Source organism: Cyprinus carpio, chromosome A25, assembly GCF_018340385.1.
Source record: "Cyprinus carpio isolate SPL01 chromosome A25, ASM1834038v1, whole genome shotgun sequence".
NCBI classification, from domain to species: Eukaryota; Metazoa; Chordata; class Actinopteri; order Cypriniformes; family Cyprinidae; genus Cyprinus; species Cyprinus carpio.
The window spans coordinates 4,228,037-4,347,413 of record NC_056596.1 but is presented as its reverse complement, the minus strand read 5'-3'; the positions used below and the strand labels follow the sequence as shown (position 1 = coordinate 4,347,413).

The following is a 119,377-nucleotide window of genomic DNA, read 5'->3' as shown; positions in this document are numbered from 1 at the left end:
TATAATTTCTACATTAATATTAATTGGAAATACTCCACATAGTCTAACTCTTTATTCTGTAATGTCAAGATGAATGTATTACAGGTTCAGACCATCTGGAGCAACCTGGGATTAAAGGTGTTGTTCTGTGCTGATGATGTTAAACCAGCAATCTTCCTGTTACCAGCTTTACTCCTCACACCAACCAGATGTTCTGTCTGAACTGCGTTGCGTGTGTGTTTTCAGAGCAAGAAACCATGTGGAAAACAGGTTTGTCTCGTCTGACCTCAACACACTCTAATTTCATGTGTTAAATTAACTTAACCACTCTTGTGATTGAGTGTTCATGCTAATTAGAGACAGAGCGAGAGATAATTTAGGAGAATAATAATTACATTTAACAACTTAAAAGCCTTTAATTAGGTTACATCTATTTTTAGCTCATCAAAAAACAACAACAACAAAAATAAAACAGTTCCAAAACAAAGCAGAAACAGAATTAATTGAAGGGAGTCTGTGAGCAACAGTAGTAGTGTTCTTAAATGAATCATTAAGAATGAATCGTTTGAGTGAATGATTCAAATGACTCAATAATAATGTAACCTGTAAAAAAAATCCCCAGTGCTAATAGACAGACGTACATAGAGTATAGCCAATACACAGTTAATAATAAAAATAATCATTTGTTATTTTTATTATTTATATTTTTAACTAAAAATATGATCTATAATGTATATAAAAAAATCTAAATCGTCACTGCTAAAACACAGAGGGTAACACGAGCAGTAAAAAAAAAAATCTAAATGTTCATATGAATTTCTTCAGTAATCATTATGTTTTAATAATGAATTAATTATTTAAAAAATTATTTAATGCAACCCTCTCCCTTTGTAGTGCTAAAATTTTAACTATATATCATCAAATGATTGTAAATATTATTATTATTATTTAATTAAATTTTTTTTGCATGGCTGTCTTAAAACGTTTGCATTAATCATTATGTTTTCATAATGAATTATTTAATTATTGAAATATAGTTTATCATCATCAGAAAGGCATAGGTAACATATTGATTTTGCAATTTTAAGCTTATGTGTGAAATACTTGGTAGTATTATGTTAACCCATGTTCAGTTCATTTTATTGATTCTAGAAGATTGAATATCAGACAAGGTGCTGAGCTCGATTAACAGAACAGTAACAGAACATGCATGTTTTGATGAGAATCACAGCCAAAAGGCTGCCCAACAAATTGGTGGAAATGTTTGGAGCATCTGGGATCATCTAAAGTGGAGGAACGTTTGGAGCTCTTGATTGCTGATTAGGGAGCGCGAGAGAGAGATCAGAGAGTGTGTGCCGCAGCCATGTGTCACACACTGCTGTAATTAGCAGCTGTGTCACAGAGCTCAGGTGCTGCAGAGGTGCCAGAACCCCCTCAACAGCACCGGCCAGAGGTCCAGCTCTGCTCTCTCACTCAGAGAGGGACAGATACTAATCACTCCAGGAAATTATGAGCTCCAGAGCCCATCATTTACAAATCTGAAAGAACTAGACTGTACACTGTAAAAAATTGATTTTTCAAAGATTATTGGAGTAAGAGAATTTAGAAGAAAAAAGGATTTACAAGAAAATACTATTTCAGTCTTTCTACTTAAAATCACATTGAATTTGATATGTCATTAAATTCAACCTGCTGACAACATTTGCTGTGGTTTGATGTTTGTACTTATAGAATTTTTTATTTTGTTATGTTATACCTAGATAAGATTAAACCAGCTAAGACCAGAAATGTAAATGTCTCTTTTTCATCTTACAGCAAAAAAAAAATCAGAAATGAATCATTTGATGATTTCATTGATTCATGTTTGTATTGTACACACAGTGTATACACAGTTACAACAAACAATAATATTAATAATAATGTTATCATTGTTACTAATAATATTAAATAAAAAATATAGTCTATAATAAAAAAAAAATCTAACAGTTAGAGGAAGAGTATGTAGTAAGACTGTCAAATTGATTCCAAAATAAAAGTTTATGTTTGCATGATAATTTATTATGCATATATAAATACAAATACATGCATGTATATATTAAGAAAAATATGTTATGTTTATATACTAAATATAGTTATTTATATATAATATAAAATATAAGAATATAAATATATAATATAAATGTATATACACATGTATTTATTTTTATATTATGCATTTTTTTTTTTTTTTATATACATAGTAAATATACACAGTAGACATTTTCAACATATGTTATGTAAACAAAAACTTTTATTTTGGAAGCGATTAATCGCAATTAATCATTTGACAGCAATACTAAAAATATATCATTAAATTCAACCTGCTGACAACATTCGCTCTGGTTTGATGATCTAAATCTAACCATTGACTTTTCATCAACTTCTGTTGTTACTAAATAAAAACTAAATATTACTATAGCAACATTTCACTATTAAAGAATTAAATATTTAAGAAAAAATACAATAATAATTTTATTTTACATTACAACTGTAAAATTACAATACTAATATTTATGGGGGTCTTATTTCTTTCAGTTTCAAACATTAAACCATCAAACTTTTATTTTGACAGGAAGCTGCAGGGAGGCCTTAAAGCTTCTCTTTTGTTGATAATCACTTCTTATTACATTAAACCATCAAACTTTTATTTTGACAGGAAGCTGCAGGGAGGCATTAAAGCTTCTCTTTTGTGCCGCTCTGAGACACTGAAAACACCAGATCTTGAGCTGCTCGTGTAAATGAACACAGCTCTGAGATTCGCTCTGAAAACACACAGAGCATGATATTTATTAATTAAATCACAGCCTTAACTTAATAATTGTCATATCACTATTTAAGTTTTATTCTGATTTATCATGCAGCCTTAATTAATACCCCAAAATACAACCCATAGCATGATTTTCAAGTGTATAGAGACATTATTTAGCCCATATTTCCTTTTGACAAGGCTTCCCTAAAGTTCTTATTATTCTTGGCTCACTGGGGACATTTTCATTCTGTCTCCAAAAGTAAAGCTAGGTCACAAACAAACACACATACGTCTGTCTATAATACATCAGGATGTTTTTAGCAGGCCTAGGAACGTAGGGCCACTGACTCTTATCGATCAAGCAAGTTTTTAATGTTTCGATTTGGTCTGAGATAACAGAAAGTTCAGAGTACCCCCAGACTGGCTCATGGCCATTTTGGAGGTTACGGCAGTCATTGATTTAATAAAAAAAAGGAGATGCTGCTCTCTGGAGAAGCACTTGAAGCTTTTAAGCAGCAGAGAATCTGATTCTGCATTTTTTAGCCTGAAAGTTAATCAATATCTGCATTTAGATTCATCGCTCAAGAGTCCAGAACTAACAACAGACATCTGGGTCAAACAGAGAGAAAGTTTTTATTAGGGCTGCATCAGATGACAATTCAAAGTTTTCTCTCTCTTAGAGGGCTGTTTACATCATTTTCAACTAAAAATGGAAAACTTTTTATGCATTATGGCCATTCATTTACTTGACAACAACGTGCAAAAAAAAAAATATATATATTTTTAAAAAATGCATCATGTTATTCCAAACCTGTATGAGTTTCTTGTTTTCTGGTCTACACAAAAGAAAATATTTTGAAAAATGTTAGTAACCAAACATTTTCTGGTAGCCATTGACTTCCATTGTATTTTTTCCATACTGTGGGAGTCGATGGCTACCAGCAACTGTTTAGTTACCAACAAACTTGAGAGAGAGTAAATGATGGAAAAAAATAAATAAATCATTTTTTGGGTGAACTATCCCTTTAATGACTCCATTAGTATAACTTTGTCATTTCTCTCTTATGTACAAATTAATGTATGATTGCTAGTAATAGTTCTAAATTTATAATTTATTTACAAGCCCATTTATAATTACCAAAGACAAAAAATACCATAAAATACAATTTACTGTGTTTAGAAGTATAGAGACATTATTTTGCCCTTTATGGCTCATTTTGCTTGTTTTCCAGGTGGGTTCTTATATCCTACAATACTGAAAAACATATATAAATCACTTATCAAAAGTAACACTGTAACAGTGACACCAGCCCATAAAGTACATTATTCAATGTCATCTTATAGTATTTTATTGATTTTGCATTCTTTATTATTTTCTTTTTGTGGAACCACTACCTTTTTTCCTCCTCTAAAAAAGCCCCTGGGCTGCATATTATCAGTTTGTTTAAGGCCACAAAATATAGCATATTGTTTCATATTCTAGTCTGGAGGTCTGAATTATATTGACTTTTTCCTATTTAAAGCATCTTGCAGATGGTCATTGTAAATCTGGACCCTAATCATGCCAATCTGTGGTCAGATTATTTAAGGTGTCAGTATTTATTGATTAACATTCACAATGACATTTTATTTAGAGTGTGTCGACTAACAGTATTTACAGTGTTCAGGGAATAAATCTGATTGGATCGTGACCACTGACCGGAAAGAGCTCTCAGGACAGATGTTTGTTGTGTTTGTGTCGGTCGAGATCATTCTGGTCACGGCTGATGCTGCAGTCTTGCATGATCTGCTTGTAAATCACATGGACACTGAAAGATTAAACATGATGGTGTGTGTGTGTGTGTGTGTGCCATTACAATAAATGTCAAAGTGTGAGTTAGACCCTTCGCTGTTTTAGTGGTAAAGGACATGGAGGCTGATGGAACGGTTGCAGGTTTATTTCCAGGTGTGGATGACCCTGATCTGTTCCAGGAGTCTGGGATCGAATAGTTTAATCACTGATTGCTCCTGCACGCAGCTGTAAATGTAAGAGTAAGAGTAATATGGGAGCCGCTGCAAAGGTTGTATGTTCAATTCCAGAATTAGTGACCTGGAAACTGAATTTTGATTTACTCAGAATGAATTGCTGCTGCTGATAGCGTGGTTTATTTGCACGTCTGTCTGTGATGTCTCAGCATCTGTTTCACTAAAGGAATTATGCAAATCAAAAATTGTTGTTGAACTCCATTTATACAGCACTTTCAGGCAGCACTTCAACAAAGAGCTTTTTTTTTTAATCAAGAAACGGACTTTCTTTAAATTATTTGTTTAAAATAGGAATGGATATATAGCTTTTCCACAAAAGGTTCAATACTGATTATTTTTAAGTTTAAATAGCCAATAACCTATGTGGAACTGATTTTAAATCGTTTTATTTAAATATTTTATTGACTTAAATCGTTTACTTTAATAATAATAATAATAATAATAATAAATAACTGTTGTATATTAATATATATATTTATTCCTGTGATGCAAAGCTGAATTTTCATCATCAATGTTGAAATCAGTTGTGCTGTTTAATATTTTTGTGGTAACCATGATACAGTTTAAGGACTCTCTGATGAATAAAAAGAACAGTAGTAAGTGAAATAGAATTCTTTTGTACAATATAAATGTCTTTCTCTACTGTTACTTTTGATCCTTGTTAAATGAAAATATTAATTTCATACAAAAAAACTCTAAAGAATAATAGTTCTTTGTAGAACAACAAAAGAACTAAAAGCCTTTTTGGTTTTAATAAGAACCTCTATTTTAACAATAAAGGTAGTGTGATAATATGCAAAACATCTGAGTTTCAAGCTGTTTTGATGAAATTAGACTTTTTTTTCTCTGTCTTTCTGTGACTGTGGTAATTAAGACCTCTTTGAAGCCTGAAGATTTATTCAGTATGTCATTTTGCAGTGAAAGTAGCTGACAACTCTTTTATAGATGAAGACGTGAACGGGAAGCTTTATAGATCGTCAGCTACACTGTAAAAAAAGGAATTACATTTTATCCAGCATATGGGGATTCATGGATACTAAGAAATGTGATTTACTTTGAAGCCACACAATTCACATGTTAGACAGTATTTCCCTGAATGTTGTCCAAACCAGCCGACCAGAGTCTGAACAAGCAATTTTATATCTGTAGCAGAATATCACTGATTTCTTAAAGGAATAGTTCACACAAAAAATGAAAATTAGCTGTAAATGTATTCACCCTAAGGCCATTCAAGATGTAGATGTGCTTCTATCTTCATCAGATGTGCAGAAATGTAGCATTACATCATTTGCTCAGCAATGGATCCTCTGCAGTGAATGGGTGCCGTCAGAATGAGAGTCAAACAGCTGATAAAAACATAAAGTGAAAAGTTGCATGTTTGTAAGAATCAAATCCATCATTAATGCATTTGAGCTTTTACAGGATAAAATCGTTACCTGATTTAACCCACAAAAATGAGTTTTGTTGATATGTATTTAGACTGATTTGCTTGATTGTTATCATATACCTTTTTTCATAGAAGGCATCTGGTTCCCACAAACCTGACACACAGACACAGACATACACACACACATGCTTTTCTTTTTAAACAGATGTCTTTTCACACACACTCTCTCACATACCAATGTGATATATGAGGAACAGAGTTATCATTCTGGCAGGCTACGCACCCACAATTTAATTGGAAAACATGGCTCATCATTTAAACGAGACATTCGAACGGTTTTGTCCGAATGCCAATAAATCACCTTAACTGTCCCATTTTCAGCTCTATCCATTTTTAAAATGTGTCATGTTTGCACAGGTCTCGGCGGTCTTGGCCCCTTCAGCGATATGAAGATCCCATCACACAAAATCCATTAACCCTGAACATGCTCAGCTTTGAGCCTGACAGAAGAATATCAGGAGTGATTGTGGGGGATGAGAGCAGAGCAGGTGTAAAAAAAATAAAGGGGTTTTTATATGATTCAGTTGAATCGATTCACAAAACCTTCATACTAGAATTTTAAATAGTCAAAGGAATAGTATACATATATATGTGTATACTATTCCTTTGACTATTTTAAATTCAAAGTATGTATATACACACACACACACAGCTTTTCTCTTCACAAGACATTAACATCCTTAATGGAGTGGTGTGGATTACTGTGATGTTTTTCATCAGCTGTTTGGACTCTCATTCTGACGGCACCCATTCACTGCAGAGGATCCACTGGTGAGCAAGTGATGCAATGCTACATTTCTCCAAAACTCTTTTGATGAAGAAACAAACTCATCTACATTTTGGATGGTCTGAGGGTGAGTACATTTTTTAATTTTTAATTTTCAAATTTATATTTTTGGGTGAATTACTCCTCTATTAAGTTTATAAAAAAAAAAAAAAATGAGTGTAGACAGAAGTTTTTTGAGCCATAAAAAACCAAAGGAAACTGAGTCTTATTTTCAGCTCACCCGCATTGTTTCCAAATGATCTCTGTTTTCGTATTTGGATCTGATGAAAGAGTTATTTTTTTATTTATTTATTTTTTACCTTTATTTAACCAGGAAATTAAAAACTCTTGAAATTTAAAATCTCATTTACAAGAGGGTCCTGGCAGCACATTTAGTTACACATAAAACAAAATACATTTGTTTACATACACAGAAACATACACAAATCACTCAAAACATTTACAATCAGGTAACTCTACAAATAGATCCTTTAAAATACATTTAAAATCATTTAATGATGCCAACTCTTTTAAGCATAACTTATCTTGTAGTTGTTTCCAATCAAATGGAGGAGCATAACTAAATGCCTGTTGACCCATATTAGTAAGAACTTTAGGGATGCTTAAAAGATAATAGTCTTGTAATAATTCTTTACACCTTTTTGAAAGATATTCTGCTGTAAATACGAAGGAAGTAAACCTAAAATGATTTTATATATAAATAAGTACCAGTGCTTAAGTCTATGGGATGACAACGCTAGACGTCACAACCCGAGAGTACGAAAAACAATGATGAGTAAGGGCTTTTGAATTTATTATGAACCTTAATGCTTAATACTACTTCAATCTCCAAACCTTGAGGAGTAGTAATTGAGCATGAGTTTGAAAGTACAGAGTTTATTTTTGTAAACATCATAAGTTTAGATTTCTCCGCATTTAAAACAAGTTTTAAATCACTCAGTGAATGCTGAACTGCATCAAAATCAGATTGAAGATGACTCAGAGCCTGATCCAATGTTGATGCTGAGTAAATCACCATATCATCAGCGTATAAATGAAAACTTGAATGTGCAAGATTATTCCCAATATTATTGAAGCTTGAAGCAAAAATAAAATAATCAGTAGCATGAGGAGCGGAGATTTAAAACAGGAGCACTGAAAATCATATCAACACACACAATGCATGGTAAATAATATTCAGCTGGAAATGTGAATATCAGAAGATGACTGCTCTGATGATTGAGAGCGGGGTTCAAAAAAAAAAAAAAAAAAAAATGTTTAAATTTATATATATATATATATATATATAGAGAGAGAGAGAGAGAGAGAGAGAGAGGGAGAGAGAGATGTAGATACATATATAATTATTAATCATTAATATTAATAATAATCATTAATACAGTTATAAATAAAATGTATATATGAATTTCAGAAATGTCTATTATAGTTTAATATTTTATTATATTGTATATGTATATATTTTGTTTTTAATGACAGAAGAAGCTGCATAAACATTGAATAACACATATTTGTTTCTTTTATAGTTTTTAAAATACAAACCATTTATTTTCAGATCTAAATTTGATTTTAAAACAAAGATTTCAGTTTTTCAGTTTAGGCTTAACTTAAATATAATAAATGCAATACGAAAACATATCATGATGGCATGATAATATAAAATATTTATTCATTATCATCAAACAATATGAGTGGAAATTTGCACTGGAAAAAATACATGCATCTACATCTTATATATTTTTATATTGTATTATATTGCATATTTTTTGACAGAAGCTGCATAAACTTTCTGCAAAAGATTTAATTATACATAATGTTCCTTTCTTATATATATATAAAATAATAAAGTGTGTTTATTTACAGGTTTAAATATGATTTCAAGTTACATATTTGGAGAAATAAGGAAAGAAATCACTAATATTCCCCTAAACACCTGTATTAGGCTACATCACCTAAGAAATGTAAAAGATGACAGAACATATTTGTAAAATAAATGTCTGTATATGCATTAGTTTGATGTTGATGCAATAAAAATGAAGATTCGGTACAGTTTCAAGGACACAAGAGACACTGAACACAGCATATGTGAACGAAGCTGTGTGTGCATGATTTTTCTGATAGAAAAATTTCAACTTGACACACGTTCTTGTTTCTTCCTCCTGGGACGGAGATTTTGAGCACATTAGCTTCTGCAAGCACTCTGAATGTGTTATGCTTTAAACACCGCTTGTTGCTATGACTACAGGTTGCCTTCCAGCTTTACAGACGTGCACATTTCAACCTACTGAGACTCACAGCACAACATCAGAGATAAACTCTGTATCATCGCTGAACTGATCAGCTTCTTTTAGGCCAAATGTTCTCGGACTGTAATCTCGAGAGGCTTGTATTTCTGTCCCACGGCTCAGGACTGCTGCCCTCTACAGGTCTCAACAATACTCGCTGGGTTTGTGCTCCACAGCTGCGTTTCAGAAGCAGTCCAGTGAGAGTATCTGAGGACCTCACGAGGAACAGCTGAGCTCAGGTTCCTTAAAAAAAGAACTAGAACAACACGAGCCTTAAATAAAACAGCTGAATTTTAGAGAAGCCTCTCAGATGTGTGTGTTTCTGCTGAAACACAATGAATGACCAACTGTTCTTAAAGTAACCCTAAACAATTCCATGTTCAATACAAGTGAAGCTCAGTGTTGATTACCAAGAAACAATTGTGACCATCCCTCATTTTATGTACAAAAAAAAGAAAAAAAAAAAAAAAAAGGAAAAAAAAGGAGGTTATGGTGTTCACTTACAATGTAATTAGAGAAATTTATGCATTTGCATTTGAGACAAAAACATATCTATAGAAAACATATCTATATACTACTATCTATAATAGGGGCATGTTTTCAGAACATTTAAATGTAAAAATATGACATTCATTATTTAATAAAAGCATTTAAATATTTTCTTTCTGTTAAAATGTGTGTATTATTTGAGCTTTGAAGTAAAAAATGTTTTTCATTGCGTTTGACATAAAATATATCTAAATATACTGTTTTTTTTTTTTTTAAAGTGAATGGGGTCAATTTTTGGAGTATTTAAATGCAGAAATTTTCATTTCATTGAAATTTTCAATTATTTTACACAAATATTTATGTTAATTTTTCTGTTAAAATGTTTTTATTATTTGAGCTTTTAAGTAAATATTTGTTTTCACTATTTCATTGCACTTGACACAAAAAATATATATATTTTTGGAGCATTTAAATGCAGAAATATGAAATTTATGATTTTATGAAAGCATTTACAAATAATTCTTCTGTTAAAATGTGAATGTGAAATATTATAAATATTTTTTTTTGTTAAAATTTGTGTATTATTTGAGTTTTGTAATAAATAATTTTATACATTATTTCATTTGATATACAGTATATATATATATATAGTTAAAAAGTGTATATTGAGCTTTGAATTACAATTTTTTTTTCATTATTTCATTGCGTTTGATACAAAATATACTGTATTTTCTAGAGAAAATACATTGTGCCAATTTTTTGGGACATTTAATTGCAGAAATATGAAGTTCATTATATTATAAATGCATTTACATTAATTCTTAAATTAAGATGTGTCTATTATTTGGGTTTTAAAGTTCATCAATTTTACATTCATTACATTCGTTTTTGGCATCACATGGTAATAACGTTGGCATCGGAAATAATGTTACACATAAATGATTAGTATATGTTTTTTCATGCTAAAATGATACCAACATGCATAATATTTACATCTTGTGACTATACTACTGAAACTGAGTATTTTAATGTTTAATCATTGGCTTTCGTTCACTTCCATTATACGTAACTTACTGGAACCCAGATTTCTGCTTTTCTTAAAGGAGGAGGTACAAATGGAAATAATTTTTTTTGTGTGGCAATCAACATTATGCCACAAATTCAGTCAATTTAACTTAAACCCAGAATAAGATCTGAGCTGAAATGTTGTAGGCTGAAATGCCTCAAGGGACAATGAACTTCACCAATCGGTGGCCAATCACTATTGTTTCATTGGGGTATTTGTACGATAAGTTGGTTTGGAGACACAAATGTCCACTAATGGAGTAATAACTAAGCCAAACATATCCTCAAGCATCTAGGCTCCCCATGACTGATTTTTTTCGTTTGTTTGTTTGTTTTGCTAGCGCCTGCACATGTAACAGCAGTGCTCTTGCTGTGAACAAATACTCATCTAATGTAATGAGCATCTGAAGAACATTCTGAAACACACCCCAAAGAGCAGAAAACACATCTGAGCACTAGTATTACTCATACGCTCAGAGACACTAAAGCACTTGAAAAAACAACAGGACAATCTAAATTTGAATCAGGCTAATAGATTAAAGCAGAGCAGTTATTGATGTTCGGCTTCTGAAGCCCAAATACACTTTGCAAATACTCACAAATCCTCCTCCGTGAAGGGATTCGAGACACACAATGGAACTGAACAACATTACAATTTGAATGAGATGAAAAGAAATTTACTGAATTTCAATTAAATAAATACAATAATAACACAGAGGCATGTTTAAAAAATAAAAATAAAAATTCACATCATAATTCATGTGATTTTGTGTGACTAGTTATTCTCTAAAATGTGGAATAGATAATGTTTCTGCCATACAGTATTGCAAAATGTTGAGAATATATAATAATTTTGAGATTGTAATATAATATAATATAGTTTCATATAATATGATACCTGTTATAAGGATCTTATAAATGTTTATATTTATTATTTCATTGCATTTAACACAGAATACATGTAAATATACTGCATTTTCCGGAAAAAGGTGCACCAGGGCAAAATTGCATGAATGAATGAATGAATGAAAAATAAAAATAAAAACAGATAAGTTGCATCAATGATAATAATAAATTCTAAAAATAAAGACTGACATAAAAAATGTGAACAATAATATAATAAAATATAATATAATATAAATATAATATAATATAATATAATAAAATATAATATAATATAATATAATATAATATAATATAATACTGTTAGGGAAGTTATAGATAAAATATATTTATATGCAAAATAATTATATAATTGTACAAAATAGTACAAAATGTACTTTAAGGCACAAGTAAATACATTTTCTTTCCTTTTTAAAATACATTTTGTATATATATTTACTCTGAAATTCTATAAAAATGATCAATTAAAAATATTTCAATTTCACGTTTAAATGACACTATCACTTGAGTGATAAATAATATGCTATGTGTTCAAAAAAGTCGTGAAATATTCTCCATGGCATAATTGTCATTAGCATTAGCAAAAAATGTAGCACCTCAACAGAACAATGAACAGCAGATAGAAAAGAACAGCTAAATAATGCTAACATAATGCTTAAGATGGATAATATAAATTAAATAAAGTAAATGTTTTTGTCAAAAAATATATTTAAAATATAGGCTAATCATTTTATGCTAAATATGCTACAATATAATATTATGCTCCATGCATTTTTGTTCTATGTGGATTGTTTCTTAGTGGACTTTTTCTCAGTCAGCTGATTTTGTTTATTTTAATTTACTTCTGAGGTTTGATGAAAGTTAGGCTGCTGCTTTAAGTTAGAAAGCATATGAAATTATCATGGCTTACTAATAAAAAGCATACAGACAATCGCACAAATAAATACAAGGACGAATTGAGCACTGAACTCTGTGTTACTGATAACACAAATAAATGGATCGTAGTTCTTCTGTGAAAGTGACTCTAGAGCATCAATGAATGCAATGAAATTGCGAGAGAAAGTTATGCAAATCTCCTGTGCTGAATTATGGATATTCTGATTACACGTTGAACAGAAGCTCCGCTGGCATCTCCGGTTGAGGTAAAACTGTATTTAGTGCATGTATAATCTCTGTATCCATGTCAATTCAGCTCCAAATCCTGAATAATAGGTCTGTACAGGAGCATTAGGTATAAGAACCTAATGCACTGCATCTCAGAGCGAACCTTCCGCTAGCCGGTGAGCATTTAGGGTTTAGGGCACATTAATCTAGTAGTCTAAAGTTACACAAACAGATGAAGCATGCAGAAACACTTAAACTGAACCTAATGTATTCCGACACAGGCCTGGCCAAAATAATGCTGCAGTGTGTAAACAAAAAAGTGCATTAATGCCGAAAACATGGACGCTGCCATTGCAGAGCGAGTCCACCGCAGGCCACAGCAGTGATCCCGAGGGATTCGGGATAGTATGATATCTGATATTTACTCCTAAAATATTCTGCTTTATCTGGGGGAACAGTCACCGGCCCGACGGCGGCGCAGAGAGACGAGAGTTTGTGCTGAGATTTGGGACTCTGATGCACTCGAGAAGCATACAGGCTTTATCTCAGCGTGTGTCATTGAGTATATCCCGCGCATCAGTGGATCTGATGAATGACAGATATATAGAAAATATTCTTATGAAGTTTTCAAGGCCACTTCAGGGGAATCTCGCCCAAAAAGAGAATAAGAACTAGAGCTCTGTTCCAAAACCTAGTGAGATGCCTAGATAGGCAGCATTTTAAAGGGCACTACAGACAGTTGTTTTGAGCCAAAGGCAGCATTGCATCACATACTGCAAAAAAATATTGCATATATTTTCTCTCTTATTCTCTATATAGATAGATAGATAGATAGATAGATAAAGACATATAGCTATAATTATATGAAAAAAACTACATTATGTGATTTTATGTTTTATGTGATGTAAACATATAAAGTAACACAAGTAACAAACTTTTGAAAATTACAAATATATGTTCATATATGTGTTTACAAAATGTAGTAACTTTATTTCTTGCATTCTTTTTTTCTTATTTATTTTCTTGCATATATTTTTAGGACTACATTATCCAAAATACTTCAGGATTGGAAATATATTTTCTTGGCCCTTGAAGTACATTTTGTACTATACTATACTATACTATACTATACTATACTATACTATACTATACTATACTATGTATTTTATTGGAAATTGAATTATTTTTTGTAATATGTATGTGTGTGGAGTGAGTATAGATGTGTTTATAGATAGATAGATAGGAATTAAACCCAATATGCGTTTTTAAAATTGGTGTTGCTTTTATGTTAAAAAGCTGCATTATGGTTTTGATGCTTCCTTAGAAGTCAGCTGTCTATGTAGGTAGTAAGCAGGAAAGGCAGCTCACTAGCTTTGAGAACATAGCTAGTTTTAATAAAAGATTGTAGAGCACTTCCTAAGGGAAAAAACTGTCCAAAAAAGTCTTTTAAAATTCTTCCCACACGACTGGAACAGAAGCTAATGAATATTGATTATTTTTACACAAAATTATGGGATAAGAGATGGATTTCCCGAAGGTGTATGTGCTCAGAGCATCAGCTGTGCATCTGTTGTGAAACTCTGTTTAAAACCCAGTGTAAACTCCATCGCTCTGACCGTCAGCCGCTGGCCTGAAGCCCGCAGTGCGGAAAAAAGATGCGAAGCGGCCAGCAAATATTGCCAAACAATAAACAGCATGAAACTAATGTGATTTCAAATGCCACGTTTGTCCCTTACAGCTGAACTGATCCGTGAAAACACTTTCAGTCACGGCACAAAGACAATTTGACAGTACTGATAGAGCACTTTAAGAGGATAATCATAATCTGGTTCCTGTTTTTGAAAGGCAGTGCATGAGGCATTTGACATTACTTAGATGACAGCAGATAACAAGTATGAGATTTTATAATATAATCTCCTGCACTAACCATAAACAGAGTGCATGTAAAATGAACTAAAAGCATTGCTAAAGGAAAAGTTCACAAAAAAAAGAAACTTTACTATCGCTTTAAATGTGTTGGTGAGGAAAAAAAATGTATCCAGGCGAGCGGGATTCCTCAGAGAGCAGGTTTCCGCTCTGAATCTGATCATTTCAAAAGGGGAAACACTTCAGAAACAATAATGTGACCTTGAATTCACTGCCTTTTAAAACAAGGACATGACTTTGACCAACAGGAATCGGAGGACTAAAAGAAAGCAGGTGAAGCCTGTTAACTCTCGGCAGGGTTTGTAAAACCGAGTGATGTTCAGTGTTTTAGGAGAACGGCAGGTGTTCATCATCTGCATGGCATTGTGAGCTCTTTCTCTGACAGCAGCAGCTCTCAGTGTTAAATACTGACATCTGGACTATGAGCACAGCTGATCTTGCTCCTGATGTTGTTCATGAACACCACCGTCAGCTTTTTACACTCTTTTTAAAATATTAACAGTTGAATTTCTCTTCAGTAAAGTCAGCTTTGGTAGAATTGTCATTAGCATTTGCAAAAATAACAGCTAATAATGCTAAAATAATGCTTATGATGGACAATATAATTTTTTTTTCTTTTTTCTGGCTAATATAGCTATGTATATCTTTAGCAATGTGGTCTGTGAAATTCAGATGATCATCACAACTCCAAGGTTCCTGGCTGTCCTGGAATCTGTATGATTTTAATAGATAATATATAAAGATTTAAACAGATAATATAAATCACCTAAATTAAATCTCTTTAAATAAATCTCTCTTTTGCAAATTAAATGAAATTGTCTCCTTTAATACAGCTGTTAAAATGGCTGCTTGATGTTAGCTTTTCAGCTCTCAGGAGGGTTTCTTTCTCTTCCTGTGTGTTAATCTCAGATTACTTCATACAAAGAGACATTCATTAGCAGGTCGGACCAAAGAAAAATGAAGCCTCTTTAGAGCTTAACTAGAGAATGGAAACGGATCAGTAAAAAAGTGCAGTGCGACAGACCTATCAGAATCATGGCAAACGCTAAAGCACTTTCAGTTGAATAAGAACAGAAATATTGCTATCAAGAAAAATGTACTTCAATTCAATGGAGTTATTAAACTCTTTAAAACATGTCTCAAAAGTACTTAAGGAACTGAATTGCCTTGTGCTAATGTTCTGGAAAAAGTCTAGAACGTTCCTCAAACTGCTTCCAGGATGGTTGTAGTTTGACCCGAGGTTTAAGGTTGGCTTTGGATTTAATGGTTGTGTATGTTTTTTTTTTTTATGTTAAATATGCTGTTTTGGTTTAATATGCACACTGCAGATTTAATTGCACCCTGTCCTGCTCTCCTCCATCAGATCTGGCCTCTTTACACCCGTTCATTCATCTTCTAGTCACACATTAACATAATATTAACATAATTAACATGCGTGTGTCACTGACCAGAGGGCTGTTAAACAGGGTTCACACATCTCCTCTAGCATGTTTGACATTTTAAAGTGCTGAGCGTGTAGCTCACAGCACAGGTAGAGCTACACACGGTCAGTAATTATGCAACATGCTAGCCTCAGGTACAGGAACTTTAGAGATAATTAATATATTAAAATTGCACACACAAACACTCCACAACACCCAAACGATTAGAAAAGTGAATTAAAAGATGAAATTCAGTGTGATTTTGAAAGGGTTCCCCTTCAAGTACATCCATGAGGACAAAAATAGCAGCTAATGTTAGCAATAGCATGCTAACATTCTACTTGTACTATTTCTGCAGTATGAACTATGGATACTCCATTGTATTATTTTTTGTATGCATTGAATGCACAGATGACTTACTATATTTTACAAAATGTGAAGCATACAGCAGAGCATGGAGTATACTGTATCCCACAATGCAATGCATCTTCGTTTTAGAATGTTAGACGTAATATGAGCCACACATTTTATTTCTTTTGTTGACAGCTTAAATTTAAAGCATTCTGATGAACACTGGATTAAAAAACTAAATAATTTGTATGATAACGCCAATTATGAGGTCATGTGACAACAGGTTAGAATATGACCATTTTAAATGTTTCTGTTGCATGTTCACATACTAATTTCTAAGTGTAGGCCATATACAATATACAATAACATGTTTGCTTATATTTTATGTCGATACTGCACTTATATTTTTGTATTGGATATTTTTTGGTTATTAAGATTATGTTTTGTGTTTAAATTTGTATTTTTTTTTATATTTTTTATTTTTCTCTATATATGTTTGTATATGCATTTGTTGGTTTGTTTTGAGTAAGTGAGGCTTTGATTCTGAATCTTATTTGTATTGACAGGTGGTGGGTGTTAAAATTCCTGCTGCTACTGTCTGTGATATTAAAAATCTGCGAGAATAAGCAGGTGAGAATGTGTTACTGACAGAACGACTGCATGCATTTCTAATTTAGCTGAGACTTTTGAAGCAAACTCAACCTGCAGGAAATATCATTCCTGTCAAGGGGCCATCTTTAAATCCTGTTCATATGCATATGGCGATAAAATAAAAGCTTTTACGATTTTAAAGTGCTCTATTCCTGTGTCTCTTGAAGGGCAATGAGCACCCTTCAAATGGATAATTACACCTTAATCTTCAGTTCTATAATGAAATCGTGAAACATGCCTGTCAGAGGAAATCGGGAATGAAAACAACATTGAGAGAGCGAATCTAAGATGTCTCTGTTTGTATGCGTCAGTCAGCATCCAATAAACCCCAAACAGTTATTTTCTATTCATTAGATAAATTAGTCAGAGTGCCTCATTCTGGGAGTTTCCGGATGATTCTGCATCTCTAAAGAAATCCATCATTTTCTCTGTGTGTCTCTTTTTCCTCTTTCGGTACGTGATTACAGCATTATTTCCAGTAGTATGAGGATGTGAATTAATTTTTATGCTCTCAAGGCCCTATAAAGTGCTCTTGAAAAGTTCTACAGAATGCATAATATTATTTCAGTGGCACCTGGTTTTCTGTGTGTTCCCTGATATGATCCTGCAGGTATCCAGTCATCTTACCAGCTCCTTGTCCTTCCATGAGCTAGGATCAGACAATGACCACTGTTAAAACCACTTAGAGTATTAAGCTCTTTTCTCCATTAAGCCTCTAATAATAATAAATCTACTCATTTTTAGTGATTTTCTTAAGCCCTGTTCATACAGTGATTTTATCACCGGTGGTCATGAGGTTGCTGTACTGTTGGTAGCTAATAGGCACTGGATGAGTGTTAATGGGAGCTTCACAACTGGTCATAGTGAAAATCTGATCGATGCATTTGCGCTAAAAATATGATGTTCTATTTTTACAAGAAGCACCCAATGACTTCCAGGCATTTTGTCGTTGCAATTCACTGCATGTTTGAACCCTTTTATTCAGAGAACATCAAAAAATGTTCTTATTTGTTCTCGCTCAGCTCTTACATATAACTTTACAACTTTCAGAAGGTCCTGCATTATCATAATGACTCCGACAGGGACACAAGAAACCAATTATGATAAAATGACACCGTTTTCTTACCTGCTGGTTAATATTATTTCACATTAACTGCGCAACCGCCAAAGATTCGCCTGCAGAGCAAAATAAACAAGGCACATTTTTTTTTGTAAAAAAGCTCCATAGATTGTTTAATACAACATACCATATTTTCAACAATTCAACATCAATAAAATTGTGTTAATTAAAAAAAAAAGAAAACAAAATGCATATTACCTTTATTGCACAGAACAATTGAAACATTTTTCATACTAGATTTTTTCACCTTTTTAGGTTTCCGTTTTTTCTTTAGTATAAAAGAATATAATGGACCACATTAATGCACATTATCATCCTGGGCTGAATGTCAGAGAGGGCAGAGGTCATATAAAGATTTATTCGACGTAATAGGATGAGAACAGCAGATAGACCACAGAGGCAGAGGATCAGAGAAAGATTCAGGTGTGCATGTGTGTGTGTGCATGTGTCAGATTAACTCTAAAGTGGATCAGTAAGGGTTAAACCATCTGTGCAGCTTTTCCATCTGCAGCCTCAGTCAGAAGCACAAACCACTTAGTGAGGTGAAACCCATCTTCACCCGAGCAAAAATCCTGTGCATAAACACAGCTCATTGTTCTTTTCGATGGAAATCACCTGCCCTGCTTGGCCCAGATTAAACGCAAACTTAAAACATAGCTTGACTGTGGAGCGAATTCATTAAACTGTTGCATTTCAGCACAAAAACCTGCTTCATACTCACTAACCAGTCTATTTTTACCGGTCTCTATCTAGCACTGTGCAACTGTGCTCTCCTTTGGGCATAAACATGCCTACTTTCAATTTACTCCCACTTCTTTATTCACAAACAGTGTCTAACGTTGTGCTTTTACCGCCTGTGGAAACAGATGCGAAACAACATTACCCAGGACTGCTCCCCTCTTGCATCTACAGTAGATATCTGTCATTGTAACAAACCAGCACCGCGTCAGTCCTTAGATGTACTGCGTAACTTTAAAGCAGTTTCTTTGGGTACCAAGGTTTCATATAATGTAAAGAAAAATTGATTTGAGACCATAAGACAGGTCTAAGACTAAGTCCATTAGACAGGCATGAGACCGTAAGACAGGTGTAAGACCCATGAGACAGATCTGAGAGCATGAGACAGGTGTGAGACCCAGCGACGGCAGCAGGTGAAGGTGATCGAGTGCTGTCGAGCATATTAACACTCTCACCTTTTGATGAAATGATTGATTCTGTTAGGAACTCGCTTGCTTTCGCACATACACACTCTAAGATAGAGCTGTACATTCTTGGTGTAGCTTCTCAGGAGAATAAAACTCGGAATGGGTTTGTTATATAAAAATGTGATCCTGCTATGCCATTAAATGGGTTTAAACCTGACCAGGCACTACAGAAATGCTCATTGCAGGCTACAGCGATCATTTCTACATAAAAATAAAGCAAAACACACAACAAAAGTTACATAATTACTGCTGCTTTCACTTGCCTAGCCATTAATCCAACATTAAACAACCTGTACTTGTTTATCCAGATGCTTGAGTCATAAAATTCCCTCGGCTTATCCAACAAATTCATTAAAATACGGATCCGAAAGCAAAATGAGAACCAAACATCAGAGTACAGATACAAAGAAAGAAATGTGCTGTGAAAGTTGCGCTATACACATTTCTCTATGGCAGGAATGGAAATGCAATCTATTATGTTCCACATTCTGTTGTTAGAACACAATGTAGAAGACGAATTTGGGCAAATTCAGCTGTTAGGTTTGTTAAATGTGCTTTTCACCCCTGATTTATCTACTATTATTCTGTCATAAAACTATTCAAGTAGAAAACAAGAAAAGAATGGGTTAAACAAACAAACAAAAAGGATGCGGGCAGCAGGACAACCGGTAGAAGGATGCTCTGCCTTTGCATTCTGGAGGTCGACAGAACATTTTGAGGTTCAGTTTTTCCTTTTTTTCCATGTTTTTTTGCCCATAAAAATCCACAGGAACAGAAGTGTTTTAAAACAAAATCCTCTCTCAAAGATATTGTTTCCCGTAGGCTGAGTTTAAGCGGCCATCACAGAGGAGTAAGCATGAGGACATTTTCCCCCTCTCGTTCAATATTGAACAAAAGCACCGACCCCTGTGCTGCACATCCATCTTTAGAAAGGGGGAAAAACACCCCTCCTCTATGGGGAGCTCGTCAGAGCCAGAGGTTGTACAGGCAGGGGAATCTCTTGTTTTTTTGTCTTTGAGTCTGTTTTTGAAAGGGTCTTTTGAACTCCGTGGCTGGATTATATCATTTTCATGTTAAATTTCCGAGGGCCATCGTTGCCGCTGCTGCTCATCCCAGCATCTGATTTGCGCGGGACGTACTCTATCTCAATGTTGTGTTTGCTGTTGCCTTTGCCTCTGCTCCAAAGAAAGAGCAGAACAAGACAGAACAGAACCACACCCAAAAAGGAGATGAAGCCCATGGTGGTGGCAATGATTAGCGTCTTTATATCAAAAGGGAACGGGACTGTTCCTCTTGTTCCATTGGCTCCGTTGTCGTTGGGTTGGTTGGAGATAAACGCCAAGGTTTTGTTGGGTTGGTTGGGCCAGTCTGGCGAGTAACTGTGGACATGTAGGTGAGCCAAAGCGGTGTCGTTTCCACCTGCGTTGCTAGCAATGCACACATACGTCCCATTGTCCTGAATCTGAGCATAGCGCACCTCCAAGGTGCCATCCGGGAAAACAGTGAGCCGTCCTATCGTTCTTGTAGTGATAAATTGTTTTTGTGGAGAAAGCCACATGATGACAGGTGTCGGGTCTCCATCTGCTTGGCAGACAAAGTGGACGGTGGTGCCTTCATCAACGAACTTCTGCTGCGGTTTCCTGTCTCGGATCCTGGATTTGCGACATGTGAAGTAATTGGGCTGCAGCACATCAGGGAAGTCCTTGAACTCTTTTCCCTGAAGAAACTCAGGTGAGGAGCAAGTCGGCTGCTGGCGGTTGAAGTTGAGCCTCCAGCGGCGTCGGAAAACCCAAAGCAGACGGCAATCACAAGCGAGTGGGTTGTCGTACAACGCAAGGGTCTCCAGGTTCCCCACCGAATGGAACACAGACTCCTCCAGGGTGGTAAGGGAGTTGCTGGACACATTGAGGATTTTCAGGTAGTTCAGTCCTCTAAAGGAATAGGGTTCAATCATCATCAGTCGACCACCTACCAGGTGAAACTCCTGCAGTCTGAGCAGGTCGTGGAGCCGGTTGCCCTCGATCATCTGAATGGGATTGTAGGACATGTTGAGGAAACGAAGATAAACCAGGTGCCGCAAGGCCAAATATGGAATCGATGTCAAGTTTGCATTAGTGATCGTTAGGGAGGTAAGATTCAGTCCGTATAAGCAGTTAGTGGTCATGGTATCCAGGTAGGGCCAGTTGGCGATCTCCAACACTTTGAGACGATAGAGCCGCTTGAAGCTGTAGTCTCTGATGCTGTTGATGTTGAGGTTTCGTAAGCGCAGCGTGACCAAACTGTGCAGGTGTGTGAAGGCCTCTGTTGGGACAGAGGTCAAGTTGCACTTTTCTAGCGTGAGCTGCTCCAGGCTGCTGAGGCCGTGAAATGCCCTGTGGGATATGAAGACAAGGTCATTATCCCCAACCTCCAGAGAGCGCAGGCTGTAGAGGTCCTGGAACATGTAGTCCAGCAGAATTACGATCTTATTTTCACTGATGTCCAGCGTTGTTAGGTTACTGAGGCCCGTGAACACTCCCAGCTGGATGAGCTTCAGCTTGTTGCTGCGGAGTCCCAGAGTCTGCAGGCTGTAGAGGTTGTTAAAAGCCCCGGGCTCGATGGTTGAGATTGTGTTTTCACTCAGCTCCAGCTCTTCCAGCTGTGGGAAGGTGGAGAACTCATCTGGATTGATGGTTTTGATTCGATTCTTGCTGAGGTCCAAGAGTCGTGTTTCCGATGGGATTCCCTCTGGAACGGACATCAGCTTCTTCCTGTGGCACAAGACCGAGCGCTCCTGAGCATTGCACTCGCAACGCGATGGGCAGCCTGTGGCAGAGCCAGACAGCACTGTGCCAAGCATTAAAATTAGAATGGGCTGCCAGCATGCCACCAGGAAGCTGTGCCCACTCACTTCCCCTGCTACCATCCTACCGGTTACCTGCACAGACAGAGAAAAAGAGCATTGAATTATAAAATATGAAATTTAAGCCATCTAAATCAATAAACAATTATACCACACAGTATTGACCAAACTTCTAGTGGGTTATTGGCTCTAAAACATGAGTGAATTGTGTATTTATTGAATACTATTCATTCAAAGAGTGGAGAGGATAAAAGAGTGTTTTACTGAGAGTTTGACTACTATTGCACAAATCATTTTCATTTCCAAAGTGTCAACTGTGTGTTTCATTACATTATAGGCTCATAAATCTATGAGCTAAGTACTGTTGGATTATTCAGAACTGTGAAAAGGAAGAGCCAATGGCGTGTACTTGCATAACCGTGCGAATCGGCACTTTTAGATTCTATCTTCTTTGTTTTGACCCCAACTAGTTCAGCTTCAAAGGCTTTTAACACACAGTAGCACTCGTGCTAACTGAGCTCAGGGACTTGACTTGGAATCCATTGCAAAGGTTACATCACCATCATAAGATATTTATGAATCCTCTAAACCTCTGGCGCACCTAACACAGCTGAGCAGTGAGTTGAGAAGACTGTTTCTGTGTCCCAACCAGCCTTTTCACTCTCAAATCCTAAGAGTCTTCACACTTCCATGTCTGGGATCCATATGAAACGATTTCATGTGTATGAATTTATCTACAATTTTTAATGAGAAATCCACTTCACAGGAAATCAGCAGGTGCACATAAAATAGCTAGCATATGCCATCTGCAAAAGAGACCAAAAGACGAAATATTGGTTTAAGACCGATCTGAAACACTCTTGTACTCTGATGAATTACTAAAAGACATGCTGACCATTGAAATCTCTACACAGAGATTCTAATGCGTCCTGCATCAGCAAAAACAACAACAACAACAACAAAAAAAATAATAAAATAAAAATAAACACTGGTCATGCATAACTGCACTTACTGTGAGTTTTAGCTTTTTAGCTTTGGTTTTGTTGAGTCTTCCATGCACTTTACTTATGATATGAGTCTTCAAAATAACTACAAGATTAAAAAAGACTTACTATACAATCTCCTTTAAATGTATCTTTAAGTGGAAACCGTTACTAAACCTAGTTAGCCACCTTGCCTACACAAATAAATGGCACTCATTAATGAGAAGGACCCAAATAAAGGACGCAGAAAAAAATCCTTAGGTGTAAATGTATAATTTTCTTTTTCATTGTTTTTTTCAGTTTCATTTAAATTTGTAGTTAAAATAACTACAAATAACTGCATTTTAAAGTTTAGAATTAGACAGCCTTTGGAAAGTGTATGAGCCCAGGCACATAGGCTTACGCTGGTAACACACTTTTCTCATTCTCACTAATTCAAGTTTTTATATCTCAATATTTTTTAATCTCTGAAGGGAACCGACTGCCTTAAAAGTTTTAATGGCATTTTCATTTTATCTGCTAAAGTAGGGTTTATGAGCAGAGCGCTGCTTTGTTTACAGCCGTTACCAGGGAAACCGCTATATTTCAGACACTCCAATAATCCGGCCTGCAGTTTTTGTTCAGACCAATGTGAAAATCAACCTATATAACCCTGTTTTAATAACTTATACTTCTGACTCATCCCTTTTCTTAAAACAAACAAACAAACAAACAACAACAACAAAAAAAAATGGTAAAGGCTCAACTATGAGGTTTATCATTTTATAATTTTTATTGTTTTTGTGAAAACCTGTACCTCAACTGTAAATCAATTACTTTTTCATGGTCTACAACATGAAAGATGAAAAATTTAGAAACATTGGACACAACTATGGAGCAGCATTGTGGAGCACCAAGCATCACAACAAAAAAGGAACCTCAAGGATGATCTAGGTAAATGTGTGCAAATTTATAGGGCCCCATTCCTATATTTCACCTAGGGCCCCCAATTCTCTAAATCTGCCCCTGCGCACTCGATCCAAGTTTGATGTTAGCATGTTGCTTAGAATGATGCAAATGAAGATTTTTAGCAATTTTATAAATCCTTTTTTTTATCTCTTGACTGATCGACCATTTTTTGATTTCTTATTTTCACAGAGCTCTTTTTAGAGCATTCTGGGATTGCCTTATCTGTCAATGATACATACAGTGTTACCTTAGAATTCAACTTAAAGGCAACTAAGAAAGATTTGTAATAATTCACAACAGTTTTTGCATAGATAGCACTTTTACAATGCCTTAAAACAGTCTAGATAGGCGTCTCACTTGGTTTTGGAACACAGCTTGCATCTCCAGTGAATCTCAGGTTTTACTTTTTTATTTTTATTTTTTTGGTTTGCTGTCACACTATTCTCTGCCAGCCTGTCATATCTCTGATTATGGTTTCATTTCCACTTACATAGCACTGGAATACTTCTATTGAAAACATCAAAGCATGTTCATTTCCTGTTCATGTAGCACAACATCCCTGCCGCATGATCATAAAAAAAGATCTACAACTTGCATTAGGAAGCCTGATGCCAGCAATGATTGCTTCTGCCCTGAAAGACTGGTAAATATTGTGTCTTGTGATACTGATATCAGAGACCCCCCCACAAGCAAAGGACTTTTCAGTTCAAAGAACTTGTAAAGCTTTGTGAGCCTTAAAATGGTTCTTTAGAGAATCGCAAATCTTGAAGGACAATGACCATTAAACAGAATCACTGGTGTGCAGAAGAACTCCGCCCACCCACACAAACACAAAATACTTTGCACATATCTCCAAGATGAGCCTGTTACAGGAAGCTAAAAACAGAAAAGATCTTTTTAGCATATTCCCAAGTGCAAATTAAAATATTCTCTTATTAATTTGCATATCCAATCAACCTCACAAAATAATTCACAACTATGTGCAGGATAAGGTAGGTGGATCTATTTTTTTTCCATCTTGAAAAAGTTTAAATTAAAATGTGTGCAAAAATATTTGCATACATGTAGGTAGTCAACAAGACTATTTCTAATTCTAAAGGAATATGTAGAGGAAGTGATTCACAAAAATTTCAGAAGAGGCCAATTTAGAATTTTGTTTATAATTTGCTGATTTGTAAGAAATATACTGCAGTGATCTAACTATGAGCCCCAGTTGTTCATCAGGACCAATAATGAAGCCACTGAAGGGTTGAGTTTGGCTGGAAGCATTCAGCATGGGGCCCAGAGGCCCCGTGTTAAAACTGTTAACACTGCTGAGGGGAGGCTGGGTTCTGTTCAAAGCAAATTAAGCAGCCTACAGTGTGTGCTGCCAAAACCAGAGAACATATGGAAATGTTCTTCATATAAATCTGACATGAAAGAACTACCACTGCTGTCTGGTCATCTGGCTAGCAACAAGCTGAAACATTATTCAGCTAATGATCTATCTTTGGAAATCTTATCAATAGCATTATGTATTACCTTACAGTGTAAAACAGAAAAGAAATGTTTGATTGGTAAGCCCTCCTACTGAAAACCCAGTTTTTGTGAAATACTAGAACAGTAGCATATAAAGTAATAACTTAAGTACATAAAGTAATGCAACGAAGTAGTTTGTACATTGATGTGGTGAATTAAGCTATTAAGTAATGTGGTGAGTTTGTGTTTAAAGTGATGCAGCAAACTGATATGTATAGTAAAAGAGAGGCAGAATTTAAAATATGCAGTAAAGTGGTGTGGAATCTAAAGTAATGCAATGAGATAATGTGTATTGTAATGCAGTGAGGTAGTATGTAAAGTAAAGCAGCAAACTAGCATGTAAAGTAACAGGTAACAAGTACTGTAAACTGAAATAATGCAGTTGGTAACTTATAATAACAGCAATAGTGTGTAGGTAGAGTGTAAAATAAAACAAATCAGTCTAAAAAATAATGCAATGCAAGTAGCATGTGTGCACTGCAAGTGAGGCAGTGTGTAAAGCAACAGTGTGGTGATGTGCAAAGTAACAGCAGATAATGCAGATAGAATAATAACAACACAGAGTGGCAGTGTAAAGTAATGTGATGGCAAAGGGTGTAAAGTACTGCATTATGGTAATGTGTAAAGTAATGTAGTTAGGTTGCATGTAAGTAACACGGTAAGCTAGTATGTCAAGTAATGCCGGAAGGTGATTTGTACAGAGATACGGTGAGGCTGTTCCTAATAAACATGATAAGATCGCATCTTCTCTATTCTGACGTGATCGTATTTCCATCTGTTGCATCATTTACTATTAGATATTTATGATACATCTGAATCTATCACAGTAAGACTGTGAATTACTGCAGTCTGGAGCAGGACGTTGTTACCCAGCGGCAACAATCCTACTTAAAGATGGCAGCTAAATACCTGAGCAGCAGAATCCTCCTCACATCTGTCACTGCTATAGGAACAGCACGCTAAGACTCTAATCTAGTTCAGAATCAACCTGTTCGCTAATCCTGTACACACACACACACACACACGCACGCAAACACACATTCATGCGGACTTATTTCACCTCAGCTTCATGTAGGTCAGTTCGGCACACAGACACCTCTCAGGACAAACAAAGTTAAACACACACTTGGATAAGAATAACACCACTCCGGCTCATCCGTAAATCAATCTGATTAATTGACTTAATGAAGCTCTGCTGCTACTCTCTAGAAGACTTTGAGTTCTCCAAGTGACTTAAATCTCTTGAATCCGTTCACCAAAACATCAAGTACAGATTGTTTGCCAATTCATTTAAATGACCAAAAATCACTTTTTTCTCCCCCATGGGGAAGAAATACCACAATTGAGATCTCATTAATATCTCAACTAATGGGTATAAATGACCAGAAATCAGATTTTTTTCCTCCCTCAGCTTTTAATAAGAAAATTAAGAGTTTTCTTAGTGATGTTTCTGAGATTGTTTATGTTTGACAAGATAACAAGCCTGTAAAAATCGGATGTCAAATATCTCAAATCTCAATATGAACTCAAACGTTTTTCTTTAACCTACTAAATGATCTGAGCTTCCATCCATTAGTTTTATAGTGTTTTACTTCTACTCTGTGTGAATAAATGTCTCATTAGTGTCTATTTTTATTTCTCCTTGACTCAACCAATGGAATTAGTTTGGGGCGGGGCTATCAATTAGCCTGACCAATAGAAGACAAGGGGAGTGTTCAGGAAATGTTTACTATTCAGTTTGGTGACGCTGCTGGCACAGAAATGACTTCACCTACAAGATTATGATACACTTAAAAAGGACAAGTTTTTCCTTTGCCTTTTTCAATGTTTTTGCATATAGACAACAATATAGTCAAACTGTCGTTAAAATCCCCCATTCACACTGATCCGCGAAACTGACTAAAAGCGCTGTATTATGCATGCCAAGCCAGTAGTTCGCAATGTCACTTTGTAAAGACACACTTCACACCTGTGCACATACCTAACTGAACACACAATATACTAGCGTATGGTATCAGTATTTTCACAAATTCATGTTTTTTTAGTTTACACTGAGACGATAATGGTATCGTTTTCAAAAATTTGCAATTTGAAACCTGATTTCAAAAGTTTGCATTTTCAGGCCCCCAAAACACCACTGTTTTGTAAATAAATGGTAAAACATATTTTTTTTTCCTTTTTTAATTGAAAACGTTGTTGTGTAAACGCCCCTAAGTCCCCTGAGGTATAAATGAGCAACATCCGTGCAACAAAATGTTCCTCTGGGCCTTTAAAGTCAGCATTTGAAGGTAGAAATGACCAACAAACCAGTCACGTCTCTCTGCTACAACAGGACGCCTTCATTTCAATGCCAAACAAGTGTCAGGAATGAGACCCTATCGTTCACCTGCACAGAACGCAGTGTTCAAGATCTCTAGAACACGTCTAGAACTAAGACACACACACTCACACTCCATTTCTCATGGTCCGTGGCTGAATCCGCTCATTTATTTGTTGCACTTGCTGCAGAATCAGCAGAGTGTGGCTGAGTGTTCCCTCATTAGAGACCTTCTCCTTGCCTCTCTGCTATTATTGCGTCTGTAGAGTAACTCTGGCTCAGGGAGTGCAAACAGTACACTAGGTTTCTATTCAGAGCTTCAGATCTGCCGCTGACCTTCTAAATACATCTCCTCCCAGAAAAACCAGATCCATGCTTTAGCCCTAACAGTTCCGCAGAGCTCAAACGTCTCTGTTTTCTGCTCTCGCCGCTCTGTCACTCTCTGTTTTTCTCTCTCTGAGGAGAGGGAGACACATTGACCCTGAAGCTGCAGGAAAAGAAGCATCAACACAAGCCCACAATGGCAGCTGGAATCAGGAATAACAAGGTCCAACACAAAAGACGTCCTAGCGCTGAGGAATCAATCACACAGGGCAGGTTTTCTCGCTGGGTGTGAGACAAGGGTTTTACAAGCAGGATGTACACACAAGCATAAGCTAGACTGCAAAACCTAGCCTCACTGTTTATTGTCTATGAAGGAAGCTAGCTTCTGGGGCAGCAACCTTACAGAAATGGAGCCTCGTAATTAATTGATCTGATACGCTCTTAATGGGCAGAAACTCCATTAATGATCCCTTTCTGACCGCTAAGTGGACTGACTTGCCTTAAAGGAACTTAGATTCACAGCTGATTCCAATAGAGTTTGATGTTAGCATGTTGCTAAGCTAATGACTTGAAACTCTGATACACAAAATTCGACTAAAGCTGACAAATCAATTAATCGCGATCAATCGCATCCAAAATAAGTTTGTGTTTACATGATATGTGTGTATACTGTGTATATGTATATATAAATACACACACATACAGTAAATGTATATATTTAAGAAATATTTACATGTGTACAGTATATATACATTCATATTTATGATATATATTATATATAAATATAAATATATATTATGTGTATTTCTTAAATATATACATGTATGTGTGTGTATTTATATTCATAGTAAAACACATATGTTATGTAAACACAAACTTTTATTTTATATGCATTTCTCCCTTATAATTTGAGTTATGGTTAATTCTGTATAGGGCTCTATGATTTCCATGATGTGGAAAACAAAGAATCCAGTTATAAAAACTGAATTTACAGTATTGGAATGTCATAGAATTTGGCAAAATATGGCTGAATAAATCAAAACTAGGACTGTACCCTTAATCAAAACATGATACACATAAAAACTCAAATATCTTCTCAACAACCTGTAAAAGTGAAATGTATGACAAAATATATTTCTATTGTACAGTAGAATGTACTTCTCAATAATAGAGTTTATTAAAATATTATTTTTAAGGGAATATCACACAATAGATAAACTTTATTTCAATGACCTGTTTTATTTTTTTCCCTAAGACAAAAACTGGCTTCCATACCCTCACTCAAAAGATTTTATTACTTTCATGCTGTCAAGCTCCAAAATGTAAATGATTACAAAATTTTAATTTATGGGTGAACTCTGCATTTTCTCGGATATACCTTTCCTTAGCTATGATTTTATTCTCAAACTTTTTAAAATTGTTTCAATTTGTTGGAGAAAATGTCTTTTAGATTCATAGAGAGAGAGCCAATAGCTACAGAAACCTCAAATTACAACTGATCAAGTCCTTTACAAGGAGGAAATTGCGTTCTGAACCGGTAATCATGCTCTGCATGCAGGAGGAGGAGGCCTGGAGATGTGATGCAGAAATGCACGCTGGGAAATTGATTGTTTGTACTGCATCTGCCAAATAAAGACATTAAGACTCTGAGATGAGTGCTGTCAGTCTGATGCATCATGGACTGACACCACTTGACCTCTTCAGACCCCTCGATCAGCAGTGATGCAGTTTTCACATGACACACAATTTTGGTGAATGTTGAAGCCTAGGGTTTAAAGAAACATTTATTGCATATATTTGATCAAAAATTCAGTAAAATTGTGAAATATAACCATTTAAACTTGTCTGTTTGGATATATTTTAAATCTAATTTATTCCTGTGGTGCAAAGCTGAATTTTCAGCATTGTTACTTCAGTCTTCAGTGTCACATGATCCTTCAGAAATCATTCAGATATTTTTTTTTGGTCCTCATCGTTACACACAAACTGATCTGGGATGTCCTTAAAAGCCACAAAGTGATAATAATGTTGTATAATACATTATACACACTAGGAAACCATCCTATAGCATCTGTGTGTGTGTTTCAAAGTGTGTGTGTGGGTTTCTCGGTTCAGTCTCATGACTCATTCACCGTTCCCCAAAGCATCTCTCTTTTCATTTATTCAGAGAAGAAAATGAGTGTGAGAGAAATGTATTTAGCTAAAAAGGAAGGCGCGCATATGTTTTCACAAACAGGTGTTACTTCCGTGCAGAACCTAAAACGAGGTTATCGTTGGTGTCCTTTTTACTTTTTGCTGCTGTTTTTCAAAATATACTTCAATAGACGTCATGTGTTATGTAACTTCAGTACATAACCTGTTAAAGTTGACTGAATAATTTTCAGCCCCTGCTGTCAGTTTGTTCCCTGCTGGAAAATCCATGTACAGTAGATGTTCTGGAACATGCTAGCTGGTAATTGGCATGTCTAGCTACCAGTTCATGCTGTTTTCTGAACACAGTGGTTAATGTCTTAATAGAAACCAACTACCATGTTTCAAAATAAAGCTAGCATGTTAAGGTGTCAGAATTAGCTTGATGTGAACACATTCATCCAAGATAAGTCATTGTAAATGCACTTGGTGGTAAAAAATAAAGTATTTGACCCAGTATTTGTGTGTGCTATAAATCATCACTATTGTTATTGCTCAAACTTGCTTAATTTGTGCCACTTATAGGGCCTTAACTGTTTTTACAAATTCTGTTTTCCATTTTAATTCTTCATTACATTTTAATGTTTTTTTTTTTAATAAAAATGATGTCTAATCAATGTAAATGAAAACTTCAGTTTAATAATTTATTACAATTATAATAATAGCACTGCACTTGAAATGTAAATTCTGTGTTGTATGTTTTAATTTTTATGACTGTAAATCTAACTACATACAACAGTGCCAAATAAAGCATAGAAATTAACATTTTAATGGGTTAGTCATTCGTTTTCATGCCATATAAAAGAAAAAAATATAAAAAACATTCCTTAACTATCAGTTTGTATTGCGTATTGCACAATGATTCTCATTCATAAACCATTAAGTCGTTATAACGAGAAAACAAAAAGGAAAAAAATTATAATGGATGGCCGCTTAGTAGTTTGGTTTAAATTTCTGTTTAAATAGTAATTTGCTCATGAATTAGGTCTATTGTATGGTTTTGTATCTTGTAGATTGACTATTATATAATGCATAATGTAGAACATTTATACAGTGCATAGCTGTATCCAAAAGTCATTTGCCATTAAATATCTCTTCTATTACATTCTATTCTGTTCTAATGATGGCTGCGGATAAACTCTGACAGGGTTCATATAAAACATCGACACAGGTATCGATTTAGTTCTGTGCACAGGCTCTTCATCCACACACACACACAATTTTCTTTAATAACTCTGTGTTTCTTGTCAGAGCGACTGATTACAGAATGCCATATTAAAGAGCTCTTTTAAATTCACGCTGTACCGCCTGATTCACTCTCAGCCCTGATTTAGATGAAATACAGTCAGACCTGCATCACTAATGACAGGAACGGACTCAAGCATGTCCAAAACACCAACACAAATGTGCGAAATGACACATTCGGCGTGAGGCATTTAGATTTGACACTCTTTCAGCAGCTCTGAAAAAGCTCCTCTTTTTCGCCATTGATTCAAGCGTTTTAGTCAGAACATGTTAATGCCTTGATGCCCATCAACAGTATTGATCATCATCGATCAAACAGTGCTTGATCTCCAAATTTTTGATCTCCTGATTCAGACTAGATGACTTTAATAAAGGAGGCAATATTATGGATAGAGGACTTGTATTTTAGCCAGAAGCAATGGTTTAAAGTTAAAATGTCTTGATGGATTTGTTTCTTTGTTGATTTGCTAACAAACACACAGCTTTTTGCTTCACAATGCATTAATTGATGGACTGGAGTGGTGTGGAATACTTGTGTATTATTGTGATTTTTTATCAGCTGTTTGGATTCTCATTCTGACGGCACCCATTCACTGCAGAGGATCCATTGATGAGCAAGTGATGCAATGCTTTTTTTCCAAATTTCTCCAAATCTGTTCCAATGAAGAAACAAACTCATCTACATCTTTGGATGGCCTGAGGGTGAGTAAATTTTCAGCAAATTTAAATTTTTAGGTGAACTATTTCTGTCGACTAAACTTGACTCAGTACTGAACCCAGAATGTTCTTTTAAAGAGGGCATCGGATTCCCATTTTCCACAAGTTGGTATGATTCTTTACGGTCTTCTTGAAATGTCTTCAACATCTTTCGTAGGGCTGTCCTCGACTAAAGGTTTTTCTGGTCGACTAGTAGTAGTTAATTTTAAGCATTAGACGATTAATCGCACATTTTTATTAATGCACCATTTAAATCATGCTAATGAGCCTTTAATTGCCTACATAGCCTAATAAGTGCTCAAGCGCACACATAAAGCTTGCCACAGCACACAGGCAGAAGTAATGATGATGAATGTGTCAGGGAAAAACAGTAAGATTTAACTACATTAACATTTTAATAATCTATTGATAGACTAGTGTTTTCGGCTTAAGAGATTAATTCGGCAACATCCCTGCAGTAGTGGATGCGCCTGCATGCAAGTTTTATACGGATTACATAATCTGTGAATATTTGATTACATAATCTGTGAAAATTTTTTCAGATTTGAATTGGTTCATTTGAAAGTAGACATTTTACTCTCTATAGATATATTTTTTTATGTCTGTAAGGCAAGTATACACAGAGTTTCACGCTCACTTTCACAGAGACCGAGACGGCAGAAATCGCATCCTGTTTGCTTTCATTATTTTACAAAAGCGCAATGTTTTGTTGACATTGTGAGTGCACACAAATAAACATAGAGGCTTTACAGATTCTAAAAATAACAGAGTATTTTAAGAGCAAGTGAATGCACCGGCGCCTCAATTTCAAATTCACCACAGACACTTGAATAGCGAACATTTTTCTAGGTCAACATTAGATTGAGCGGCTGATAAGGCATATTTGATGTCAATGAATGATAGGCCAGCATTTGGATGTACTGTATTACCATAAAAAACATCCGTTAACGATCTGTCCATCACGGACTGCGTGACCTCACCACTTCCTGTGGATTTTTTTTTTCTGCGACTAAGCGACTAATTACATTTTGGTCGACCAAGGCTCTTCTTGTCGACTAAAGGTTAGTCGACTATTAGGGGGCAGGCCTAATATTTTGGTTAAAATTCCTCAATAGTTGTGTAAAACAACACCCTCTTTACCTTGTCAAAAACAGATCTGTTCACAGCGACCCGATTTAGTGTATGTCTTTTTAAATAATAATGAGCTACTGCTCACCTCACCACTCACTTCTATTTTTTGAGTATTCAGTGGCGTGTTACCATCAAAAACAATGGCGTATTGTGTCCTCAGTGGCTCTAAGGCCAGTTTCACACTTCAAACGTGAGAAGCGCATCTTTTTTTTCGACGTGCATGTTAACAAATGAGAGCATTCACAAAACCATCGCTTCAGTGCAGCTCACGTGACACTCTTGCTTGATGCTCACGTGCTGCTCCTGCTCCCAGTGTGAATGCACTCATTTGTTAACATGCATGTCGAAAAAATATGTGCTGCTCACTCCCTTGTGGTGCTCATGCTAGTGATGTGAACAGGCCTTATTATGTTCACTTTTACATTCAACTACAAATCACCGGCATCGCATACAGCTGCTTGAGCATGGAGAAAATGGCGGACAGCGTACAACTGGCTGAGGGTGGAAATATTCTAATACATGACAGTCCGTCAGTGGTCGTGGGCGGGTCGTGATGTCTCACTGCTCAGAAAATTAAAAAGGCTTGATTGAGACTGTTTAGGCTTTTTAGGCATTAAAATAAAGGAGTGAATGGATTTTCATTATTGTAGGGTGGTTGTGTCCACACACTGCTTATATGCAAACACCATGTAAAAGTGAATATTGCATCCAATGTCCCCTTTAAATGAATGTCTCAGGTTCAAATACAAGCTCTAATGGCAGCTTTTGGACTAAAACAGATTTTTCCTCAGCACAATTCACAGTGACACACTTAAAATGGAAACAAACAGAGCAGATGCTTTGCATAAATGTGAAGCTTGAATTTTTGTTAAAGTACTTACATGAATTATTCAGTAAAGACCTGTTATTATTTGATCTGTGAAGTTCCCTAAATCGCTTTGGAGGTGGAGGACTTTTTTTATGAATTTGAGTCAACTAAACGAGCCTTTTTTGGAATTCTTAAATATTGAATAGAACATTATATAAGCAGTTTTACCACAGCAGTTTCATGTTCATACATAAAAATGTAATGAAAGGTTTTTGTTAGTACACTGACTAAATGGAGACAGAACACTTGTACTGTAGTGTGTATGGAGATACAGATTCAATCTGATAGAAAAAACTGTCAATATTTTTCTTTTATGTGTCAAAGTTGCCTTTCCGAATCGTTATGGCTCAGTCGAACCCAGAACATTCCTTTAAGCTGGTGTGACCTGGGTTTGTTCCAGCAGGAATGCGATTCACAGAGCCGATCATCTTCCTGCGAATCCATCAGGGAGTTTGTGTAGTGGAAATTGAACTCTGCATTCATCTATTATATGGAAAGACTCTTGATATCAGTCTGTCATCCATCAACAAGCTTCCTGTCTGTGCTGCTAGCTGTGTCATCCTCTCTATCTATCTGGAAATGGAGCACAACCACACCCCTCCTTTCTCTTTCCTCTTTAACACTGACTTCCAGGGATCTCTCTCTCACACACACACACACACACACACACACACACACACACACACACACACACACACACACACGCACACACACACACACCCCCACACTTAGCTCAGTTTTCACCAACAGTTCTCTTTCTCTCTCACTCAGGCTCATGAATCGCGTTCTGTCTCCAGGCATCTGCTGAACGCCGCACACACATCATCTCCTGAAACACGAACCCTTGGCAGAGATCACATGACCTCTGTAACTCCATCGCCTCTACAATGCTCTGTTCCTCTCTTCAGAACACAAATCTCAGCTCACTTTCTATTTTAGTCGCTGCCGATTGATCTGAATGTTTCAGAGAGGAGATTCAACGAAGTAAATCAATCCTATAGAACCACAAAACACACACTTACACACTTCATAGGCTTCTGCATAGGTTAACATTACACCGTCCCACAATGCAATGGCCCTGTTTTACCATTATAATATATAGTATGCACTATGTAGGCTGCATTCCTAAGAAATGAAATTACTGACAAAAAAGTTTCTCAAAGAATTTTTGTTAAATTTCGTCAATGATAATGAAGGTTAGGTGAAAATTGCTAACTGAATTATTTTCATTAAAACATTATGGAGCATTACTAATTGTCTTAAAGAAACATCTAGAAAGACATGATCATTTGAAAAAATAAAAAATAAAATTGAATTAATTATATAAGAATTAATATATAAAATGTCTGGTTTTCTCAGTGACTAAAATTAATGAATATGATGAAATCTTGAGTAAATTTGATGAAATTATATTTATTAAAGGACAAAAACTATGACTTAAACAAAAACTGTACTACTAATGGTGTAAATTCAGACAAATTACTAATGCCAGTTTTTGTAAAATTCTGTTTAAAACTACCCAAAACACACAATCCTCCACAGACTTACAGTATTATTCAAAAGTTTGGGGTCGGTAAGATTATTTTTGAAAGAAATTAATACTTTTATTCAGCAATAATGCATTAAACTGATCAAAAGTGTCAGTAAAGATAAAATTTACAGTATAATGTTGTATATGTGTACTATCACACACTATGTTTTCAACATCAAATAAATGCTATTATTTGAACTTTCTATTCATAAAAGAATCTTAAAAAATTTAATAATGAATAACTGTTATGTTTTTCTCCTTTAAGACAGCTCTGACACACATTCCCATCTGATGTTCTTTTGGAAACATTAATTATCTGAGCTGATGCTCTCATGTGGATCTAGGCTAACTGCTGGTGCTATCGGCATATTTACCTCACGCAGTAAATCCAGCAGGACTGCTGATGAATAAACAAATCCAATTAAAGAAAGCGTTAGTCTGGGAATGCTTACCTCAGCCTCTTTAACACACACACACACACACACACACACACACACACACACACACACACCTTAATCAGAGCTTTAAGCAGCACTGTCATTAGGCATCACTGCACGACTTGACTGTCCTAAAGAATTTTCTGAAGTCAGATCACTAACACCAATCGCCTCGAAGATACACACACAAACGCACGTAGACATAAACACTACACTGTACACTCACACACGTACATGTACACACACAAACCTGATGGGTGTTGCCATCTCATTCAGCAAGCAAAACCAGCTGCTGAGCTTCCATTGATCGACTGGCCTGAGAAGAATACTGATTACACACACATTCACACTCTCATATCTGATTTCCAACACAAGGACACACACACTTGAAAATACATTGACAGTCTATGGTTATTTGAGAAACTACTCACACTCTCTGCCTCAGATCTGCATGTTAACAGAAGCCCCACCCACAACCACAATACAAGAACCGCCCACAGCCACAATTCAAAACTTCCTGCAGCAACAAACCAAGTACTACTATGTTACAATACAAGCTCCGCCCACACAAAAAATCATTTCGCACATTTCGGAATGTGACAACAGTGGCAGTTTATGCAAAAGATATCGCTTGTACAGACCAAATGAAAACCGTCAACCTGCTAAACCCATCGCATGTCCAAATACTTACATAATAATTTTGGGAAAACATTTCAGTCAAACTGCATAAAGCTACATGTACATCTGGAAATTAAAATTCTGTATTCACCCTTATGTCATTTATAATCATTTTTTTAATGTAAAAATAACTATAAAGACTCAAAAATAACAATAAAGTCTCAAAAAAGATCACCAATTTTGATTTTGGAATTTTGATTTGTTATAATGATAATAATAATAATAATAATAATAATAATAATAATTATTGTTTTTATTTTGTGATTTAAGTTTATTAATAGAGATTAATCACATCCAAAATAAAAGTTTTTGTTTACATAATATATGCGTGTATGTTGTGTATATTTATTATGTATATATAATTACAAACACATGCATGTATACATTTAAGAAAAATATGTTATGTTTATATATTAAATATATTTATATATAATATAAAATATAAGAATATAAATATATAAATGTATATACATGTAAATATTTTCAAAATATTTACTGTATGTGTATGTATTTATGTTAGGTTTGTATGATGATTAATTTTGTTTTTTTTTATTGCTTAGAAAAGTTTTGTTTACATAATATATGTATGTGTACAGGGTATATTTATTATGTATATATAAATACACACACATAAATTATATATTTAGAAAATATTTACATGTATATACATTTAAATATTTATATTCTTATATTTTATATTATATATAAATATATTTAATATATAAACATAACATATTCTTCTTAAATATATACATGCATGTGTGTGTATTTATATATACATAATAAATATACACAGTATACACACATATATTATGTAAACAAAACTTTTATTTTGGATGTGATTAATCGTGATTAATCATTTGACAGCCCTAATTTATATATACATAATAAATATACACAGTACACATACATATAGTATGTAAACAAAAACTTTTATTTTGGATGCGATTAATCGCGATTAATCATTTGACAGCACTATTATTATTACTATATATATTTGGATTATTATTTAAATAATACTTTTAATAAGAATAATTTTATACAACATTTTATATATATATATATATATATATATACACACACACACACACATATACACACACAGTTTTTAATGAATAATTAATTACTTTTATTTTGATTATTTAAATAATCTAAATATCATGATGAAACTTCCGCTTTGATACTTGTTAAATAATAATAAATTATTATCGTATTTTATTTTTCTAAATAATTAATTAATAAAAAAATTAAATCAAAATTACAATGTCATTTGTAAGATTTTACAGAACTGTGAATAAAATAATTTTCACTTTCATCCTGTTGTCTGAGGCAGGTTTTTTTATTGCCTATGGTATCAATCTTAAGCCAAATTTTCTTGTATTGACTCAATTTTACCACCCAGTCACAATACAGGCACCGCCCACAGACGGACGAAAAAACACAACCACAACACGAGCACCACCCACAACCCAGGCCCCAACGCACGACTACCTGACATTTCCAAGTTGTTCCACTGTGATTAACATTTACTCAGCAGGACTAGAGCATCTTCTCCCTGCAACACTAATGAGCTCTGCTGGCTCGTTACTGCCAATTCATTTCCAGAACATCCTCCGAGTTATCATAAAAATATGAATCCAACGTTTATGTATCATACATAAATGCAGTTTCATGTCGCTTTATGGAAACGTCTTGAACTGCACGTAATGTCTTTTTAAAGCGTAATATGATGCTGCGCCATTAAACATCTGCTAGAGAATATCACTAATATAACAACTTTGACAACGCACAGGCAAAAATCCTGATTTCCGAAATAATTTAATTTGGATGCACCGTGCCTGACTATTCGCTAAACAGACAGCAATTTAAATTTCAGGAAACTAATGCAAAACTAATGGATAAAATAATAGTTATTCAGCAGGGCTTTTCTCCTGGGCAAAAAGCATTTCATTTAAAGATTAGTGGTAAGCTGCTCTACTTCTCTCTTTCTCTCGCTCTGACAATGAGACTGTAAGTGATTTGACTTTAAAGAGCCAGGAGTAAGTGAGCATGCGTGTGTGACACAAGTCAACAGCAATAAGACACAACAGGACAAACTCCTCCCCTTCACATGCCCCTCCCTCTGATCTGTATAATCGCAGATCTTTAAAGTCTTGTGCTACACAACAAGTCAGTGAATCCATCTGCAGACTCATGAGGACAAAGCTTGTGTATTTAACCATATCAAAATCTGCATTAAAAATATTTAGATTTTTTTAATTCTATGTACACTTGCTTAAAAGGGACAGTTCACCCCAAAATGACAATTTTTGTCATAAATTCCTCCAAACCTGCATGACTTTCTTGTGGAACACTAAGGGACTTGCGCACTAGATTACATTGAATCTTTTCAGTTCATAAGGAAAGTGACACTAAGTCTGATTTGTGAATCATTCATTTTTATTTGAGTAAATCTTTTATCCAAAATTATTTTATATTTGACTAACTTGTGTACTATATTACAATCTTTTTCGTTTATGAGAAGTAGCATCGGGTTTGATTTATGAATGATTCATTCTTTAGAACGAATCTTTTACTTTCATAAATATTTTATATTTATTTATTCATGTACCTGAGATAATATAATATCTATTATACAAAACAATTTTATTGTTATTCAAAATTATTTTATTTTAATAGTCCATACGACTTGTGCACTATATTACTGTCTTTTCCCTTTATGAGAAGTAGCATTGATTTGTGAATTATTAATTATTTTGAACAAATCTTTTTAATGAAACAGTTGGTTCAGTTCACAAAAGAGTCTGAACGATTCATTCACAAACTGGACTGATCTGGCTCTCAAGTTGACTCACTGAATCACTGATCAGATAGCAGCGGCACACTAGATGCGAAGATGGTCAGTTAATAACTTACATTTGGTTCATTTTTCAAACAAATTTATCACAATTGCAGAAGACTCATAGATATAGCACACAAATTGTACTGAGAACTTTTAGGGTAACTGTACGATGCTTTCGCATTCTTGAAAGCTTCAGTTCTTTTCTATTTTATAGAAGAAAGTCATATGGGTTCAAAATGACATTGAGATGAGTAAACAATGACGAAATTTACATTGACTGGTAAAGTATTACATGTAAATGACCCTTTTCTCCTTGAGGATTGGTGATTGCAGTCAGATAATGGGTACCCTGGGAGTGCATGGTCACTTTGTAGGTTATACAGTAAAAATCAGCTCACACTGTGCTGCAAACATGTTCATCAAGAAGCCCAGTCTCACAGTTAGAGTTTAAAGCCAGATATCATTGCTACTATCAAATAAAATATACGAATCAGAGATTCATCCAGGCCCTGTCGAGATGACATCAGTCGGACCTATTTGTACTTCATATTATTTGCACACTGGAGAAATGAAAGTGATTTCTGTTGACACAAAGCGAATTCATTCTCCGCCGATGCCTTTATTGCACTACGAGTTCTGTCCATCACACTGATTACGTTTGTAAAACCAGCGATCACAATGTAACGCACATATATTTTTTTGCCATTGGAGACAGTAAATGCACCAGGTCAAACATACGCACGGTGGCAAGCACATTGTCACGTCAAGCCTGCTTTTTACAAATGCCCACGTGGGCGTAACAAATGGCGAGTGTGCTCTTCTGAGCATGGCGTTCCAAGTTTTATATATACGTGAGGTTTATTCACAAGGGCCCTGAATTCATAGCTCACACAGAGGAAGTGATATTTGGACCAGTATTTCTGTAGGAAATCTTTTAGCTCCATTGAGATTTATATGAAGAACTAATCCAACAGCAGCAGACATAACGGATAACCCACACACACCCAACCCAATATAGTCCGAGCCAGCTGGGCTGAAATTGCCCAGACTGATTTAATATTCTGTGTGGACAGAGATATCAGCAGCACCTGGCATCAAATCCTCAAATCCAAATCAGATCAATACTGAAATCAACTTCACTGAATGGCCCAGCACTTATTAAAGACAGCTGCTCATTCAGAATGATGATTCTACAGCTCTGTTCAACCATTCTAAAGCCTTTCTGCACGGATCTTCACTAACATGATTGAACCAAACAATAAAATACCATAAAGACCATGCAGCCATTTTTTCACTGATATTCCATTGATTTCATTTTCAAAGGCATTTTGACCTTTATGAGAGTATAACTTTCTAAAAACGTTTTCCATCCTTCTATGTCAAATACTTAAATTTGATAAATTCATACACTCTTTAGAAAAATGGTTCCAAAGGGGGCTTTTTTTTTTTTTTGCCTTGAGCACCCCTCAATTTCTAACCATGTCAAACTTTTTTCTCCCTGTTTGGTGAAGAAATATTTGTGGTTTCTTCAATAACTACATGACAAAATCATTTAATCCAGAAGAAAGCTTCACAGACAACACAGACCGACCCAAACACTTAATTATCTGAATTGTCTGGTAAGACCGTAAGAAGTCTGTCAAAGATTTAACAGTTAAATGAGATAATGCGACAATATATTATGTAAAGTTTTATATATATAAACACACATGCACACACACTCACACACAGTCATATATATGTATAGATAAAATATATAGGTGAAACGCATATTTTTTTTATTAGTTTAATTTTAAATGACACACACATAGCATTTGCTCTTAAATATATAATATAGGCAGTCTCTCTCTCTCTCTCTCTCTCACACACACCTTAAAATCCGAAGCGTTGTGAACTTACAGCATCATTCTGTATCGCTGCAATAACACGCGGATATGTTCATCTTATAAAACGCGACGATCCGTCCACAAACACCGCTGAAAGTGCTTATATCCTTGCCTGATAAACCCCTGATCTCTTCATGTGATCACAGACATCCTCATCCTCATCTTCATCAACATCATCTCTCGACGGCTCGACGAGCTCAAGGAGTCGCACAGATATTCTGCTATCCTCCGTCTGTCCTATTAAAACCTCAGCAGTGATTCGCTTCTTCTGCCGTCTGCAGTCTGGACTCACCCAGCGCCTCACACACGCGCGCACTCACACAGACGCGCGCGCGTCTCCAAGCCGCGTGTATTCAGCCTCTCCGAAATGTCTGAACAGATAAACTGCCCCGAAATGTGCGTGTGAGAGAGATTCTCACGCAAATACTGAGAGAAATACGCCTCTTCCTCACGACAGTTTACCACGAGAACCATATTTCACGCCAGAATATCAGTAAGTAGGCTAATACTGTAAGAATTGATCGATACTGAATGCATTAGAAACACGGTTATTTTTAAGTTACCTCCGTTTAATTTAAGTAACTGCAGGGTATTTGAGTGGAATTTTATGTTTCCATGTTAGCTACATGTGTGATCAAACTGATATATCTATAAATGTTTAATCTTACAGAAAACAGGCTACCATGGTGGTAATATAATTTCATACACCAAACCTGTATACATTTATCTTAAGCAACTCGAGAATAGTACAAGCTATTGAATAAATGTGGTAATCAGACAGTAGCCTACCACTTAATCTTCACCTTTTAAGTCACATGACCCCACGACCACCATATTTCTGACATAAAGAAATAGTGGTGAATACAAAAACTACTGAGAAGCAATATCAAGAACAATATTGATCACTGGTTTTGATCCACACGATACATTAATTTACAGGTCTACAGATATGTAGTCAGCACAGACATTGCCAAATCTGCCACATTCCAATGTTTACATACTTGATCCATACTCTATTTCTTCACAGCATGAGGGGCAGTTTACTCAAAAATGAAAACTTGGTCATCATTTCCATCACCCTCAAATCATTCCAAGACATGTATGACTTTCTTTGGTGGAACACAAAAGAGGATATTTTGAAAAATGCCATATTTTTTCCTCCATACATGGTCAATATTGAAGTGTCAGGTTACATATCAAAGACATGGGGTAAAATTTTGTGACTTCATATTAGATATAAAGATTATCATATGATGAATAAATCATATCATAAGACTATGGTATTATCTTCTGGACCAACCTACAGCATTTTTCTTTCTCAGGAAAAACCTCCAGAAGAATCATTTTCTTTCTGTTGTTGACTGCAGTACCACACATGAGGTCCTGGGGGCGCTGTTGCTCTCACTCAGATTGCTGTTGCCTGGAAAATCATTTTCCGGGCACCTTAAGCATCCGCCTGAAGAAGCTGTTTGAACACAATAGCTGTGAGCAGCATAAACAAACGGCCTCCCGTGACATAACAGCTGTCTGTTTAAATTCATAGAGGTCAGTGCACATCACACGCACCCATAACTGCATTCAGTAAATGGGCGGCCTAGGATTTTCAGCCCCTTCTGCGTGATAAATCAGATTAAAGCTGCATTCAGGAGATTTTCCAGACAGACGTATGCCTGGATCGATGGTCTTATTCCGACTGGGCTGCATTAACGGATGAGTTATGAGAGATTTCTGCAGACGCCGCTGCTATGCAGAGACTAAACCTACAGGATCGGAGTCACTTAACACCTGAGTGTGTGTGTGAGTGTGTGTGTCACAGCTAACAAGCTTCGAGTTCTTAAAGTGAACTTCCTGTCATAAGATGGTGACATCTGTATCATTTGAGAGTCATGTGTATAGAATCCAAAAGTGACTGAGTGATTTTACCAGCATCAGTATTTCTTAGTGGACATAAGAGAAAAAACAAACAAACAAACAAACAAACAACAACAACAAATAAAAAACAATATATAGGCCTACACATTAATAAATTCTGAGGTACTATATATATATATATATATAATATATATATATATATATATATATATATATATATATATATATATATATATATACACAAAGTACACACACAGGTGCTGCACACACACACACACACACACACACACACACACACACACACACACACACACACACACACACGTGCAAAAAAAAATTGAATAACTGAAAAAGTGTCTACTAACTGTTGAAGTACTAAAATGACTAAAACTACAGTTGAAATAAATTAAACCTAAATAGAAAGAGTTAAAGAATATGACTAATATTAAATTGACCAAAAGCACATCACACAATTTCAAAAAACCCGAAATAAGTAAAATATTGTTATTACTAAAACTAAAATAATTATTTTTTTTATTATAGATATTTATTTGATTATAGATTTTTGGTTTAAGTAAATTATTGTTATTACTAAAACTAAAATAAATTGCATTTTCCACAACATTCAGAAATGTTGTTAAAACTCTGTGATGTCATTTGAAAGAGGCCAATCATGATGTTTGTTCGTAATATATTCATTTTACTGGCATAAATGTTTAAAACAAAAGTCCCAGAGAAACTTCTGATGGCAAATTTGTAGATGTAAAAAAGTGACTAGAAGACAAACGAGTTGCGACAGTTGTTTTCTGTAGTACACAGTTTCTGTCTTTCATTCGAAGCCCTCACATCACTCAAGAGAGGGTTAAACTAGCATTCTTAAAATTTAACTCAAACCATGTAAAACTGCCAATTTCTACTCTCATTTGGTGCTGTATGTCTGCGTTTGTTTCTCTAGCTGATTCTTTGTGACTGGGGAAAATGAGACCGACAGGAAAAGAGCCGTCAGCGAGGAGAAAACAAACACCAGAATGGCATCTTCCAAACCACATGATTTATTTCACAGTTAATGTTTGAACAGCATGACAAATCTGAGTATTTTGTAAGGCACAGGACGTCGTGATGAGGGCAGACGCATATTAGGCCTAATCTGACGTCTGAGCGACACTTGATATGATCTACAAGTCCAGTGTGACACAAACTCCATCTTCACACATGGCTTTCAGTTCAGAATAATCCTGCTCTTTTGCTCTCTCTCCATCTCCATCTCGCCTCTTTCCAGGGCTAGAAAGGTCAAAGTGATGCATGCAATCCAACACAATACTCTCTAATGGAGAAACTAATGGCTTGACAGATTTTTGATTATTGCCCACATTGTGTCTTATTCTGGCCTGGTTTTGCCTAGCCAGACTTTTGACTAGCAGCATAAACTATTTTGGCCAAGAATCACCCATCTGATCGACCATCTGACCAACATGTCAAGAAATCAACCACAGTTTGTCATGCCACTACTCTAAAGTAGATGATTAATAGGTAGTTGAGGAAACAAAATATAATGTGTGTAAACACACACACACACACACACACACACACACACACACACACACACACACACACACACACACATATATATGCTGTTATGTATGCTGGTACTTCTTAAGAATAAATCTAAAACTAATCAAATTTAAAATAATTGACAATGACACAGCCAGATGCTATACAATAAAATAAATAAATAATATATATATAAACTTGCTTATAAATTTTAATTTCACAAATAATTACAAAGAAATGTAAAAATAGTATTTTCTAGTAAAACATACTTCAATAATCTGTTGTTTTATTTACAACTTCAGTGTAGACATCATTTAGAAAACAAAGCACAACGTATAGTTATTCTTGTGGATAGTTTTGGTTACTAGCTACTAAGCATCTCAAATTAAATCTTTGGTTTTAAAGATTTGATGACTGATCTGGCGAATTTGGACCAAAAAAAGGATATTTCTCAGTAGTTCTCTTTTTATCAACCTTGTACTGTATAAACATGACTATGTTTCTAGATGGACTATTACAAAAACCTGCACACACTGATTCTGAGAGGTTTCGTAAAGCTGCCAATCAGATTTCAGCTTGTCAGATCAAATGGCTCGGCTCACTTTAGCTGGGCTCACACACAATACACTATGTTGAGATATTTCTCTTTGTATTACTGATGGCATTTCCCAGCCGCAGGCTACAGTGCAGAGACAGCAATAGCTACTTTAAAAGATGTTTCCAGCACAGCACTCATCTCATCTGGAACCAACAAAATCTCATTCTCTTGTTCTGTATTCTCTTGCTATGCTGTAGCAATCATATCTACCCACACTGACTCAGATCACATGCACACACAGCGAGTCAAGGACTGTCAGGATTACCAGCATCTAATTTTACAATCACTGGTTCATAGTGGGAGAAAACTTGAAGATATACTGGAAAAGTAGAATTTAGATTTTCTAAGGTAAATACACATTTCAGAACTAGAAAAAATAGTCATTTTGCATTTATAATGAGGGTCACGAGTAAATCCAACCTCATGTTCACATTTTTCCATTTATTACATCCTCCATAGATTTATTACCACATTTATTAAGCAAAAATGTAAATTAAATACCATAATTTAATACAAAATAGCATTGATAACACTAAACAGAACTGTAAACACAACTATACTGCCAACAAATATTTATACACCTTACAAGTTCCCATTCCTTCTCAAAGACTACTTAATTACATAAGCGGGTTAAAACAACTGGTAGCCACACCCCAAACACAGTGGCCACTCCCCCAAAACACAATACACAGACAAGACCAGACATATTAACTTCGATTGCTTTACTTTAGCTAATTAACAACAGATTATTTTTTTGTAAAATGAACAGGAAAAGGGCCAGAACCAGTTTAAGAGTGACCTGTTTTTCGTCTGTCTCTGCTGGCACCGGTCAGGCTATAGAACATAATATACAGAGTTAAAACTATCCATATAAAAGAAATCACACGCTTTTCTACAGTAGGTTTCAAAACCAGAGATTTTTCAGTCTTACAATACATGACGTCAAACTCTAAGTATGGTGAATTGTTTTGGTAAATCTGACAGAAGAACACAAGCCTTGTAACCTTTGACTGAGGGCCATGAGGTCATTGTTAGGGTTTACATAATCAGTACTCACCGCCTGCCCATGTACGCGCATAATATTCAGATTCTCTCTCAGAAGAGATTTTACACTTCATGAAACACATTTTCACCCAAACATCAAAGCAAGCAATTCTTTGAGGAATAAGCCTTGCATTCAGACCTTCCAATAATGAATCCCTACAGCAAAAAAGACTGAAGTCATACATTATTAAACTCTGCTACACTGACGTTGTACAGTATTAAGAGTACAAAGTACTGAAATCTTACCGTACATAAATTCTACTGTATTGGGACTGTAAAACATTACAGTAATAATCAGTACTGAAATCATACAAAACTAAAACGGTACAGTTATGACATTTTATGGTTTGACTGTAGAGTACTGAAATATTATAGTTATTTAAATGCTACAATACTAAAGTCATATAAGATTGATCTGCTGCACTAATATTTTACAGTATTAAGAGATCTTACTTTAACAAAACCCTACAGAACTGAAATATTACAGTACATAAATTTTATTGTATTAGAACTGAAATATTCCAGTAATAATAAGCCACAGTACTAAAATCATGCAATACTAAAACAGTATAGTACTGACATTTAACATTGTTAAGGCTATTACCAGAATAATATTACACTATTAAAACACCACAGTACTAAATCATATATCATAAAATCAACAAATTAAACGGTATAGTACTGAAATTTTACAGTGCTAGAACTCTACCCTACTGACAATTTACAGTATTGAAATGGTAAAGTACTGAAATATTATAGTAATGAAACACTACTGTACCAAACTTTTACAAAATTACTACAGAAATGCATCCCTACAATAGTTACAGTACTGAAATGTTACAGTACTGCATCACTAGTATGAAATTCTCTTTGAATGCAGCATCTCTGTGGAAACCAATAGTCTATTTTTATCCTGCATCTCAATTACTCAGATGAATACTCAAAAGTGAGATCAATTAAAAACACTTAGCTTATGAACAAGGCAAATTAAGAAAATTTATGGCAGCAGAATATGGATGGACAGCAGAATAAGGATGCAGATCAGCTTGCAGCTTGGCCAAATGTTTGGCATCTGTTTGTGCCAGTATGGCTCGCCAACATCAAACCACTCGAAGAGAATAAAACCAGCACAGGCTATTCTACAGATCAATGACATTACATTATTGCATAGTGCAAGTATGCATGAGTGTGTGCATCCTCCTGTACCTAAGTTTGTTCATAAATATCTTATTGGTACAATGATCCTGCTGTAAAGGAGGAGAGATGGATTTTTTTCCACAAATTTTCTCCACACACCTCTCAGACAGATACAGATGCCATAATGGCGTGTATGAAAATCAGATGCAGCATGTAGCTGAAAACATCAGCTGTTTCTCAGTATCGGATCAGCACCATTGAGCTCTCAAATTACCAAATAGATATGTTTTAGCACCTTGAATTTTAACTGTATACATTTATTGGCATAGTTATTGATGCTCAGACAGACCTTTTCAGAGTTGAGTGCTTCATTTCTCCCTTATATACACACTGATCTGCATGTTTAGTGGACTAATGATGCCTGCAATGAACTGTAATTTGCTCTTTGAAGATCAGGCAGGTAGCAGTCCTATTAAGAGACCAGAAACATTACAAGCCGGTTTTGATGTAATGGTCAGGTATTTAAATTTATAAGGATGGGCATTCATCATCTGAAGGAGCGTCGCCTGAACTAGCGCAGCCAGTGTCAATGGCTCTACTGATTGTAGTCATCTAGTATTGTTGCACCATATAGAATGTGATGCATATACAAAGTGTCCAAAAATTGCTTCTCTACATAATGCACTACCTGACATTCGCTATATAGGGAAGAGTAAATGAGTGCTTGTTTGTTGTTCTCACTTAGACCAGGGCATTTCTTTTTTTACTTTCAATACTTAATGTTTACCAATTGATAAAACAGAATATTCGAAAATTTTAAAGATTAGAAATCAGTGACTATTTAAATACTATTGAAAACACTATTTTTTACTTAGAAAAAAATCTACATATGGGCCTAATTTTATGGAAAATTTATATATTTAAAAATTATATTTATATTTTATTATTTAAAAAAAAAATGTCAATAAAATAAAATAAAAATACCAAAAGAAAAAAAAAAATCCCCACATAATATTTTAATAATTTGCTTTAGTATAAAGGCAATATATAAGCCAATAATATAATTCTGCTAACCATTTTATAATTTAGTTTGTATATACTGTATATTATAAATCACACTAAGCATTTTCCTAATACTATATATATATAGATATATATATATATATATGTATTATTAATTTTTTTAAATAGGGGATCATCATATTTTTGGATCCTTGTCATCAAAAATTTTGAAAAATCCTTGTCCACTGCTTTTTATATTTTAAAATCCATATTTGGCTATCCTTAAGAAAGGGATCACATTAAAGCTCAAAGCAAATCTTAGAAAATGACAATTGATCTGTAGACTGGATCTAAGGATAAATTACTAACACTTGAGGGGCTGTATGGGATTATCTCATAGTTTGAAACCCTTTCCATTGGGAAAACTACACTGGTAAACACTGTTGTGGAAATAAACAGAAAATCTTTACCAACAGGATGTTTTACAAAGGGACAGGGAAGCAGCTGCAGGTCAGGAGGTAAAAAAAAAATCAAAAAAGTGTTGGGGTTATTTGATTGATTTCCTTTAGGTAGATCCTCCCATATCATCCCAACAGACAAACTCAGTCTAAAGACAATTTAATTAAGAGGCAGATGGCTGCAGGGGAGATAATCCTGCTGAGTTTGATGTAATTCAGACATGATTAAAAACCCATCGCTGCATTCCCCAAATGGAGCGACGGCCTCACTCTGACCACACCGAGGGTGCGAATCACAGATTTACCCACAGGCCCCTCCTGTGGCTGCACTAATCAGATGTACTCATCTGGAATTACCACTTGAATTTTCCACAAGAAAGTCAATGTTCCCTTGTGACCTGAGGAGGTACCTGGGAATTCTGTTTCTACACAATAGAGCCATTTTAGGGAAATGTATTCACATATCTGCTTGAATAATGGTCTGCTATTGCTTTGGATTCATTTACACTCCGCCATAATGTCCGTATTATTAGCAGCATCTCACGTAGAGTCTATTTTTAGGCAGAATATTTATAAAGCCTGGATATTTAAAGCAGTCACAGGATGGTTTGGATTCATCCCAGATTTATTATCATTTCTGAAAATCTAGAACCTACAAAACTACAAACTGTTTGTCACCATATTATTGAATTTGAATGTGGCACATCAGGGACATGCAGGCAAAAATGTTTTTATCATGCCACAAATTAAGAATATGTTCCAAGTGAATTAGGAATTCCTTCTTTCATTTTATTAATTTGTTTCCTCGTTTTAGTTGATTCTCTTGTTTCAGTTAAAATGTGGCCACAAATTACAAATCATTCCCAAGATTTAGTAATTCAATCTCTCGTTTTGTAAAATGTAGTAATTAGTTCCCTTTACTAAAACAAGGGAACAGATCAGTACAAATCAGTGGCCATGATTTACTTAAACGATTGAATTCTTAATTCGTGGCCAGGATTTAACTAAAATAAGGGAACACATTCTTAATTTATGACCACAATTTACTAAAACGAGGGAATGAAATCTTAATTTTTGGCCACGATCTACTAAAACGAGGGAACAAATTTTTAATTCATGGCCACGGTTTAATAAATTGAGAAAAAAAAAACAATTTGTGGCCACAATTTCCTAAAATGAGGGAACAAATTATTAATTTACGGCCACAATTTCCTAAAACGAGAGAACAGATTCTTAATATGTGGCCATGATTTAACTAAAACGAGGGAACAAATGAATGAAAACATTCTTAATTCATTATATATATATAATCCCCCGCCCCGCCCCGCATGTCATGTTTGGGGCTCCAAACATTTCTAAGGAATGAGGAAAAACAGTTGACACCTCAATGAAACATAAATGAAAACTCCAAGTTTCCCAGACTCCAAAATAACATTTTCATTTTGTTTTTGCGCATTACTCTGGTCACCAGTTTCCCGTTCCAGCTCACATTACCGCCCTCCAGATTCATGCATGTGTGGCATAATCTCCAAACTCTTTCCGTTCCCCTCACCACCGGCTACAAATCTCTTTCCCAGCAGCCCCCTCACCGCCCAAGAAATGTCTTCACACTGCCGCCTCTCAGAGGGAAAGGACTGACCTTGACGACAAGTTCCTCCTCTTAAACGCAGATTACACCAAATCTTTCTCCAGCACACACGCTTCCAGAAATCCATTTTTCCACCTCTGATGGTTTTATATCTCAGTGGAAGCTATTCAACAGCACAGGACACTCAGATTACAGTCACATTTACTGTGAGGCAGCATAAACACTTCTTTATCTCATTAAGCATGCATGGATTCATGAACATGAATATTCAAACGTTCATATGAATATTCACAAAGTACCACTCAGTTTCTCAACCTTTACTCTTTTCTTCTTTCTTCAGTCGCACACACTATAATCACATGCATAAACAGAGGAGAGCGGGGTGTCTTTTGCTCGAGTTTTCTAACAATTACAATCAGCTCTTTCAGCAGAGATCTGCAGCGGTTCCCAGCATGCATCAGCACCTTGTGTTTGCAACCTTGTATGTGTTAGGGGTTGAAATGACACTGTTCATCAGCGCTGTTCTGATCTCATTTTGCTCTGATTGTAGGTGAGCAGTGAAGTTCAGCTGTCAGAGAAAGCAGATATTTTAATAAATCACAGAAGAGCCACTGCACAGAAACCATCTGCCCATGTATGAATATTACCAGCCGATCCTGACAAGGCTATACACACATTACTGACAGTAACATTAGCCCTACTCTTACATGAAGTCTGGTCCGCTTATTTGCTCCAAGAACCACCCACTTAACTGACATGACTGACAGGTAACACGACCAATCACAGAATGTTTTTTTTTATTTTTTATATACAGTGTCTGGGGATTGGTAAATCTGAAACTAGACATGACTACAGTGTTCAAGTCAATTACATAAACCTCAAACATGGTTGTTGAATGGATGGATGAATGATTGGATGTTTGGTTGGATGGATGGACGGGTGGTTGGTTGGTTGGTTGGTTGGTTGGTTGGTTGGTTGGATGGATGGATGGACTGATAGATGGATGGATGGATGGTTGGTTGGATGGATGGATGGATGTTTGGATGGATGGATGAACGGTTGGGAGGATGGATGGTTGGTTGGATGGATCGACGAATGGTTGGTTGGATGGACGGATGGATGGATGGATGGACGGGTGGTTGGATGGTTGGTTGGTTGGATGGACGAATGGTTGGTTGGATTGACAGAACGATGGATGGACGGTTGGATGGATGTATCGACGAATGGTTGGTTGGATGGACGGATGGGTGGTTGGATGGTTGGTTGGTTGGATGGACGGACGGATGGATGGATGGTTGGATGGATGGACGAATGGTTGGATGGATGGATGGTCGGTTGGATGGATGGTCAGTTGAATGGATGGATGAATGGTTGGTTGGTTGGTTGGATGGATGGTCAGTTGGATGGATGGATGAATGGATGGTTGGTTGGATGGATGGTCAGTTGGATGGATGGATGAATGGATGGTCGGTTGGATGGATGGTCAGTTGGATGGATGGATGAATGGTTGGTTGGTCAGTTGGATGGATGGTCAGTTGGATGGATGGATGAATGGATGAATGGATGAATGGATGGTTGGTTGGATGGATGGTCAGTTGGATGGATGGATGAATGGATGGTCGGTTGGATGGATGGTCAGTTGGATGGACGGATGGATGGATGGATGGTTGGTTGGATGGATGGTCGGTTAGATGGATGGACGAATGATTGGTTGGTTGGATGTATGGATGGATGGATTGTTGGATGGATGGACGAATGGTTGGTTGGATGGACGGATGGATGGATGGTCGGTTGGATAGATGGACGAATGGTTGGTTGGATGTATGGATGGATGGTTGGTTGGATGGATGGATGGAGGGTTAGATGGATGGATGGTTGGATGGATGGACCAATAGTTGGTTGGATCTATGGATGGATGGATGGACGGTTGGATGGATGGATGGTTGGATGGATGGACGAATGGTTGGATAGATGGATGGATAGATAGATATATGCACTTGTAATTTTTTCTAACAAGAACAGAATGAAGAATGCTTATGCATTACCACGTTTTTTTGCATTCATAATTGTAATAATTTCACTATATTCATGCTCTATGCTCAATATAATTTCTATCCTAAGTCAGTCAATATTTAAAAAAAAAAAAAAAAACATTTTTTTTTACAGTCCAAACTACAGTACTGCACCATAAGATTATTAGTAAAACATATGATAAATTATTAAAATAATTTTTTCAAGTAAAAATGTATTGTCTTGTTAAGTTTATATGGCAAAGTAACAGTTACAAATATAATTTTATTTTACGTCAAGATGCTTTATATTATTTTTGTCATATTTCTTTAACCTGAACTCAGGTGGCAGTATTTAGCGTAAATTTAACTGAATGTTTTCATGGTGTGTGATCTGACAGAAAGAGTAGAGAGAAAATAGAGCTCCTCAGAACCTCCACATGACTCTGAGCAGCAAAAAACATCTTTCAAAAGAGGACAGAGAGAGAGCGAGAGCATGGCTCAAGCATCTCATCTCACTCTCAGACAGAAATTGAGCTCCAATCTTTTTTTTCCTGTTTTTTTTTTTTTTTTTCGAGAAAGAGATTCATACATGCAGAATCTAGTGTATCGTTTGTCCTCAGTCATGCGAAATGCAGTCCGTCAGCTTTACTGCAGCCTGGCTTCCTCTCCGTACAGTCACGATAAATGATGGAGAACAGAAGCAAGATGAGGAAAAAATACAGAGAGAGAAAGAGAGAGAGAGAGAGAGAGAGGGAGGGCTGTAATGTTTCCGCACAGATATGGCTTTCAAATATTGGCTTATGGGTTGGAATTCATACGCTATCATTCAAAATGACAAACCAAAATAATACAAGGATCATTTATCCTGCTGAACTCCGGACTGATCCTTTTTACCTCATGGTTTCTACCAGCTACAGAAGTGCAAGAACAGCCCAGCAAGGAAATAGCCATTACAGCATGTTGGAACTTAAAGACCATCATAAGTCCATCATATAACACTCAAATAGCTCTGCATAGCCAGACTTTTGACTATCAGCATAAATATTAGCCCACCACACAACTCATTCTAGCCAAAAAAAGTTGCCACCTGTTGTTTTCTGATATATCAACATACACTTTAGTACCAACAAACTACAAGGTATATTAATTTTTTGCTTCCTGCAGTTTTATTGGCTGTTGCTCTATCGCTAATAGTACACTCATTTGACAAGTTAAATACAGTTTGAAATGTACTGTAGCCAATGTGCAAAAATGTAGTATAATAATATATGCTTGGTTTTATAGACAGAAATAAAATCAACATGTAAAGCAATTAGCAGTCAACTGAAACTGAAAGTTGATTGATATAATGCATAGTACAATTCAATGATGTACACAAACTTTCTGAACTGAAAAGAACACAGATTCACAATAATATTGACACTTTACACAATTAATTGCAATATATAAATGGCAATTACAAGGTAATTCTCCTCCTTGACTTTAGGTAAAATGATGAAATTTGATTTGTATTGTGACATCTACGCTACAGTTTGGGGCATTTTGTTGTATACTTAAAACATTAGTGTACAAAAATATTTAATTTTATAATGTACCCTCGTGAAAAAAAAAATACTAAAATGTATTTGAAATACAATTATTTCATGTTAAATATACTACAAATACATTTTTATTTTTATGTACTTAATAAAAAATACCCTGCAACTGTACTTTTACTAAGCTAAGCTGGTATGTTTAAAGTCTGGTAAATTGGGAGAAATTATTTTGTACTTAATGCTCTTTAATTGTGTAAAAGTATTGCTGAAGTCCAACTAAATATATACTGAAGTACACCTGATTGTGCTAAAATTAAACTACTGCAAGTATACTTAGTGCACTTTAAATATCTTGCATTTAAAGAACAAGATATTATTCAAAGATCATATCTTTGTCAACAGTGACATCGAAACACATTTTGGCCTTAATATTAAGAAATGCACATTGTGCACAAGTAGTCCTCCAATATAATTTATTATGTATCAACAAAAATATCTGAAGAATTCTGAACTTAAAAACTGCCTCAAACAATCCCACAATCCTCTCAAACTCAAGCTCATTTTAACCAACCCAGTACCTTGTAAACAGGACAACCCACTAAAAACCTGAGAATCCTGAGTTACATAAAGCCAGCCAATCAGATTACAGCTTGCCATGGGTGTCATCTGATGCGGATACGTGTCAGTGGGGATGTTTGTTCTGCTTTGACTGGGTTTGTGGGTGCGCACACATTTGGACGTCTCCTGGTGGCCCTGAACGGTTCAGACAAACCCCTGTAAACTCCTACGGAAGCTGCTGTCTGTCAGATATGCTCACACTCACAGACTGTCAACGTGGCACCTCTTTTATTCCGAAATCAACTCTATTTCTTTTCTGGCACATTGGCTTTAATATGATTTAAAGTGTAGCTGCAGGAGACGGCAGTATACTGAGGAAAAATACCGTGCCAGCACTTACATAACATCACAGAAACACAAATCACTCACTCTGTAGGTGAGGCTGAGTTGTACTCACGGGCAGTAAACGCTTCTCTGCTCTTTAGGACGGAAGCTGCTGGTTCACAGGGAATCTTGCAGGAGATAGAGACACGTTCTCTCCTGCGTCCACATTCCCCTGTCTTAATGTCTCCTCAGTGAAAAATCCCAGAACAGATGAAACTGCAATGAGAAAACAAAGCAGAAGAGAATATTTTAGGACTAATGCTTCAATATGTCATCAGCTGAGTGGATTTCATTGGATTGAACTGTCTTATATATATTTCATTTATTAGCCGCGTTCACTAAGCCAACCATCACTATTGGTACTATTACTCAAACTGAGGGTTAGGGATTTGAGCAAACGCCAATATGAAGTACTGAAATTTGAAACATATCTCATCCTGCACGCTACAGAAATGAACGATATCTCAAATTAAAGGCATGCTATTACTTTCATAAGTTATTGGACATGGGTTTTTTCTTTCAGCTATGGTCAATTTTGTTCCTGTGGAATTTTAGACAAAGTCTTAAAACAAAATGTTCATACTCTCACTAGCTTAATGTGTTAACTAAAATGTCCTACGGTGTATCTCAGTGCTTAAAATCTAATTTCACCACAGTGTTATTTCCACCAAATCTCAAAAAGAGGTCTTTGCCTATTTCACAGCATTAAATGATATTTTGGAAAAAATTACAGCTCAATTGGAAATGATGGACAATAAACATTGATCACAAGTGATATTTACTTTGATTTTGTGACATTTACCTCGATTTTACATCACCTCTCATATTTCAGCTCAAGCTTAATAGGGGCAAAATTGTTGATGTGGAAATGACAAATGAGGGAAAACACTAACAATTAATTATTATTTATTTAGATTTATCAACATAAAAATTAATTTTTTAATCAGTTTTCATGGAAAAATATAAACGATTCGATTCAAGATCTAATATCTGAGAGTTAAACAACATGAACTGATTTTTTTTCTTCTTTTTAATAAAAATCGGACCCCAAGTTGAAGAAACACCCACATATGATTTGTACCTGAAGGATGATAAAACATGACAAAAAATTCCCATGGATTTGCATTGAAGCAAAGACTCAAACCGTATCTAGAGAGCAGAATGTCAAAGAATTGAATGCCTTAGCAACCACACAGACCACCCTTGCAACTGCACAGCAACATGTTAAAAACCCCTTGGAGCAACTTAGCAACCTATTAATGACCCAAAACAATCTTTTTTTTTGCTGCAGAGAATGCGGTCATGATAAAGTCCCACAAGAAATATTTCTGCATCAAGCCTTTATTAACGCATCCGCCCCGTATATTTTAAATTAAGCTCCATTACATGAATCCTCGCATGGCTGCAGCAGCTGTGACCGTTACTCAAGGTTTAACAGCTCTCGGTATATTTTAAATGAGACCTGCGGTATTATAACTCATAACCTTTCCATTTGATTGGCTCTGCTGTAAGCGTCCACTGTTACTGATTGCCTCCGCTGGGAGGGTTGCTTTGTCTCCTCTTGGCCACACAATTAGAGTTTTCCCCTCTCTGATTGGTCGCGAGGTGCGTAATACAAAAGTTGAACACACGCTGCGAGACCATCACGGCCACCCTTCATTTTTAGAGTGAATTTCCCGCTGCAGCTACATCTCCACCTGAATCTCACTAGCAAACATCATCAAAGCCACTTCCTGAATTACAGCTCCCTGCACTGTAGGTATTTTTAATAGCCCTGAATGTGCAGAATATATATATAATGCTAAGACTTGTTTATTACAAATTGTCAAAATATCATGTTCTCCACTGTGGTTTAACTTCACAAGTCAAAAATAGAAAATTCCACTAGTGTATTTGCAATCTAAGGTTACACTAGGGTTACAGCTCTCCCAAATGACAATTTAATATTTAAATGAGGTTTTTGTGAAACTAAAACACCCATTTAGCTTCACAAGCAAGAGTTCCTAGGTCAAATTCATGGTAAGTTCAACAGGGTATCAATATTTCACCCTCAGCTGCACGAATGAAAGAAAATCTCATTGTAATGCTGAAAAGTACAGCTTTCTTTTAGAAAATAAAGAGCTGTTGCACAAAACGCTCTCTAACAGTAAACTTAATGAAAATGCATGCCGCTTTCAAGCAGAAAACTACAGTAGCAAGCCAGACTCTCTAACTAAATCATCAGCCATCAAATAGCCTGAATGGGTTTAAGAGAACAAAAGCCGGACTGGATTGACCATATGGGCATTTGGGCACATACCACATGTTGACCACCATGTTCAAGGGGGCAACATGGAAGGCCAGAAAGATGCAAAACATTGATAAATGATGGATAAACGCAGCTTGGAGGAAACCTTATGACTCATATTTTTGCTCTTTAAGAATGTGAGTTTTCAGTTATTAACTTGCTAAGCTACAAAATTAATATGAACACAGTTTGAGATCTCTTCTAAAACTCTAGAAGCCAGATTATAAAGTGGAATTATTAAGGTCTTTTTCTCAAAACGAAAATCATAAAGGTTTTTTTTCTAACCAAAATATATTTCAAATTATATGTTGCAAAAAGTGCAGCTTAAAGAAAATATATTTTTCTGTTTAAAAAAGTTTTGATTAATTAAAATATATTTTTCCAACTAAAAACATTTTGAGACATTCAAATAATGCAAAATTTATATATATATTATATATATATATATATATATATATATATACATTCTATCTATCTATCTATCTATTATATATATATATATATATATATATATATATATATATAGATATATATCTATCTATCTATCTATCTATCTATCTATCTATCTATCTATCTATCTATCTATCTAATATTAGAAACAACTGAAATATTAAAAAGGTCTTTTCTCTTTCCACTGAAGACTAATTTGATTCTCTTTGAAAAGGAGTGTGAAAATTACAGTTCTGTTTTGAGTCCAGATAAAAAAGGCTTTTGCTTTGCCATCAACCCTATTTCTGACAAAATACTGTCTTTTTAAAGAAACAATTCTGCACAAAGCCATTTATGACTGAAGGTTCCGGCCCGAAAATATCCCGTTCTCCATATCCTGATGCAGAAACGAACCTGTGACCCGCAATAAGATCAAAGAAGCAATTATGAACTCATAAATATACTTGTTTGCCATGTCGAAAAGTCGAGTGGCATGCTAAGAGCCAAACCATGATCTCTGGATATTGGAAAAGCCATCAAAAGGAAGACTAATTAATGAGCTTTTGAGTTGTTGCTCAACTTGACATGAATCCTCATGGGAAAGGAGTTTAATCTAATGCTGAGATAAGTCATAAACATTCTTACAGACGGAAGATGCTCTCTGATCAGTTGGCACAGAGACGATTAAACGCATCAGGATATCAGATGTTTTAGGAGTTGGAAATTAAAGCTCTTGAGTTCTAGTTAGTTAGAATGCATGTGTGGCCCAATAACTTTGCCTAATGATGACCAAAGTTCATGCAATAACTTTAGCTAGACAAGATGAGCAGAGTAGATTTTGTTTTTTTCTTCACACAAAATAACTATATGACTTCAGAAGACTAGAATAGTTCACCCAAAAATTAAAATGTGTGGAAAATCTACTCACCATTAGGCCATCCAAGATGTAGATTGAGTAAGTTTATTTTATCTTTTACAGATTTGGAGAAATATAGCATTAGATCGCTTGCTCACCAGGGGATCCTCTGCAGTGAATGGGTGCCGTTAGAATAAGAGTCCAAACAGCTGATAAAAACATCATAATAATCCACAAGTAATCCACACCACTCCAGTCCATCAGTTAATGTCTTGAGAAGTGAAAAGCTGCGTGTTTGTAAGAAAAAAAACCATCATGAAGACCTTTTTTAACTTCCAGCTGTTGCTTTCAGCTACAAGTCCTTTATCGATAATATTGCTTTCTCTGATGAAAAAGTTGTCTCTTCTGAATCAGGAGAGAAATATGCACAGATCCAGCACTATTTACAAGTGAAAATAGTTCTAAACAAATAAGTGGGTGGATTTTGATGTTAGAGGACAAGAGGGGATGGTCTTTTTCATTGGAGGTAGTGTTATAGATAATGAATGGTATTTTGGCCAGAAGCGACAGTTTAAAGATAAAACATCTTAATGATGGATTTGTTTCTTATAAACACACAGCTTTTCACTTCACAAGATGTTAACTGATGGACTGGAGTGGTGTGGATTGCTTGTGTATTATTGTGATGTTTTTATCAGCTGTTTGGACTCTCATTCTGACGGCACCCATTCACTGCAGAGGATCTATTGGTGAGCAAGTGATGTAATGCTACATTTCTCCAAATCTGTTCCGACATAGATGACCTGAGGGTGAGTAGATTTTCTGCAAATGTTCAGTGATTCATTTAAATTTAATGCATGAAACACAATTTTTTTTTTTTTTTCTGCTAAAGAAATTCAGTCACACAGGGTTTGGAATGACTAAATAATGACAGAATATTTATTCTTATGACGAACTGTCCCTTTAAACAGACACCTAGCCAGTGTAAACACCACATCCTCATTGATCTATTTGACTGAATCTCTTTTAATTACTCAGCAGCCTTATGAGCATTTCTGATCTCCCGGCTGTCCCCTGTGTCACGCACAGGAGAGTGATTACCACACAACGAGTGCTATTCAAAGGCAGCTGAAATCAAATGACACAATTGAGAGGTATGCTGCAATATTTCGGCTTTCCGCTGCAAATGAGATCCTGTTAAAATACTGCGGAGAATTTAATTCCCCATCATTCCAGTTAATGGCCGCCGGCATTTTGCGGTAGGGCACATATGAGAATTACTCCATTCTTCTTCCGCAGTTACGGCCATCTATCAGTCCAAGCATAATTATTCCCTGGGTGCCAGAAAGCTGACAGGCCTATTGCCGGCTCACTCTCCATACAATAGAGTCTAATCTTGCCAGTGAGCTGTGTGGCGAGGCGGCCTTCAGAGCCTGGCACACATGAATGGAATGAGGCGAGGCTGGAGGCGGGGCTTACAGCCAGGCAGGGGAGTGTTTATTGGGCTGTCAGGCTATGTGGGTGGATGTTTACTATTAGATTAGATCCCCGGGCGCCGCAACATTCCCCAGGTGCCGCAGCATAAATGGCTGTCCACTGCTCCGGGTGTGTGTTCACGGTGTGTTTGTGTTCACTGCTGTGTGGGTGCACTTTGGATGGGTTAAATGCAGAGCACGAATTCTGAGTATGGGTCACCATACTTGGCTGTATGTCACGTCATGTCATGTCATGTCATGTCATTCTCATTCGTCTCAATGACTTGGCAATCACCTGAGCTGTAAATATGACTAACCAGTCTGGAGCCACAGGAAATGATGTCATGACTCGTTGGTGGCACAATCCCAAACCCTGAGCAGTGACGTTAAAAGCAGTAGACAGAGGAAAATTCAAGCTTTCTTAAAAAATTAAAAACATCAAGCTTATTCAAACTTAAAGCTACTTCAAGCTGAAAACCTTCAAACTTTTAAATAGATTTTAAACTTTCATAGTATGCATTTATTGTGTGATTTACTGCAAAAATGAAACAAGGTGATAATAATGGGGGCAGACAGGAATGAGATACTGGGGTGGAGCAATGGGTGGGGCTCAGAGCTCGAGCGGGAGATGGTGGGCAAGTTTAAGAGTCAAGGAAGGGTGAGTAACAACAGCAGCGTGTCTGAAGTCAGAAGCCCTCCTCTTCTGGTCAGAAACATTTCTATTCACAGCTGACTTCAACTCTCTCTGAACACCTGCCTTAGAGTGGCCGTGTTCAGGGGGAAAAATTGACATCCTCTACTGTTACCTGAAAACTCTGAAATCTTTCTCCTTGACAGGAGCCGTGCTGTGCTCTAAGCTCTCATGCTCGTCTGTTTGAAGCTCCACATTTTACATTCTCAAAGGGCATTTATTGTGTGTGACACCTTTCCAAAGATTCTGTCCGGATTCTCTGCCAGAGTATTTTACATGAAATGTAAGTGTTTTTTTTGTTTCTTATTCTTTTATTATGTTTCTGTCCGGATTCTCTGCCAGAGTACATCCACACCAGCGAACGATATCTTCTGTTTATTCTAAGCGGCACGCTCGTCTGGCGCTTTAAATTCTCGAGCGCGTTACAACAGGATGGATTCTTTTTTTTTTTTTTTTTTTTTTTTTTTTTTTTTTTTTTTTTTTTTTAATTATGCAAACAGACTATTACAAGATTTACAAAAAAGCAAATTAAATGCAAAAAACAAATTCAGAGACCGACATAACATACATATCAGTACGATTTGTGTGTGTGTGTGTGTATGTGTGCGTGTGTGTTAGTGTAACTGGATGAGGGAGTAGAAATATATGAATAAAGGGGGCTGTAGGGAAGTACCACAGACTTAACCAGAGAGGGAAAAAAAAAAAAAAAAAAAAAAATTATAAATACACATACATATATACGCACATAACAATAGCAATAGTACTAGAAATAATAATGATAATAAATAATAATAATAATAATAATAATAATAAATAATAATGATGATAAATCCAATTAATAAGAAAAGACAAATGGTAATAATAGTATTAGCATTCGTAGTAATGATAAACATATATTAACAAATATTTCTTCCAGAATGAGGGGGAGGTTAAAGGATCAGGAAAAGGACAAATAAAATAGTAGTAGTAGTAGTAGAAAAATAATTATAATAATAATAATAATAATAGTAATAATAATATTGCAGCCATTGAAAGTAATGATAATAGTAGTAGTTGCAATAAATAATATAATAATAATAATAAAATAATAATAATAATAATAATAATATTGATACAACTATTAAAGCTGCCTCTGACATCCCTCATGGCCATGGCATATGATAGACCCCCGCCAGCGTCAAGTTGCAAAGGGGTTATCAAGGTGAGGTGCCTCGGGGCCCAGGGTCACCAAATCCTAACTCATTCCCAGCCGTCCCAGACATGCCACGCTTACCCTGTCTTGTGTTTTTTTATTTTTTTTTTTATAAATATGGCTGCTTTCATTGTTATACTCATGATATGTTTGTCAACTAGTGTGTAATGCATTTTAAAAAACAATGGCGTGTAAACATGGAGCAGCCCAGTACAAACCATAAGCTGCCACGCCCCCACACCACACTTACCCTATGTGTTTTTTTTGTTTTTTATAAATATGGCTGCTTTCATTGTTATACTCATGATATGTTTGTCAACTAGTGTGTAATGCATTTTAAAAAAGTATGGCGTGCAACATGGAGCCAGCCCAGTACAAAGCCCAAGCTGCCACGCCCACACCACAATTACCCTATGTGTTTTTTTTTTTTTTTTTTTTTTTTTGGGCTTGTTTTATGGTCCAAATGACTGTGTGTGCACTTCATCTAACATGTGATGTATTAAAACAGCGAGGCAAGTGCTGGTCCAGCCGGAGACGAGAAATCCCAGGTTAAAAAGTACAAAGCCCAAGGACCCCGGCCCCACATCACACCCACCCACAGCTAATCAAAACCATACATGGTAGGGACCAGTATGCTACTGCCAGCCCGGGTCCAGAAGCAGCAAGAGAGCGAGAGCGAGAGAGAGAGAGAGAGAGAGAGAGAGAGCGAGAGAGAGAGAGAGAAATTTCAATATAATCTTATGAGTATTTTTTATATATTTGATATATATATATATATATATTTAATAGTTGGTGTTGTTACCTCTACCTGACCTTGCTCCCCCCCAATCATGTGTGAATATTGATGGTGTATAATTGAAGATGGCTCCAGACAAAGAAGGTCAGTGGATTCATGACTGTTAGGAGATAAGGAGAGATAACCAAGAAGGGTGTAGCTCTAGTATATTATTTTGAGTGGAGGTAGACAAGTTTTCCATGGATATGTACTCTATTTAATAAATTTTTCCAAGTTGTAATGTGTAATGGTGTTCCTTGATTTCCAGTTCATGAGGATAGTTTTCTTGGCGATAGTTAGAGCTACTAGGAGTAATTGACTGTTTGTACTGTTTAGATTGATTATGGATATGTCACCTAATATACAAAGGGAGGGGGACAGCGGGATGTGACATCCCATAAATTTGGATAGTGAGTTAGTAACATTTTCCCAGAAATTTTTTAACTGAGGTGCAATCCCAAATAGCGTGTAAATAGGTGTCTGGAGTGTTTTGTGTGCAATGTGAGCATGCTTCTGCAGTAAAACCCATTTTAAATAATTTTCTGCCCAGTAAGGTGAGATCTATGAAGTACTTTATACTGTATAAGTTGTAAGTTGGCGTTTTTTTTTCATGAAGGTGATATTTTTTTACAGATTTGTGTCCAGAAAGCGGCATTGGGAGTAATGGATAAGTCCGATTCCCATTTAGCACTGGGTAAGCTTAATGTATTGTCTGATTTGGATATTATTTTATATATTTTGGGAGAGTAGTTTTTTTGGGGAGGTTATATTAATTAGCTCTGAGATTGGAGGGGGAAGGTCTAGATTAATTGTCTGAGTGTCAATTTTTGATTGAATAGAGATTTGATTTGTAAGTATTCCAAAAAACAATTACTCCCAATGCCGTATTTTCTGGACCAAGTGGGAAAAATGGTGCCAAGTTATTATTAAGGAGGATGTGTTGAAGTTGTGTGATGCCCTTATCTACCCATGTGCGCAAGTTGAGTGGCTTCTTGTTAACTATGAAATCTGGGTTTATTCCAAATCGGAGTGTATTTAGATGGTGCAAGAGGTGTGTTTGTGATTTGATGAAATTTCCACCAGGCTGTCAGAGCTGTGGCTATTGTTGTGGGTTTTAAAACAGTTATGCTTTTTGATTGTCTGATTATAGAAGGGTAAATCTGAAATGTTAATGTCCTTACAAACTGACTGTTCCACATCTAGCCATGTGCTTTCTGATGGGTTAGGATGAATCCATTTATATATATTTTGGAGCTGATTGGCCAAAAAGTAGTGGTATAAATGTGGAGCTTCAAGTCCTCCTTGTGTTTTTGGTTTCTGTAGTGTAGATAATTTAATTCTTGGGGTCTTATTTTTCCAGTAGAATTTAGTGATGATTGAATCTAGCGATTTTTAAACCAGGTGAGGGTGGGTAATGCTGGAATCATTGTAAATAAATAGTGTTAATTTAGGGAGTATAGTCATTTTAATTACTGATATTCTGCCCATAATGGATAGTGGTAAATTCATCCAGCGATGAAGGTCATCATTTATTGTTTTAAGTAATGGAGAAAAGTTAAGTCCAAAAAGCTCAGACAGCCTGGGGACATTAATGAAACATTAATGCCTAAGTATGTGATATAGTTGGTGCACAAAGGAATAGGTGGTGTTTGGGATGTCACATCCATGCTGTTGGAATGTAATGTAAGTATGGCCGATTTACTCCAGTTGATGGAGTATTCAGAGATATTTGAGAATGAATCAATGAGTTTAATTGTTTCTTGTAATGATGATGGGGGGTCTTGTAAATATAGTAATATATCATCAGCGTAAAGACTAATTTTGTGGTGCATGTTTAGTGTTTGAATTCCTTTAATGTAGCTGTTTTGTCGGATGGCTGCTGCTAATGGCTCAATGAAAATGGTAATAATGAAGGGGAGAGTGGGCATCCTTGTCTAGTCCCCCGTTGTAGTGTGAAGATATGTGATGTTAGTCCATTGGTGATGACAGTGGCTGAAGGTGATGTATACAGAATTTTGATCCAATTAATGAATGACCTCCCCAAAACCAAACCTCTCTAATGTGGAAAACAGGAATTTCCAATTGACCCTATCAAAAGCTTTTTCTGCATCGAGAGTAACTATGATGGTTTTGTTTTTTTTTGAGTTGATGAATAATGCATTAGGGTTAAAAAGTCTGCGTGTGTTATTGGACGAAAGTCTACCTTTGATGAAACCGGTTTGATCTGGATGGATTATAGATGGTGTGACTTTTTCTATTCTATGTGCTAGTGCTTTGGCGATGATTTTGATGTCTACATTGATTAGGGAAATTGGACGATAACTTGACGGTGATGTTGGGTCTTTATTTGGTTAAGAAGGAGTGAAATAGTGGCTGTGTTCATATTATCTGGGAGTTTTGATTTTTGTTTTGATTCAGTTATCATACGGATGAAAAGTGGCGATAAAATGGACCAAAAATGTTTGTAGAATTCAGCAGGAATCCATCGGGGCCTGGTGCTTTATTGTTTGCCATAAGTTTGAGGGCATTAAAAAGTTCATGTTCTGATAAGGGAGATTCAAGAGTATTTTTATTTGATGTTTACTGAGTTGTGGTAGGTTGATATTATTGAGAAATGAATCAATGTCTTTCTGATCTGGGTCTTTTTCAGAGGAATATAATTTACTGTAAAATATTTCAAAGGTCTGATTTATTTCTTCTGGTGAGTTGGTGGATTTCCCTGCTGTGTCTATAATCACTGGTATTGTAGCTTTTTCTTTATTTTGTTTGATTTGATTTGCCAATATTTACCAGATTTGTTACTATGATGGAAGTTTTCTTGTCTTAGCCTATGAATTAGGAATTGTGTATGTTTATTGATAAATTCGTTCAATTTGAGTTTATATTTCCTTAATGAATTCTGTGTTTCTTCTGTTGGGTTATTTATGTTAATGTCTTCTAGTAATTTGATCTTTTGTTCCAATTCTGCTTGTTGATCTTTTTCTTTTCTTTTTTGTAAACTGAGAATGAAATTATTTTTTCCTCTTAATACTGCTTTCCCTGTTTCCCACAGAAGAGATGGAGATGTTTCTGGGGAGTCATTCAACTCCAGAAAGCATGCCCATTTTCTCTTTTGAGATAACTGTCAAAATCATGGTCTTTCAGAAGAGATGTGTTAAATCGCCATCTGGTAGTGGGTTTATGTTGACTAGTTGTGTTCCATTGTAATGGATTCTGATTGGCTGTCAATTTTTTATCGATCATCAGCTGGAAAAAATTTTTTTTGAAAGTGATTGCAACGATATCGTTTTTCTTTGTCTTTATCATTATAGTTGTGGTGTGGACTCTGTTGTTCTTTTAATACTGAAAACGATTTTTAGAACTATATCTTTATCGTTATCTTTATAGTTATTGTCCTTGGTGTGATCGGGCCTTAAGATTCTGTCCGGATTCTCTGCCAGAGTATTTTACATGAAATTGATTAAGTTCTACTGATGTTCTATTAAGTTCTATTAATCTATTAAGGAGAAGACAGATTATTCAGGAAGTCTGTTTTCAACAATTTCTTTACAAAAGAAGGGAGCTTTTTCACTATACAGCTTTCACAGTTTATTTGTGGACCCTAGTCCATGTGTTGTTTATGGAAGCCACTTTCTGCCACAGAATTAAAAATGAATAAAATAAATAAATAAATAAATAAATAAGACTTTGTCTCACAGTTACAACTTTTTTTCCCTTTTTTGAAATTCTGAGTTTATATCTCACAATTCTGAGTGTATGTTGTGCAATTCTGAGACAAAAAGTCAGAATTGAGACATATAAATACAGAATTTTGACTTTTACCCCTCATAATTCCAAGTTTACTATTTACTATCTCACTATTTTAAATGTATCTTGCAAACTTTTTTCTTTGAATTTTGAGTTTACATCTCAAAATTCTGTTTATATCTTGCAATTTTGAGTTTATATGAGAATAAAAAATTCAGCATTGTGAGATAAAAAGTTGAATTACCTGTTTTCTTTCTTTATATATTTATTTATTATCAAGGCGGAAACAAGCTTCCATAGTCATCAGAGTAGATTCTGAATATGAAATTCATTTTAGTGAAGCAGTTAAATCAGTTCGGGTACAATACGTTAAATTTCAATGTCTGATTTATTTTAGTGAATCACTTTGCTTAGGTTTAAACAGAAATTATTCACTGAAAAAAAAGTATGTTGCTTCTTCTTCTTTTTTTTAAAGAAAGTAATTTTTTTTGTTATTTATTTTTATGGTTATTTATATTTTAATTTAGTGTCAGTATATCTGTTTGAATTTAAATACACATTATGATCAGTTTTGAAAACTACGGCTTCAGTGTCACATTTAATCCATTTTCTCTCACAGTTTGTTCAGATAAAAAACACAAAATACTTAAAGAAAATTTCTGACATCCACAAAACCACATCTGTCCATTCTTAGAGTAATCATACTTCAGGTTTATTCCTGAATGGAAGTGATTTCTGGTTATATTAACGTACCAAGAGTCTAAATTAAACCATATTAACTAACACAGGAGATGGAACATGGAGTTCTGCTCTAGAGATGCACACAATAGACACAATGTTTCCTGACACTGTAGTGGTAAAGCAATGGTAATGAGTTCTAATGTGATGGAGACCCCCTGCTAGCCCACCCAAAACACATTCGCAACAGCAGGCAGAGAAATTACCATTACTTGCACTCCAACCACCAGTGATGAGTGATGATTTCATTTAGTTGTTCTGGGTGTTTTAATGTGTAAAGAATGCGAAGCGTCACATTGGACTCTATCCGGCTGTTTATATCAGTTATATGGAGGCCTTCAAGAGCTCAATTGTATCTATGTGCATCTTTAATAAGCCACATTTTTCTTAAGGAAAACTGCAATGTAGGAGGCGGAAACAAGATTTGAGAGAAAGTAGCTTCATAATGTAATTTTTAATACTTACAGTATTAGATTCTCCCAAATTCTAAACAAAAAGAGATTTGACGTATACCTTCAAACAAATCGTCTGGCAGCTCATTTCCAATCTACTGCAACTTCCTATCTATCTGTAAAACCTTCTCTGCTATCTCACTCTGGTTTGGATAAATTGAAAAGCTACAGGATGTCCGGTTAGAACATTACGTCTCACACCGGACCTTAAGACAAGGTATTTAAGTGACAACATAATGTGCAAAACAAATTATTAAAGCAAACATTTAGACGGAATGTAGCAGTAGCACTCTTTAATGTCTCTGCAGGGCGGATTTAGTGATTTGAGGGCCCCAGGTGAAATATAGGAATGGGGCCCTATAAATTTGCACACATTTACCTAGAGCAACATCGAGGTTCCTTTTTTGTTGTGATGCTTGCTGCTGCACAATGCTGCCCCATAGTTATATCCAATGTCTCTACATTTTTCATGCATATGTTATAATGGCTATTTTTCATGTTGTAGAACTATGAAACAGCAATTGTTTTACAGTTGAGATATAGGTTCTAATCTATCTATCTATCTATCTATCTATCTATCTATCTATCTATCTATCTATCTATCTATCTATCTATCTATCTATCTATCTATCAAATTAAGAGACCATTCCAAATTTTCTTAAACCAGCATCTCTACATATATGGCAGACATTCAGTTCCAGTGTTGAATTCCAACACAGGCACACCTCATTCTGCTTAATGAAGTACTGATTGTCTTATTTAACAAGGAGAAGTAAAAACCACTGCTGTGGTCATCACTAACCTCTTGCAATAGGGCCAGCTGGATGGCAAAAACAGTGGTTATAGTACCTCAAAAGTAATTGGAATCAAATAATAACTATTGGCCATGCCAAAAGAGTTGTAAAGAAAAGTTTTGAGTGAGGAAAAGAAGGATTCAATTCTGGCTTTACTAGCAGAGGGATACAGTGAGCGTCAGGTTGCTTCCATCCTTAAAATTTCACAGACATCGGTTCGTAAGAACAAGGTCAAGCTGCAGACATTGGGGACTATGAAACTACAGATCGGAAAAGGGCACTACTCTTCACTGATCGGGATGACGCCAACTCATTTAAATATCACTCAACAACTGTAGGATGACATCAAGTGATCTAAAAAATAGAATGGCAAACTGTAGCTGGGATGAAGTGCACGGCGAGTACCGTTCGAAACAGGCAAATCTAGAATAAAGCCCTTCACCAATGAGAAGCAAAGAAGAGCCAGACTAAGGCAAGCCACAGTGTCTTGCACCCACTGTGAAATTTGGTGGAGGATCGGTGATGATCTGGGGGTGCTTCAGGCATATTCGTCTTTGTGAAGGGTGAATGAATCAAGCCATGTACGAGGTTGTTCTGGAAGAAAACTTGCTTCCTTCTGCTCTGACTATATTCCCCAACTCCAGCAGGACAATGCTTCATGCCACACAGCCAGGTCAATCAAGGTCAAGACCCAGCCCAATCTCCAGACCTGAACCCCATTGAAAACCTCTGGAATATGATCAAGAGAAAGATGGATGGTCACAACCATCAAACAAAGCTAGCTGCTTGGATTTTTGTGCCATGGCATGAAGTCACCCAACAGCAACATGAAAGACTTGTAGAGAGCATGCCAAAACTTGTAAATTTCTGCAAATAAATGCTCAAAATTACAATATGTTTATTTGGAATTTTTGATAAAAATGCTGTCAGCAGTTCATTTTTTTTTTTTTAGTCAAACACATACCTATAAATATAAAAAACAAAGAAACTGATAATTTTGCAGTGGTCACTTAATTTTTTCCAGAGCTGTATATACACACTATAAAATATAAGCTCTGAATTTAAGTTTTCTTATACTAGGGACTGTGTTGTGATAGAAAGATATAATTTCATTGGTTTCGATGGTCATAGTGTGTGTAACACAAAGTTTTGTGAAAGTTGTTATACAGGTATGTTACACAACCAAATTTTACTATAACATTTCTATAACATGCTTGTAGGAACTTCAGACAGATGGGTACAATCAATTATGCTTTAAGCTTTAGTTCAGTCTGACCTGGCTCTTTTCAGAGCATTTAAAGCAAATCTTATGATTTTCTATCCATCAAATGCTCTATCAATGCTTTTTATGGCAAATAAATGGACCCTTTCAACCACCAGCTATCAAATACTCAGTTGGGCTTCTGCTTGAACTTGTATTGTAGGTCATTGAGATGTTTTATCAAACCTGTAGACATCCATCAGCAAGCCAGACACCGATTGTCTCGGTTCTTGTTACCTCTGGACTAAATTCAGCTAGATATTTAGGTAGAATATCATGACACACAATGACAGACAGTCTTATAGAATTACAACATTAATTTCCAACTTATAATTAAGAATTCTTGTGGTATGGAACATAAAAAGTATGTTTTGCAGTGGCAACTGGCCTTGATGACTTATTCATTAAAGCCAACAATGGCAGAACAGACGGAAGCACCTGAATAACCAAAAAACTTTACAAAGTGCTTGCAATCTGATGACCTCTGATTTTGAAATGGCATAATCGCCTCTACACTTCCACTGTGAATAAAACCCCCTTTAGCAAATGTCTGGATAACAAGATCTTCGATTTAAAGTGTACAATCAGGGTGTGAGAAATCTTTTACTTCAAGCCATGGGGCAAATGGGGAAAAAACACCATATCAGTGCGCTTTGTGTAGTAATGGTTATGGTTCACAGAATGCTGATGGAGAAAGTTAGCCTATTTAACCGGACCTGCATGACAGTGCTGTCTAGTCCAGTCATACAGTCTTAATTCCTTTAGTGTGTGTGTGTGTGTGGTTTGGAGTGTGTATTGAGTCATCATAAATCTGGATGTGTAGACGATACAACTTTCACTGCTGACCACAGATAAGAAGAACATTTGAGCTGACTGGGACGAAACTAAGATTCAAGGTCTGGACGGTTCAGACGCTAAAGCTGCAATTGATTATGAATGTGACTTGAATTGAAATTAAATTAAAATGGCTTAATTAACATATCTTCTGAACCCTAAAATATGCAAAGAACTGAGTTTGAATGCTTCAATTTCTCAACAACAAATGACTCAATATTTGTTTTTGACCTTAGAATACTCCAGCAATTGAGTTTGGATTCATTCTAAACACTACAGTTTCCCAATACGACTGACTCTACGTCAGTTCTGAAGCCTTTTCTTTAACGATTTAGACTGGATTCATTCTGAGCTCTTCAATTTCTCAAATGATGGACTCTACAACTGTTCTGAAACTTATACTCTTATAATTCAGCCTGGGTTCACTATGAACTCTTCAATTTATCAAACAATTAACTTCACATATTCTGAACCCTATACTCAAATGATCAAATCTAGATTCATTCTATACCCTACAATTTCTCAAAAGATTGAACTCTATACAATTTCTCAAACACCATATCTGTTCTGGACCTTAAAATACTGAAATCATTGAGTCTGGATTCATTCTAAACTCTACAATTTCACAAACGACTGACTCTACAGTTCTGAATCCTAGAATATGCAAACAATAAAGTTTCGATTCTGTCCTGATCTCCAGACTATGAAATCATCAGACAGTTGGCTCTAAATATGAACTCTAGAATTCTAAAATGATTGAGTATAGATTCATTTAGAAATCTAGAATCCTCAGACATTTGTCTCTACATTGATTCTGAATAATTTAAATTATTAATTAAATTCTTTTAATTGAAACATTCCAAGAATCTCTGGAATATTCCATAAAATCCTGGAAAGTTTCCAAAATTTCTGGAATGTTTCCGAAATTTGCTGGAAAACCTTTTTGCAGCCCTAGTTATGATCTAATCAGAACACTACAATTCTCAGTCATTTAACTTAAGATTCATTTTGATCTCTAGAGTTCACATACATATGCTACTTGTAGTGTCATAAAACCCACATTCAAACACACACACACACACACACACACACACACACACACACACACACACACACACACACACACACACACACACACACAAATGGCTTTTCTGAGCTTCAGATCGCTTGTGAACATAAATAAAACCCCTAAATTCATCCCATCTGAATGATTAATAAGGACAGCAAATATTTTGTCACAAATGCAGCGATTCTGAGAACTTATGAGTTGTGCTCAGCAGCAGATGGCACGAGCTGCTGAAGGTTTTTATCACGAATATAAAGAATAAAGATGCTTGTGGAAGGACTTTAACTCCGCTCACCAGCAGAACGCGCTGAAAGTGCAGTGAAGTGGCTTCCTACACTTTCTTTCAGATGAATGAGCAGTTAGAATGAAACGACTCATTTGCTAATCGAGAATGAGAGAGAAAAATGAGAGGAGAATGGAAGCCTCTAGAACCTCCTTCATCAAAGTCCAGTTTGCACCATGGGCCCATGGAAACGATGCTGCCATTAGTCAAGCTTATACAGACTTTCTGAAAAACTGAAAAAACCATACCTAAAATAAAACCACATTATACTGTAATGTCATGTTTAGATAAATGAAAGTTAAATGTGTTTATAAAAAATATGCATCACCTTTTATATACTTCATGATTGTCGTTTAATTGACGTAGCTCTTGAAAATGAAATGGTAGTTGAGGTCAGACCAACAGGATTCTCATAACTCATATGATCATGATATGATTTGAATCTGTGTTTGAACAGAATCTCTGGAGTGAATCCTCGCTGTTTGAATACCCTTTCAATGCCCTGGAAGTGAAGGGCCAGCGGCGCTGACAGCGGGCAAATAACGGCTCAGTCCAGTCATCACCCCCTGAGATAGGAGCTGCCATTCAGAGAGACTGACACACCAAAGACTGTGAGTTCAGCCATTCTAGTACCCTCAAACGTACAAAAGACTTCATTTATCATTCTTAACACTCCTAACAACCTCCAGACCGGTGGATCAGGTCGTTCCTGGAGGACGTTCCATTAAGAACCAGCTAATGAAAACTTAGTGTAACTTAATTCATTATATTTCTATAATCATTAAAACAATTATAGTTAATAATAATAATAATAATAATAAATGTTAATTTAAAATAAAATTAAATAATCAATTTTATATAATTGAATAATAAAATTTTTTTTACATATAAAACATAAATATTGACAATATTATTATTACTGATTTAATAATAATTATTATTTTTCTTATCATAAAATTAAATTTATATATTTACACATAAAATATAAATTACAATTATTATTAAAATTATCATAATTTAAAATGTAAAAATTTAAATACAATAATTAACATATATATAACAGAATATAATATTTGTTTAACATTTTTAATAATAATAAAAAAAAAAAGTTGGCATGTCTGTTATATATTTAATTGATTACCAGGCCTAAAAATCTAAATTGGAATGTGCACAATGCTTCTGTGTGTTTGTAATGGTGTATATAAGTGTTTTAAAAACTGTAATTCAGAACCGAGTTTGATTTGAGACTCTCGTTTTGTGCTTGATAGCTCTTAAAATGCTTTTTAAATACACTCCATGAACATGTACGAGCCACACATCGTGTTTTTCAAGCAAACAATGAAGGGCCGAAGAGCTAAGAGAACAGCTGGGAAATGTTCTTTTTTTCACCTGAATGTCCTTCAGAACACAGCAGCTCTCAACACTACCGCAGCAGGAAAGCGATTGCAGAGTCTGCGTCAAATCAGAACATCCATTCATCACAAGCCACGATGCTGAACACCCCGCTCTGCTCTTAACGTCCAGAGAGACAGAGAGAGAGCTGCAACCAGCAACTCCACAAACACACACAAGAGAAGCAAAAGAATATTTAGATCCTCTGCTGAGTAAATGTGCTTATTACAAACAAATTCATGTGTAAAAAGCATCATCAAAATATTGTTTCAAACCTGCAAGATGAAACACACAAAAAAGGAATATTTGAGGATATCCTGGTCACTCTATTTAATATACCACCAAATTGTTTCACGACCAATTTATACAACTTTTAGTATCACTGAGATATTACTATATTATATATTTGTTAAAGATGACTATTAAGTCATAATCCATGAAAAATCTTGAGATCTGCCTCAGCTCTTCATGAGAGAAGTAGTGATGTCTGATTTTTGAAAGAATCACTCTTCTTAATAAGATCTTTAAAAAAAAACAAATTGATTCGTTAAATGGCATAATTGATTAGTTCACAGATCAGTTCTTGCGTTCAACCTGATTCACTCATTGGTTGACTGATCAAAACTATTTGGTTCTTGAGTTCAACTCACTGATTTAATGATTCACTCACTGGTTGACTGAATCAAACGAATCCGTTCTTGAGTTCAACTCATTGACTCAATCAGTTCTTGCGTTCAACCCTGATCAAAACTATTTGGTTCTTGAGTTCAACTCACTGATTTAATGATTCACTCACTGGTTGACTGAATCAAACGAATCTGTTCTTGAGTTCAACTCATTGACTCTGTGATTCACTCACTGGTTGACTGAATCAAACGAATCTGTTCTTGAGTTCAACTCATTGACTCTGTGATTCACTCATTGGTTGAGTGATCAATGAACAACTTAAATTCTGGTCTGTTGTCACACAAAACTATCATTTAACTTCAGAAGACTTACAATAAATACATATGGACCACTTTTATGTTGCTTTTTATGGTCTTATTTTTTGGTTTCTCCAAGACACCGCTGTATAGATTCTCCAAAATTCTCCTTCCATTTGATGGAAAAACTAACAGCACACAGGTTTGTAACAACATGAGGATAAATAGTAAAGTTTATTTTAGCCTTCTGAGCATCAATAACACTGAACAAGATGTTACCTGAATTCCCCTGATGGAATATTATCTTCCTTAATTACAGCAAACAGAACCTGTTCGTCAACAGAGCAGCATTTTTTCCTTTAGCTACAACAGAAATTAGCAGCGGATTTCCTACAATAGAGCTCTATTTATGGACTAAACATCATTTTTGCCCTCAAAATCATTCGTTCCAGTTGACCCAGTGGAGGTCAAGTATGCATCAAGTGCGTTTGTGTAAAATAATCACATCCATCATTCATTTTCTGGCTTCTAAATGTGGTGGGTGGATCCAAATCAAGCCCCCGGGCCATGGAAAGCTCTCAGGACCAAACGCCACAGATCCTGGTCATTTCCATAAGCCTGATATCCAAAAATAGACTTCACGAGCAGTCAAGGTCAGTTATACTAATAGATCAGTGAATGATGGAGGAACACAGCTTTATAAAGACTTTCAGCGTACGTGTCCTGTACACCTGTTTTCTTTTTTGAAATGCGCAGGAGTTTTTGTTTATTCTGATCAGCAAATCCCAGTATATCAGACAGCGGAGTGTAATCTGCACGCACATCATGAAGTCAGCAGTCGTGTTTGACCTTCATACACACTCTGAGCATCAATTATCCAGGCTGCTATTGATTTTTCTGCTGCGCTGCTCTGCTCTCTAATGCTGTCAGGACTGTCTGAAGAAATCATCTGTGCCGGCTGCTCCACGCTCAGCAAACCGCCTCAGTTCTGCACTAAATTATCATAAAACCAACAGAATTAGACCTTATCATATTTAGATTGATAGATCATATTTAGCTAAAATCATTACAAACCCTATAGATTTCCACTGTATTAGATTTTAAATATAATCAATAAGCATAGTTAAAATTCATAGAAAATACAGAACTCAACAAAAATGCACTTAAATGAGGATAATTAAATTTGTTACAAAACCTATGGTTTTAAATAGAATTACACTTGAAATATATCAATTAAGTATAAATATAATTATAGTTCTCTGAATATACACAGAAATTAAAAAATGGACTTAACCATACTTAATTGAAATATTGAATGAAAATCATTATAAACCCAATAGATTTAAACAGGATTAGACTTTAAATATAAGCAATCAGTAAAATAAAATTTCTTCTAAAAAAATAGAACTCAACAAAATGGACATAATCATACTTAATTGTTCATATTTGAATACAATTATTTGAAAACTGAATTTCTTCAGAATTAGACTTTAAATATAATCAAGTACAATTTTAATTCTTTGGGAAAAAAAAGACATAATTGAACAAAAAAGGGGCTTAATCATCCTTAATTGATCATTTTTGTAATTCTTGGAAAATATAATTCAACAAAAAATGGATTTAACTATGCATTATTTATCATATTTAATGAAAATAACTGGAATGAGCAGAATTACAATTTATCAGAAATGGTCATATTTATATACAATTGTTGTAAGATTAAAAATAAGAACAATAAAAGAGTCCTAGAAAATATACCTATTTCATCAATTATATTTAATTGGGTCATAATTTATATCATTATCATTTCAATGATGAGGATCAGAAAGTTATTACAATCAAATGGAAAAAAATGCAGAAGATAAACATTCTATCCTCTGGAAAAACAGGCACTGACGAGTTGTGCACAATGAGACCCAGAATGTACAGTACGTTACAAAAATAAATGGGGTCAATTTTGATTTGTTGACGTTAACATATATTTTTCTGTCACCAACATACTTCTTTTATTCCATTATTGAGTTCTGAATGCGTTAAGGAGACAGAATGTTTACCCAGCAGGCAGCGAAGCCCATAAAAATCACTCTATATTCCTTAGAGCTCATTGTTTTGAAGGTAGACACGTTGTTGTGTTACACTGTGATATTTACGCTCCAGAGGTTTATATTTATCTCAATATTTCATGTTTCTCCCTGCATGGAAGCCACCATTTTAAACCAGCGCCTCATATACTGTATGACTCCACAGATGCATGTAGGCAAGAAATGTCTCCTGTCTAAAATGTCTTCTGTTTGTGGTGTAAACAGCTCGGCTGTCAGGTAAACATCTCAGATGCCGTATGGACGCCATGAAGACAGCTGAAAAACATTTTTCACCATCAGAAGAGCCAAATCTCTCGTCTCGTCTCATTTCATCTCAGGACAGTTTTCTGTTATTTTACTGGCCTCACTTAAAGTTAAAATATCAGTTACAAAGTGCTTTGATGATGTCAGATGGTAATACTATGCTACTTGGGTATATATATATATATGTTAAAATATCAGTTACAAAGTGCTTTGATATATAGTTACAAAGTGCTTTGATGATGTCAGACGGTAATACTATGCTACTTGGGCTATTGACCATTGTATTCCATTGTAACTTGTTTGAAGACATAATACTTGTAGTAAAAGTGACTTGTTTCTACCAAAAATACATTTTTTTTGTCAATGAGCATGTGTGTGTTTTTGTGTATACTTCCTGAAGCATTTTCATTAGTGCACCGTGAGATTTTACAGCCAATAGACTGCCCTCTGTCTCTCTGCTGTTGCCATGGAAACCAGGCAAGAACAGGAGGGGGGACATGGGAAATGAATTTATATCTCTCAGCTCTAGGATCACTAACTGATCCACTGCTCAGATTGGAATTAAACTCTCGCCGCACATAAAGGGGGCTGTGGATCAGAGAGAGAGAGGAGAAAAAAATGAGACAAAACAAGCACACGCATATTGTATATGTATAGAAAAAGCACTTGTTTTCATTCATATTCCACTGTGATCAAATCTGCCCATAGGCCAGACAAATCCCAACAGAGATGTCTTTAATATCTCAATTGTTTCTTCTAGACAGTGATGACATTAAATGGAGTGCAAATGGAGGTTGGAGTCTCCTGATTGTTCTCCTAGTGATCTTGAATGTCTCCTTCAGCTTTGCCAAGATACTAATGTCTGCAATTGAAAGTCAGAGATTTTAATATTTAAATATAAGCATTTCTCATTGAATTCTTCCAAGATAAAATTATATGTAAATTATTCAGAACTTTGCATGCTGACTGAAGGATACCACAAATCGTGTGGCTTTGTTGTGTGCTATAACTTTCCTATGCGATCAAACATACAATTTTGTCTGACAGACAATAAAACAAGAAAAATTGTATAGAATATTATAGAGATGTGGGAGTAAACTCTTTGGACTTGGTAACACTGTACAGCACCTTAACAACTGTATAGCAACATCCACTCAGGACACTTTATCAGTGGAACAGTTACACCCTGGCAACTAACCAGAACACCTTAGCAACCATATATACAGTATCAGCGCAATAACATGATAATGGAGTAGTAACACCCTAGCAACCGCTTTGAACACTTTAGCAACTGTATAGCAACATCCTTTGGACACCTAAGCAATTATATAGAGAATCAGTGCAATAACATGTGACTGAACTCTTCAGCAATGGAATAGTAACACCCTAGCAACCCCTTATAGCGACTTACTAACTGTATACCATAGCAGCACACTGACAACCACTCAGAATAATAACAGCCTAGAAACAACATTGAGCACCTAAGCAACTGTATAGCTCCACACTAACAACCACTTGGATTATCTTATCAATGGAACAGTAACACCCTGGCAACCACCACAGAACACCTAAGCAACCATATACATAGCAGAACACTAAAAACGACTCAGTACACTTTATCAATGGAACAGTAATACCCTGGCAACCACAAAGAACCCCTACCAACCATAAAGTATAGCCAAACTCTTAAAGCATCTCAGAAAGCTCAGGCAGCATCGCAGTAGCACACTATTGACCACTCAGAACGCCTTAGCAACTGTACAGCAGTGCACTAACAACCACTCAGAACACTTTAGCAACGGAACATCAACACCCTAGTAATCACTCAGAGTTTGATACTGTAGGGTCAGTAAAACGTTTAGCTGATCTTTATCTTCAGCTGCAGTAATATCATAGTTTTGTTCAGTGTATACATTTTTCAAACAAACTCTTGAACCCTCAAATATTTTTATTTTTTTGGGTGAACTCCGTTGAGAATTGAAAATTGAAAAAAGGTGCTACAAACCTGTATGAGTTGCTTTCTTCTGTTGAACACAAAAGAAGAAATTGTGAAGAATATGGGTAACAAACAGTTGCTGGTAGCCAATGACTTCCATTCATTTTATTCCATACTATGAAAGTCAATGGCTACCGTCAACTTTTTGGTTACCGACATTTTTCAAATTGTCTTTGGTGTTCAACAAAAGAAAGCAACTCATACAGGTTTGAAGTCAATGGCTACCGTCAACTTTTTGGTTACCGACATTTTTCAAATTGTCTTTGGTGACCCATACTCAATTTGTGCTCTGCATTTAACCCATCCGAAGTGTTCAACACAAAGAACAAGCAACTGTCATACAGGTTTGTAACAACTTAAGGGTGAGGGTAAATGATGAGAGAATGTTTCATATTTGCCGGCCCGAGACTCGAACTCACAAACTATCCCTCTTAAATAGGCCACATAACTAAAACTCCTGAGCCCTATATATCCCTTTAAATATACATAACTAAACTCCTGAGCCCTAATATATTCTGAGTGAGTTTCTTCTGAAGCTGCAGAGAACATCAGGGTCGTTTCTGAGTTAGTATATTATTTGGAACGTATATAATATTGAAAGGAGCTCTGCTTCATGATCCGAGGATGCACTTTACCAGATTCATCTGCTCTAATTTTATTGATACTCATGCGCTAGACACACAGGACGTAGAAAAATGTATAAACCCGGGCATGATTGCAGCGGATCAATGTAGAACAAGATCATTATCGCCGTATTCCACAACCTTGAGAGCCACAAGACCGTGGCTCACTAAAGCAATCCTCGTAAATTGTTAATGGTTCCTACCTCTATAATACACAAACAGCTGAATGACATCAGAAATGAAGGAAAGGAAATAGGATGTGGATGAGTTTGTGTGTACGTGTGTATCCTGTAGACTTTCCTGTGAGGTTGTGTCTCAAACAGGCCAATTAAACGTGGTGCCCACACTCTGAGCTTTGCTATTCAGATGGGTTCAGTATTAATCACCAAGCTAACAAATCTACTCCTACCCTTTCTGCTCCGACGCCCCCTCTTAAAGACACACTGCACCAACAACAACAACAGCAGCCCCACATCTCTGCTCATTTAATCCCACCAATCACAGCGCTAATGATAACAGTTGTTGACAATGCTTCTGGCACCTCAACTTCACCTTTATGTGTTATAATTAATAAAAGCCCAACATTACTGAGAGGGAAGAAAACCTTTTAAATCCTCACAGAGATGATATAAACTTGAACATTGTTATCAAATATGAAGTCACTATTTGCTAATTCTCTAAAGTATAGTGTTAATCTCATCAAAAGCACTCATTAATAGAGCATTTTTTGATTTTTCAATGATTTAATATACGAGAATATTGTTTTATGATGTTGTTGATTTTTTTTTTTTATACCATTGATGAAAATATGTTGAGACAAGAAAATACACCTCACGATATTTACAAAGCTTTTAAACATATTAAATGAATACCATTGATGAAAATATGTTGAGACAAGAAAATTTGATTTTTCAATATTTTGATAATTTTGAAGACAATATCAGACTAAAAAAATATGGCCTAATTTAAAAAAGGGAAATATAAAAGCTTGCTTTTAATAAGCAGTAAAAATACTACACCTGTGATGAAAATATGTTGATGAATTCAAGCAAAATCTTAAACCCTTACCACATTTTAATTTCAATAACCTAAAAACTGAAAGCTTTTAAAACTCTTTACTATAACATCCTTAAGATAAAAAAAATATACATCCTTAAGACTAAAAATAACTTAACTTGTATTGACTTTAAAGAATGTAATCAATGCAGTCAATAAAGTTTAATATTTTTTATATTTAATTATGAATATTATAAATGACTCAATCCAGCCTTATAAATTTGATGTTTTGTTGTATATCTTAATGTATTGCTTTAAATGTCTTTTATTTGTTACTTTGAATAAAATTAATATAATTTTATTTTTGACTAAATTTTTATAAATTTGATGCCAAGTCTATAATACAACTGTAAACTTGTGCCTATATAAATCCTTCATCCTAAACCCTGAATACCAAATCTAAATCTCAAATCTGTAATATTTAACTGTATTCCCTAAACTCCAACCAAAACAACCTAAACCCTTAAAACTAAATTAACATCTAACCAAAAGCTAAGTCATAAACCAAACCCTTTTAACTCTAAACTCTCAAATCCAAAGCCTAAACTCTTTAACTCTAAGACCTAAACACATTTACATCTTAAAATTGTAACTTTTTAAAACATTTTAATGTTTTAACTGTAAAACTCAATCCTAAAACTTTAACTCCAAAGTCTACAATCTAAACAGTAAAGACTACATGTAACCCTAAAACCAGTCCTAAAACTGTGGTATTGTTGGGTCTTCTAAGAGAGATTGTCGGTCATTTATAAGTCACTTTCAATAAAAGCAACTACAAAATGACTAAATCTAAACAATAAACCCTTAATATCTTACTTTAAAGGGGACATCGGATGCCCATTTTCCACAAGTTGGTTTGATTCTTTAGGGTCTTCATGAAATGTCTGCAACATACTTTGGTTAAAATTCCTCAATGGTCGTGAAAAACATCACCTTTTTACCCTGTCAAAAACAGCTCTGTTAACAGCTAACCCATTCTGGTGCATGTCTCTTTAAATGATAATGAGCCCTGCCCTCTCTTCTGTTTGTTGTGTATTCGGTGGCGTGTTACCATCAAAAACAAAACTCGACTGTGTCCTCAGTGGCTCTGATGTTCATTTTACACCCAACTATTAAACAGCTGCATTGCTTACGAGACATTGTTATCGCTATAGCTGCTCGAGTGCAGTGACTGAGGGAGGAAATATGCTAATACGGGTCATCCGTTAGCAGTTGTGGGCAGAGCTTGAGCAGTATGACGTCATACTGCTCAGAAAATCAAAAACAGCTTGATAACTGAGAGTGTTTAGGTTTTTTGGGGATTAAAAAGGAATGAATGGATTTTTATCACTGTAAGGTGGTTGTGTCCACACACTGCTAAGATATATGCAAACCATGTAAAAATTAATTTTGCATCAATGTGCCCTTTAAATCCTAAACTCCTTCAGTAACAACCTAAACCCTTAAAACTACATTCATATACTAATTCTAACCCTCAACTAAGTCATAAACCAAACCCTTAATCTTTAAGTCTAAACCATAAAATCCAAATCTGAAATATGGAGAAAACCCCTTTAGACTAAATCCAAATCATGAACTTTTTAATTAAGTCCCAAACACATTTAAATCCAAAATCTTGAACATAAAAGCTTAAACATAAGCTAATTTAATGCCTAAACAACAAAGCCTAAAAAAAACAAAAAAAACCAACACTTTTAGACTAAAACCAAATCCTAAACTCTAACTACATCCAAAAAACATTTAAACCCTAAAACTTGAACATAAACCAACACAAACTAATTTAACATCTTAACTCTTAACCTTGTTCCTAATCCTTTAATCCCAAAGTCTACAATCTAAACAGTAATGACTAAATCTAACTCTTTTCGTCCATCATAGTTTCTACCAAATGACTAAATGTAAATCCTAAACAATAAAGTCTACAATCGAAACCTTGAAGACTAAATCAAATCCTAAACCCTTAGCCTACGACATAAACATAAAACGTTAACCTTAAATCCACAGTGTCGTTCTTATAGTCCAATAGATCAGAGTCGCTACAGACAGGCAAAAAGCCGATGACACTGAGACCTCTGTCAGACGTGGACGTGATCCCTCAGAATGAAACATAGACTCATTACAAGCCGTCGGCAGGGTCTGAAGAAAGACATTCACAGGCCATCATCTGAATGTTTCACTGGCATCTCGCTCCCCCTTCAGTTCCATTGCATCATTTGAACTGTCATGACACTCAGCGATCCCTCTGGACCACGTACGACGGCACATCACACACAAATACACACCCGCTGGAACCCCCTGAGTGGAGGGCCGGCGTGCTGCGGGGACTGTCTAGATTAATATTTGATGGCCTGGTGTGTCCCCTGGCAGCTTTCTGACTTTAATTAAGAGCCAGTATGGTCACTAATCTCTGTTTACGCAACACAGAGTCAACCTGAAGAGTGCTGTCAACATCCCAGCAGACCTTCAGAGCCAAACACACACGCCCAGATGAGACCAGAAGAGCAGAGCAATGGTGACCGACGGACAGAGATGAGAAAAGACAGATGCAGATAAAGGGAAATTGAAGTTTTTGAGTTTTTATGAGCTGTTGCTCCTTTCCAGTGGGAGGTTTTCAGATATGGAAGAAAACAGAGGAAATTAAATCTCTGCGGGATATTATGAGAGATGTATGTGATCTATGACTGGTGACTTATCATATCGACCAATCACTAATTCTGCCTTAAAAATAAATGAATATTAATTACCGTTGGAGCTGCATTCTTTAAAAGGCAACATGATATGATTACCATCTAATAATTTCAGATGTAAAATTAATTTCAGATCTGGAGAAAGTAATTACATTGTGATTAATGTGAAAAGCATTATTTTTCTTTAGAATAATGTACTGATCTATCATACACATAAGACTAGGCATATTTATTAAGATTTTTATTCTATGCTGCTTTTAATAAAAATAAAAATAAAAATATTCCACTCATATTATACACAGTTGCAGTTTGTTGTTGGAGAACAACAACAACAACAACAACAACAAAAAAAAAAAAAAACGCATTTCTTTTTTTTTAATGTAAGTAACTCAATATTAACTTGTTGATTATTAAAATATATATAAATACTGGCATTCAGAATAACAGCTCTGTGTGACTTTGAATAAAATTAAAGAGATGTAACTGCAAACTATATTTTAAACTAAATTCACAAAAATCCAAAACACATTCGTAAAGATTAAAATACTTGTGCCTGGTTAAAATTTTTTACTCTAATTGCCCATGAATCAAACAAGTCTTGACATGTTTTAAGAATAACATTCAATGTATGATTTTGTTATCCAAAATAAATGTAGGTAATGTTAAGATCAAAAGATTTATCAAAGAGTGTGACATGCTCACCAAAGTACAAATTTGCAAGGTCCTGCAGTGTGACTGTTGCTATGACAACCATCTAATGGAAAACCAAAGAAAACCACAGAAATTAAAAACAGTAAAAATAAATAAATAAAACAAACAAACAAAAAACTGCATAATGTGTACAGTTCAGAAAAATCTAAGTTGTTCTGTTCACCAGGCTTAAGGTTTTCCTCTGTCATCCCGTTGGGCTTCAGATATCCCATAATGTGCTACAGCTGTTTGGTGGAGCAACCTGTAATGACACGAGGTGGTCGCTTGTTTCTGGTGTTAATGATGCGCATTCTGCTGTTTACATGGTTCTGGCCCATTACCTCAAGAGATTCCTCAGATCGGCTTTATTATTGTGCAGAAAAGCAACAATGACCTTTGGGTTTTTCTTCCAGAGAAGCCACCGACAAAAGTTCATGTGACCAAATAAACAGGGAAACCTCAGTGTAATTATTACAATCATCTTCAGTCAGACTCATAATGAAGTGTGACTAATTAGCTCCCAGACAGTGTTTGAACCGCCGTCTGTATTTGACACACTGACTCTGTCGAAAATCATGACTGTTACGCTGCTGCTCTTCATCTGCGTTATAATATCACTGAGGGATAAAGGGATAAAACTGTATAAAGTTAACGGGGAGGTTTCCTACACTTTTAAAATAATTTTTTAATGAAGTACACAGATTACACTAGGTTTCCTCAACCAAAATAAATCACAATTTATTTTTACGTGACCATTTTCCACCTTCTCTATGACTCTCACAGTTAAAGCTACTGTACCTTTAAGACATGCAAATGACCTCTATTGACTGCAACCTCCATATATGTACTGTTGTTTCACATTTAATTTCACATTTAATTAACGGGTTACTTGCTGTTTGTGAAATTTACTAGCAGTTTCTGAGTGAAAATAGTTTCAAAGCATATCATACAACTCTTTTTCAGTGTTAATGACCTCATGGTTGTGACTTCAAATGAGCTTTCAGTGAGGGCGGAGCTTTCCACAAACAACGCTGCCAAAAGTAGAAACAAATTAATTGGAAAAAGTAGTGCTGCTCATTATTTGTCGCTGGTTAGGACACGTCGGTAAAAAAGATTTTTGAAGTTGTAAGATTATTGATGTACATTTAACAAGAAAATGCTATTTCACTACTTCAGATTTTCACGTTTAATCCAACGTGTTACTTGTCACTTTTTGTAATAACATATGAAATTTACTATCAATTTCTGAGCCAAAATTGTTTCTACACCAATTTTTTTTTTTTCAGTGTAGTAGACTGAACGATTTTATTTGAAATAAGCAAGAACAGCTTTATTTCTATTTAGTTTGAAAGAGTATTATGCCATTTAAAAATTACAAAAACTTATTTCCAAAAGCAAAAATGGCCCAAAGACACCAGAATGGTCATGTAAGTACATCTAATGTTCAAATTCTTTGAAATCAAACGTGTGATTATTTGACGCTCATGTCGTTTGGATATTTAAGCAGATTTTGCTTTGGGAATGTGTAATGTGTGAGGTCATACTGAGGTTGTTATGGATTATATCACCTGCGGTTTATGGGGCTTTTTGCCCTTTTAGGTCACTATTAATATTCAAAAGGGCTTTTTTTATATTAATTTATGAAATGACTGTCGTGAACAGATGTCAGGGATTTTAACCTGCGACGAGTTACTCTATTTAATTAACACTGAGTTGGAAAATTGCTCTTGAACCGTGAGCTCAGCGGTGATTAATGGAGGGTGATTTTTTCCAGATGGAGGGTTTAGTTGAGACATAGATCAGTCCGAGAGGCAGTTTCAAACGCAACCCTGAATCAGTCGTACTCAGCAGATACTCACGTTGTAATGTTAGCACGGTAGAGCGCAGTTTGACGTGAGTTAACAGAGCGTTACAGGAGGATGCTTAAACTCATTGCTCCTGGACGCCTTCCGGTGCTCCTCCACACCAAATCAATGCACACAAACCTGGGCGAAATACAAAACGGAAAACGGTTTATAAATTAAAAATTCTCAGTTGGAAATATGTTTTCAAGATACATATAAAATATATTTGGCATTGACATTTCCCTAATTATATATATTGTTTGAAAAGTTTGACTCATTGCATTGCATTCTGCAACTTCTTACAAATACTATCTAGAAAGCTAGATACTTATGTATACTCCATATATTTTACACAATATTTACTCAAAAACACAGAGAAAAAAATATATTTTGAATTATTATTTTTTTTAATTAAGGTTTTTATATTTTACGTTTTAATTAGATTATTAAAGTTTTAGAAATGTTTTGTGTTTTTTGTCATTCCATATATATATATGTGTGTCTATGCAGTAATTCATTTTTATTTCAGTTTTAGGTATTTTAATTAAGTTAAACTAATAGAAAATGCTTACTTTTTTCCTATTTTATTTAACATTTTTAATGGTTTTATTTTTAATATAAATAATTAAATAAGAAAAAATAAAAAATATAATAAAAAATATATAAAATAAATTAAATAATAATAAAAAAACTTCTCAGGGTAAAAAAAAAGATAATTATGCAATAAAGTACAAACAGAAAAAAACAAAAAAGAAAGGGAAAAAAAGAAAGTCACATTGTGAGATATAAAAAAAATGGTCTAAATTAATGTCTTAATGAAAAATGTAGACATTTATATTTAACTGTATATGTGATATACAATTATTATAATTATTATTTTTTTTTTACTTTTGGAAATCGGCTTCTATAGATTTGACATTTTGTTCCATAACTGAGGATGGGTTGATGGAAGAATTTTCAGTTTAGTGCAAAAGATCTGTTAAAGTTATGACTTGACAGGACTGATCAAACGAATGGGTCATTTCAGCCACAGCATTTTCAACAAAATCTTCTTCACCTGCACTAATCGTGCATCTTAATATTCAAAGACTGAATCTAAAATCCACCTGACTCCAAAATCGGAGCAGACAATTACACTTCTAGAGGCCAGTAATCTCAAAATGTACAAAAATGAATCAGCACGACTAACATTATTGCCGCCAAAGCTCATGCAACTCAATCAAAATGAGGTATTTCATAAAACAGGTTAACAGCCAGAGTCTGCAATGTCTAAAAATCCCATCTCTACAGGTGGCTCACTAGGATTTGGAAGAGCATCTGTCTTTGCTCAGGCTGTTAATGAGCTGAATTCAATCACCTCTTTCTGATTGCAGGGGGCTGGAGGTGAGACAGGAAGACGTGCGACAGCATTTCTTATTCGTACGAGAAACTCCACAACCATTTCATTACCAAAGCACTTCAAAAGCAATCAGCTCTGACGGCAGAGATTTCAAAGGTGCGCTCACCCAAGGATACGCTGGCTTCTAGAGAGCTTCATGCAAAACGCCATCAAAACACCAGGCGAAAAACAAAAATACCTGAAAAACAACGGAATAGCTGAAGATGAGGTCTCATTGAATGGGGCATTAAAAGAAACATGATTTTATTTTTATAATACAATCAGTTTTTTGAGTAAAACAAGATATTCTTTAGAAATGTAGGTTGGGGCTTGATTTTATCCAATGGGAATTGATTGGATGGTGAAAATCTGCAAGGAATAAGGCTGAATTTGCTGCTGTGAGCCAAACAGTAACATGAATTCAGGTGGCAAAGCAATTTATTACATTTTAATAAAAGATTACGACGTGTATTCAAAAATTAAATAGGGTCAATTTAGATTTCATGTTGATTTTAACTATTCCCATTGCTTTGATAATCAGTCCCTCATTTATTTGTTTACTCATTTGTTTCTTTTAGTCATTAAATGAGTGATTATGTTGAATTTGTCCATCTCTTTCTCTCTCTCTCATTAGACCGAAATCCCATATTAATTCAGACAGAGAAAATGGAGTGGGGAAATATTTTTTTTTAATCACCAGGGTAATTAAAATAATACAGTTCAAAAAGTAAGAGAGAGAGAAGAAGAGATGACAAGATTGCGTTCATAGATTGTCTTGCTTATATAATTTTCATGAGTGCATTAGTATAAATATTGAGCATTAGTATTGAAATGTAATTGTGTCAATCATTAAGGTAGTTTATGTGGGTGTTTGCGTCATAATGCTAAACATCTAAAAATATTTTCCCTAATAAGCACTTCATGAATATGTTTGACTTGTATTTCAGTAAAAAAATAAAATTATATGTATATATATATACACACACACACACACACACACACACACACACACACACACACACACACACAAAACACACACACACACAATTTCAATATGTAAATGATATATAATTAAATAATATATAACAAATATATTATGCATAATATTAATTTAATTTGTAAAAAAATATCCATTTAATTAATAATTTAATTAATAATACAATACATTTTAATGTTTAATTCATATATTATTATTGATATTTTATATATTAATATTTAATTGCATTAATATATGAAGAAACATTTTTAAAAGCATCAATCTAGCAAAACATAGTGATGTTTAATCTTAAAACAAGAAAAACAAAAACAAAACAAAACTATAGATATATTGGCTACAGTTGAGTCTTAAAGGAACAGTTCACCCAAAATGAATTATTTTATAGTGAACAAGTCGTAAAGATCTCTTTTATGATAAGTTTATGGTACTTCTGCATCCTTTTTGAAGCTCAAATGTGGCAGTCTACATTTACTGCACAAAAAAATAAATGTATCAAAATTTCATAGGTGTTCCACAGTTAACAAATAAAATAAAACAATAATTTATATTTCAACTTTTCCTTTAATATTTTATGCAATTTTGCTTCTTATATAAATGTTTCTTATTTTATGGATATTTTACTAAAAAAACAAGCTGAAGGTACTGATTGAGAAAATGCTTTTATAGTGCATCATTTAATGACTCAGGAGAAGAATCCTTCCTGAACTCCATAAACCACTTTTCGACTACACACAATGTCCTCTGTCTCCTTTAAAAGCTTTTATTGTGACTGCTGTCATTGTCCTCTCCAGCATGAATAACAGCAGTCCTCTGTTCGCACGCCTCTGGATCAGAGAATCGGCCATTCATACACACCGTTCTCACCCCAATTTAGCTGCAAATTAAATGTCAGAGTCTGGCACGGAATTCTGATCAGGAAACGCTCAGATGAGAGCAATTTGTCTTTGATAAAAGGCGGCGAACAGACTTTTCCTTATTCATTAAACGCGTTAAAAGAACAGATGTACGAGAGATGGATTCTATCTGTCAGGGGTTTGACGGTTATCAACCCAAAGCTACACCATCCAGAACAATCAGATCTGCTGTGAGGAGAGCACAGAACATTGAACATGACACAGATGGATCTGGGAATATAAGGTCATGCTCTCTCCGCGTCGCTCTGTCTGTCTCTTTCGCTCTTTCGTACATGATAATCCATCCTGATCTTCATGTTGGCTTGGAGGCAAAGCTGAGAGCGATGGCCTAAAGCTTGATGTGCGTCAAACATCACAGGCACATCTCAGTTCCTGTACTGTACGTACTGCAACCCACATATTCTCCTTTATAGAAATATGATGGATTCCTAACAGGCTTCTGAACCAAAGCCACAGGTGGAAGGTCACATGTAAGCTATTGTTGGCAGGGAAGTACCTTAACCATCTTCAACGAGTTCCTGGAAAAATCCACTTCATGTTCCCCTGGGAAGCCGCTTTTCTTTGCCAAAAGAAAGATTAGTCCTCCTCTATGAAGCTGCCAGAGGCTGCAAGGCATGCTTTCTGTGGAGTGCTGATGTCCACCTGGAGCTTCTTCAGTTCATCAAGAGCAAGGCCTTCTGTATGAACAGATCCTCTGGGTAAATGAAAACCTCAACCATCTTTGCTGCATGTGCGTAAAACAGACAATGAAAACATATGAGAGCAGGACTATGAATTTTTATGGCTTCGAAATTCTCCTACACAATACTCATTTATTTTGCCACTTTTTTTGGTAGAAAAGTAAAGAAATGGGATCAGGGAACAGCACAAGATCAATTCAAACTCCTGCTGGCCATATGTGTGCCAAGGCCCAGTGTGTTGGATCTGAATATTGAACAATAACTGAGAGAGATGTACTATATGGTGGCAATGGTCCTGCACGCGGTTCCAACAGAAAAGCTTTTAACCAAAGAAACAGGCATAGACAGAAAAGAGGAATTATGCAAATCAGCAAATTAAGAGGAATTATGCAAATCATGCAACAATTCCCAAACTAGTGGAAATTTTCGCTCCACTGTAATCCAAGTACCTGATACGGCATTTTAAAATTCTGAAAGTGAGCTCGATTGCACATACCATGCCATGACAAGAATGACAATGATTGAAAAAATGTAAATAAAGTAATTTAATTAAAATTAGTAAATTTAAAAAAAGTAAATAAAATAAGAAGTAGTAAAATAAAAAATGAGAACCCCCCCCCCCCCCCCCTGAAAAAGTACTTTATAAAAAGTAAAAAAATACAAATTATATACAAATATATCAATTATGTTACAGTTTGAAATATATTTAAAAAAGTAAATTAAAATTAAACAAAATAAGTAGTCAGATTACTAACATAAAAAACTAGTAGTCCAATTACTATTAGTCAAATTAAACATAAAAAACTGGTAAATTACTTTTAAGAAGAGTTTTAAAAATAAAAATAAAAATAAAACATTACATATTAAACGAGTAAATAATTAAAATGAAAAAATTATTATGTTAGTTTGTAATATATTAAAAAATAAAGATTCAAATTACACAAAATAAGTAAACAGATTACAAACATAAAAACAAAACTGTTAATTTATAAAAAAGAAATAAATGATTAAATAAAAAAACTAAATAAGCAGTCAAATTACAAACAAATTACAAATTAAAAACAAAAAAGTTAATTAAAAAGTAAAAATATCTATATATTTAATTAAATAATAATAAATAATAATTAAACAAAATAAGCAGCCAAATTACACACAAAAAAGAAGAAAGAAAAATAATAAACATTATATCTTAAAGTATTAAAAATATAACATTAAGTGTTCCTGTGGCTCAGTGGTAGAGTATTGCGTAAGCAGCGCAAAAGGTTGTGGGTTTGATTCCCAGGGAACATGTTAGGTAAAAAAATGTTAGCCTGAATGCACTGTAAGTCGCTTTGGATAAAAGCGTCTGCTAAGTGTGTGAATGTATAACATTGAAAATTATATTAAAAAATAGTAATTAGTGCACATAAAGCCTGGTTACTGCATTGTGGGTGATTAGTGAACGAAATAATACTGTGAATTTGCCACTCAGACTCATGCTAGGTTGCTCCGTATAGAACATTATGTGGTAAATAAAAACAAAAATAGCCAAATGAATCAATGAACAGATGCCTTAGTGCATAATGAGTCTTTGCAGCACCATTAGCACCAACTAACTTCCCCCAAAGTCATCAAACTCCCAGCACCAAAAACTCTGCTGAGCTCACAACAAAAGCAGGAAACGAGATGCCAGAGTATCAGCATATGTCACAATCTGTCTCAGAGAAGTGAGACCTGTCTTACCTTCAGACCAATCACTAATACAGTCCCAAAGAACGCTGGGAATACAGACGTATCAAGATTTCACTCTGACCGTGAGGTAATATTTCATAAATGAATTAACTTCCCAGCGGCAGACGTGATTAGACAAAGCATCTAAGAGGACAGGAAACGCTTCTGTTTCTGATCACATGACATCAGACACAGTAATCGGTCATTGTTCAACTGAAAGAAGATATTTTCCTTGACATGCAGTAAGTACCTGTATATCCTTATCTGAAATATGATATGTTATGAAAACATCATGTTTTGGGCTTCAACGATGAATACTGATAACTTAAGACTATTAATCAAGGAATAAACAGAGCTCATTAATGTCCGTACCTCCACGCAGGCCAGCTAAAATACCCAAGAAGCGTTTCTGTCATGCGTGAATGTTTCTTTAATTGCCTCTGGACCATTTTTAGCTTCATATCTGGAGGGAAGAGAAGTGGAAACTGCTATTCCGCCCATGACGCCTAATCACATTTCTCTCTTATTAGTTTCCAAGCGCAAAGAGAGAAATTAAGGCTGAAGTGGCTGAATCTAATAAATATTGATGTTCGTTACAGTCTCTCAGAGCCTTCTCTACCTGTCTCTCTCTCTCCATCGTTCGTTTCTCTGGATGTGTCAGCTGTACCCACAATGCCCCTCCCTTCCCACTCTTTAAATGATCCGCCTGTCCTGTGGAAACAGAAGAGGCAGAGAAACTGGCTGGTATCCGAACATACCAGCATTTCTCTGGAGCTGTGCAGACTAAATATAGGCATTGCATGCTTTGATGTCTGAAATATTAATGAATCTCTCATGCAAACACACTCCAAAAATTCAAAGCTGCTTCATTTGATGCCAAACCAGTGTGCACCTGCCCAAAAGCACAAACTGAGAGAAGCTTTACTTGAAAAAAAGAGTGATAAAAACACCTCTCACCGGATGTTTAACGACAGTCGGATGCGGCCGTCCTAATGTGTGTCCGTATCCACAGAGGCGGAATTATATCCAGAATGCTGATGCGCTCCGGACTCACAAAACACAAGCTTGATGAAGAGCTTGCAGACGCATCCGTGATCCACCTGCTTCCAACACGCATGAACACACAAGCATGCTCCGACACACACTCGAGCAGAGGGCGTACCTACAGTCAGCCAACGGAGAGGTAGAGTGAGAGATGGAGAGAGAGAGAGGGGAGAGCATTAGGACGGCACAAGGTGGAGAGAGGAAGTGGAGTGTGGGTAACCGAGAGAGAGAGAAAGAGAGAGAGAGAGGCAAAGATGCACCAATCACATTTGTTCTCTTCATTGCCATCACAGGAGCTGCTTTCTGATGGAACAAACTGTGCCATGGGGAAAGAAAATTACATATGAGATCTCTGGAATATCTCAATGGTTTCTTCTATAGGGTGAAAGAGACTGATTGGGGGAATCCTCATTTTCTTCATCAGTATTTTTCCCATTGAAAACATCCTGAAAACAAGATGAATGCTTTTGTTAGATTTATGCTTGTGTTTGAAGGCTGGCTTTTTCAGTTTCAAATCTACAGAGCAACTAGAGGTGCAGGATAATTTCATGCAGGAAAACCTCATTTAGTTAGGCTGTGTTTTCCTTTAGAGAATCAAAACAGTGGGATTCTATACCAAAATCAGTTATGGAAAAAAATACATCCTATTATTCAAGTAAAATTTTAGCAAGTGGCTTCTTCGTAATCAACCATGTTGACACTGATGTTCCTTTTTTTCACCAATAACAATACTATATTTGTTATAATTTTATTATTTCAGTGTTTGTTTTGTACTGTATGTGCTACTTAACCCTATTTCACTGAACTGTTTATGCTTTTTACCTGTATTTTACTATGATTATTATTATTTGTTATTATGTTTTTTTCTTTTCTGGCTAATAACAGCAAGGACTAAATATAAAATGAGCTTTTTTGAAATAAAAACATAAAAGAAGAAAAATAAGAAAGAAAAAACATAATTCAAGATATATTTTCTGAAAAGAGGTCTTTCCATTTTAAATAATGCAAAAGCACCATAAAATTATCCATGAAATTGGAAAACATACTGTATAACATAACACAAAATAGTCAATTTGTGCAGTAAACAGCTGATTTTTTTTTCAAAGAATAAAGCTGTTTTTTCTTGCATCTATATCATTATTATATTTGTATGAAAAATTGTTTAAAAATGTACTTTTTTTTTACATAAATATATATATAAAAAATAACTGAATGTATTAAAATTTATGGTAATACAATTATATAAACTTATGAAATTATTATAATTTATAGCTTAATTCAAGATACATACTGTTCCTTAAGAGTGTCTTATGTTCACAAAGGCTGTGTTATTTACAGATATACAGTAAGAACTGTGAAATATTTTAAAACAACTTATTTATTATACAACTGTTTTGTACTGTAATATATTTTCAGATGTAATTCATTCCTGTGATGCCATTACTCTCAGTCTTCAGTGTCACTGATAATATGCTGATTTGCTGCTTCGAGAAACATTTCCCATTATTATTATCAGGGTTTAAAACAGTTCAGCTGCTTCATATTTTTGTGGAAACAGTTTTTCAGGATTCTTCGGTAAATAGAAAGTTCAAAAGAACAGCATTTTTTGAAATAGAAATCTGTAACATTATAAATGTGTTACTGTCATTTTTGATCAATTTAATCCATCCTTGCTGAATAAAAGCATTAATTAATTTCTGTTCCCAAGAAAATGTATTATGTTTTAAGCATGTTTTAAAAATAATGATTACACAATGATTTTTTCCCTGTGTCAGTTTATGCTCACCTGTCTTTGTATTTTTCCCTCAATCACTGTTCTACACACGTATGACAGTGATGGATCCTCTATGTTGCTGTGCAGTATGTTTGCTGAGGACTCAACAGCACAAGTCTGATAGAGTGAGAATGAGTGGACAATGTCTATGATGCTCTGAAGTAGAAAAACCAGTGAGAACAGGAAAAAATAGACAGACAGAGATGGATTGTGGAGAGGAAGAGAGTGGAAGAGGATACTGTAGAACAGAAAGCTCAGGATCAAAGCCCAGGATCAGTGTGACTTTAGAAAGTTTCTGCACAGGAGATAAAAGCCTCCAGGAGAATCTTCAGATATCCTCGTTCAGCACAGGCAACAAAGGTTCTTGTTTGTTTGCTCAGATTCTTTGTCTCAGGCTAAAAACTGATCATGGATTGAACTGGATTGACCTTTTATGTAAATTGACCCATCGCTAAGCCTCACTTTAAAAAAATTACTGACCTATCCTGCCATAGCAACTGTTGCCCTCCAGAGTTTTATTTTTGATCTTTTCTAATGTAAGTCTAGAGGTCTCTATGTTTGTGTGTAATTATTTAAAACACAATTTTCTTAACTTTAAAGTTTTATTTTTAACATTTTTTTTAATTTTATGAGAATCATTTAATTTTAGAAGCTTTAATAATGTTAAAATTAATTTTAAATATTTTCTTTAAAAAAAAAAGCAGATAAAAATATACATTGCAGAAAATATCCATTTAAAAATATGCGGTCAGTAAGATTTTTTAATGATCATTTTTGAAAGAAATTAATAGGTACATTAATAATAAAGACACTTGTAATGTTCTGTTCAAAAATATTCTGTTCAAATAAATGCTATTTTTCAAAGAATCCTGAGGGGGAAAAACATTAAAAACACTACATTTTGCACAAAAATATTAAGCAGCACAACTATTTTCAACATTGAAATTATTGAGAAATATTTCTTGAGCTGCAAATCAGCATATTAGAATGATTTCTGAAGGATCATGTGACACTGAAGACTGGAGTAATGCTGAAAATTCAGCTAAATAAATTACATTTTAAATAAAATTAATTTTAAAATATATTTAAAAAGAAAACTTTTATTTTAAATTGTAATAATATCTCACAATATTACTGCTTTTACTGAATATTTATTGTTTGGTATGAAAATACCAAAATGAAAATAATATGAAAATAATAAATAACTGAAACTGCAATTCAGTGTGAACAAATTAAAGCCAATTATAAGCTATTTGATGTTTAGTATACAACAGTGGTGCAGGATTTTGGACCAGTGAGATTTTGCTATGGGAGGAACTATCTAACATGACTGGGTAAAATTAGAAATGACTAAAATGTTCATATTTGGGTAAAACGTTGGAAGAGATGGAATTGTTGACAAATTTTACCTGGACAGATGTCTTCGTATCTGGTCTTCTGATTGGCCCAAGCATTCAGATACAATATTCAGTTCCTGTCAAACATATGACAGGAACCTGGATGTCTTGACTGGCAGGTGGAGGGAAAGTTTCTAGAGAAGCAAGACGGAGAGAACGACTAGAGGAGTGCAACAGAGAGAGGGAGAGAATTGCTCCCAGCAAATCGTATAAAGCCATGAATAATTTACCACCTCCTCCAGCAAACCCTGATCTTTTTGTCCGTAGACTCAGGAGACTGAGGCTTTATTGGAATGAAGGCTTTCTGTGTCCTAATTTAGCATTTGCTGCCGTATCCCAGAGTGAGAGAGACGCGGCAGTGTTGCATGGATCCCGGACGCAGAACGCCTGACCTTAGAGAGTCTCGTGAAACGCAGTTCCCGGGAGGAACCTGGCTGGATGTGAAACATGTGTGTGCCTGTTTGGAACAAGCGGGAGAACTGATGTGAACCGAGTGCTGAAATCCTTTAACCTCATCGAAGATGGCTGGTAAATAACAGAGCGCTATCATTTTCTTTCTGATGGTCCTGCGATGGCTAAATAACTCACTTCACTGGACAGCAGATGGGGGACTAGTTGAGAACTCAAGCGGGAATAAGAGTTCATTTAAAGTGAACATTCCTTTGTCCTATTGTCCTATCAATCTATGCCATTTCAATTCAATACCATTACACAAAATGTCTTATAATGATGTTGAAAAAGGAATGCTGCCCTTTTCATGTTTATGATGGATAAATGTCTTGACAGGCTATAGTCCATGCTTGCTAGCATTTTTTTTTTTTGGCTTTTTGCCATACTGTATATAAAGGACAGAAAATAGGATTGGGATAGGATGAAATTTATATTTCATATTTATTTCATATTTGAATAAATATTTAATATTTTCAGATAAATTTATATAAATAAATCAAAAATAAGAATCTACAAATATTTTTTTTTGGCTTTTTGCCATATATAAAGGACAGAAAATAGGATTGGAAAAGACTGTCTGGAATGGTTGGAATCAAAACATGATCATCCACATGAGCACCAAAATCTATCTGCACAAATTCAATGAGTAAACTAATACATTTTTATAATAAACAAAAATCTGAATGAAAGAATAAACTGTATTTAATTTATTATTATTATAAAAAATAGATATATATTAATATTATATATATATATATATAAAATATATATATATAAAATGAATATATATATATAAATTTAATGTAAATCAATTGAATATGAATATTTAATATTTTCAGATAAATATAAAAAAGATAGATGAAGAACAGAAATCAATAAAAATAAGAATTTAAGAATTTAGAATTAAATAAAATGTGTATTAATTTATATTTAATTTATATTTCATATTTATTTCATATTTGAATAAATATTTAATAGTTTCAGATAAATTAATATAAATAAATAAAAAATAAGAATTTACGAATGACTGAACTTTGTATTTAATTTTCTATAAATATTTAAGATTTTAAAATAAATATTTATTCAATATTCAAATATGAATAAATATAAATAAATTATGAATTTGAATAAATGTCTATATATTTAATATAAACATTTTATATTTTAATATAGTAAATAAGTACATACATTTTCAAATGCCTATTAAATTTTAAAGTGCCCCATTATGCCATTTTGAAAATTGGCATGCAGTGTGTAATGAAGTTGTGTGGGAATGTAAATGATTTGTTAAGTTGTAAAGCCGAAAGTGCTTGCATGCATGTAAACCTATTGTAGGAGATTCTCAAAACAATATTAGGAACCTTAAATATGGCATAATAGGGGCACTTTATTAAAAGTGCAACATAAACTGGATTCAAACTCAGAATGTCCACATTTCAGAACATTTGCAAGTTCCTATTAAAGTGACAGTGGAAATTGGTCTGTAAAATTATGTTGCAAAAAAATAAATAAAGTACATTTTCAAGATATAATGTATGTATGTATTCCAAACTCTGTGTAGGAACTGTTAATCGGAGTGCAGCTTTTGACAGTTGACCATTGAGTTCCTCCAACTGGACCTGGGAAAACTCTTCGACTCTCGCCGTCCTGAACTTTGACCCTTGTGGTTTAATAATGCTTTTAATAGAGGCTTTCCTCTCTGACCTCTAGATATTTTCCAGGCTCATTATGAAGTCATTCCAGCTAATGATCATCAGGGGGCTCGTTATCTCCTAGTTTTGGCATGGAGCTCAACGTACACGGCACTAGAACAGGAGCTGTCAGAGGCCTGCTTTTCTGCTGAGCAATTTCAAAGCCAAATCAATCGCGGAAGAGGCTGACTTTATTACATGATGAATAAATGAATAGTTCTGTGGAGCAGAACCTTGAACAGTTTGGCACTTCCTTAATGCTTGTGCAATTCCATAAAGCAACAATCATGTCTCTGTAAATGCATTTTCTGCTATACAATCACGTCTTATTTCAGTGGAATGATGATATGCGGGAAACTCAAGAGCAGCTGCCACAACCTGAACTTTCACTATAATCTCTGCTGTACTTACTGTACATTCTCAGCATTTAGAAGATGCTTATTGATAGAATAATAGATAGAGTGATACCTGAAATTTAAGAGAGTGCTGAAGATAAAATGTGCTTGGACTGCAGTCGGGCTGTGGTAGATGCTGGGTGCTGAATACTGTTCTTGCATTCCAGAACTAGAACACTAGAACAGAAATAAGAAGTAAGTTAATTTGGGGCTGCGAACCATTCAGAACTCAGCTGAAAACTCAATGTAGATTCCCATTAAAATGTCTAAATTTGAATTAATTTTAAGTAACAAACATGATGCAGATTTTCAATTCAAATTTGATTGTGGAATTGCAAATCAATTCAAATAAATTCACATAACTTTAACTTTTACCCAGAAAAGCAAAGTTTGCCAGACTTTGAATTTGCCTTGTGAAAGTCTGTCAGTTTATCGATGAATAGAATGACAGACAGAATCATAGATGGATAGATAGAACTAAAGACAGAAAAATGGATAGATAGAATGACAGATGACAGATGACAGAATGAACAAACGAACGAATGAACAAATGAACAAACAAACAAACGAACGATAGATAGAACAAACAAACATAAAATGAACGACAGAACAAACAACAGATAGAAAAAAGAACATTAAAACAAATGATAGGTAGAACAATGAATGGCAAGAACAAAGGATGGATAGAAAAATTAACTATATAATATAATAATACAATAGAACAATGAATGATAGAACAAACAAACAATAGAACGAACAATAGATAGAAAAGTGAAGAATAGAATTAATGATAGATAGATGTTATGTATGTTAGATTAGAAAGAAGATGTGTAGAATTTTTTTTTTTATAGATAGGAAAGTTATTGTTAGCTAGCAATGAATGATGGAAAAAATGAAAGAACAAACAGACAACAGAGCGAATGATACGAATGAACAATAGAACAAGCGATAAATAGAAAAAGCAAATGATGCATAGATTTTCCAAAATGCATTATCTGTGTTGAATTTCTTTAAATTCCTGTTCCTGTGGGGTGTGGCCAATTCAGTTCAATTTCACATTAATGAATTGAGAGGGAGCTATTTTTTCAATTCAAAGTTCATGTGAGTGAATATATTTGGGATCTCCTAGATGACTGGGGTCTTAACAGGGCAGGAGAATCAGGTATACCACATGTGCCAGATCCAGATCCCATGTAATGCCAAGGTCCTTGGCTTTCAGTGAGGGAGTGATGATTGAGCTGTCTGTAGAGATGGCAAGATCTTGGCGAGGATCGCTTTTGGATTGAAGAACAGCTCGGTTTTTATCTTCAAATGAAGGGTGGTCAACCAAGGTGAAGGGTCTGCCAAATATCCAGTTATCTGAAATATACCTGAGTGTAAGAAGATTAAGAAATGAAGAATTAACCACATGCCATGCACTCAAAAAAAAAAAAAAAAAAAAAAAAAAAAAAAAATTACTCTTTGGCTGAAAATGATTCAATCATGGACAGTGGTTCCATGTGATTGTACCATGTTATTTGGACATGAATAAATCAAGATATTAGGACATGTCTACTTTTAGTTGAGTTTACTCAGTTTTCTTTAGTTCATCCTACATGAACATGAAACTTATCTGAGTAGACCCAGGATTAGAAACCTAACTCTCACTTTTTAGGCCCATGCAGAACCACTGTCCTAGAACCCTCACACAATGTGGTAACCCTAACCCGTGCACCTTTCCCAGTCTCCCTACGGGGGCCTTACCTGTGTTGTACTTTTACCCTTACCCTACCCTGGGCTAGGTTGGGGGGAGCTGTTGTACTTTTCCAAAACCTAACCCTAACCCTAAGATAGTACTGTGTGTACATCATGCACTAGCACTCTCGTTGGAATCGCTTTTTTTAAACATTTCCTCAACTCAACCACATGCTTCAAACTTCACCACAATGGTAACTCGCAAAAAAAAAAAAAAAAAAAACACCAATAGAAAGTCTTTAAAAATGCCCACATAATAGAGCAGTAGACATGAAAAAGTCTCCCTATTATCACATTAAAAAAAAAAAAAAAAAAAAAAAAAAATGCATAAAAAGTTTAAACTTTATTTCAACATTTCCTCTCCCCATATCCAATCCTGTTCAAAGCATGATGGGAAGTGTAAAACTTATTTTGAGGTACTTGATTGAAACATGTCCTTTCAAAATGGAAACATCGAGTTAAGTCAAAAAGCAACCATTTCAAGTCAGTTTAACAAGATGCAGTCAAGTTTGAATGACAAACCTGATATATGGTGTTAAATCAAAATGAATTGATTAAATAAAGTGAACAGCATCAAAAAAATAAAAATAAAAAATAAATAAATTTGAGTGTGTGCATAAGGGGCATTTTACACAGTACAAGCTTTGCTTGTGACCTTGCCTGCATGAAAAACATCTGTGCCCACCTAATAAAACAGCGTTTGTGTATCCATAAAATTCATAATGTCTCTCAAAAATGGATTACGTTTGGAGAGCAGACATTTTGAAGAGAACATAATTAGATTTATAGTGCTCGGGAAAATTGGAAACCAAGTATTATGTTCTTCTCCATGTATTCTTGTAAAACCTATAAATGAAATTTTTGATTGGTTGTGAAATCAACCTCTGATTGGTCAAAGACACGAATAGATAAGTCTCATCCTGATTGGTTTGTGGCTCGAAATTGTGCAAGACAAAGAGGCAAGACTTTGCACAAGCTTGATAAGCCATGCTCTTTGTGCCGCCTCTCTGCCACTGAAAATAAACTAGGAACATGCAGTTACCACATACCACATTAGGAAAAGATGTTATGCTTGACTGATTCATTTAGTTATTTTTAACTAGACAAGGCAAACTTTGAAGGAGAGCCTTGTCTGAAAGTTTAAAAAGTCTTTATTTATTTATTTTTAGGTTTAGATATTTCTGTTTGAAATTCCACCTATAAAAATATGCACTTATATTATATAAACTCATTTAGAATAATCAAATTTGGCTGAGATGGAGGAGCACTTTATTTTAGATTTCCATTTCCTATCAAGTCAACTTCCAGCAGGGCGTGGCTAATTTAATTTAAATTCAGATTTGTGAAGTGAAAACCAATTCTTCAGTTCTGAATTTTCTGCTGTCATTGCTGTTGCTTTGGCATTATGAAAGGTTCGCTCACAGAGCAAGCCTCAAGGCTTCGTCTAATCATTTCAAGGGCCTACCCTCAATTAAAAGACACATAATCCAGGTATTACTTCAACTACTGAACAATAGGTAGCCAATGAGTCAGCTAATTAACTGTTCGCGTACAGCAGTTAGCAGTAAGAATGTTAATGACTTACACGGTCAGAACCTGGTTTAACAGAAACTTAATTAATAGAACTGACATGAAAATCAACATAGTGACTCAGTGTACTTCCATAATAGGACATTTCCAAGTGAAAAAGGATATTCAAGAAAAAAAAAAAACGTGGTCAGGACTTCATTTTATTCATGATAAGGTAGAAAAAATGGGCGTTTACCATTGATTGTGAAGAACCGGCACCCTATTGAAACATCAAGGGCACCTATTGGTTGAAATTTAAGAGGCCTTAATGGGCTGAAAGGAAAACAGTGTAAAGACATTTTTTCCCTTTGGAATAACATTATGAATAATTCAGAATAGGATCAGGCATATGTATTAAGAAAGAAAAGGACATAAATTATGATTTTATGTTGATTCATGAGCATTGAAGGTTCTGTTAAAGACAGCAAAAACAGGCCATTATAAAAACATATTTTTTTCTTTGGAATAGTATAATGAATCATTCACAATAAGCAAGTTTTAATTAATAAAGAAAAAGCCATTCATTTTGATTTTATGTTGACTTCATGAGCATTGACAGCAATAATAGGCCTGGTCAAAACACTGGCAATTCAAGCTGGGGATCTGCATCCAAAACAACATCTGCTGGTGACCAGCTATGCTCCTGGGTACTGTGACCAGTACTGCTGTGTCCTTTGATAGCCCCACACACACACTCACGGGGCAGCAGGCTGACGCTGTTGGCCTTCACTGGGGAAATCATAATAACATACGAGAAAGACTCTGCTTTTGAAAGCAGCTTTGAAATAAGGGGCGTTTAGACAGAGAGAGAGAGATTCACGCACCTTCAGAAGCCAGTGCCGTACACTGCAGCTAAAGCCAGAGCAGCACACTATCCATCAACAGCAGACACTGCAGCACAACAGAACTTCATAAAAGAGAGCCAGGGCTGAGGTTGTGGCTTTGTGTCTCAAACCTGCATAAAACAGTGGAGCACATTTTTGTTAACATTAAAAAAATAAATAAAAAAAAATAAATGAAAACAAGCTAGTGGTAGAAAATCTTTAAATAAAGAAAGAAAAATGGTGGTTCACAACAGAATGAAAACTAAACTGAAACTATAAATGTGCCCTATACAAAAAAAAGTCTTATTTTAATATTCATATTTTTGCATTTTCAACATTTAATTGATCAATTTAAACTTCAATTAAATCTCCCAACTTCTGACTATTGATGTATTCTGGTGTACAAACCAAAACAAACCAAACCAAAACAAACCAAACCAAACCAAAACAAAACAAAACAAAACAAAACAAAACAAAACAAAACAAAACAAAACAAAACAAAAAACAAAACAAAACAAAACAAAACAAAACAAAACAAAAAAACAAAATGATCAACTGATAAGTCACTGATAAATTAGAAAGATAAATTAGACAGATTGGTAAATTAGGAATGTTGCCTTTGCAATTAACTGAAATAAAATAATTGCAATAATAAGAAGGTAAAACTGAAATAAATATAAAGCTTAGTAGAAATATTTAAGAAACAAAAAACTAATAAAATTACAAAAGCAAATAACCAAATTATTAAAAAAATGATAACTGAAAATATAAAAATAAAAGCTAATTCAAAATCTTAATGAATACACGCTATATATACAATAAAATAACACTGGACACAACATTGTGCAGCAAAGTGGTAACAATGAAAAACAGAGCCAGAGTCTTTATGAAACAACTGAAAAAAACACTCAGGACTTGTTTAGTTGACCCAAAAGGCCTATATATATATTTCAAAGATTATTTATGCTGCTGAATTTTGAGATATTTGTGGGTAGTTTTTGTGGTTGTTTGGGGGCTGACATGAGTTATATGAGATTTAATCCATGCTGCTGAATCATAAATTCCCCAGGAGTCATGCTACTTGATATGAGATTTATGCGGTTTGTTTATTGGTGTTGAATAATTTATGCTTAAACTATGATGGTGCTATTTTGTGAATGGAACGGCTTCTGATAAACTATGGTTTATCATGGGCAGATGTAACAGTCTGTGGCAGAAAAATAAGACTAAATAATACTGCATCCAAATGAAGCTAAAATTAAATATGCACCACCAAAACTAAACTGAAATTAACCACCAATGAAAGGCAAATAAAAATAAAAACTATAATACAGTTTTTTATTTTATTTTTTATTATAACCCCGAGTGTTCGTGCAGACGCATGTGTTGGAAAGAGTGCTGTGATATTTGGGTTGGAGAATGATGCTTGATTAAGCTTTTGTTGGTCTCTGTTTGAGGAGCCTCTCAACACCCAGAGGGGTTTGGCCCACTCATGCTCTCCCATCGAGAGCCTTATTCATCCACACAGACCTTGGAAAAACCCAACAAGGCTATTTCAGAATAAATAAACAAGTTCTGTTAAAAAAAAAGAGAATAATGATTAACCCTCCCCAGGTCAGAGCTGAGAGTCCCGGTGTGGCCTTTTAAAAATGAAAGAAACAGTTCAAACAAAAATGAACATTCTGGCAGTATTTATTCACCCCTCATGTTGTTTCTAATCTGAATAAAAGAGATATTTATGAAGTTTCATAAAAGTTGCCCATATAACTTCTATATTTCAAATCTTCTTAAGTTATAGTAGAGTTTATTATTAAGTTATTATTCACTGAAAGATCTAGTCTCGCACTTTAACAAGAGAAATGACAACATTCAATTCCAAATTAAATCATTTACATTTCAATAAATCTTTTGATTTGATTCACAAAACCAGCTTGAATGGTTCATAAAATTAATCAGACCGATTTGGTGACTCAATAATCCACACAGTGGTTCACATTCACGTCAGTGAATTTGAGAACCAAATGAATCAGATTTGTGTCAATTCATCAGTCCAATTAAACTATCTGACTGCAGATTTCATAAGTCATATGGACAATGTTAATGATGCTTTCGAGTCCTTTTTAAGTGATGTGACATACAGCTTAGTATGGTGACCCATACTCAGAATTCGTGCTCTGCATTTAACCCATCCAAAGTGCACACACACAGCAGTGAACACACACACCGTGAACACACACGCGGAGCAGTGGGCAGCCATTTATGCTGCGGCGCCCGGGGAGCAGTTAGGGGTTCGGTGCCTTGCTCAAGGGCACCTCAGTCGTGGTATTGCAGGCCCGAGACTCGAACCCACAACCTTAGGATTAGGAGTCAAAGTTTTTAAACATGAGGTTGCATACATGATGCCAGAATTAGCATTTTTGGTTGAGCTTTCCCTTTAAATTTCAACTGCCATGCATGTTTTCCCTAGAAAGAGCTTTCAGTCTTTGTATTTGCTCAGTTTTCTCATTTAGACAGTAAAATGGTGTGCATACTGATAACAAAAGCATCTTTATTAAATATTACAAAGGTCTTTTGTTTTGTGGTTGCTCGTGAAGGACAGTAAACAGGCCGGGCTCGTGTAAATGAATATCAGATGTCACATTAACTTGAGATTACCTGTAAACATTTTTTCATGTTCAGGGTAATGATGTGGGTCAGTCGCGCTTGTGTTCAGGTCTGTTTTTCTCTGATAATACACAAAAGCAGGTTAATGCCACAACGGGAATGAGCCGGGTATTATTAATCCATATAAACTCCACATCAGTGTCAGTGCTTAAAATGTCAGGCAAAGAGACAAATGAATGGAATTGAAATTAATTACCTCTCAGACGGAGAGCAATACAAGCCCTCTTCCCTCAATTGACTCCTCACTGGAAAAGCCTCTGCTCCACATGAGCGGGATTATTGTACTCAGAGTAAATCAGAAATAGACTTTTATATATTTTAGAATAGGCAGCGTAGGAGGATGATTTCTAGCTGAACTATGCCTCCTTTCCGAACTCTACCTACATCAGACCATGATATTGACTCCTGTGCTAAAGGCAGAATTTGTTGCAGACGTAGCTTAGCGGTGAGCTCTCATGCAGCTTACTGAAGTTTATGGAACGGTACTGACACTGGGAATCATCAATTTCAGATCAAATCAGATTCAGATCAGTTACAAATCTGAGGACTAGATTTGACACAGCAGAACATTGCTTTCAGATAATAAAGTAACACTTGAGTTACAATAGTACTGTATAAACCATTTGTTATGAACAGCTATATTTATAATATGCAAGGAGTTAATTTAGGTAATGTTAACCATAGTGCATGATTGGTTCAAAAAATTCCTGGCTTATAAAAACATACCTTTAGGTCAGTTCAAAAGTGATGCAATTCTGCTCTAGCTGGCGACACATATTCGACTCTAGCTTGTGTGACTGTTTCCATACAATTTCCTGTCTATTCTCTGCTCTACCTTTCAATAAAAGTGACAATAATGGTAAAACTATGGCATTGTAGTGCATGATAACCATATACATATACAATTCATATGTTTTGTTAGTAACGTGTAAGTATCTGGAGCTCCGAGAGAAAAATCTCCTAATTCACCATCAGTTTGAGAACAACTCCACAGCAGCTGCATGTCCACCACAGGAAGAACAGCAGAGATTCAGACACACCATGGGAAACACAGTCTGTGGTGGAGCACAAGCTGCTTGAATCAGCAGCACAGGCTGAGACAGACGACCGTGGAGACCAGTGCCGCTCCTGGAGGGAGAGATAGACAGGAGAATGTAGAGTGAAACTAATGGAAGTCATACGCTGAGAAACAGACTGAAGTTTAGGTAGATATTCACTGAAAATCTTGTTGTGATCCATTTAAATGAGTTTGTTAAACTAAGGAACCATATCTGTATGATTCATTCATTTACTGATTCATCAAGAAGATCTGACTCAAAGCAGTGATTAGTTTGTGGGTTTTGGTCTGTTCCTCAAACAAATCTATTGAATGACTTCAGAAAATTTTGAATACAGTCATATGGACCACAAATCGGAGCAATCTTGTTCTCAGACTGACTGAATTAGTGTTGTGGTCACAGTAATTAACAGTCAAGTAAGTGAGTTTGAAAATCAATTAGTCCGATTCGCAAACAAATGAGTCAATCTTTTCAATTATTCTGTTGATTCAATTCTCAAAACCAGTCAGAATGATTTGTAAAATGAGTCAGACCGATTTGGTTCTCAACTGACTCAATGATCTGGTCACAGAGGTTCACAGTTGAGTCAGTGAATCTGAGAACCAAAATGAATCCGATTTCTGAACAAATCATTATTTTGAGTCTAGCTTTTCTTTGAATCTGTTCACCAAACCAGTCTAAATGATTCGTTTACAAGCTTCCTGTTGTAATCAGATCGAATCAGTGAGTTGAACTCAAAAGCCATATAAGTATGAATCATTCACACACTGATTCATCAAAAAAGATCCCACACAAAATAGTAATTCGTTGAGTTTCGGTCTGTTCCTCACACAAATCTATTGAATGACTTCATAAAACTTATATACAGTCATATGGACCACTTTTATGATACTTTTTCCATAAAAGTGGTGTTTTTTTTGGGGTGCTTGACAGGCCCACTTCTCATCCACTCTAATTTTGTTGAAAAGAAAGGCTAGATATGCTTCATATATTCACTTTTGTCGATCGGATCGAGTCAGTGAGTTGAACTCATTAACAATATAAGTACAACTCACTCACTGATTCATCAAAAAGATCTGACTCAAAACAGTTCATGAGTCTTTTTCAAAAAAAGTGGGTTTTTTTTTTGTTGTTGTTATTTTGGAGTTTGGCAGATCCATTTCTCATCGTACAGAATGCTAGTATGTGTTTCAAGCATTCACCTTTTGTGTTCCACAGAAAGTATAAAATCAAATTTGGAACGACATGAGGGTATGTAAATGAACTTACAGTTTGGGGTGAGCTCTTCAAACTCTCCAACGAACTCACACTGTCATATAGACAGGCAGTGAAAAGATAAAGAGAGCTCATACTCGGAAGTGAAGGTTAGCTGACGAACAGAAGCGCAATGATAATTGACATTTACCGTTGAAATGGCCGTAAATGCAGAGACATGCAGAGACTAATCACTGGCTTCGGTACCATCTGTGTCGTCATCCGCTGGAAATGTCAGTGGCACTCAAGAGCTGCCGGCCGTATATTCCACTGCCATTCTCATTTCATTTAGTGCAACAAAACGTCACTTTGGTCTCCTATTTGCTCCCTCAAAGACATCTGACAGGAGAGAATGGCTCCATTCCAAACCCAGCGAGCTGCCTTCCTACACAGCATTTTTAAGCACCACAGGCGAGCTCCAGACGCGAGGCCGTTCCAAATAGTTGGCAGCAAAATTATGCTGCCTTATAAGATCAATCATTTCGTCCGGTATCTAACACAGTGAGGGATGTATGTGTTTCTATGTTTAACAGCCACTTTATATTTTTTGCCTGCTTGTATTAAAGCTACAGTAGTTAATTTAGAAATGGCAAAATTTGTCTGCTGACGTGCCTGACTCAGTGATACAACATAAAAATATTTATTAGAAATACATATTATTCAGTACTGAAAATACCTGAGAGAAAATAATTAAAAAAAAGAAAAAAAGTAAGAAAATTATAATTTATATTTATTATATTTCTTCCCATGTTTTTGTGTGAGCTATTCATTTTCTGTGCTTTATCATTATGGATGCCAAAAGCACATATACTGAATTCCACGAATCCTTTAAAGTGTCATTTACTTGTATATTAACTTTAGATTAATATTAAATATTTTGATATTATATATAACACATATCCCAAATGGCTACATTAATATAAAATTAATAAAAAAATTTTTTATAATATTATCTTCTATAATTATTTATAATGATAAAAAGATCTATTTCATATTTATGATGGCATCACACTGCAAATATATACAATTTACAATTAAAAATAAAGCATAATAATTTATTATATATATATATATATATATATATATATATATATATATATATATATATAGATATTATATATATATATATATATTATGCACTTTATATTTAATCGTAAATAAATATATTTTTGATACTGAAAATCACAATAGATACAACATGATATATATTACTTCATGTCCTATACAAATATTTGTAATATAACAATTGTAATATTTAAAAATAATTAAGAATATTTTAAATATATAAAATATTGTATATATACATTTTATTATATAATTCATATATATATGCATATATATATATTATATATATATATATATATATATATATATATATATATTCTAGAATTATTTATAATTACAGATAGTATATGGATAGTGTATCAATTTACAGTATTTACAATATTATAATAAAAATGTTAAATAAATGCACCAATAACTTCTAGCCTACACAGCTATTTGCTATATTACATTTTTAATTACTTTTTCCCTTAACAGAGCATCACTAACCATAATAAATTCTTCAAGATGGATCTGTGTTTTTAAATTCAGTCAGTCTCATTTCTATTAAGAAGGTAGCTGTATGTGTAGAGGCAGTACACCAGGTTTTATCTGCAGGACTATAAACTGTTGTGCCGTCCAGTGTCAGAGTCCTCTCACAGTACCACAAATAGAAATATTCAGGGCGCTACAAAAACGGAGTTCCCATTGCATTATGAAAAAACACCGAACCACAGAGCTGTAACAGAAAATGACTAACAGCAGTGACCCTCCACAGTCATCTGATCTCTGTGTGTCATATTCTCTCAGTATTCAGAAACACACACTCTCTCTCTCTCTCTCTCTCTCTCTCTCTCTCTCTCACACACACACACAGCAGTCTGTGGACTCTCTAGTGTAGTGTACTAATGTACAGAGGGGTTTTATGCATGAATGCTTTCAGACACTTTGCTACGTCCAGCATCATGACACATTGAACACACGAGCCTCAGCAAACTCTCTCATGCCGAAAGTTCAAGAACTGGGGAGAACATAAACACCAACTGAAACATTTCAGCAAACGTCATGAAAAACAATGTCCCTTTATGAAAAAATCAGCACATCACTAGTATTATATAAAATAGATGAGTAATGAGTGCGTTTACATGCACAATCTTTTTATAAGCTAAAGGTCATACAAGGTCAAAAATCAAAACCTGATTGGCAAACCTGGCATTGAAATGAGTATTATATCCAGATCAGTGTTATTTTAGTATCATTAAGATACTAGTAAAGGTTTTTTTTTTTTTTTTACATTTTCATATTAATTTTAGTTAAAGTTTTAATAATTTTGTTCTGTTTTTATCATTTTGTATTAGGTACTGTTTTTTTAATGTCTGCATAGTAATCTTTTGATTTTAATAATGCATTAGTAAATGTTGAAATTAACATTGACTAATATTAATAAATTCTGTAGTATTGTTCATGCTTAGTTCACATTAACTAAAATAGTTAACTAATGAACCTTATTGCAAAGTGTTAGCATTTCACGTAACATTTTTATTATTATTATTATTATTATTTGAAATTAAATTGAGTTAAAACATTTGCATACTTTAAGCTATTTTAAAAACATTTACAAATGAGTCAAAATGCTCTCTGTCTGGTTAAAAACCCAGTAAAGGATGTTAATGGGGTTCAAAGTGAAGAAAAGCGGGAAAACGTTTGCAAGTGCTCTCGTATGGGAGAGAAAATAGAGAAACTACAGAGTCTAAGTGTAATTAAGCAAAATAATTCATAAATAATCAAATGCAGTTGATTTAATTGGTAATAAAAAGCGCACAGATGAAACCCAGCTCATGTATTTTACAGCAGTTTGGTAGCCAAATGCTTGTCATCATATTTTCAATTTATTATGCTGACTTCCACAGGCGCAATGTACACAGGACATTCTTTCATCTCTAATGCAGTAAGCATTTAAGCAGTTTGGTACAACAATGCGCCAACTAAAGAATACAAGATCAGCAGTGGCATGTCGCCAAAACAGGCCACTTACAAGGCAAATGGAGCCTATTTCCTCTCCTATTGTAACTGAATGTAGCAGACAACTATTCAACTGTTCACTGCATCTGACAACTAATATAAAGTATGTACCAAAATATAAACCAGAGTGTTCTTTTCACATGCATGCAATGGGCAGATTCTTGGTAAATTTATATTATATATATAATATAAAAGTAAAAAATATAACAAATATAATTTAGATTTCAAAATATTAAAACAAATAAATAAATAATACAAATTATTTTGCATATTTTTTATAATGTTCCTACTTTTTTTCTCCTTTTAGTATTCAACACCTGTAGGCTCCTCAGTGCCCTTTCTCTGAGACACTTAGGTTCAGGTCACAAACCTGAAGAAGAATAGAATCTTCTCTTGAGGGTCAGCTAAATTTATTTCCATGACTTTCACTTGTTCTCATTGTAGAGTGGTGCCATGAACTTATTACAAGGACAATCCCCTCGGAGTAACCCGGGGTTAAGAGCCTTGCTCAAAGGCACAATGGTAATGGTTCATTGTTTGCTCCTTGTGGAGAACAAACTAGCAATCATCCGGTTACCAGCACTGAACATTAAATGTTAAACGTTTGGTCTAGTTAACTTCTGCTAAACAATAAAACAAAATAAGTACTTAATAATATAAATAAATTGAGAACATTTGTCCCTTTAAAACAAAATAAGTACTTAATAATATAAATAAATTGAGAACATTTGTCCCTTTATTAGTGTTATCAAATGTAACAAACTTGTAAAATATAATACACTTCAGAACTGCATTTCCATAGTCTTGTCTGTTTCATCACTGCTCATTGCACTCAAGCTGTCCCTGGTCATTAATCATTGCACTCAGCCAATTCCCCGTTAGTATTGTAATCACCTGTCTATATATACCTGGTTTGTTTCTGTCTGTGTCACGGAGTCCTTGTTGTATGTCACCTTCTAGTTCGTGTTTCCTGGCCTGAGTTATGTTTCTTGTTTTGGACTGATTACCTGGATGTTGACCTTTGCCTGGATGTTTTCTGATTTTGGATTGCCCCAATAAACATACTGCACTTGGATCTACCTTTTTGTGTGCGTGTCGTGACAGAAGGACTGTCACAACTTAGATCCAGCGATATGTTTTTCGTTGGTTCTACCTTTGCCACAGAGCGGGAGAGGAGCAGGTTTGAGGGAACTCGCCTGGTGGTCTTCCGGGGAACCAGGGGAGGTCGCCGAGGAGGGAATGGTCGAGAGGAGGTGCAACATGGCTCTCAACGTGGCTCCCCTTCGACCCTGGACTCGTGAGGGATGGATCGGAGACGCCGTCTCTCCATCAGGAACGGAGAAGGGGGAGGAAGCACTCGTCTGCCGAGACTGTGTTTGCGGAGGAGAGGGCGACGGAGACGTTTCTGGGGTATTTTGCCATGCTGTCCAAGATCCTAGACGTTCCCAAGGGTATTAACGTCACCTCTGCTGAGCCAGCGCCACTGCACAAGATGGCCGCCAGCCCTGCGCCACAGCACAAGATGGCCGCCAGCCCTGCGCCACAGCACAAGATGGCCGCCAGCCCTGCGCCACAGCACAAGATGGCTGACTCAACGCCTGAGTCTTTCCGTCAAGGAGCCACCGACTCGCCATCATAGTGGGTGGAGGAGGAGGAGACAGGCGTCTGCCATTCCTCAAAGCCCGGAGGACGTTCCCGAGCGGGCCGCTGCCGTCCAGGAGGACGTTCCCGAGCGGGCCGCTGCCGTCCAGGAGGACGTTCCCGAGCGGGCCGCTGTCGTCCAGGTGGACGTGCCCGAGGTTCCCGAGGCGGGGCTCGAGGTGGTTCTGGAGGCCGAGGCGGTGCCCGATGCTCTGCCCGATGCCGAGGCGGTGCCCGAGGCCATTCCGGAGGTCGAGGGCGGTGCCCGATGCCGAGGCAGTGACCTATGCTGTTCCGCAGGTCGAGGTGGTGCCCGAGGCTGTTCCGGAGGCCGAGGCGGTGCCCGATGTTGTTCCCGATGCCGAGGCTGTGCCCGATGCCGAGGCTGTGCCCGAGGCTGTTCCGGAGGTCGAGGCGGTGCCCGATGCCGAGGCAGTGACCGATGCTGTTCCGCAGGTCGAGGCGGTGCCCGATGCTGTGCCCGATGCAGAGGTGGTTCCCGAGGTGGTTCCCGAGGCGGTGCCCGATGCCGTTCCGGAGGTCGAGGCTGGTTCCGGAGGCCGAGGCGGTGCCCGATGCGCAGGCCGAGGCGATGCCCGTGTCCAGGGCCGTTCCCGAGGCGGTGTCCTTGTCCCATGCCGTTCCTGAGGCTGCTCCTGAGGCGGGACGAGCCCGAGGTCGTGCCCGAGGCGGTGCCCGAACCCGAGGTCGTTCCCGAGGCGATACCCGTGTCCAAGGCCGTTCCCGAGGCGGTGCCCTTGTCCAAGGCCGTTCCCGAGGCGGTGTCCAATGCCGTGACCTGGCCATCGCCACAGTCTGCTCCTCACTGGCTCCCCGAATGGCAGGTTCCATTCGGGCCACTCAAATGGCGAATTCCTCCCTGGCCGTCTGCACAACGAGAATGGACTGATCCACCGTGGCCACCTGAACTGCCTGGCCCCTCGTGGTCCCCTGAACTTTCGGGTCCACCGTGGTCCCCTGAACTTTCGGGTCCACCATGGCCCCCTGATCTGACCGAGCCACCTGGGCTGCCAGGGGAGCCATCGCTGCCGGTCCCAGTTCCCCTACACGGGCCTGGCCCGCCATCCCTCCCCCTGTTCTGCCTCCCACCAGTCCACCTCCCTCCTGGTCTCGTTGTTTGGTTTTTGGTGTTTTGTTCTGGGGAGCATCTGGAAGCTGCTCCTTAGAGGGGGGGGTAATGTCACAGTGTCTGGTCTGTGTATCCCTGGGTGTCCACTAGAGGTCTCACTTCCCATTATCGTCACCCCAATTCAGAACTGCATTTTCCCATAGTCTTGTCTGTTTTCATCACTGCTCATTGCACTCAGCTGTCCCTGGTCATTAATCATTGCACTCAGCCAATTCCCCGTTAGAATTGTAATCACCTGTCTATATATACCTGGTTTGTTTCTGTCTGTGTCACGGAGTCCTTGTTGTATGTCACCTTCTAGTTCGTGTTTCCTGGCCTGAGTTATGTTTCTTGTTTTGGACTGATTACCTGGACGTTGACCTTTGCCTGGATGTTTTCTGATTTTGGATTGCCCCAATAAACATACTGCACTTGGATCTACCTTTTTTGTGTGCGTGTCGTGACAAGAACATTTGTCCCTTTATTAGTGTTATCAAATGTAACAAACTTGTAAAATATAATACATGACCAATACCAAATGAGATAAGTTAAGTGAAATTTTCACACCAAAATAAAATAATTGAAATAAAAATAAATAAATAAATAAAAAAAATCCTGAATCTCGAAAAGCAGAGCACAGCCCTAGCAATGCCAAAGGTCAAAGGTTCAAATCCCAGGACAAACAAGAATTGATAAAATGTGTTTCAGTGCTAAGTCACTTAAAAATATCTTTCAAATGCACAGATGAAAAATAAAATCCTGGAACTCAAACAGCAGAGCATGGCGAGTACAACACCAAGATGATAGGTTTGAATCCCAGGGTAAGCAAGAACTAATAAAATGTGTATAAAAAGCTAAGTCGCTTTGAATAAAAGCATATACCAAATGCATACATTTAAAATGAAACACTTGTATCTCAAACAGCAGAACATGACACAAGCAATGCCAAGGTCATAAGTTCGAATCCCAGGGTAAGTGAGAACTGGAGAAAAAAAAGTCACTTTGGAAAAGTGCTTGCCAAAGGAATAGAATAGAATAAAATAAAAAAATACAATCAGCTTTTATAGTGAGAAACTCTTGCCATTGGGACAAATGGGAATGCTTATAGACCGCTTTCTCCAAATATATCAGAACTCTATTTTGCACAGTCCATTTAAAACCAGAAAAAAATCCATTATACTAGTACACACAGGACAACATTATAATGTAAACCTGTTAACTGCTACTCTCACTATCAAATACTCTTACATGTTAAATTCCCCACTCACCTCATTTAACGTTGGTAATTGAGAAAATGTATTCAACAGCACGAAAGCAGGGTTCCTGAGCCCCACTCCAGAAGCGGAGATGTGAGCGTTGTGCCACAGTGTCAAACTACATTACACCACTTGATACACATAACAGCCGCTGTAGAGCAGATAAATATCACTGATCAGCCCACAGATGTGTCAACGGGATTAAAAACACTATTGTTTTGGAAGGAAACCAAAGCTCAGCTGTCTACACAAAAAATGTACAGACTTAATTCACAGATTCACGGTCATTTCAGTCTTATATCATGCCACCTGGCTTCGGTTTCTGCAGCCTGTGAAACTATGAAACTTCACTGGTCCAAAGTCCTGCTCCATAAAACCTCATATAAAAATTAAAAATTTAAACACAATTTTAAGATTTAAATTCAAATTCTTCAATTAATTAAATGAGTAAAGAAAGTGTAAAAAATATAATAGATCAATAAACACAATACTTTTACTCAACTTTTTAGAAATACTTTTATTCAACAAAGATGGATTAAATGGATCATTAGTGATAGTAGTCATTTAAAATGTTAGAAAAAAATATATTTCAAATAAATACTGTTCATTTGAACATTCTATTTGTTCACCGAACAATCCTGAATATATATTAATAGTTTCCAAAAAATATTTAGCAGAAAAACTGTTTTGACATTGATAATAATAGCAAATGTTTCTTCAGCAACAAAGTGAAACTGATCATGTGACACTAAAAAGTGTAGTAATGATGCTGAAAATTCAGAATTGCATAACAAAAATTTATTTATTTTTGCAAATATATTCAAAAGCAAAATAGTCATTTTAAATTGTAATAATAATTTACACTTTTACTGTATTTTTTTATTTTTTTGAAAACAATTTAATATTTTATAGCAACAAATACTATGTACATAATATTATGTAATATTTACATGATCATCAGTCACATAGGGACAGGACAAAACAGACAATTAAAGATATTTTCTCTAAATGTATGATTTTGTTGTATGTTAAAACTAAATATACAATAAGTATTAGTTGACTGTAATGTTGTGTATCAGGATTTTATTTTTCTCCAGCTCTGTGAAACTGTTAATAAAAGAACATGTTCACAGAGACAGAGAATGAGTGATTCACCGCAGCACAAACACAGACACGCACAGCAGAGGAGAGTCTGTATTATTTTTCAGTGTGTACTTGAGCAGTGAAAAGCAGCAGTCTAGTCTTACAGAACATATACATGTGTGCGTCTCTATCCACCCACATTTCTTTGTCTATACTACAACAGGAGCTTTCGAAGCCGCAGGAAAACATGATCAGACGAATACAGAGCCACTTATCAGTCAACAGAAAGAAAATATGTTGCCTTATTTGCCGCTCGAACAGAGATGGACGTTTTTAACCCTGTGCCGCTCAGGTTTTTTCCTATCCTGAATGATGACAGAACTCAAGAAGTGAGCCGTACGCAGACAACATTTTGTGTTCAGCATTTGCATAACAATTCCTGACCTTTTGCTGACATTTAATGGAGACCACAAATTTCTAATCAGCCCTTAATAATGAGAGCGGCGATGAGGCACTCTGACAGACCTGCGTTCCCAGCATGCACCGCTGCAATCCGCGTGGATTTCAGGGATATGAGCACAAAAGTTATCCTGCAAAAATGAACAGGCCGTAAAGTTATAGTTTTATCTTTGTCTGGTTTTTGGTGTGCTAAATACAAACATCTTCTGCAGCCAAATTAGCGGAGACAACACAGCAGGAACTCTGCGATTTAGGACACGTGCAGCTTCCAAATCCTGTCCGCACACGCTTCTTTCACTGATCACTTACATATGCAGGTTGTGTGATGTGTAACGAAAGGCCAGTTTGATTTGGTGTTTACAGATGGCGCTTTTATCCTCACCGGCCCGGATGGACCGTCGTGTCGTGGCCGTTCTGAATAACATCTTACTAATAAACCCGTCAGCTTTTTTCCCCCCACATGGGTTCTTTACCAGCAAGATGAGGAGAAAACATGAAAAAGAATATTTTCTCTTGTGACACTTCAAGGAAGAGAAGCGTTTGAAGAATTGGACCGAAGCGCTGGAATGGGTTTAATGAAAGAGACTTGGACGTGTTTAGCGCACACCTACACTCAATCATGCACATATTTTAGTCCTATATTGTCCTCACTTGAACTACACTGAGTGTTCTGTATAGTACACACTACATCCAAAGCATGTAATATGCACTAGAGCATGCATGACTACGCATTATACTAGTCAACTAGTCATCCAGAAAATAGATGACTAGTAGGCAAGTTAATGTTCACCTTATGTAAATAACATCATGTAACATCAGTGGTCTGATGACCCTGAAAACCCCATGGTTCACTTAAAACATGCTTTATGAACGCCAAAGAGCTAACATTTCACTTCATTTACATATTCATGTAAATTCAAAAGCATATAGCCATTACAAGTTATACACACACAGAAATTCAGTATACATTCAATGAAAACATGTCTTGATATTTTTACAAATTTTACTTCAAGTAAATTTATGCTGTTTAAAGAATGTTTGATATATTTTTATTGAAAAAATACTGACCACTATTATACAAAATCAATCAACTTAACTCTATCAGTTCACACCTATCAGTTTTCTGAAACACAAGCACGTTTCTGTCAGTCAGTTAGTTAAAAAAAAATCACCATCTCTGTGAAATAAATGTTCTTTTATTAAGAAGCACATGATTGCACCTCGAGAAGCAAAACAGCCTTGTAATGTTTGAGGCACATTTTTATTCATGGTGCGTGAAATTTGTCACTTAATAGTTTTAGCTTCACCTTCACCCCTGAACCTGAAAATAACTTTAAACAACCAAAATAATTATCAGCATCGCTGGTTAGACAGTTCGCTGATCTCTGAGAAGGCGATTAGAGGAAAATGTGCGTATAATATCAGCGAGACAGATCAAGCATATCTGCAGGGAGAATATTTATACATATATAGGCTATATAAATATAGCCTGTTTTATACCAGATACACACAGACTGTGAAAGTGACTCAGGGGGCAAGGAATCTCATTAAATGTGCTGTGGAAGACAAAGCTTAACTCACAGGAAGTGTGAAAAGTGCGAGACAGGAAGTAGTCAGCGCTGCTCCTCTGTGTGGTGAATCATAATGCCTGAATCATAATGTCTCACACCTGGTGTGGGTCTGTTTCTTTTGAGTCAGCCAAAATGCTCTCAAAGGCCCCCTGTGTTACAACAGACATTGATGGAATATATATATATATATATATATATATATATATATATATATATATATATATATATATATATATATATATTGGCCAAAATTAAAAATTTGTTAATTGAGTGATACAGCCCCTACATTAAAGCCACTGCTGCCTACTAAATTTTAAAGTGGCCATATTTTTTGTATTATATTTTCCCCCCTGAAATTCATTTATAAATGTCAAGTCAAATTGTAATGTCAAGTTTTTTTTTTTTGTAATGAAAATGGTCATAATATAGTTTTGCATGACCATGTTTTCACCCAAAATTAGGGATGCGCTATATAGTTTTGTTTTAATGTGTTTTTTTTTTTTTTTGTGGTTGAAATGTATATCACCACATTATTTTATAATATTTTATAAATATTATTTCACAATCATACTCAACATTTTTTTGACAAATAATGAGAAAAATTGGTTTATTGTGGTTAGTTTTTTTTTTACATTTCTTGAAATAATTTATAATGGCTACAATAATATGTATATCAACATGTATTCATGAAAAATAAGAGAAAAACAAAAATTTTGCATGGTCCATGAAAAATGTTTTTTTTTTTTTAGTATGAGTGAAATAATTTATATATTTCGACAGTAACTAAAACGGTATAAAACAGGTATATATGAATCAGATATATAATCAGGGCCACAGATTGGAGAGAATGTGAATGCGGAGTGGCTTTGTTGTCGTGTTTGTGGGCAGCTGTGTGCCGTACGGCTGGATTTGGAGAGATACCTGTCCTCTCCGAACACAAGGCTCCAGCGGCCGGCCCGATGCGATCTGAGCCTCTGTCTGATCCAGAGTCTGCAGGACTAGTGCGCGGGGAGCTTCAGATGAAATCAGGACGCTGGCAGGACACCTGTCCGCTCTCATCTCTTCTCCATCTCTAACTGCATTTAGGGGAGGAGGAGGAAATAATGTAGTTAAATGGGTTTCTCAAAATGGCTTTCACATCTCTACAAAATGCTACATATGAGAATTTATTATAAACACACATTTCTACATTGAAAATAGACGCTTACAAATGTGAAAAGTTAAACTATCTAGATATTTTTGTGAAGCATAAGTAAGCTATTTTCCATGAATGTACGTTACTTCTGATTCATTAGCCACTATATAATCATAGTCAATAACTAGAATAATCAAGTATAAACGGTAATACTATTTGCGATACAAACCAGTGAGTTCATGATTACGATAATAGATTATTGTTTTATGATAACATACCTGTTAGCAATATCAAGTAGTTTTACTTACTGTTGAAGCAACACCGGAAGCCTC

General features: G+C 35.5%; 1 protein-coding gene across 6 annotated transcripts; it reads right to left on the bottom strand.

The window, feature by feature from the left end:
- Positions 1–18,524: 18,524 nt before the first annotated feature.
- Positions 18,525–93,323, bottom strand: LOC109059824 (leucine-rich repeat and immunoglobulin-like domain-containing nogo receptor-interacting protein 1). Of its 6 annotated transcripts, none has more exons than XM_042715078.1 (4): positions 93,166–93,323; positions 92,812–93,016; positions 55,813–55,955; positions 18,525–22,460 (listed from the first exon to the last, which is right to left on the bottom strand). In XM_042715078.1, exon 4 carries the CDS (start codon positions 22,446–22,448, stop codon positions 20,601–20,603), a length of 1,848 nt encoding a protein of 615 aa, XP_042571012.1. In that variant the 5' UTR covers positions 22,449–22,460; positions 55,813–55,955; positions 92,812–93,016; positions 93,166–93,323; the 3' UTR covers positions 18,525–20,600. The 6 variants fall into 6 exon arrangements, with proteins under 6 accessions (XP_042571012.1, XP_042571014.1, XP_042571013.1 ...); XM_042715080.1 differs by lacking the exon at positions 93,166–93,323 and adding an exon at positions 86,191–86,316 and having other exon boundaries at positions 92,812–93,073; XM_042715079.1 differs by lacking the exon at positions 93,166–93,323 and having other exon boundaries at positions 55,785–55,955; positions 92,812–93,074.
- Between the last annotated feature and the right edge of the window lie 26,054 nt (positions 93,324–119,377).

Excerpts from the sequence above, each read along its gene's own strand:
- LOC109059824 (XM_042715078.1), bottom strand. The coding sequence starts at position 22,448 with ATGGTAGCAGGGGAAGTGAGTGGGCACAGCTTCCTGGTGGCATGCTGG.